The sequence below is a fragment of the Sturnus vulgaris genome, chromosome 1 (genome assembly GCF_052056855.1).
Source record: "Sturnus vulgaris isolate bStuVul1 chromosome 1, bStuVul1.hap1, whole genome shotgun sequence".
Classification (NCBI taxonomy): Eukaryota; Metazoa; Chordata; class Aves; order Passeriformes; family Sturnidae; genus Sturnus; species Sturnus vulgaris.
The window spans coordinates 109,956,152-110,066,342 of record NC_142243.1 but is presented as its reverse complement, the minus strand read 5'-3'; the positions used below and the strand labels follow the sequence as shown (position 1 = coordinate 110,066,342).

General features: G+C 43.1%; 1 protein-coding gene and 1 long non-coding RNA gene across 3 annotated transcripts; one reads left to right on the top strand and one right to left on the bottom strand.

Annotated features, from left to right (window-relative positions):
• Positions 1-11,300: 11,300 nt before the first annotated feature.
• On the bottom strand, positions 11,301-81,882 carry CABLES1 (Cdk5 and Abl enzyme substrate 1). Its single transcript, XM_088173951.1, has 10 exons — positions 81,344-81,882; positions 48,206-48,277; positions 45,882-45,974; positions 39,122-39,199; positions 29,152-29,251; positions 27,486-27,642; positions 26,588-26,691; positions 17,134-17,240; positions 16,008-16,215; positions 11,301-14,464 (listed from the first exon to the last, which is right to left on the bottom strand). The coding sequence occupies exons 1-10, from the start codon at positions 81,865-81,867 to the stop codon at positions 14,324-14,326; spliced, it is 1,584 nt and encodes a 527-aa protein (XP_088030077.1). The 5' UTR covers positions 81,868-81,882; the 3' UTR covers positions 11,301-14,323.
• On the top strand, positions 81,580-104,991 carry LOC148225405 (uncharacterized). Of its 2 annotated transcripts, none has more exons than XR_015807046.1 (2): positions 81,580-81,694; positions 98,890-104,991. It is a non-coding gene; the product is annotated as an uncharacterized LOC148225405 (long non-coding RNA). The 2 variants fall into 2 exon arrangements; XR_015807047.1 differs by lacking the exon at positions 81,580-81,694 and adding an exon at positions 89,785-92,449.
• Positions 104,992-110,191: the final 5,200 nt, after the last annotated feature.

Sequence of the window (110,191 nt, the reverse complement as noted above, 5' to 3'; positions counted from 1 at the left end):
TATGTTGGGTCTCGCTCTGGCTTGAATTTGGCATGAGCCATTTTTTTGCCAGGTGGTAAAACTCAGGTTTGGGAAGAGAGGGACAAGCATGAAGAAATAAATGGTTGAATTTGAGCCCTAGTCCTGAAACCAGCATGAGCCACATGGGAGGCTGAGCCCATACTCACACCCATGACACATACAGCCATGACACAGCCAGCCATGGATCCTCATGGCATTCCAGTCTATAAATTCAGACAGTGCTGGGAGTGATGGCTGCAGCATTCTGGCTTTCCCCAGACAACTCTCTCTGCCAGCCAGTTGTGGCAATACAGTAGGATCCTTGCTGTGCCACCTTTCTGCTGACTTTGAAGTCAATAGTGACCCTAGGAGACCTCATGGAAGAGTCCCTGCGTGATTGCCGAGGTTTTGCAATCGTAGCTGGAACCTTTGCTGTGGGAAAAGCTCATTGTGTACCTCTCTTCTTGCATAACTTTCAAGGATAGGCTGCAGTCTGTTGTTTTTTTTTTTCCTTCCTCTATCTTGCCTATGCTGTTCATAGGAATTTACCAAAGCAGAACACCCATTTGCTTTCTTGCTGGTGGTCTCAGTAGAAAGGCAGATGGCAAACCAGCAGCCAGGGCTGCTGCAGTACTTTGATCAGAGGGCATTTTGGTGTGGCTGCAGGAAGCTTGTTTGGCTGCAATGGGCATTTATGTTGTCTGGGCTCTGGGGAAATTCAGTCCCTCAGGTACTGCATTAGTATCCCCCTACACAGTAAGAGAGCTGCTTTTTTATTTAACTTACCTATGTTAAACAACACTGAACTGTTTAACCTTTGCTTGCATTTTTTGTGCCTTAGTGCAATGTGCTTGCATTTCTGAGACTCTCCTTGAGGTAAGTAAGAAGTGCAGGTTTAAACTGATTGTTACATAAGCAAATCAAAGAATCACAGTTAGCAGTGGGGTTGGGCCCCTCTGTCAAACACAACTGGTTCAGCACCCTCTGAACCAACCCCACCTGCTTCAGGTGAGGGTGACTTCTGCAGAGCAGCATGAGGCTCATCACTCTTGCTGAAATTCAGATTAGGGTGGAAATAGAGCTCAGTGGCCTTCAAAATCCATCTTTGCATATTTGGAGTTGTCTTAAGGTGCTAAAGGCATGGATTGGCTTCCTTCTTGCTCAGGCTGTGGCAGAGGGAGCAGCAGAACCAGGCTCCAGTGTGGCATCTGTCTCTGAGGGAGTCCTGTGAGCCAAGGGCTGGTTCAGTGCTGCTCATAGGGAGCTGTCAAAGGGTCAGCCCTGTGGTAGGGCAAGAAATGGTGGGGAGAGACCCTGGGAGGCTTCTGGTTGTTGGAACAAGTGGTGCCTTTCTTAACACGTGTGCTGGGTTATGGATGCCAACCAGGAATTGGTGATCTGCAGCACTTGCAAAGCCCTGAGATGGCATCTCAGCTGCCAGTGCAGAGAAGGTCATACAGACCTAAAGGTCAGCTGTGGGAGAGCACCAAGAAGACCCTGGCTCCCCACCACTGCCCTTGGAAAGGTGCATGTTCCCATCAGTGGCACCCAAGGGAGCAGAGACACAGAGCTGGTTGGGCTCCCTGGTCTCCTTAGCCCTGGATGAGCAGCAATGGCAGCAGAGGAGAAATGTGGGCAGGGCAGGCACTACTGGCTGCTTGCCGAGGTTGGGGACTCGAGGGATGGGGTAGAGCAAATCTGGTGATTTCCTGAGAAAGCAGTGCCCTGGTTTTTCATTCAGCTCTGCGACAGAAGGAGGGATGCTGCATAATAAAAAACCCACTTCAGGGTTGTTAAAGTGATCTTCAAAGCAGGAAGCCTCACAAGTTCAAGCTTAAAATGGCTCTTGCAAGACTAGTGAACAGTTATGTTAAGTAATTTAGAGCAGGAATATGCAAAGGTGGACCATTTATATCTAAATTACCTTTTTTCCAGTCAGTCAAAAATATAAAGTGCCGAACACACAGCTCTGAGGAAGGAGGAGCTCCTTTAGCAGAGAAGAAATGACACCAATTAATGCCTGAATGCAAAGTGATGGGTCTATAGCTCAGCTGATAGAAAACACTCCAGATTTATCGGTATCCATCATTTAAGGAATTACTGTTCATGGGTTGTCAACACATGAGGCTAGAGAGAAAAATTGGAATGTGCTGGCCTTTCTGAGAGGCAGCAGGTGCTGGAGGCTGTGCCATCATGCCCTTTTCACGTCTACTGGTTTTGATCAAACTACTGACAGAGATGGTCCTGAATCATGTCTTACCTTTTTGATCCTACCTTACTTACACATACTTTCTAAGTGTCTTTTTTTTCTTACAAAATAATTGGGACAAAGGTTGAATTATGCACTGCAGTGGCATGACTCAAGCATGTGGCTGGCCTTCATCATAAAGAGCATCTGCTTAAAGGCAAGTGCCATCAAAAGAAGACTTGAAGAGTAAAGCTGCTGGATATGGACTAGTGGATTAAAAAAATGCAGGCCACAGGGATTCTGTTTTGAAACAATATTCTGGATCTGGCGGCTGTAACATAGCTTCCAGCAGAAAATGTTATTAAATTAATTAAATGAATCTGATATTTAACACTGAAGTGAATCTGTTGTTGCTTATTGCTATGTTGTGTTGGCAGAGAATCTATGCAAGCCTTTCAATAGAAGCTGAAAATCTGCAATCATCTTAGCAAAAAGCAATAGGAAAACCTTTGAAATTATTCTTATAAGAAGCTCTGGACCTGTTAAAATATTTGGTAATGGATAGAATTCTGATTTACCATTATTCTTTGTAACACCTATGTCTGAGTTGGTGGATGAGTATGCATATACATATACATATACATATACATATACATATACATATACACATACACATACACATACATACGTATATATACATACATACATATATAGATACACACATATATTCTTCTTTCCCACCCTCAAAAAAGAACATCTAAAGAATTCAAGAAATGTGATGTCAACATAGCATATGCTTTAAAAAGGATGCTTTATTAAGTATTGTAGGAAAGTTAGTTGCTGGCAGCTGTACTGAGTGCTGAGGAAAGGTTTCCTCCAGCCCCTGTGAGCTAAAGGAGATGGAGGGTTGAAGAAAACTCCATGGCAAATTTGCCTTGCCCAGAGCTGAATGAACAGCTTTCAAACAGATCATCTGCTACTGTGAACCAGGCAACAGGCTCAGTGTGAAACTTTAATCCTGTTCCAGAGGATAGACACAGGGACAGGCTCATTTGGTCTGAAAAGAAGGCGTGGGTGAGGGGAAGGAGATTGAGGGCAGGACTGAAAAAAAAAATTGAGGCTGAAATACTTTTGTACAAGGAGATAAAATAGGATGAGATTTGCTTCTGAAAATATGTTTCTTATTCATAGGTTTGGGAGGGTGGGGGCTGGGGCTTTTCTTTGTGGGCTTGTTGTTTTGCTTTTTTTCAATTAGGGTGTATTACAAATACATGTCTGTTTAGTCCCAAAAAGGAATTAGAGGAGCCTATGAAGGTTATGTAACTATTTCCATATTATTTGCCTGGTTTGAGAAGCTTAACCCTTTTTTAAACTGAAGTGTCATCGTGTAAGCCTTGATTTCTTCTAGAAAATGTACTGGTTTTTGTAATAATGCTGGTAAAAAAGTTGGGCTCTCTTCCTGATCACCAGGATGGGGAATCTACCTCCTCTTCAGGATCTGTGATGGGAAGGAGTCACACTACTCTTCTACTTAATAATAATTGCCTTGGCTTCCATAGTAGGTGGAGTAGCCAGCCAGCATGTTAAGTTCTTGATTTGATGGTATAAAAAACCCTTTGAAAGCCACACTGGGAGCATGATTAGCAGATTTTATCTTTTGTTCTGTCATTAAGATTTGAAAACATATAGACCAGGAGTTTTTCAGCTGTGAACTTGCTGCCCATATAGAGAAGGCTGTATATAGAAGAATATCACAAAGTGGGTATGAATCTCTCTCTGTGGCCCTGCTAGGCAATGGGTGAAATCCCATAACTTCACTCACAGATGTAATTGTGGAAGACCCTGTGACTCATCGAGCTTTTCTGCTTCCTTTTTGCCATCAGCAGTCCCGTACCTTTCATGACTCCTGAAAAACATTGGTTTGAGAGGAAGGAAAACTTGCACATTCATAGGTGAGACTGGTGAAGAAGTGGTTGCTCTACCCTAAGATTCATGTTGGTTCAAGTACTTGAGGGCCACTACAGCTTGGGAATCAAAGGCCAGGCCCATTTTCCTGTAGGAGTTTGATCCCTGTTTACACTTAAACTTCAGATTTCTGTACCACTGCCTATGGGGAAAGCTGGTGCACCAACAAGTTTGTTTATGCTGGAGTTGCAGGCAACCAGTGCCTTGTGATACCATGTAAGAACAGCACCTGCCTGGAGCAAGCTGGCTGAATAAAACAACCAGCACAGCCCTTTTGAAACTGATAAGGAGAAGGGTTGAAGTTGTTTGGAGGAAATGGTTATTCAGATTGAATCTGGGTCATTAGGCAATGAAGATGGAAAGGCAAAGTGGAGAGCTGGGAATGTTGTTTGCCATGCCTACGCACAGAAGTATCACTGACACCAGTTAGACTAACAAGAGGGTTGGAGTTTCTGCTAAAAGGACTGTGTTTCAGGCATGAAGTTGTTGTGAGGCAGAAATGTTTTGGAGATTTGCAGATGTCCACTGTAAGGTCTGTGTGGCTGCAATTAGCAGTCACATTGCAAAAGCAGAAAGCATTCATTGACTGGGGTGGGAAACCCCAGGCAAATATTTCTCAGACCTTTCTTTGAAAGCTGTGGACCAAACTAGTCTGACTAATCGTCCCCTCTAGCCCTGGCTAGAGACAGGAACCAAAAGGGATTTTTGCTGTTCCTCTGTCACATACCTTCTGGGACACCAAGGGATGAACTTGGATTCAAACATCTCTTAAGGAGTCTCTTCTCCCTTACTGATCACCTAGAAATTGGTCTGTTCTTTGCCTTCTCAGGGAAGAGGTCTCTGTGCCAGCTACCACCACAAATTCACAAGTTAGTAAATCAAGTTCCTTCAGGTTTGGGCAGACAGAAGAAATTTTAATTGAGATCCTTCATGCCCATAAGTCTGCAACCCTCTGGGCAGTTCAATGCCAGGAAAAAGATTATCAGCATGTTGCCAAGGATGCTCAGCATGATCAGCCCTTACAGTGAGTTTCTCCATTTAAGCTGAACGACAGAAGTGACAACCCCATTTCAGTGCCAGTGGAGATCAAGCTGGAGGTACTGCTATTATGTGACTCTGCAGGCATTGCCCTGGATCTCGCCTGCCAGCACTTGAACGATCCTGTCTACTTGTGCAGGAAGCTTCAGCAGTTAGTAGAGAACACTCCCATAGCTGTAGTGTAAGAGACACAATACATTTTAGCAGGCAGAAGCAACCAGCATCCAAGTACTTCTTTTCTCCATTCTGCTGCTGGCTGTCCCACTGCCAGAGCCTGAGATCTGCAAATCACTCTCATAATGGCCACCCGGAAAACACAGTTGAACTTTTTTTCGAACATTATGCTCCTTTCGGGTGAAAATTGTTTTCCCTCATTTGATGTCTCCAGTTATGGCTAAAGAATTAAGATGTAGGATAGACACAGAAGCTAAACATTTCAGCAAGGCAGCTTTTATTTCTTTATTATAGTTGTCTGTTCATACTGTCTTCAGCATGGGTGCTTCTTGGTCTTATTGTTGATGATGAATAAGAACAGACTGTGCAGAGATTAACACAGATGGTTGTAGCCTCAAGACTTGATGAGCTGTTACCAAAGAAAATAAATCTCTACTTTGAAGGAGAGCCTTACACAACAGAATTTCATGTGGTTCAGCTGTATTCAGCGGGGAATATTAAAATTGCTGAGCAAAGAATTGAATGGCTCCTGTTGTGAATAGCCGTCTGTATGGGTAAGTTGCTTACCGCAGTCTCTCAGATGGAAAAAACTCAACTATAGCGTTGTCTTTTGGGTTAAAACAAACAAACAAACCCATAAAACAAACCCTCTGTGATTCAGAAATGTTTGGAGAGAAGCAGTGTAGCTCACCAGAGCAAATGCTGTATTGCAAAGGCAGCGCCACTGAAAATTTTGACAGAGGAACCCTTAACCTCCTACTATAGAAATAAGTGAAAAGCTATAGAATAAATTCCCCTTTTCCTTCAAAATCCCTCTCATGTTTTTTTACTCTTCTTGTTTCAGAAAGCGTGACACAAAGCCATCATTCTGGTTCAAATCCTTCTTTAAAACCATAGAAAGTCAGTTTTAAAGTAGTATATGCAGTGGAAAACAGCTGAGATGGCTGTGTAACCTCTTGCTGCCAGCATCTGGGGCTCCAACAGATCATGGGAAAATAGGGAGAGTTTTTTAGACTAAAGGTAGCTTGAGTCTAGTACTGTGTTCTGCACCATGAGCTAATAAGCCAAATCTTTTAAACTGATGCAAATTTAATCTGCTGTACCAAACATGTTCCTCTCATCACTTTGTATGGGCTTCAGGCTAGATACAGCTCCTGTAAACAGATGGCTGTGCTGATGGGAATGTCTTAGCCTGTGACTTCAGCCAGCAGGAGGAAAAGAATGGAATATTATGTTGCACCACCTCCCAGTCCATGCAATCACTTCATCCTAAAGTAAAGACTGGAAAGGTTTTGCAAGTGTTTGTGTTTCTTAGGGAAAGGAGAGAATAGAGCATGCTCTCAATCACGTTGGTCTCTCTGAGAGACTTCATGAACTCACTTCATGACAGATTCTTTCATGGGCTGGAGATTTGGCTGTCTTGCCTTAATAGGAAGGTACCAAGTAGCCTGAAATATTTTTGACCATTCCAAAAATATGTTCCTGCTATAGAATTCTATCATCATTTTCCATGTAACAGCTTAAAAACAAACAATAAAGCAAGACTATGACACGAGTTTTCAGCTAGAGCATTCTTTAAGGTTTTGGAATTTGGGGGGGTGGTGGTCTTAGAATGCATTAAGTTTCCATTTCATCATACTGGTTTCATCTTCTCCTGTATTCTATAGTAGTCTTATATAAATAGCCATAATTACAGTGATACTTTTACTTTATTGCTATGCTGTTAACTGAAAAAAAAAGAAAAAAGCATACAAGGACCATATTGTTATTATATCAATCAGTGGGTTTAAAAGCTGCAATTCTGCTTGGTTTTACAGCTTTTAAAATATTTATTTTTCCCCCTAGGAATCCCATTGCTAGGGTCTAAACTTGGTTGGGATTTGAAAATTCTCTTCACTGATTCATTTGTCTTCTGCTCCATGAACAGCAGCAACCTGGGCATAGATTGTTTTCCACATGCCTTGATGGGCTTTCCCAGTGTCTGCTCAGGTTTTCAGTAAAGGTGACTTCTCTAAGCTGTTTATTCTAATGAAACTGCAGAATGATGTCTCCAAGATTCCTACCACTATGTCTTACACATCTTTAAGAGTTGAATAACTTGGATGGTTAGCAAATGCAAAACCACAGTGATAGTGGTTCTATTCTATGTGTTCAGTTTTGCAAAATGTTTGAACTTCTTGCTGGTGAGGAATATTTTAATTTTGCAGCCCTGTGGCCTTGCAGACGTTCTTGCTCCCCTCGTGACCCAAGGATCTCCTTTAGGTCACAGACTACCATTTCTTTAATATTTGTCTGCAATTATTGTGCTGCCACCATCAATTAAATTCTCCAGATATTTTTCTTCCTGGTCTCCTGCAGCTTTAATCTGAAACTTTCCATTTTCCTGTCCATGGACACCATCACAGCCTGAACAGGGTCCAACTTTCCATTAATGGACACAGCAGGCTTTTAAAATAAATCAGACAAAGGGTGGAGTCTGCAGCTCCGGATGCACCATGTGAAAGAGTCAGCCAGACCCAGCTCCCAGGACTGCATCAACTTCTTTCTGTTTATCTTTGTGCTCATTGAAATAGTAAAAAGTGAACAAAAATTGGGGGGGGGGGGGCGGGTAGGAAAATAAGATGCCTAAACAGCGGCAATCAAGAGAAGAACACATAACAAGGAATAAAAGAGGAAATGGGATCTAGTTCTTAATTCATCTGCATAACCCATAATTTAAACTGTGATCTGAAAAATATTCCTTAGAAAGTACATCTGAATGCAATGCCTCCTATTCTCCACTGACTGTTGGAGGTCTGACTTGGCATATTTCTCAGGTTTGAGGAAATGAAAGGTTATGTTCTAGACCAAAAAAAAAAAATCTTTTTTTTTCTTTTTTTTTTTCTTCTATGCTGGTCGTTGTATTAATTCACTTCCATTTCTATACAGCTGCACAGGCTGCCCTGGCAGGCAGCTGGCAGCTTGCAGAGTCTTGTGTCCAAATAACATTAATGAACCTCTCAGGCTGTTGTAGGAGATGAGCACTTTGCAGTTCTGGTGTTGTTTTTTTGTGCACTGTCATCTTGGCCCGTGGAAACACCCCAGATGTTGATACCATAGTCTCTGCTGCTCATGAGAGGATGATGCTCTGGAAGAAGGCATTAAATATTGAGCTTCCAAAAACATGCTGTGCTTTATGGCTTTATTTATGCTGTAATTTATGTAAATGCCTTGGGGTTGCTTTTTAAGCTGGAGTTGATCTAGCTTTGACTAGAAAAAATGTTCACAACTGGAAGAGACTGACATTGTCACAATCTACTGATGTTTGGAAATGTGCTGGACTTTGTCCACCCCAAATGTGTAAGTCTGTGCTTTGATGTTTTGCTGCAATGCTTGTGTTCCATGAGGAGCCCCAGTGCAGTCAGTGCCTGGGCTGCATCGTGGGAAGCCAGGGCTCAGACCAGGCCCTCTTCAAATAGCTCACTTTAGACCTTGAGGGCAGAAGGAAGGTTGCTAATGGTTGCATTTCGATCATGCTGTTGATTCAGCAACCTCTTAGTCTCCTCACAGCGGCTGGGAGAAGATAGGCACACTTCTTGAGATGAAGGTGAAAGTGAAGATGGTGCTGACTATAATGATGATGATGATGATGAGTGGGTAGTCACTGCTTCAGTTCTCCTTTCTTCTCCCTTTTCCTCTAGGATGCTACCACGGACAATTGTGGTGATGATCTCTTTCTTCCCTTGTCAGTGCTGTGGGTTTTGTTTTCAAGGGAAGGTGAATGGGTGTGGGTGGGTACACAGCCAGGTCTTATCCCTGGGATAAGGATATCCCTTAAGAAGCAGCCAATGTATCCAGGTGGGAACCAGGCCCACCGTGCATTCCTGCCCCGTGCTGAGGACAGAACTGCATTTTTCCCAGTTAAAAAGGACTGCATGAGGCAGTTTAATGGACAGGTGTTAATTGCTTCACAGGCTGTGCTCTCACTCACAGAGGCGAGATAATGTGATAAAGGTATCTGGGGTTCGAGCTTCTGGTTACAGATGTGCTGGCAAGTGGGGAGGGATTGGAGAAATAACATGGTGCAGACCATTAATCGAACTCAAATGGTAGCAATTGAGTAATTTTTTGACTGAGTGGGATGAGAGCAGTTTAGAAATAAAAACATCTCACATGTCTTCTTAAAACTTCACAGCTACTGTTTCTTCATTAGGATTTTACCTTTTTTAACAAAAATCCCACCCCAATATTCATGCTTCTTTGGCTGCCAACAAAAAATACCACTAGAAACCACAGTCTCCTGTTGTTTTCTGCATATTTATAATTTTGCAGATCATTCCTCCTTCCCTCACGCAGCCTGTCAGACTGTTCAGCTCTGCAATTCTTCTGAATCTATTCCTGGCATGTTATCTTCCCTCCCCACCCAGAGTGGCTCTTTATTTAAGAGCACATTGAGTTGTGAAGGGCTGGGGGAGGCCATCAGGAGTGTGCTGCTTCCCCAGCCAGTGACTGCCATGAGCATTCCTTTCAAGGGAGCAAATCAGCATGAAAGTCTTGTGCTTACTGTTTGGTGAGCTTGGGTTTTTTTCAGGGACTAAAGAACTCATCTGGACCAGCAGGTTCCAGGCTGAGGTGGGGGGTCCCTGGCTGTTACAGGTTCACATGAAGTTGGTGGGAAGCATCACAGTTTAGGATTTCGCAAAGGCCTTTTTACTTTGCACACAACATTCTGTGGAAGGATGCACCCGACGGTTTTTTCCCTCTTTTTTCCTCCTTCTTCAGTACAGAGTTTACAATGAGAGATGAATAAATGAAGTTCAAATCTGCTTCCCACACTCTCCTCCTTTCCCAAAGGTGCAACCTGGGACAGATTTCAGTCTCAGCTAGTGATGTTGGCATTGTTACTCCGATTGCTCAGTCTCTCACCTCGCTCAACTACTTTTACCTTGTTTGTGTATTTTTACATGTTTATTGTGGGGCCTGGTGCCAAAATCCCTTAGCATCGTGGGAAGGTGCAATCATCTCTTAGCAAACCACTCCTCACTGCTTCCACACAAATCTCATGCTCTGTATTTTAGGAGGCTGGAGCAATTACCTGAAGTTGTGTCATTAAGATGTTACAAACTCACCCAAATAAGCCATTGCAAGTTAATAAGTAGTTTAGGAAAATGGTTGACAAGTATTTTTTTGTATGTCTGAATGTTCTGGAGTCTGTGTAAATCATGGTAGTGTTACAAATATAATTTAAAGTTGTGGCTCTCTGAGTGATGGTTAAAGGTAGGGAAGCAAACTTTTCCCATAACTTTATTAACATTGAACAAAAATATAAGCAAATGGGTGTGTTTGGTGAGACCCCCTAGACAGACACTGGATTTAGGGGATGTCATAGGTGTAAAAAACATAGCTTGAATGCAAACAAATGGTGGACAATTGGGTGTGCAAACACATGAATGTCCAAACCACAACTTCCAGCCTCCAAAGAAGAAGCAGCTGCTTATGAACTACACCTGGCACATGGACTGGTTTTAAGTTTTACCACCACCTAGACTAAACCAGAGTATTCCAAATTCTCCTGTGAACAAGGGGTCATGAGATATGAACAAGGCTGAAGAGCCTGCCTGTGCCTCATCCCCTGGCATACCAAGAGCTGGGACTCAGAGACCCTGCTTCTGGCAGTTCCAGGTGCTGCCAAAAAAGAAGGGCTTCAAATCCCAAAGAACCCAAAACAGTGGCCTGGGAAAAAGGTTATGATCTTGAACGGAGGAAAAATGTTTGAAGTGAGGGCTCTGCAGGGGGCTGAAGACCAGGAGATGGCCAAGGTCCTCTGGCAATCCCATCACTGGTTTATTGAGAAGCAGCTGTTTGTCCCAGGGGGAGACAAAACCAAACCCCTTTTCACATACAGAGGAGAGACAGAATAGTTTTACATACTGTCACTGGTGGAAAAGAGTCTGTGTTTTTCAATTTTTTTAAAACTTTTATTCATTTTTTTTTTAGAAAAGGAATAAACTCTGCATGGTAGAGTGTACGGTATATAATTTCAAAACAGAACAAGTTATATGGAATGGATTATTTTCCCAAACTATTTAAAGTTGAACCTAAAATCATTTGTAAATCAACACTCATTGCCATGTAAGACAAAGGAAAACAATCAACATGTTTTTTGTTTGGTACAGATTTTCTCTACCTCTTCAGACTGAATTTTCTCAGGGTTGGGCAGAAAAGGGGGGCAAATCCTGCCCACTGTCCTAATCATAATTGTACTGACCAAGCTTTGTGCTCTGAGATCTAGCAACATATGGCTTTATATACGTTCCTAAGTGAACAGTGCAACATCATCACCACCTTAAGTGTTTATTCCACATTCAAACTGTAACTGAACATCACTCTGAAACCCTTTTCCGCCCCCAAACAACAGCGATAACAATGAAAAGCAGAAAGTCTCCAGCAATCAGATTTCATCCCAGAAATCCGTGTAAACTGTAGATCAGGGTTGGGTAGCAGCACAGAAGGCAAAAGATGTGACAGCTTGATTCAATAGCATCTCTAAAGACTACTGTAAGACTGTCATTCTTTAGTCTGCATCTTGCAATCACAATTTACTTTTTCCCTGCAATGCTATAAAGCAATATAAGAAAAAAATCAGACTCAAAAGCAAAAGGTAGAAGCCTTTGTGTAAAGGTAAAGCTTCTGCTTAGCCTTGAGTGGTCGCTATTAGAAACAGATCTCTGCAATCAGAAACAAATCATGAATGTATATACACAATTTGGGTGGAAAGGGGTAGAGCCAAGGGTGGAAGCCCTCCTAGCTGACCCATAGACTGCTTTGGATTGTAGGTCCACACTACACCCACCACCTTTTTGGTCTGAATAAACCAGCAAAGCAAACCCAGGCTCCAGACTCTTGGCTCCACTGTTCCCTGGCTGTGTGGGGGCCAAGGAGGAGGAGGAGGAGGAGGAGGAGGAGGAGGAGGAGGAGGTGGGAGTAAGAGTGCTGACAAGGGTCCCCCTCCCCTCACTTTGCAGCTGAGTGATGCGTGGGTTGCAGTGACATGGGACGTTACACTGGGAAGGTTTTAAGTGTACACTTTTCTCTTTACGCCCTCCTCCCCAATCCTGCTGGAATGTATCTCTATCAGTAATCAGAAAAGTATTAATAATAATTGTAAGCTATCACAGTCACCCTCCCCTTTAGAAAGGGGGGAGTGCAAAAGCATCAAACAAATTCCGATTTGTCCTGACATGTAACCTTTCCAGATCCTGTAGAGCAATTGTATGCAGGCTTTTTTCATATTAGAATTTAAAGAAGTCAAAGCTGGTAAAGAAACTGGATGTTTCCTGGCCTAACTGAAGGAAATAATAAAACTGATTAAAGCAAGAGCAAAAGAAAGTAAGCATTAGTGTGTTTGCATCCTCTGGTATGTCCCACTTCTCCACGTTCTGCTCACAAGCCCTTTCCATACTCTGAGCAAGCACTCCCAAACTTAGAGAGGTAAGGCTTCAGCTGAAATCTCACAGCTGAGACTATTTATTTTATAATTACCACAAATGTAATAACTTGACTTTAGTGGATCCATGTGGGGCATTTTGAGGGCAAGGCTTGTTAAGTGAACCAGCACAGGAGAAGATTGGACAGGGGTGGGATCCCACATGATAACAGCAATTGAACAGTGTCCATCAACATGGCATTAGCTTAGTGTGGATATAGAATCAGGAGCTTGGATAAAGCCTTTAAGCTTTCTGGGTGTCCAGTCAGAACCAGGGAAGCTGCAAGAAGTTTTACCATAAAACTCCAGTACTGCAATGTCGAAAGGAACTGAATCTCAATGGGCACAGATTTTAGGTTTTGCACAATCAATCCTAATTAAAACCCCAAAACTATAATGGCTGATGCCCCTGCTGTTGGAGCCTTAAGACACCCGTTAAACTGCTGAGCCCTACTCTTTTTTTTTTAATAAAACACTGTTTTAAGATAGAGCACAATAAATGTGCTTATTACGCACTCTAACATAGAGCACAGAAATACAACACTACAGAGTGCAAGTCTAACCATCTCCACAGTGGGAAAAGTGCGAAGGTTAAAAATATGCATGTGGCTTAACACAAGATATTTTTAAAAAACATGACATGGAAATCTTATACTAATGCTTTCATCTTTACCACAAACAAGACTGAAAACTTAAGGTCAGTTGCTGATCCTTCTCTCGCAGTAGCAGTAGTGTAATCCTTTCAAAGGTACAATGTCAGAAAGATCAGAGAATAAAAAAACCCAAGTGTCCAAAAATGATCCCATTTACCACTTTTCCAGTAGTTACATTTTTCAAGAAGTAAACGTGGAAGGTCACCTTGATCTTCACCATCAGTAACTGATACACTTGGAAACAGCTAAGCCAACCACCTGGACTGAGATCAGTTCGGTGTCGCACACGCACACACACACGGATACACACACAAATACCCCACAGGAAAAAGTGCACTTTCAATTGCTGATACAAAAATAGATTGGCACATTCTTTTTGACACAGTGAAGATATCTTCTTTAAAAGCTTTTCCACTTTAAGAAGTCCTCTTGGAATTTGCAGCAGGTCTGTAGAAAAAGCGCTACGAGAATGCACTCAGTGGGCTTCCAGGGTTTGTGTGATGGAGAGAGGGGTGGTCATGGAGGCTGCCCTTCTAATTTTTGCCTACTTTTATAGCTGTAGTCCCTACAGGTAGGGTCAGTTGCCACCCAGTTTCAGCACATGAACTATTTACCAACAGCTCAATCTTCACCTGCTTTGAGAAAGTAACGATACATAAATTCGTCAAAGCCAAGAGTCAATGCAGTATTTCCTGTAGCCAGAAAAACTGTTTTTTGCGGGGGGCGGGGGGGAGAGAGTGAAGTGTTAGGAGTCTGATTTTGCATTTCCAGTAGTTAACTGTGGCTTGGGAGAGCCAAGCAGGAACAGTCGGGAGCCCCTTCCCCGCCGGGCAGCCAGCGCTAGGAGTTCTGCACCAGGCGTCTGTAGTGTGGCATCACTTCGTGCTCGGGAAGGTGGAGAGCAAACTCCAAGGCCACCAGCACTGGGAACTCGAAGGCAATCAGCTCTCGCCTGTTCAGCCGGAACTTCTCTTCCAGTTTCTGGAAGAGCCGAGGGGGAAAAAGTAAATTAACAAAAATGGAATGAGGGTTTGCCTTTCTAGAGCTTTCCCACAAATGACATTATTCAAAACATGCGTGCTGCTGTTGTTAAACTTCTGTCCTGATCGACTGGCACGGCTCTAGGTTTAGAAAATCAGAGCTGTGTGAACTGGATGTACTGAATCCTTATGTGAAGGTGAACTCACAGAGCTCAGCCAGCCATGCTATTTCTGACACGTTCGTCACTTCACTCATTCCACTGTGAGCAGATACATCTTCTAGCGATCACAGTGATTACCACTGCAGCAACAGGAAATTCCTGGCCTCATGCAAACATCAAAATCACTTGTGTAATGGAAGACATGCATCTTGTAATTGTCCACAAATTTCCTGCACTGCTTGAAATCACTAGTTTTCCTTTCAGCATTAGACTGTGCTACAATGCCCTGTTGGGCAAAAATTATTTTGCCACAATTTGATCTTAATACCTCAGAGGCAGAAGGTGTCATAAGAACAGTAAGTAACAGAAACTGGTTTTTATAGTTGTTTTTGTGCTGTAATGTACTAAACCTCCCATATGCTCTGTTCATTTCACTGGTTTTGGATGCTACAAGTAGGCAACCAGCTGCTCAGGGATATTTCCCCCCTCATCCTCTTCTTAGGGATCTCCCTGGCTTGCTACTTCTCTGCCCGCTGGATCAACTGCAAAGCCCAATGTCTTATGGATGGACCAATGTTTCAAGACAGCAAGAGAGGTCAGATCTTCCAATTCCCATTGGCTGACTTTTTTGGGTGATTATTCAGAGGGCTTTCTAACAAACCGACTGTCAACCCAGCTCTGTGACTGTGAGAGGAAGGCATTCCTGCCCCCCAGTCCTGCCCCCCATCCACGTTCCCATGTCTCTTCCTTTGAGTGAGCTGGTTGTAGCTACACATCAAGACACCAGCCTAACTTTCTGTAGCATTAAATCAGATTGGTACCTTGGTCCTTGCAGAGCATTACAGCATAACACCCCCATGTTCCCTCTTTAATGTGAAGTGGGTAGAAGACCAAACACCTTACTCTACAAAAACTCTATTTGGAGTGAGGTGCTCTAATGGGAATACCTCCTTAGGTTTTCTTGCCCAAAAGCTGAACTTCATAAAAGAAATACAAATGTCTATTGGACTCTGTCTGAATTAGTATCTGCATTTAATTCCCAAAGGAGAATCCTTACTGACACTCTTGATTACATAATTAAAAGCAAAATTCATTTCCTCAGGGTTCACCTGTTGTCTTGTATTGACAGTATGATGGTCAAATACATCTCAAACCTCACAGTATCTGACACCAGGGCCTTCTATCCCATCAAACAAGCTTTCCACACCTCTGCAGGGACATTGATCACTACTACTGCCACAAAAATGTGTAACAAAAAAAAGATATTTGCCGGCTGTACAGCTGGAAGCCTAAAGGAGAGCATGTCCACTGACAAACAGGCTTGCACAGACCACACACTGGCACTTCATACAGATGGAACACTGGAGTCCTATGGATACGTACATCTATAAGATGCTTGACTTCATGTTTTCTGAGGTCACTGCCAATTTTGGCTGCTAAAAGAACACAAGCTCCAGCACAAAGCTTTCTATTCTGCTTGTTCAGCTTCCCCTTGAGAGCGAGCTTCTCAAAGTAGACAAAGGCCATGGCCACTGTGGGCTCTTCAAAACCACATTCTTCTTGAGCAAGCTTGCGCATTTCTCTCTTCAAGCTGAGTAAAGAGACCAGAGAAGTATGCTGTGAGATGAATTTTAAAGCATTTCTCATTTCACCCTAAGAGCCATGCTTTCAGAGATCCCTACTCAGTCAAATGGAAGGGAAAACATAATTTATTGGGCAGATATCTCTATGCTGTTTTGGGGGCACATTTCATGGCACATTTTTACATCACCAGTCACCCTCACTGCACCCAACAGACAGTTGTGTCAAACTATGAAAGCAACCACAAAAGCTCTGACAATTTTAGCAACAATATTTTATCAGAGGTCCTACACTGCATACCATTTGTTTAGTAACAACGTTTTGATTGCTGGTGCTCTGTATGCAGCTTTTGCTGCTGGTTATGGTTGGTCAAATCCAAACTGACAGTTCTGTCCATATACTGCAGCACTGTCTGGTTACAGAGCAGTGTGGCTCCGTGTCCTTCTGGCCACTAGGGTCAAATGAAATTATCATTACTTCAGTGGAGCAATATGCCTAGCCTGCTACACCAGAAATAGAAATGGAATATTACAACTTTGCTGTGAAGCCAACTACTCTTTTTGCTTCTGGCCAAGGCACAAAAGTCAGCACTTCTCTTTCCTCAGTCTCTTTTTATGCCAAGTGCCATGAGCTTAGAGATTCTGTTGTTTTATTTTTCTGGGTATTTTAATATAGTGCACGCCCAGCTCTCATCCTCATCCCGTTAGATGCTGCGTTTGACACCTGACCAGTGCGTGTTTGCACATTCCTCTATCCTGTTTAGTCATCCCAGTAATCAAAGCAATCATCTGACTTACTCTGCAACTCTGCTGGTCACTGCTCCTGGAAGATCAATCAGTGCTGTGCTTCCCCTCATGTACAGCAGGAATTGCACTGATATGTGAGACAGCTGCATCATGTTGCAGCCTGACTGAGCTTTGCAACGTACCTTCTTATTTTACTGAGGGTTAGCTTGATGTGAGGGAATTTCTCCTTAAAGGTCTCATTCATGTCCTTCTTGAGATCTGATGGCTTCACATAGTCTATGACCGTGGTCTGTAACACATGTCAAAAGAGAATTACTCTTTTAGTTTATAACAAAGAAGATCACTCAATTCCCAGAAACAAGGCATATCAAACAAGTGCCAGTCGGTCCCAATGCTTTCAGCAGACAGGAAAATTAAGTCTGAACTAAGGCAACTATTTATTTGTGACTGACAAAACAAGAGACCTGCTCAGCACAAGCCTTGAACAATACATACCTCATTAGCATCCTCCAAGTATTGCTAAGAGTGAGTTTAAGATAAATGTGTCTGGATGAAACCTACTTGAGAAGTCTTTATGATAAAAAATACTAATCAGAGTAATTGATATGATGACCAGATTTTGGTGCATGTGGTTCTGAGACACATTGTGAGTTTCTCTCAAATTGATTCCTTAAAGAAACCACTGGTACAAACTCTTGACTGCTGTAGCATACATTCATGATAAAATAAGTAATCAGCTTACATGGCAGGTCACTCAGTAGAGTAGGAGGCAGTAATACTGTGGTAACTTAGGCAGCAAATGGACAAAAGAGCCAGGACATAATTCAAAGCGTACAGTCTGTTTCCTTTAAGCCTTCTATTCCTTTTTGTTACAGCCTAAGGATTCTCCCCAAGGTGCAGAGGGTTCTCCTGGCAAACACAACACCTGCACCTGTAAGTGCCCAGCACTTCTCTTGTTCCCTTAGACTTTGCTCAGGTAGCAGTTTGCCCAAATCCTCTGTCACCATTCACCTGGCCAAAATCTATCAGCTCAACAACAAACCAATCTTTATTCTGGGAATGTGTCAATTCTCTTCCAAGCCTTGGAAGTTCTGCCCCTTGGACAAAAGTGGAGAGGAGCTCCAGCTTGGGCACCTGGGGGACAGCCTGCTCCTCAGGCATCCAGCTCCCTGCCAGTTTCAAGCACGTAAGACAGCAGCAGTGGATAGTGCAGTGCATTCCCCTGCTCATAAAATAATATTTCCCTTCTAATTTCTGGTTTTGATTAGTCTGTATTAAGGCAAAAGGCTGTTAACACCAAACAACAAGAGGTGGAAAGGGGCATGCAAAACCCTTGCTGCACGTTATGCCTTTATAGAAGGTGGAGCTCTGCTGTAACATATCCTCATGGAAATTGAAATCAGCCAAAAAGACTGAATGAATATGCTTTCAGGCTTTTTTTCTATTATTAAAATAATATACGGAAGGGTTTGGGGGGATACAAAGTGCAATGGCTCTAGAGAGAAAGTGCACAATTCCCTTTGTCCAATCATGTGGCTCTCTGTTTCCAAAATAAGCATGAAGGAGAGTAAAACACACCTAACTTTTCCTGCACTTTATTTAGGAGATATGGTACTGAATTATTAGGAATTTAAAACAGAGCAGAGAATGTGTTTCTCCTGAATAGTGCCCAGCAGTATTTGAGGCAAATATAATAGAGAGGAAAGACCCAAGTTTTTGCCACGGGGTGTTGTTATGGTCATGCACATGCTTTAAAACATGGGCCATTCTGCCACATCAACACTCTTCAGCCACACCTGCTTCCCTGCACGTGTATGGATGAGTCTGACTGCAGGTTCAGGCAGACAGTGCAGTGCCCCTGAGGTTAAAAATTCATAAGCTGCCTTGATGCTGAAGCAGGCAATGTGCTGCCACACCTGAATAAAAGGAAGAGAGGAGAAGACAGGGAAGAGAAGCCTTGCCCTACTGGGGATCGGTAGGAAAGCCTTCCATGGAATGTGTGGGCCTGCCTGGTTTTAACCCTGCTGAGGTTGGAAGGATGTATGCACACACTGTGCAGTCGTGGCTCTTCACAGACAGCTTCTCACATGGTTCATCTCACCTGGCAGGGCTCAGACCTCTGAAGCAGAAGAATTAAGATCTTAACAATTACCTCTTTTCCTTCCTTTCCCTGGAATGCTGCAGCCTGCCTGCCTACTCCTTGGTATCGTTGCCAAAGGATCATCAGCAAGCTGGGTACTGCTGATGTCAAATATTTTAATGGGAGTTTTATGTATTAAGAGGCTTCCTCTCTGTACTGCTACAAGAGGACACTAAAACAATATAAACTAAACATATCTGATTTAGACCACTGCTGTCTGCTCCTCAGGATACAGAAACATGGGTCCATGCTGCTCTTGCTTACAGAGCCAAGAGACACTAACCAGATACATCCTATTAAATGTAAAGATGATTTCAGTCACTACCAGTATTGGGCAATCCTACTAATAGTGAGCTCAGTGTTACTGGGCAAAGCTACCTGACACCTTATTTCATGCTTCACTACAAACCTAACTGCCCATTGTTTGTTCTTCATTACCATAGAGCTCATAGTTTTATCTTAATTAACTTGCCTTTAGCTCTCTCCAGGTTATCTTGTTCTTTTGCTTATGTGCATAACAGAAACCACTTCTCAACAGAAAGGGCACAGCAGTGGAGGGAGGGCCTGTCCATCCTCCAGGCTCAGCTGAAGGGCTGCACAGAAGTTGTGCCAGACAGCAAGTTTCAGCTGCTTTCACCTCTAACAGGTGCTCTGGGGGCCACTGAGCAGAGGGGGAGCGAGCCCTGGGCTCTGCCACTCAGCAGTAGCAGCCCCCTGGGATGCACCTTTCCCTATGGCTGCTCTGCAGGCACCAACTTGTTTTACTTGGGACTACTCCAGCCTGTGGGAGGCTTGCCAGAATTCAGATAAATTCTCTTTGGAAGAAAAAAATCTCTTTTCAAAAATTTCATTTAAAGCAAAGAGCTCAGAGGCTTGAGACTAAGCAGGCAGCTTAAAACTGAGAACAGTACAGAGGTACAGTTATTTTTAAACACGGAGATTTGTCAATTTTGTCCTGTTGATAAAGATCTTCCCCTCTCCAACTCTGAATACTGCCACTTCCTGCGAGACAACAGTCTCTACGATACAAATCACAATAATGAAATCCAGATGAAAGCTGGTGTGTGCTGGTTTTGATTCATGTAACAGGATAACGGCAGCATGTTTGAACACACTGGCTCTAAGGCAGCTGTCTCATCTTGTCAGTGCCATGCTGGAGAGCTCAGCTAACTGCCCTTATTCTCAAGAAAAGGATTTGTGCAAGGCTTTTTGTTGTTTGTTGGTTTTTTTGGTCCCTTGATTTTTTTTTCCTTCATAGCTGCTGCAGAAGCTGGACTTTGAGCAACAAGATGCTGCTTGTCCAGCTGATACCTACAGAAATGGTCCTGTGCATGCAGAACCCTGCCCAGCAGAGAGGCAGGCAGAAAATACCCCTAAAAATATCTGCTGAGAGGCAGTTTAAAAGCAATGCTGGATTAGCATCTGTTGACTGATCAATCCAGTTACCTTTTCAAATGGTTGCTGGGGCACAGCACTCACGAGGCTACACAGAAATCTTGGCCCCCAACCCTGATCCTGCCCAGGGCACCTTATGCACCCTGCAAACAGCTTGGCACTGAGCAGTATCCCCCACTGCTGCCCCTGCCCATGAGTAAGGGAGTGGAGAAAAGCTCTAGGGTGGTCCAGTGACCCACAAGAACCAGCTGGGATCTGACAGGGAGGTCTTGGACACAACGTCATCCTTCTCTGCCTGCTCCCTGCTCAGCGTTTACGCTTCTCTTCTGTCTCAGGCCACGCCACTGCACTTGAGTTGCCTGTGTGTCCCACGTGAAGCTGCCATGTGAAGAAAAACACGACTGTCTGTCCAGGACAATTCTGGTATTGCCTGGGTCAGGGCTCCTATCAACACTGATGCTCCAAATTTCATGAAGGGTTTGCAAATATTTCCCTAAAAGGAGCACAGCTTTTCTCTATCCAAACATGCTTTCTTATACATAATATTATTCCCTACCAGGCAGGCACTCTGTACTTCCAGAGCTGTCAGACACATGAGCAAGGCACTGGGAACTACTAAACTGTCTCTCTCATAGTCTAATCTCCAATGTTTTTAACTTCTGTCATCCAGAACCGTCTGTCTTGTTTCTCACAGCTTATTTGCACGGAACACATTCCAGTTCAGCATTCAGCAATACTCCTTTGTGGGCTCTGTTACGTTCTCTGCACACAAATCTGTGTATGTATATTTTACTTTGGCGATGGAAGCTGCACAAGACAAATGAAAACCTCGATATATGGTAGCTGACAGATGCCTGGACAGCTTGATAAACGCTTCGGCCCAAGTCTCTACTCTGCACACTTTTTGCATGGCTGGCAGTTTTGAACTTGGAGCTCAGCTCATGTGTTATTCACAAGCGTTTTCAAGCAGCTGCTTTCTCATAGGAAAGCTGTATATATAGTTTCATAAATATGGGAGGAGAGAGAATGCCTGAAATGGTTGGTAAGACTGGCAGGATGAAATATTGTTGAAAATAAATCCTACTTTGGCATGCAACCAGTAAAAGATGATTTAGCCTTGGATGCCTCTATCTCTTAGCTTAAGAAGGATAAAATCAGAATAAAATAGGTGAATAAAATGAAAGATGTATGATAGGCTCTCTTAGCTGTTGTTACTGTGTACCGCTGATAAATCCACTTCACAGAAAGCAGACGGAAGACTGATACCTGAAACAGACTTTTGGTAGGTCACTGATAAGTTCTCAGCCCCACAAGAAGTGAAAAGAAGTCAATAACTCTGCACTTTCTGAATGCTTTAATGCATCCCATAGGTGACCAGCTAAGTACCTATCAACTGCCAGTAACCTATACTTATGGCTTATGATACATATATATGAGAAATCCTGATAGAGAAGAGACTTTAAATTGTGATGGAAAATGGGAGAGATTCCGAATTATAATTAAAATTCTAAAAAAGGAAGCTAGACTAAAATAAGATGTTTCTGTTGTTACAAAGTTATTAACATTCAAGGACCTTAAACTGAAAGATTTTGAATTTCATAAGGCAAATAGTCTCAAAACTGCCTTTTTGAAATTAAGTACATGGAAGGACATCAGCTTATTTTATATTGTTAACACTCTGGAATTATTCTCAAAATAGTTATTTATTGGAGTCTCAGCCAAATACAGCATCAAATGCATAGAGCATAGGATTTATACACGATTATCTACCACTGCTATCCTTTGCTCCCTGGGACTTTTGGGTACAAGGTCAGTAGCTGATAAAAAAGCAGTCCGGAGACAGTGAATACACAGCTACAGAAGTGGCTCGAAGAATAGGGGGACAGCACTGAAGGACGCTGGCTGTAGTGGAGTCTGCCTGACCTTGTGAAATACAGAACAGGGGAATGAGACACCAAATGCATTATGTCATCATGCAGGGCTTTTGTTAGACCAAAGGGCCAGAGCAGAAAGCAGTTCTAATTTTAAAATCACACTGGAGGACTAATATTAAACAAGGCACTCGGCTGTGCTCGCTGCTAAAGCAGTACCTGGCAAGTGCAGGCTGGCAGACGGGCACTGCAACAGCTCTGCAGAGTTCTGTGACATGCTTCTTTTGTCAGCGGTGTGGAGATGTCCATTTGTTTTTATATATTTATACCAACACACTGACATTGTAGCTCAGTACCCAAACCTAATTCACGGGTATGCCTTGAGCACAGATACATGGATATTTCAGGGATGCAACTACAGGATGGGTCACTCAAAGTCAACGTGCTGCTGATCTGGGCTTTTCTTCTTCTGCTGCAAGTTTTGGCAGGGCACAGTGACCAGCTAACATGCTGCTGTGTTTCTGTGTTACCAACAAAAGCAAGACTGCAGGATCAGCCTGAAGCCTAGTGAGAAGGAGTTTTCTAGCTCAGCACAGAAGGAGTTTCTGCTGGAAAGAATGCAGAGAGATGAGAGGGGCACTGATGAATCTGTACATATGCTAGTCAATATGAGATTCAAGGAAAGAAATTAATGCTTAGTCTAGTAGATAAAGTTCCTGCTCTAGAGAGATTTAAGAATCTGCACAAATTCCTGTTTTAGCAGTATCAGCCAGGAAGACATCTGTTAACCATGACATGATGTTTCCCTTCCCCCCTACCCCCCAGCACAAATTTTTTCTACCTCTTACTGTTTATATTGCGGCAGAGATTGCAGACTCTCCTACCAAGAGAATACAAAATGAAATAATTTCTCCGGGGCAGACTAGAGTTTAAAAGCAACTAATACAATTATTAGAATCCATAGAGTTTGTATTGGGAAAGTATTGAAGAATACTTTCAGAATTGTCCCCTGACAGGCAATTTGTGGGTATTACTTTTAGAAATGCAACAGGGAAGTGTATGCTCTGCTAAGACTGAGACTTCACTAAAAAAAAAAACAAACCCAAAAAATAAAAAACCAAGCAAAAACCCAAAAAAACAACTAAAAACCCCAGACCAAACCAAAAGCACTTCTGCTTCCCCAGTGCTATCTTCAAGGAGGAAACTCAGCTCCTCCTTCAAAACAGCTGAGGACTTGCAGCTAACACTTCTCTCCAAGAGTCAGGGCTAATTCAGCTCAGTAAAATTAAAAGATTATAAAGTCAATGACAGTGATAATAGGCTCCACAAAAATCGAGCACATAGAGTGCTAGTTGCATATATTTCTGAGTAAACTCCAAGCCGGACCACACATTTTGTCTGTCTTATGCCTCGGGATAAAACCTGCAGTGTTTACTGATGCAGCATTCACACAGACCTCAACAGAGCTTTCCCAATGGAGAAATCCTGGCCTGCAAAGCACAAGCCAGGCTCATGGGAGTAATATTAGTGCATGCAGCTCTATGCTGCAGACAGTGACGCAGCCCAGCATCCACTCCTCTTCCACACCTTCCCCCCATTAATTGCTCTGACATCCATAAGGAGGGGTGAGGGGAATATCTACAAGCTTGCAGCTGTCAAGCATTAATGCTAAATCCTGGCCAAGTAACGAAACTTTAATTACAAGCTGCAGCTCTCCACGCACGACCAAATGCTGGGCGCTGACATCAGAGTCGCTCTCAGCTGCTCGGGCGCTTGCGAGAGGCAGCAATTCCAGCCCAGCGGCTGCTCCCGGCCTCTGCCGTCCTTTGGCAGAGCCCTGGCACTGCTGCAGTGGCTCTGCACGGTCAGGAAAAGACCACAGGTCTCTCGCGGGCCCCAGACTGCAATTTGCTATAATTGTAGTGTGCGCCGATTTTTGTATCGGGGGGGGGGGGGGAAGAAAACGACTTGAAATTACAAGCCTATTATGCTCCTGCTCACACTGATGTGAACTGCAGGGAGAGGGGGAGGGAATGCCAGTAGAGTCAGGAAAGTCTAAAAGAGATGTGAGTAAAGTCTCCTACATATCCAATATGGCCTTATATTCAGCTCTATGCACAAGCCCTTGCCCGAACTGAAAAATCCCACTTCACCTGCAAGCTCCCAGGGCACTCCAGCACTACTTTTTCTCCCTTCTCTTAGCGGAAGGAAGCACCAGCACTGTGTAAAATCTTTCAGCTGAGCACTGAAGAACAACCATCCACCCCTTAGTTTCTTGCAGAGCCATGCAGCTCCTGCACAGCATCACAGCCCTGCTGCTTTGGCTGTGGGCTGGAAAAACCCCAGCCAAGAGAGCCCTTGGCACCTGTCTGTGATCTCCCTCAACAAAAGAAACAGAGCACTTAATGTCCTTCAGCCCTTTCTTAGGTTAGTGCCTGCCTTCAGAAAGGGAGATGGGAGCCTCACAGACCCTCAGGCAGTGCTGAAGAAATCTAGAAGGTAAATTCAGCAAAATAATTCATCTGTCAAAAAAGACATAATTTCAGAGACAGCAGTAATTAACCCTAGAGAAAATTTAAAAGCAGGAAGATTCCTATCAATGCAAATATATTCTAGATAAACAATGACATTGATTTTAACAACTGTCCTTGAAGTCCATTTTTCACCTTTAGGGCATCTAATCATACCCCTTGTCAAATCCCCAGGCAGCTCCTTTTTACAACAGAAGTACAAATACAAGACTTTGAAATGCTGTGGCCAACCACCATACAGAGAAGAATGGCACTGAATACCCACTCCTGGATGGAGAGCCCCCTCACTGGATGCCTGGCTGCCCCATTTTGACTCATTTAACCACGTGCATGAGAACATCAAGTCAAAAAGGCATCAAAGATCTCAGGTGATTCTAGCGGACTTGTGCTGCCTGGCAGGCACTCACAGCCTGAGGAAGGTCAGAAACACAGCCATGACTGCTAGAGCTATGTTCCCTTTGGATGTTGGCTAACAATGTTTTTCTCCTTGAGGGAAGATAGTTCCCCATCCATGAAGTAACCATATCAAAACCTGACAAATATTTTCCCACACAGATGTAGCTGCTATAAAAGATTGTCACTTTGTGGGTTGGCAACCAAAAAATAATTCACCAACCCTTAAAGGAAAACTGGAGGACATGCTGGTCTTCCCATTTGAAAATCTAGAATAAACACAGCCTTACAGCTCAATTAAGCCTCTGTGTGCAACAGATAGAACATTCCTGCTAGTAAGGAGATAATCTTCCATCCACATGAAACACTTCAGAGTTTATTTCGAAGAAGGAGCCCTCAAGAGCCAAATAACCCCTGGGGTGGGGGGGCAGATAAGAACACACAAAGGCTGTATCTTTAAATGCATTACCAGTTTCTTTAATAATGTCTTCTGTTCCAAATTTAACAAGAACATGGACAACACTTTAGACCTCAGTGTTTCAAATCCTATAATATCTGTATCTAGATAAGACTAATAGGCCACCACTTGGGGGAAAAAATATCTTTTCCCTGCTGCCTACTATTACTCTGGATGTATAATCCAGACAGATACATGCTCACATGTGTATGACTGCACTGCTTCTTGCAACAGTCCTGCCAAAATAAACTACAGACTTGGAGCAATCAAAAAAAAGGGCTACAGAAATCTCTCATCACAGAAAACATTTAGTCAGAGCACAGACCATGGAACACTTATGAGTCTGTATTGTTAAGGGTTTGGACATAGAGAGAAATATACAGACTCTGCTCATAATTGCTGCAATTAAAGGAAGAACTATCCCATGGTGAAATAAATACCTGGGAAACAAAGCTGTTCAGAGGAGTGAATGATTAGCATCAAAACACAGTGTAGCTTCATGACTTCAGAAAAACCCCAATGGGCATCCTCCTATTTTGTAATAGGTGCCAGTTTGAGGAAGTATAAATTTTCCTGTGAATGCCAGAGAATGAGTGCATTGTTTGAACAAGCCTTTCATCTAGAGCATTTATGAAATACAGCGGTAATAAAAGTGTTTGCTTTTGTAATACCTCCACGAGTTGTTTTAACATGTCTTGAGAAGTAACTGTCATTTAGAACAAAGCATTCTGAACAGCTCTTATTAGTAGATTAAATATAATAACAGTCTTCTTAAAATACAGCCAAATGAAACCTCAACCTTCAGGATTTTGTTACTGGAATTTCTCTGTCCTACACAGAATCACTTACCATATATGAAGGAAATATTAAAACCCGCTTATGTTTGCCACATGGCCACTGGGGATCATCTAAAAGGTTTGGGTCATATTCAACAAAGTCTCCCAGGTCGCTACCTATAAAACAACAGTTTAGATATAGAATTCTGAAAAGAATTCATTACATCAATAAATCTCTGGACTTAATAGAAGTGGCAAATGATTTCATAGATAATGCACAATATTATCCCTATTCAAGATTTTTTAAAGAGATGAAAAATTTCTCTAAGTCTTGACAACTCTAAGTATTTCTATACCGATGTGATTTGCCAAGATATAGAGGACCTAGAGCTTATGAATTATCTGGTAAATGTGAATTTAGGGCTTAGAGAACTGCAGAATTATAAAAAGCTCTGCAATGACTTTTATTCCCAGCAACAAGTTTTCATCCATTCAAGCAGATGTTTTGATTTGTTTCATTTATCATGCCAAAATATTTTAAGCATATAGTGCTTTGGCTTATGTTTTGTGTCCGGTTTTGTAAACACAGGCCTTTCCAGCCTAACAAAGGTCACAAGTGGAATTTACACCTTCAGCTCATGACTACTGTGTTGCCACTGTAAATTTTCCATAGCAAAGGAAAGTAAGGACAAGCCTGATGCAGGAGGAACAAACAAGGCTCATGACAGGAGAAGGCACGCTGGGTGCCATCAGGGCTGCCAATATGACCAATGTGCTTGTTTATTTAACTTCCATCCTCCACAAGCAAGCTTTCTAAGCAAATATGGAATAAGCTGTGCTTCACCCACAACAGAAGACTGTATTTCGTTTAATTTAAGCTAATGGGGAGACCAAAACACGTCAGTCCTTTGCAATAACTGCCTCCCATCAGGGCACCCAAGGATATTAAAACGAGCAACTTGAGAAGTTACCTGCATCAATGCTCCCCTGGGTGCTGTTAGCTCTTCCCAAAGAAAGGCTACGATGGCTTGCATTGCGAAACTGGGAGAAAGATGAGGTGGAATCTATTGTGTTCCTCCGAGTTCCCAGAGCATTGGTGGGAAACAGGAACTGTGTATAAGAAACCGTCTAAAAAAAAAAAAAAAACAAAGTCAGAATGGACAGTTACTTTCAGCCCAGCTTGGATGCAGTGGGATGCCTTTGGTGCATTCCAACTGGAAGCAAGAGAAGCCAAATTAATGGAGGATTTTCTGGATTTATTAGTTAGGTACAGATTAATAAAAACCAGTCACCTACATTTGCTTCAGTGCAGTCAGTTTATCCATGAAAAAAATGCGTTTGCAAAGGCATTAATTCTTCAACAAAACAAACACACACACACATGCACACACACACAAGCTCTAATACACTGGATTTACAAAATCCTGTTCAAGGGTCAGATTTAAAAATATATCAGTTTGGTCAGGTTTTTTCCAATGGGCCTTCTCTGTAGCACATTTCAGCAGCTTCTTTACTGAACTAGCATCATCTATACAGGCCCCTCAGCACAGAGCTGCCTGAGGCAAATCACTTTAACATTGCTAAACTGAAGCACTTTCTCTGCTATTTTTCTTTCTCAGGACTTTGTCTGGCAGAGTCTTATTGATATAATAAGTGAGCTCCAGTTCACAGCAATGGTTGTGGGAGATCATTTACTACCCCCTCAACATGGACCAAGTGTGAATGAGTAACTTGTGACAAAATTATTTTTAGAGTGCACTGATTCTCTGCTTGTAGCCCTGGCCAAGAAAAAGCTATGCCTTGCTTCTCGTTGGCTCATTTTCCAACAATAACATTGCATTGAAGAAAAAAACTAGTTTGAGACTCTAGACTGGATTACAAGGAGGTCAGAACAGGTATCAAATAAAATGTGAGCTTTCATTATTTGTAAGCAGACAGATTGTCCTCAGGAATTTACAGCCTGTGATCTGGCCTGACACCTGGTTGGGTGAGCACAACATGTGTAGCAGCATTGACCCAGGGCCTTTAAATTCATATATGACAGCAGTCTGAGTAAAACTGAACTGTAGAAAGTAAATCAGGCTTTCAGGAAGAAATGTTTTCTCCTATGACTAAAACTGTCTCTCCTCTACATATTTCTTTAAAATCAATCACTTCCCAAAAGATTTGTATTCGCTTATTCTATTCAAGTGAATGAGCTCCTGGATTTTGAAAGACTCATCACATTTGTGCCCCTGTCTTCCTAGTCTCTGGAAAAATATTAAGCAAAATGTTATTAAATACAATTGAAAGCAAACAGAATTACAGCTACAGCTCTCACCAGAAATTATTCTAAAGCTCCTGACAATATACCCTGCAGTGATACCTCCTGCTAGATTCAAGGGAAGGCTGTGTAATTCAGTAATGCTTTACACACTCAGATATCGCCAGAGGCAAATTTCTTCAAGGATATAGAGTTGTCTTCATTGACAGCTTGGGCAGTCCTCATGAATTTCTGCTAAGCTTATTTACAGTTGCACATCCTGTGCTTTAACTACTGTGTTACACTGCATGCTATATTTGCACTTGTTATTAGTTAAGTCATTTTTTCCCCTTATAACATAAAATCTAAGGGAGTAGGAACTGAAGCATCCCCACCTTCCCATCTGCTCCGAGCTCCACACCTTCCAGACCAATTATCTCTTTCAGACACACTCCAGCAGAATGGCACTGGCGTCCACCATCCAGCTTCATATCCCTGGGAAGCAGAGAGAAGAGCAGAAACAGCTCTTAATACACATGCCTTGTTCACCTTCCACCACCAAACACTGAAATAAGGTGTAGCACTAATCCAGACATGCCAATGCAAAGCACAGACCAGACAACTTCTCCAGTGGGAAGCACTTGTGTTGTCTAAAACACTTTATAGAGAAAACCCCCATTTTGTTCACGGTTGCAGCTCATACCCCAGCCTGTGGTGCAGAGCAAGTCTCCCCATTGCTGGGTACCTCCGACAGAAGCTGGCACTGGGAAGGAGCTGGAAGTCATGTACACTTCAGGTGAAATACAACAAGCCAGCCTGAACACTTGACTGCCATGTATCCAGGTGGCAGATGTTCCCAGACCACAAAGCCATGTTCCCCTATGTTAAACAGAGGTAATTTCCTGGAAGATTCCAGGAAGGATTTCCTGCTGCTCTGAGAACACAGGAGAGTGGCCAAAGCCCAGTGACTTTTCTGTTGGAGGCAGACAGGAGAAAGCCAGTTTTCCATGACCCTGGCATGGAAACTTAGGGATCTACTTTAAAAGGACTGACCCACCTGGCATCTTCCATTTGGAGATAAATGAGATGCCTGAGACAAGCAGCCTGTAGCTCATGCTTTAGCCTCATGATCAAAACATGAGCAGAGGTAAAAAAGACTAGGAGCAAATCTGTGCTTCACAAATGACAGCTGTACAAAACTCTATAACATTTATCTTGCAATATTTTCCTGGCTGATCACTGCTGGGGTCTCAGTGTGTGCTCAAAACTTCGTGTGGGAGAGATGCTGGCATGGAGGCTGGGACAGGAGACAGGGAGAAGCCCTGCAGGCTCATCATCCTGTCACAGGCTGGGCTATCTCCTGTTGTGACATACAATACACCCTCTTTCCTTGTCTTTCCTCTCCAACCTATCATACACTTTATTTCTCTGAAACATGGCTATCCTGAGCCCCCAGTAAGTCATGTACTGCTGGAAAAATCCAAACGTCTATCTTCTGGAAAACATACTTCAGTGACAAAGGAAAAGAGTGTATCAAGTTTCTAATCCCAACAAAGTCCTCTTAGTTTCTTGATTGGAGTTCACTTAGCACAGTGTCATATTATCATTCTTGCTTCCTGATATCATATTACTGAGAGGTTGGACTAATAATTATGTAAAAATAACTTTCTGTCAGAAGCATGGTATTAGCCTCTCTGCTCCTGCACAGAAAGTGCTTAAGGGAACTACTTCTCACAGAGATAAATTCCAAATTGGAACTATTTCAGCAGGTCTTATCTATGAAACAAACACACAACCTGAGGAAGTCCCTGAACCCCAAAATGAAAAAAAACATGTAAACTACCTGAAATCAGAACTATGTAGTTTCTTTCCATTCAAGATCTTACAGAGCAAGAAATAATGCTGTTACAACTGTGAAAACACGTCATGGAGAAATTTTTCCATGTAATTTACAGACATGGATAGATAGATAGATAACTCTGCCATTCATCAAATGGAAATCCATCACCCTTTGAAGAGTCAGCACAGCAGCTTTAAAAAATAAAAAGCAGCTCTGAGGACTAGAAAGAAATCAGTGCTTTTGAAGCAGGGAGCAGGGTCAGCTGGCAAGTGCGAGCACAGACAGGAATGATTCCTGGACATTGGCTGAAGATCTATGGACACTAATGCCTCCATTTCCCCATCTTTCAGATGTTTCTAAAGAGGATTCTCCTTTCAGGACCCTGTGAACAACACTGCAGTAATTCTCCTTGTTTTGCAAAAGCTACTTGGGGTGTTCCTCTTCTCCACATATGCTCTGTATTTCTAGGAAGTATATGACTGCTTATGTTGTAAAATGGAGTAATAAAGTGTTACTGTTTGGAGAGCAATCTGTCCATAAAACAGAGAATTAAACTCCCTCTCTTGAGGAAAATCAGAACTAAACAATGTGCAGTTTCTTATGAGGATATAAATGGAAAGGCTCATCCTGGCTTATACACATCCTCCTCTCCTGTAAAAGATCTTGGCTAACACCTCGTAAGGAATTCCTAAGCAACTTTACTGTATCCTTTTTGAGTTCCCTATCAGTATGATCAACAGCAAGCTAATAAAATTTTTTGCAAGACAAGCCTTTATTTTTTCCCCTCACTCCCATTAAAGATGAAGAGCTCAAGAAGGTCTTGGCAAAGATCTTGCTGGGAGAGGAAGCCCAAAGGCTGCCAGCCCGCTGCTGGATGTTTCCCCCATACAGTCCCAACATCCCAAGAACAGCTAGGAAAGATCTGGGGGATGCTTTCCCTTAGACCTCTCCAAATGGGTGAGTCATGCCTGGGGAAGGGTCAGAATGGTTGTTTGGGTACAGTCACTGCACCAGTGTGGCCATCCACTGCCACCAGGATTTTTAGGACACATCTTTACATGGCACAAGAGTCAAGGAGTCCCACAAAGCAGGAGCATACAGAGGACAGGTACTTCATAGAAAAAAAAAATTCAAGCTTTCACTGTGTTTAAGTTATTTAAATTACTGATGGGACTGAGGAACTGCACAAACCACTGTCCAGTAGATAACGGTGCTTAGAAAATGCAGAGAAGGAACAACAGTTCTTGCCAAAGAGGCATTTAAGTAAACTTCCTTCCTCCTCTTCCTCAGTTTTGATTTTCCTGCTTTATTTCCAAAAGTGCTTTTTAAGAAACTTCAAGGAATTCAAGCAGATATCCAAAACCAAAAATAAACCATGGGAACTTAATTTTACTACCTTCACTTTATTTGAGCAGGGAAAGCTTGAGAAAATGAGAAGATCAGGGATAACATTTCCTTAGGAGGCAAAAAACTAGATCCCAGTTTCTGACAAAGTTTGGGGAGTTACCCTGATTTACATCAATGTCAAGCTCTAGATATTCTATTCATGGATACCATTTCTGGAACACTGAGCAGTGTTAGAAACTACCCTCAAAACTAAACATATTGTCTCAGTTATCCATGGCTGCAGAATGTTGAGGAATACATGGGTACAAATAGCCGGGCTCACAAGCTGCAGACTGAGATGCAGATTGAAATGCAGAGCTCCAGGCAGGAGCCTGAGAAGAGAGGCCATGAGCTGCCAGCCTTTGGGATAACACAGGGCATGATGGTGGGTGACACCTGCCAGGTGCATGGACACTGGGAAACACAGCAAGAGCCAGGAACTGCAGCCTTTTGGATAAAAAGGGAGATGAAAACTAGTGAGCCAGCAAGGTAGATGGAAACAGAGAGGGGGGGCAGGAGCCAAAGACTCAGAAGGAAGAGAAGACTTCTGGAGACTGTGAGGGTATAAAAGCCATGGGGATCCTTGGCTGGGGATCATCCTCAGAGGCACCAGCTCAGGCTGTTTCTGTGTTACTGCACCATGAATAAATGACTTTATGGAGTGAGACAACTGCGAATGCCATGGGAAACCTGGAGTTGAACTCGTGAGGAAACCTGGTCTGAATGGGGTGTGTGAGGAGTCAAGTGGGGACCCATCGGGTCACTAGAGCCACCCACCAAGAAGTGGCTTCAATCCCAGCAGTGAAGGTCTCTGGCACTGGAGTGTGACCAGCACTCTTGAGTAGTCAGGCTGGGGAGTTCCCTTAGCAAGAAAAAAAAAGAAAGTTTCTCCATCTAACAGAGTTCACAGATTTTCTTGGAACCATATGAGGTGACGTGAGATCCTAGATTTGTTGTCAGATGGTGAAAAGTTTTACTGAGCAGACAGATAAGGATCAAAATAAGCAATCTCATCATGTCTTTTATTAGCCAGGCTAGGATTAACAGAGTATAAATTGAATGCTGCTACCTTTGGAAGTATAACACTTCTTTAACGAACCAAATGTTATGCTTTGACGTGATCTACAAAGTCCCATGCAACACTCCTGCTGGGCACTTGCTCTTTAAATGACAGCAACAGTTGAGCACTCTAACCTGTGAATAATTTAGGAGTCCATGAAATATTAAACAGACTTCTAGATACATGAAAAAGCCTTCTGCTTATTGCAAAAAGGAATCTGATAATTTTTGTTTAGAGATGTCAGCCTTCTGTGCCTGTATTTTATGCTTAGCTATTCCACCCCCCCTCCTCCCCCCACTGCTAAGACTTATTCTAAAAGCAAAAGAGGTTCATGAGACATCAAGAAAAGATGCTGTTCTCATCCGTCAGTGTAAATAATTTCCACTTATCATCTCTGTTTATAGAGACAAGGACAATGACAGCTCTGGAAAAGATGCACTGCCAGTCAGACCAGCAGCAGATCTCCCGCTGCCTGAGACTGCCTGCTATAATTGATCAAGAGCTTTCAGATCCTAATGTCATTAGTGTTGCCAGAACAACTCCAGCTGCAATTCACAGGGAGAAGGAGCAATAAAACTCCTGGAAAGACGGTTCTAATGGGCCAGCCTCCTTTTTCTCTCTCTAAAGATATTTAGCTGTCAGCATGCCTCTTTTCCTGATGTTCTTCCCAACATAGAGTAAAAGTTCAAAATTTTAACTTGCTAGCTTTTGGAGATTCATTAGTCAATTTCTATCTAAGAGAACACGGCAACTCACAAAAATGAGCAATGGTGGTTCTATAGAATCCATACATGAGACGATTCGTTCTGAAGTGTCCTGCTGTGAGAAAAAAAGCTTCAGATTTATGTCTTTCTGTAAAGCTAATATGTGCTTGGTTTCATTTTTTTGTTCAATTTGTGAGAAGCAGGGAAAATGGGCAATGGTCAAGAAATGCATGGATATTTCAGTTTCCCTGTCACACGCTAAAAACAGATAGCTGTTCTTCCCCAGGCCTAAAGAATGATAAATGCTCAGGAAAAGCACTCAAGATTGATGACTTAATCAAAACTGCCTTGCATACAAAATCTGTTGGGGAAGAAGAGCGAGGAACTTGGTAACAAATCTGAAGGATGTAACAGAGTATCCTGCTCTGCTGTCTGCTTATTGCTACTATCCATATGGCAATTTACATGCTCTCATTTCTCCTGTAAATATTGCCCCGTTTTCCACACTCACTAACCTGCCAAATAACTGATGGCAGCAAGACAACCACACGAGTCCTTCTTTTTGCCTCATTTTGCATATTACTTTCTTACTCAGTTTAAACACTAAATATGAACAAAGATTGCAGAGTTTAGGTAAAGAAAGCTGTTGGGAATGCCAGGTCTGTGGACTAATTGATCATTTTGGTTAGATATTATTTGGGGTGATGGTACTGAAAGCCTCTCGCTCCTGGCATCATTGAACATATTACTGTTCTGGCCAGCATTTAGTTAAATTCGAAGTTAAATTCAGCAGTGACTTATCTTTAGAAATTGGATGAAGCTGGCTAGTAGCATTTCTGAGAGGGACAAAATTTCTTTTTATCTAGTGACTTCGTGCTTTCCTTCAGAAGAATGGTCTGCTTCCTGGGCTTCAATCCATTTGATTACTCATACTGCATTATTTCCTTTAGCTGGAGGCAAGTTTCATCAGATGAATACCTTTATTTTTGTCAAGACAGCAATATTCAGCAGCTGTGCCTGCTGCAGGTAACTTTCTAACCACTTATTGAATTCATGCCACGAAGAATAAAAGATGAGGTGAACTGGCCATCTTTATAAGGATGTGCACTATCTGATGCTGAGTTTTTTGTCCTGTAGCTTGTAATTTCCAGCCCTGCTGTCAGTCAGTCACTGTGAGCCCAGGTCTGAGTGCTCCATGTAAGACTAACCAGGCTGCAGTGCTGCATTTGTGTCATACTGCCAGCTCTCCTCCCCCAGGTTCTCCAGATTCATCTTCTGGACAGGACTTCACAGGAATTTGGAAGCTCTTAAAAGAGTTCTTACAACATCACCAAAAAAATCATCAGAATGGGTACGATTTCAATTTGTGGATGCTTTTGCCATTGATAAAAAACAAGCCTAAAAGGTGCCTTTTCCAAAACATATTTTTAAATCACGAAGCGTAACAGCGTGTGCCAAAGATAAAAAACAAAACGCACATCAGAACTGTAATACCTTTTACCTTTAACTGCAATACCAACTAACTCAATACCTTTTATTCTTGGGGTGAAAAACAACACAGTACGTTCTTCCTCCTTTATATTACTTCTAACAGTGACGGACAAACATTGCCATTGTCCTTGTTTGGAATTGCTCAGGCTACACTAATGAGAACTGGATTGTTTTCCCTTGGCTGCAAGCATATGCAGACCATTTTTGCAGGCCACCATGTCCTCCTGGCCACATGGAGAAACTTCAACAACATCTGTGAGCACTGCCAGAGTTGTACCATCTCCCTGGAAGCTGATGGAGAAGCAGTGCCTAGAGAAGCTTCCAGAACAGGCAAGCAATGGAGAATAGGCTCCCTTCTCCCCTGCCCAGGATATCTGCTTTTTCTAGGGTAGGCAGAGTTGAACCTGGTTCTTCTCCATCCTGTCTGGGGCCACATGGTGGGTGCACAGAGCACCCTTGCACACACCATGGTGGGGAATGGGGTGGGCAGAAACCTCCAGGAACATTCCTGGAGAGTCTGGCTGCAACAGCTCCTCTTTAGGGACTTGAGTGTCCGGAGCATGACCTGCCTAATGGCTAAAAGGATAATATCTGCTGTCTGATCCCCGTCTCCTGTCTCAAAGGGCTGAAATCCAATTCACCTCAAACCATCTGGAGCCCATCTCCAAATGAATAATTCCTTCAAGTCTTATTTAATCCATTTGCAAATGGCTTCACTCTTTGGTTTGCCATGACACAAATCCCCTCTGAGGGCGCAGAGCAGGTCAGTATGTGGGTGTACATGCCTGTGCTGAGAGTGTGTGTGGTAGGACAGCTACCTGCTGCTGACCTGAGGCATCTTCCCCTGTCCTGGAAGCAGAAAAGTACCAAGGCTCAACTCTGTTTGCTGTGAGCTTCCATAGTGACAACCAACCTATGACAGAGGAGGTGTGTGCCACAGCAGCTCAGGGAATGCACAAGGTGCACCTCTGATAAAAATGGGAGGTGAACACCTCAAATTTTCTGCCCGTCTACAGAACTAGATGGGGATTAATGCTTATCTGTGGCAAGGAAGATATGAAGTGGATACAGTTTCAACACTGCTCATGAAGTAGATCTTTTGGAATATTGTATTTAAAGAAAAAAGAGGAACCCTTTATCCATTAAGGTTTCCAAGGCATTGAAAACTGAGAGGCAACTGCACAACCCAAACCTGCAGTACTAACACTTGCCTCTAACCTGTGCATCACATAATAGCTTTGTATGTCATAAAGCCAAACATTCAGACAATCTTTCTCTGTGTCTTTTAAATAAAGAACAGAGGCAATAACACTGTTACAAGTGTTTTCACATCACTGCATCACTCCCATTAGCTACCACTAAGCCCTGCCTAAGGACTTATGACTGGGCTGTAACATCAAGAGATATTGTGGGGTAAGGAATGCCAGCAGGTAAGATGCTCAGCACCTCCTGACTTGCAGTGAAGTTTTTCTTACATTTTCACCTGGCTATATCTGCTCTCTCACTTGCTCTGCTTGTCTAGATAGAGGAAGAAAAGTAAGAATTTAGGCCACTTATTCCAGGGGCAACTCAAACTTCATCCCTCGTGTACATATACAGCTCTCTCCCCAGACCTCCATTTGTATTGCTATAACCACTTAAAACATGGTTTGGAGGATTTGGGGAGGGTTCTTGCTGTTGTAGCTTGACCTCTGCATGGAGGGCAGGCAAGTGAGGTCTAGAATCTAGAGTACACTTCTGACACCTCAGTGATGAGGGGTGATGCTGCCCCATCCACACAGGACAAGTACATAGAGTAGTGACTTCAGAAAGTGCTTTTACCATGCTTTTATAATGGATCTGTTTCTGCTGACTGTATCTGCCAGCATTGGTAGAGTACAGCTCTTCTGCACTGCCTCGAGTACAATATGGACTGGCAGCCTCCACCAAACAGCTGTGCCTGGAAATTTCTGCACTGGCCACAGTGCCTGTGAGTTGGAGCAGAGGTGGAGAAGCAGCAGCAGCTCCACTGTGTGTTCTTCTCACATGGAACAGCTCCTCCTGCCTGCTCATCCATCCTAGTCTCCCACTCCTGCCGGGGCTTTCTCCAGTTCAGATGCTCAAATTTCAGATGTGTCCATGGCTCCCTGCAACGACGTGTTTCTTTATATTAACTATACACTGATATTTGCAGACATCTTACCTGGGGACAGACATCAGCAATCCAGGGATTCAGAGAAAGCAAAGCTAAAGAGTGCTGTCATTACAGTACTTCATAAGAGTATCCAGTGTCTCTCCCCCACTCCTACTTTACATCCAAAATGTTCAAGTAAGCAAGAACAGTGCAGCCTGAACAGAGTGGCTACAGTTTATGTTATACTGCCTCATCTGTTCTTTGCACCAGCTGTTCCTGGAAGGAGGTACTATTGAATTGTTTCCCCTCTTCCTCTGATGCTCTGGAAGAAAGACAGAGGGCATTTTTTAAAATCTTGGCTTTTTAGCCAAGGGAACAGGGTTGAATTGTTGTGTACTGGCACTTGCAACCTTCTTATCCCATGCGCTTCTTGCTGTGAAAGCACAGTACAAGACATGACATGCTGAAATAATATTTAGTTTTGCAGCTGGGCTCGTTAGTACTGTAATTTAGGAGGTATAACCAGTCATCAGAATTTCAAAATATGTTCAAATTTCAATAAAGAGGCAATTTCCACAGGATGATGACCATAAAAGAATGACAGTGTACTCAAGAACAAAGAACAAATCTGCCAGTCTGTCAAGAATTTGCCTGATGTGTCATCACAGTTTAATTAAGGGAAAAAATTTACTGTAAGAGAGAGCAGACAGTCAACCCTCCGACAAAGGTGCTTCCTTTCCTTTGTGCATTAAAAATAATCTCCCTTTGTTTTGAATTACTGGTGAACAAGGAGATTGTGACAAATCATTCTCCAGAACTAAACTGATGGCTGGAAATTTCCTTTATACAGATTTGACTGTAGATAACTTGTGGATCTTTCAAACCCCCCTCAGTGTATCAACTGACTATTTCCCACGCATTTTGGGCTCTGCAGTCACTGAGTCAGCCACAAAGACTTCTCAGGTGTCTGGCAAGTGGGTATGGTGGCCATGCTTTCCCCCCCCTGTCCCAGGGTCACAGAGCTGCTGCCCACCAGCGCTGCTGATCCCAGCCTTGCACTGCACCTCCAAAGGCACCCAGCTGGCCATCAGAGCCTGCCAGGCCACGTCTTCCAGCCAAATCCGGTTTCTTCCACTTCTGTGGTTTCAGTGGAAGAGCTAAAAGCTTTCTCAGTCTTTGGAGAACTACTTCATTTCAAAGGAACTTTTCTATCAGAGTTACAGTGTCTCAGCACGTCAGGCAGCTGCACGGACAGCTATGAACCTGTATAATATTATGGCCAAAATAATGTTTTCACTGTCTGAATGATCTGACTGGTGACTAAAAGTATTAGATTAAAAAGTATTCTGTTTAAATTCAAGTTTTTCTTCATAATTCTAGAAATCTAGATACAGTAGCACCATGTTTGCAAGGGAGAAAGAGAAAGCCAGGACGGCTTATACAATTAAAGTTGTGCTGTCTAGAGTATTTGTTTTGTCAAAGATGAGTGAAGCCAGAAGGAACAATAAAAAAGTGCACTTTTTCAAGAACATTGATTTCATGGGGGTAGTTTAATCCAGCTTAATAATCAAAGACACCACAACACATATAAATAAAGTTGAGAGCTGTAGTTTTAACCCGGTAATGGTCCACAAAGCAAATACACCTAAGAGCATTTATCTCTTCTCAGAGCAGACATGTAAAAGCATTAGCCTCCATCATGCTGTTGTCTGTTATCAGGTCTACATGCAGGCCCAGAATGACTATGCAGTACACGTATAAATATACATACCCGACTTGGGTACAGTCTCGATATGGCAGCACTGAAAATATGCTACAGAAGGATCTTCTGCTGCTGATAAGGACTATTCTAAAATATAAAAGAAAATAAAAGAAATCAAAGACTAAAATTTAAAAATCCCACCACAATAAGCAAAGCAATAGATGTTACCATTGAGGAATTTGCAATCATAAAACTTCCATAATGGACGATTTCTCCATCCTCTTTCACATCTCACAGATATTGTGCTATGGAGTCTTTGCAGAAGTGTTAAAGCCTGTGCCACGGCTGCCACATAAGCAGTGAATGAGTAGCACAGCCCCATGCCCTCTACAGGCTTTCTAGGAAGACTATGTTGAATATGTGACTTGGAATCCAGGACAGATGCTTTCCTAGTGAAAAAAGTCCACCCACAGAGGCACGGGGCCATTCTGTCAACTCACTACAATGGCTGAAACTCAACAGACAAACCCAGCAGCAACCCAGGTGATAGATACCAACAATCACCACTGATACACACTCTGGCTGCTGGTTGTGACCTTTCTGTGCTAAACCAAAGGACTCCCTTGATTGTCAGCATCTTGTTCCTGAAATAGGCTTCATCCATCAGTCAGGCTAGGTTTGCTATTATTTTAAGTTCTCAGATCCTTTCACTGTTTTCAGGCTTCCTCCTTGAGTCTTCTACAGTTTTTGACCCATCACCTTTCTTTCTTTGTCTCTAGGCACTATTCCTGACCTCAGAAGTTGCACATCTTCCAGTCTTACCTTTAAAATCAGTGTCTAGCCATGACACTCTGGCAGCCCCTGTGCTCAATAATCACATTTGCCCTCTTGGTTATGATGTTGCATTGACACTTAGGCAAAACCAATCTCACAGTTCCCTGCCATATCTGTCTCAGTCACTGTTAGGGCTGAATCTCTCCTCCTCTAAGTATGGCTTGCCTTTGGTCCTCATAGGCAGTTAGCCAAGATTTGGCTGCATGAAATAATACATCATCTGCCTGCAGAGAGCTTATCTCAGAATCCAGGACACTCTTAGAGCAAATGCCTTGTATTTCTAACCAGTCTCCAAATCTCTGCAACATCTGCAAAGTCACTGTGTGATACTGTCCTGGTTTCAGCTCAGATAGAGTTCACTTCCTTTGAATCAAATAGCTTGGAGCAACCTGTCTGTTACACAGCCACGCTGTTGCCTTCAGCCATCAGGTTCTGACATATTAAGCAACATCAAAACCACCCTGAAGTCAAGACCCACTTCCCATAAAACAGTAGCTATATTATCAAAGTTTTGGGAGATACTGACTTGCAAGAAGCCAAGAGAAGCTTGGTCAAGAAGTAAGATATAACATGCCAATAAGGAACTGCTTACAAATATACCCTTTTTCCTTATTATCTTCAGGACACTGTACCGTTGTACAACTGCCCCTTCTTCCCTCTAAAGTTAGCTAACAGGCTGCACAAGCTCGAATTCCTCTAAGACACAGTGACAGCAATTTGTGATGTTTTCTGACCTGATTAGTGTTAGAATTCAGGGGTATTTTACCTCCCTAAAAATCTCCACTTGTGGTGAAAATGCTAGGACCTACCACTACACCGGCTGTCAGGGCTATTGCACTTCCTTGCTCTGCTCTCCAACGTTGATTTTTCCCACATTGTGTTCTCCAGTTCTGTATGTGAGGATTTAACTTGAACTTTTCATCCTTTGTCCTGCACTAGTCAAAGCTGGACAACAAACCCTAGCAAGCTCTTTTGCTCTTTGCTATCTGAAAACCAGCACATGCACCCATGAATTCTCATACCAGTTACACTGTTAGTATTAGAACACTGTTTCCTTAAGGGACCAGCTTAGTCATTGCTCTTGGAAAAGGTTTAGCTCCCCAAGAGAGCTGCTGCACGTAATCCTTGGAAAAATGCAGAATGATCGATTTTCCTTCTTCTGGATTACTCCGTTATAGCAATCCTATTTTCTTCCTCAAAAGCCCGTTTGAAAGCAAAGAGGGATTTACCCTTTAAGGAAGAAGGGTTTCTAATAATAAACGTGCATACAGCTTTAGGAAGCTCTCCTGCAGCAGATGAAGCACAATTTCATTGTTGTCTGAATGCTGCAACACTCCTTACCTAAGGGAAATGTCTCAGATCGTACAAGGCGGTCTCACTGTGCGGCAGAGAGTTACAGAGCAGGGGGGAATAATTTTTCCCATTTGAGAACAGCAATCCACAAGCAAAAAAACCCTGGCATATGATTAATTTTGTGCTTGCCACTGCTTACTGAATGGTTGCTACTCACAACAGCTTGCTTGTTCACTGGAAGCCTTGTTTGCTGATGTATGAAACTTGGCACAGGTTTCGAGGCTGACATCAGAAAGCATCTTTGAATTCGGAAAACCACAGTCCCCACTAAGCATATTATCCCCCTCCCTCTGGTTGCTTCTGGAAATACAGCTCTTCCAGCAACACCCTACACCTCCCTAAAAATACCACTCAACTCTTAATACTTAAAAGAAAAACAAACTGGTGCTTCCATGTCCACAAGCAAAGACAACAGTAGGAAGTTACCACAGAACTGCGTGTATCAGAAGCAATCAGACAAGAAAGGAAATAAAAAGCACCAGCCCAGCTTGTATTTTTTTCAAATTTCTTTCCCCTGGGACCCAAGTATTGCCTCTCTTTCCATAAACCAGCAGACCCTCTTTATACAAAGATCTCCCAGGCAGAGCATGAGAGGAGCCCACGGCCTCCCCTGCCAGGATGCCACAAAACCTCATCTGCAAAGCTGCCAAGGGAGAGTGATGCAAAACAGCTTTAGGAGCTGAACTTGAAAGGAAGCAGGGAAAGCAGTGGTCAGATACTCATCACCAAGGATGGCATTTCACGTATAGATCTGATGATATGCATGGAAGCAAAAAATTTTTCTGAAGGCCTGCAATGGTTTGCTGGGGCAGAAAGTCCAGAAAGCTGTGGTAGAAGTCCATTGCTGTTCAAGAAAATCAAATTATTACTTATGGGAGAAAAGTATTTTCCTGGATTTCAACTCTTCAGCAAAGGGCATCTACAATCCTGCACACCTCTGAAGGAGCTACCTCAGAAGCTGTGTGAGAGTGCTTACATGCCTTGATTCCAATTGTGCCACCTAGACATGTTTAAAACCACTTCACATTCTTTAATTCTCACATTTCACCAAAAAGTTGTACTAATTACTACGGTTCAGAGCAACCATTACTTTGCAGAGAAGAATTTTGACAATGTGCAAAGGCTATAAAAGCTAATCTTCCAATTCCTTTATGAAGTATATACTGCAAAAAACCTTAATGAGCACGAAGCTCTCAACAGAATCAGTAATTCGTTAGACTTGAAGAATAAAGCCTGCTTTCCCCAGCATCTATCTAGGTTTGATTGTGTTCCACCAAAAGGCTGCCATCTGGCAATGTGATATACATCATATATACTATCCACATGTGAAATACTGCAGCCTCTTTTCTCATTCCTGACTGATGATCTTTGACTGCCAGGGCTCTGTTGTCCTACACACAAAGGTGAACACATAAACCGTGGATGTTGTCAGGGTAGCAGCCCTCATTTTGGAGTCTCGGAAGTTCCAAGAGCGATTAGAAGGTGGCTGAGAGGAGTTACGAACTGTGAGGGTGCTGCCAATCTTAGTAACCTCTTAGTCTGCATGTGTGTGCAATTAAGAGAACAGCAAAAGAGACATTTCATGATGGTGTTTGGCCTTCACTTAGATGTGTTTGCTAACAAAAAAAAACTGAGAAAGCAATGGCGTGGGTGTGGGAGAGGAACACTCTTTTACTGCTTTTTATACCTTCTACATACAATAACTGTAGAGTGGTTCTTGTCCCAGTCTCACCAGTAACTATTTATTCAGCTGGCTCAGGTTGCCACTTCAGTGGCTTGTTTTTACTAATCTTCTGCTTCAGTGTTTATGGAGGGTATCACCAATAAACCTGCTGAGTAAAGTGGGTAAAACCATATGCTGGTGGCTACCTGTGCTAATTTATGTGTCAGGGTTGATTTGTCTTTGTCTTTAAATGGTAAAATTTATTTTGTGCTGTTTTACAAGACTGCTTTGCTAACAGTCTAGGAACCCTAATTTTCTAACTCCTTTAATAAGCCACGACCTAGAATTCCACAGAAACTGGTTTAACCAGTGATCACAACTATCTACAGGAAGCTTTACAAGGACTGGCTGATTAAGCTCCAGTCTGAATATTTTTCTGCACGAGCTTTTTCTCTGTGCTAAATAGGCAAATTCTTATTTTAACTGCAGTGGGTCCTGCCTTGCTGCAGGACTGCCAAAGGCTGGACCCAGAGTATCATTGCTCAACACGTGCTATCCCTGAGGCTGAGAGGGGAAGAGCTCTCAGTGCCACAGGACAAGGACACATCCATCACCTTACAGGCTGAGAGATGCAAACAAGGGCAGAGAGAAGCCCTGAGTTATCACTCACTGCAGTTTTCTTTGCTGTGACACAGTCACAAGCCAGTGAAACAATTTGTGAAAGTACTGGCTATTTTAAAGCTCAGTCATCAAAAAATACAGTCAGTGTAGATGTTTTTAAAGCTGGGTTGCTCATCTTAAATGGAAGACTGACATGCTGTGACAGAAGGGTCAGGCGTTTTGGAGGGAGCTCAGAGCCTTGACTCCAGCCCAGCTCAGCATCTGCATCCTGCACTACCATGCATGAGCCACCCGGGAAAAGCTCTCAGGCATGGAAAGGAGCCCCAGGAGGGTTTTCTATCCCTATCTACAATGCCTGTGCTCCTGTGTCACACAGAACTGGGGAGGACACCAGCTTCAAAGGTCTTAAGGTACTCAGAAACACTGCTGATTTTAGGATGAAAACATAAAGCAGATCCACCTGTATTTCTAGAGGTCCTTTTCATCCAGAATGCCTATTAACTCCAGTGACTACATCCAGACCCCTGGGAAAAACAGAGTCAGATTACTTACTGCTAGACATAGGGGTGACACAAAATTTTAACTCTGCATTTTATTTATAGCTAGTATCATTGCAGCTCTACGACCATAGGATGAAAACTATTGCCAAAACTGTGTCTCTTATTCTTACTGTATTTGTATTCTAGATAAAGAGATCTTTATTATGATTGTGGAAATATTCTGGAAAACAGTGTCTGCTCATAGAGATAAGAAGCCAGTTGAATAACGGAAGCTTTCTCACTGCTTTCTTAGCAAGAAAAATATTCAGTTATATTGTCAGACATAATGACTGATCTATGAATTAAGATAAAATACTGCATATATGCTACAAACATTTTTCTGCAAAACATAGTGAAAAGAGTTTACAAATCAAATATTTATTCTTGTTCAGGTAATATTTCTATCAAGTTTATGCCTAGATTTTATATACACATCTCAGAAATTACTTGTTCTCTGTGGAATTTGCATAATACCATGTAAGTATATTTTGCTGTAAGAAACTCCCAGAACATATATCTACTTATACACAAAATGGACTAAAATTAACGGGCTCCTTTTCAGTGTTTGATTCCACATATATTTGCTATAAAGACAATAATCAGTGGCTAGTCAGACAATAGTCAAGTCAACAGTTCTGCATATGACTGTTGGATACAAAGGCTAGGTATAAAAGCTGTTTCTAAAATCTCTCAGGGCCACCTTGTGCAACATTTATGTTGATTACTACCTTTCACTGCATTCGTGTGAGTTGTATGTGTGAGAGTAACAGTGATGAAAATTTTTCTTGAGCCAGGTAGCACCTATCAGAACTGAATTCATAAAACCTGTGGTTCAATGCAATGTTAGAATTTCTACTGACAGGGTTCCACATGTGATGGAAATCAAAGGCTACAGGCACAAATTGGTCCATTAGAGTCCATGGCTCTCAGCCATGGCAGTTTTGTGAGAACAGGCATGTGCAAGAGTCAATTCTCACTGAGATAGTTTAGTCTTCATGCAACCTATTCAGGTGGCATAGCTCAAACCTGTTCAGACTGGGAAGAACAAGAGTAAAGAAAATCATGAGGCACACGGATAAACAGTCTATAGGAAAATCAGAGAGGACAGGTATCTTCTTTATAAGCAGGGAGGAGTCAGTTTCATTTCTGAGATGGATGATATCACAATGGAGAACCCATTTTGCTGATGGATACATCAGGTCTTTGAAGTAAGCCAAGTCCCAGCCAATAGCTGCTATGGCTGTAACCTGGGCAGTCCATATCCCAGTTCGGGGTGTGCTGCAGACACAGGTGCACCTCTCATACATCCCCTGGAAGCCTCTCTGCCTACATCTGCCATGGAAACTAGGATCCCATGCCTCACCTTGACATGACCATCCTTGGCTGTGCATTTACCAGCACGCTGTATCCACTAATAGATGTTGGAAGTATCCTTGAACCATTGCTAAATGGGTTCAAGCAGGCTGAGCTGTGTGTCCCTCTCACACTTAGAAAGTGGTAACACCCTTGAAGAAACCAGATTGTGCCTAGTTTGCTCCAACAGCATCACGGATTTTCCTTTTGTGTAGGTAATTTGTATTAGGGAGACACAGGTATTAAAATCTGTGGGCTAGCACTTCCATTGACACGTACTTCCCTGGGGAACGGAGCACGTACTGTAGCCTGCACCCTCACAGATTCTTTGCATTCAAAGAATCCATCCATTAGAGATATGTGGTGAGTGGCAATGGCTGTGCTCTTGCAGGGGGATGCTGATCCAGCCCCTTCCCTCACATCCCATGGGCTGTCTCTGCACAAGCAGCCTCGGCATGCACAGTACCTGCCGTTTCTGGTATCGTGTTGCCGCATGTTCTTGATAAAATGAACCTTCTTAAAGTTCTTTGGTCTGGGTGATCCTGAGAGTGTCCGACATCTGAAAAATAAATCAGTTGCAAGGGAGGGGAGGGAGAAGAAAAAAAAAAAGTTCTCAGTTCCCTGCTGTACCGCCAAGAAGTCTACACAAAAGCAGGAAGGAAAGACGAGACAAATGATTCAAGTCACCCTGTGTTAGGAATCAGCAAGAACAATAAAGACAATAAGTCTGGAAACGCGACAGCTCAAACAAAAAAAATATTTAAAATAATAACAAGAAAAGGCACCATCCTCCTCCCTTCATGCAAAAAGAAAATAATAAAAAAATCTCAGCAAAGTAAAACTTCCTGTAATCTGCCATGGCACCTTAGCCCAAGCTTTCAGAACAAAAAAAAAATTAAACCAAACCAAAACCTAGTAAATATGCAATTTTCCCCACTCGCACCAACACCCACGCTTTTGTATGCTCCTCAGCTATTGATAAAGGAGTGATTGAGGGAAGTTCTTTCTTGTTTTAATTTTAGAAAGATTTAAATCTCCTATTTGCAAGGATAATTCCTATTTGATTTTAACTCTAAATATTATTTTTCACGTTCCTGCCAGTAAAACAACTGAAAATAAAATAAACTACCCCAGGAAAAAAAAATAATCGTTCTTCAAAACATTAAGCCTTAAATCTATTTTACATCTGAATGCGCTTTATAAACTGCAGTTACAGAAAGAAATTGCCAGAGGGAGGAGAGATGAGACAAACAGCAATATCCTCCCCCCGCCTTCCAGCCCTGCTCTTTCTAATCAGCTGAAACCACAGCGCATGTGAAAGCGCTCTCTGTTCCATCTCAGGGCTGCTTTGTTGCAAGGCGAGGCAGAGCTCGCAGGCACTGGAGATGAGTTCTGTGCTTGCAGTGCAGCCAGGGCTGGACCTTGCTGCTGCATCCTCCGTGGCACCTACGAGACCAACATCTTCTGCCAGTGCTCGGGACCAGCACAGTCCCTCGGTGTTAAGCTTCCCTAACCTATCTTTTCCATCCTCTCCCCTGCAGAGGCAGAGTTCAGCAGCTTCTCAAGCCCAAGAGGTTGGACATTGGACTGAAATCACAGACCACTATGCCAGTCCCTGCTGCTGTACCCAAACACCATCGTGCTGCACGGGCACACCCCATCACTTTGCCACTTCTGCCTTCCTCCTGCTTGTAAAGGCCTTGAGATTCCCTCATCCTCTGACTACAATTAGCCTTGTTAACTTCTTACAGGAAAATGGCACCAAGAGAGACATTCTACCACCAATTCTACAAATTAGCAAGTAAAAATACTGCTTGGCAAACCCTACTTTGTTTGTATCTTTTACCAATTATACATGTTTGAATCACTTATGGGAACGCTTCATAGCATGCTGGTAAGCATGCAATAGTAAGCTTTGTAAAAATAATCAAGCTTTGGTAATAAGCCAATTGGTACAGACTCTGCTATTCTTTGCTTCGAGGTAGGGAGAGACAGCCAATCTGCATGTGGATAAACAAGGCTATAGGCTAAACACCAATATAAACCAACTGGATTACAGGTCCTAAGATAAAGAGGCAGGCAAACTTAGGCTGCCGTCTTGCCGAACAGCTGACCTGGAAGCATTCCATGCACTGGTCATATTACTGACCAGCCAGTTTCTCAACTGTTAAGCAGTTGCTCCATTTTCCATCACCCCAGAGGATTGCCTAACGACTAATTACTGTGGTCCCCAGAGAAGGAAGCTGTGGTCTCCCAGATGCACAAATCAAAACACGCTGAAGCGGACAATACAACGAGGATGGGAGCAGATTTATTAGTGGGGCAGCAGTCACAAACATACCAACCAACACACAGACAGAAATACTGGTAATCAAAATAATTTTGCATGTGCTGAGAGAATAAACAGTAAAAATTCATTAAAAATACTAGCCTTCAAAAACTTACTGTTAAGTAAGATGTTAACCACAGATGTTAGGGTACTGCTGACTAGGGACTTGCCATTCATATTGGTGACAACTAAACTTTTCTATTAATCAAATCTTGAATTTTAATTCCTGACATTTAGTCTAAATACTGCCTTTTTGTTTAATGACCTAAAGCCAGGGAATGTGCAATTCATATCAGCCACCACCTCGCAGGGCGTGTGAAATTTCAACACTTTTACTCACTATGAAGAATATCTTACTGTGAAGATCTGGCTACTTTTCAACATGAGGAGGGAGAGCAAGCCTGCCCATGCATGTGTTTTACAGACAAGAAGCCAGAGAGAGAGAGAGTAAATAAAATGACCTCCGCAGTGGGGCGTTTTCCTCGATGTCCTCCAGAGTCTCCAGAGAAGATCGCTGGGAGATCAGCCGGCGTCTGCAGAGAAAACAGAACACAAAACATCACTGCTGATTAGAGGGCACAAGAAAGTCTTCAGAGCTGTTATTCAGTAAAGATCACAAACCACTCCTCACTAGCCAAGCCATACCTCTGGATATTAATAAATTTTGTTCTGTTCTGCTTTTATCTTAATCTGTTTGATTCCACCCAGAAGCAAACTTACTCCATGCAAGCTGCTACAGCAAAGCAGAAGTCGCAGCTTCGCAACAGCTCCTCCTCAGTTTGTGCTCCCCTTCCTTCAAGGGTTTAACACCCATCTAACACAGTCCCACGTGCTGCAGTACAGCTGGCAATGCTACAAGTACAGAGCTTTGACAAAATAATGCAGACATAGATCCACAGAGACTGCCTGTCCTTCACACTGTCACAGGGGACACTTCTCTTTGCCCCTTGCACTCTCTACCAAGCAAGTGCCACTTTCTCTATTTTCTCTATTATGTCCATCTCATTGCTCTTGTGAGGAGTGTCTGAAGTGAGACGAAAGATGATAGTGCCAGCAACACTGGTTATAAACCAGCAGTTTAAACAAGCTCTGACCATCCCCATGAGCAGCACAGGTGAGCTAAGCTCTGTTTTAAACCATTTTCCTATGTCTGAGTCACATCCTTCCTCCACCTTCAAAGAAATAATTATGGAAATCTTAGCATTACAGGTTTTCTAGCTTTTCTAGCAGGCAGGGAAGATGCCCCAGTACAGGCTTTGTTTTAGCAGCCATTGCTGCTGCACAACCTCCAAACACCCCGAAAGCAGCACAAAACAACAAGGACTGCACCCAACCCTCCAAAAAACCACTGTAAATATCACAAATGAATGTGTAAGACACAGCCCACCCACAGGCACATAAAGAGAAATTAATCTGGCAATCATTGAAACTATTCTGTCGTCGATGGGCGTCAGAACAGCTGCAACAGCCAGCAGAGCTGTGGCACAGTGCCCCAGCACCCGGCTGGCAGGAGCTTTGCCAGAATCCATCGATCCCCAGGGCCATGGCTGAGGCATGGAGCACCTTGCCAGTCACTTCATGAGAATGAATGATAAAAGTCTTCAAAGGCTATCATTATTTCTTGCCCAATTCCCACTGAGCTGCCTTACTCCCTTGATCTGCAAGCAAGAATGGCATGAGCACTCCCTATATGCTTGGAAAGGTGCTCATTAATTTATTTCTGGGCTGTATTTTCACAATAAATTACTTTCTCTGTTGCCAGTATAAACAGTTTCTAATCCTTCCTGCAATTCCCTTGCCCCTCCAGTTGTGCTGCTACAACTGTTCCTGCAGCCGTGCTGCAAATCTGATTACCAAAATGTTTTTCAGTTCAAAATAACCCCGAGGTTCAGTGATTCCATTTGTTATTAATTCAAACACCAAATTTCTATCACTAACCCACGGACAATGAATTTCAGGACAATTTGAATGTGCATGCAGCTTCTTCTGTCCTTAGAAAATCATAGAAAACCCCTCAAACAATTTATAGATCAACTAAGTGTGAAGCACAATCCTCTAAGGAAAAATATGCAAACCTAAATCCCCTAAGGCTTTGTCTAAACTAGGATTTTAGAAGATCTGGTGTAAGATAGGCTATATCTTCAAAATGTTAAAAAAAAGTCTGCATTTCAGGATATGCTGACATAGACAAGGGAGACCAAACACCTGTCTCCTGCACCCATGGGTGCTCCCACAGCTCTATCCATAATCAGAGAGGACACAGGAATACTCTTATTGGGAGAAATTCAGACCAGGAGGAGTTCTTCCTCCTTTTTCAGTTTCACTGATCCATAAGCAAAAGCTGGAAGTTTCAACTACCAGCACCACTGGTAGATGATGTGGCAGATGATAGCAGCTGGCTTTTTAATATCTCTTTATACATCATTAGCTTAGTAACACAAAAAAATGGCATGCTCCCATCTTGTGGTATTACAACACCAAAAGCATACTTGGCATGTTGTTAGTCAAAGAGAGATAAACAACGGCACAACCTTGCCACCTTCTTCATATTAAATGTATCAAATTAGTCACGCTGTATTTCCTGTAGATGCCAGGTGCATGTACAGCACCAGGTGCATATTCCAGCTGCCACTGAAGCCTTTTTCCAAGAGCCTCCTTGCCCAAAGTTACGCACCATCCTCAACTTCACTGCCGGCAGTGTGTCAGACAGGGGTTTGAAGACCCTACATTTGCATCTGTCATTAAGGCAGGAACACACACAATTGCATTTCACCAGCTGCTCATCCAGTTGCCTGCTGGAGTCCTCTGGCTTCCCTCGCTGGTCTCAACTTCTTAAACCCAGCATCAGGGATGCTGTCTCCTGATTTCTGCTTGCTAAGCTCGGATGCAACATAGGCTGGATGGGAATCACTGCCACCCCTCTCAGCATGAAAGATCTCACACCGATTTTCACCAGCACTGACTTTGCAGGGTTTTGGGACCTTACATGGCAAGTGAGTTGGCACAAAGGAGTGGGGGAAGCTCTTTGTTCACTCAAACTTGGGAGAGGAGCACTGATACCTGAGCTCTCAACCAGGGAATAATACAAGCATAACTCTGGATAAGTCCATCCAGGAAGAAAACACACATAAAATGTGCTAGCACAGGAAGCAGTGAGAGCAAGGATATGCAGCCCAGCCCCCAGCCCAGCTGAAAACTGCCACATCTTCCACCTCTCCCCAGAATTATTAGTTTTAATCACTTCAGCTCCCAGCACTGTCAAAGGAGCACCAGAGAGGAGGATTTGGAACAACTCTGTTGGAATCAGTTTATACTGTCCAGGAATCACATCCTCTTTTCACTGAGAAAGCTCAGCCGCAATGAAGGATGTGTAATTATTCCACTTCATCTTAAATCTTTATTTCAAGGCCTAATTAAGATGACCTAAATACCAGTATTTTATAAGCTTCCCACAGCTGGATATTATACTAGAAATGCCAACTAATGAACCTACCTGCTGTGAACAAAGTCACATCCTGTGCCACACACATGGGACAAAAAATAATTTTGGAAAAGTAAAGCTTTTGAAAGGATCTTCCAGGGAATACAAGAAAAATCAGTTTTTCACTGACTTCATTAAGAATTAATCACCTCAACTAGTGTTTAGTATTTAAATTAATTATCTTTCTCTCTTCAGGCAAGCAGCCAGGGTTTGTCTATGCAACTCCTAAAAGGGTTATTTTTCAAAAATTGATTAGCATGCTATAGCAGCTGGTATATGTAGACACTTGCACTGAAATAACCCAAACTGTTTTATATCACACATCACCATCATTCTGATGTAAAGCTCTGTTGATACCTATTTTGTATTTAAAAATGCCTTATTTCAATAATAATTATGGGAAAATTGTTCTATTGTGGAGGAAGAATATATGCAGAACAAAACAAAACAGCACTATGTGACTCACACAGGATTCAGGCTTTGGGATAAATCTCTAAGCAGATACAATTTCAATATAAAATGCTTTAAAACTTTTGTAGAGTAAATGTCAGTCAACTAACACACAAAAATGCAATTACCCTTAATAACCAAATTAAAGATGTTTTAACAAAAAGGTTAATTTCTGCTAGCCCACAGAAAGCCTTAAAAAATTTCTTCTAGTTTAATCACCACATTCTAGGTATACCAAACACACTCCCCACAGCCAATGCACACAGAAAAAGACAGTTCAGCACTGGAAGATGATGACCTCCTTGCTCTAATGTCAGCCCCTGTAGGATGATGGTCACAGTCTCATGCAACTTACAGACTTGTTTTGTTTAAAAACCATGTAATATCACTTTCCCTTAAACACCTACCCAAAATATTTTTTGTCTATTTCCTTGCTGTTAGTTCCCTGTGCATGTGCCCAGAAATAACAAATACCCTGCAATCAAATTGCAAGTGCAGACCAAAGAAAGAAACTAAAGAGACATTTGATGCCATGGTATTTTAAATGGCTGTCTTATAAGATACTCATGAACCTGCTTACATACTGGATTTATCTTTGACCAGCTGTCTGAATCTCTGTGGAAGTTTCTTAAAAGCTAAAATGTTGTCTTCATTTCCCCTCTCTGAAATCAGATTAATACATGGCTCAGTTGCAAAAATGAAATAAAATACAAGGGCAAAAAAAAAGGAAACTAAATATAAGGAAAAATGAAATAGGGCAGGTCTGTAACCAAAACAACAAATAGCCAAAGCAAGTAGACTGCAAATATATTCACCATAACCACCCCATCAATCAGTGAAATATTATCTTTGCTCTCAGCTGCTACAAAATACTCAGCTCAGTTATGTTAAACATACAAAATCTTAAGCCACATAGACAGGAGGTGATAAAAAAAAAAAAGGAGGAGCTGCAATCAGAACACTGGTAAATTCATCCAGGAAGGAAGGAAGGAAGGAAGCCAATGATAATCCGAGAGATAAGGAAAAATAAATCCATGTGTAATGACTTTCTAGCACAGCTACAAAATGAGGAAGAAAAAGCTGCATTTTAAATACAACTAATTTCTGTGAAAGTTTGGGGTATAATCTTCCCTCTGCTTCTATTAGGATTGGAAACCTGTAACAGCTGAAGCCAGCAGCGTGAGTGCTGCTGTCTCCCAGAACAAAAGTCACCCCTTCAGGACAAGCTTCTTCACTCTGTCTGGAACAACTGCATCCCTTCAGAGATGCAGTGACATGGGACACTCAAGTGCCAACCATCTGAACACCTGCTGGCTGCACTAACACTGATGAGAGAATCTCGGAGAACAAAGACATTTCCAGAGCTGAAGACTGTTGGCAGTTCCCATGTCCACTGGGCTACCTCCTCCCTTCAGGTGGCAAGGAAAAATGGGCAAGAATCATGGGGCAGAAACCTCCGGGCTATTACCTTCAGATCAGAGCTGTATTTATAGTTATGTGGCTTGGAAGCATCAGAAAAGCAGAAGGCTGCTTGCTTGACACTTTCAAAATGTTGGATTTTTTATTTCCACTGTGCTTTCATCACAAAAGATGTATCCTATACACAGAAACACTACCCTGGATACGTGCAGAAGGGGAGTGGAAAGAAAGTAACCATAAAACTTACAGTGATTGGGAATGAGATCAGGATACCTGCAAGGATACCTCAGGGTCTGCCTAGAGGTGTAAGTGAAGGGTCTCCCCTGCATCCATCCACCCTCTGAAAGGTGCCAGCTCCAGACTCAGAGGTCTTGCTCAAAAGCCAACCTGTCCTTTGCAAGCACTCCCTGAGGAGCTACCAAAACATACTCTGGGACTTGCAGTTCCCATAGGTCAATCCAGGCAGAGCATCACTTTGATCCTCTATGGGAACAGCAACACTAGGGTTTTTTGTTTTTTTTTTTTCCAGTTGGGCTTCATATTGCTCCTTCCAGCACCAAAATGGCTTGAATAGTAAAATGAAGCAAGAAGAATATTCAGTGAGATATAAGATTAGTCTTCCATGTAGTAGAATGAAAAAACCCCACTAAAAGTAAATAAATAAATATATACATATGTGTATATGTGTATTATATATTACAATATTATGGCTACAAATCTATCTTGCAGACTAGTCTGAGTTTTGAGTAAGTTACCTTTTGCCATTCTCTTCCCTAACTCCTTTGGAGTTGGATTTGAGTATGAACAGAAGTGCAGCTGCTGGTTCTCCCCTTGCTCTGGGGCCAGGGGAGTAGGTATAAGCAAAGCTGCCAGATACAGGCCATGCCCTGTCCCCAGCAGCTCCAGCCCCTTTGTCCCTCCAGGAAAACTTCAATGCCACTTCTCTCCAACTCCTCCTCAGCTGGCTGGCTGAACGCCTCTGCCCAAACTCCCAGGCTAAGCTGCGACAATTAATACACTCTTCTGAAATATTATACAAGACATCAGCTGTGAACGAATCCCCATTCACTTCCTGACCCCTGACTCCATGCCCCAGCATGAACCCAGATGAAAGACCCGCTAATGAGTCACCTCTCACCCTCCCTCTGAAGTTTTTACTGGGATTCTTATGTCCCAGCTCATTTTCTTCCTATCTTTTGCCAATATTACAGGAAGACAAACACAGGAAAAACAAACCCTGAGACTATTGAAAATTATTAAGGGAAATAGAATTTCCAGGAGCTACCCAAAGCGATATAAAGCCGTTTTTAATTGTGTGCTATCATAATTACACAGCAGAGCCATTATCTGCAAAGAACATCAAACTCCATTTAGGACTTCCACACTGTGCAGTGTATTGTCTAGGCTGCCCACAATGGGAGTTAAAAGCATCTGGCACATGCTGAAAATGGGTTATTTTGTTAATTCAGCAGCCCAGCCCAAACACAGAGAACATACCAAGAGCCCTCCATTTAGCTGTCACCTATGTGCAGGCAGGATGCCAACACAGTCCAAGACCACAGCTTTCTGCAGAGGGCTGTGAAGAAAGTCTTTGAAGCAGAGATCCTGAGCTAGCAGGACTCTCAACAATCTGCTTTCTTGGGATATGTACTGCAAGGAGACAGACCTTCAAATCTAGGGATAACTAGGGGAACAATGCCATACCAAATGTCTCCACAATCTCCATCAAGCTTTGGGGCATTAGCAGGAAGATGGACAGAAACAAAGAGAAGACAGGAGAACTATGGCATGAACATGGCTCCATGCTACACACTCCTCCTAAACTAGGGGTACCCCCTGCACTCAATATTTCACCTATATTGTCATCCAACTCCTTCTCCAAGCTTCATCCTCCCACAATATCCAGGGCAGAAGCTCTGAAATACACAATATTTGAACTGCTGCCTCCTGACCTGTTTGCATGTCACATCTCAACATGGAGAACACTTACACTGCTATCCCAGAGGTAGGGTGTAACTAAGAATTAAGTAAGAATGAGGAAAGAATTTAAGAAAGAATGAAGAAAATAAACACAATGATACCGAAGTATCCCACTGACCTTTTACAATGCAACACAATGCTCTGTTCACAAATTATAATGTAGCTTTACACACATGATCCTTCAAATAGCACACAAAATTCTAACACAGCCCAGTGCCCCAGAGGGATCATCTGGGTCTGGTTAAATCAAATATAAAATCAAGATTACCAGCACTCCAGAGAGATAAGGAACTTTCACTACAAGTGCTACTAGCAAGCTGTTCACTGACAAAGCATTTATATAGTGCAAATGTGTACATACAACTGTGTAGAAAAACAGAAGGTATGGTAGAACAGGAGTTTTGAGCTTTTGGGTCTTTTTAGCATCATGCACAATTCAGCTTGACACACTATCAGTCTTTTTAGAAGACACGGCTTCAATAAATCTCTAGTGAAGGAAAAAGGTTCCCAGGGTTTAGTCTAGGGATAACAGAAGAGCAATCACCACATGTTGTTAATCCTGGGGAACATTTAATTTTCACCTTCCCCAGTAGGATTCCCAATCTCCAAAGATGTATCTTGTTCGAAACCTAGCATCATAGTTTAGTGCTGGATTTGGCAGTGCTTGTTAATGGTTGGACACAATGAACTGAAGGGTCAAATGATTCCATGATTCAATGATGCTATCTTCCCTCTGCAGGCAGCTGCCTCTGCACCCAGTCCCCATACCGTTGGCTCTGCCCAAGCCATAATGAGGAGCTACAGCCACAATTCGGTAAGATTCATTTAGAGACAGCACAGCTCTCACAGATGCTGAAGTGCCAAAAATCTACATCCTGTTACCTTTAACCAATGATTTAGATTCACTGTCTTCACTTTACTGACTCTGCAGCAGTGTGATAGCTTTCAGAAGGCTTCTGTGCAGTGATTTATTCTGAGTATGCTTGAACACTGCCACAGGTATAGTTTTTCCAAACCACCATTACCTCATAACCTAACACACATTATCACGGTAAGACATCAATGGGCATCAGCTTAATTAGAGACACTCAAAACTAGGAAAGAAGCAAACAATAAGATTAATCATCTGACCTTATGAAAACAAGGATGCTTGCCAAAGTAGATACAATAGCCCAGCAAAGAACATACAAACTGTCCATCTTTATGTCCTTTTGTTGCAGTCAAACCCACACCCTAATAGCCTTCATTGGATTAACATGAATCTAGCAGATTCTTCGTATATCATTTACCCCGGACAAAACTCTGTGCATTGTGAAACAATGACTGTTTAGTTCTGTTCAAAAGTAGTGTTTCCCCTTAAACATCACATCCCAGGGAAATTAAGCATCAACATTTAAGCCAAGTATCTGAGAAAACCACACACTGCCAGAGTGTGTGCAAGTCTCTAAAGTATCCAATCACAAAATGTTGTATTCCACAACACCCAAAGTCCTGTAATTAATTAATAAACTCACTTGCAAGTCAAAGCTTATGCAGTAGATACCAGAACACATGGAAACATGCACTACTAAGTCATCTACAAAAAATACTTTTTTTCTAGTCTGCATACATAACATGCAATTAAAACTCCAGCCTTTTCCTCTTTCATTTGAGGTGTTTTTTAGGTTACCTACAGCCCAACCTCATATCCCCGTCTTGTTTCCAGACACACATGTGCTATCTGGGAGAACATATTCTGCAATCCCAGATCTTAATATTCTCAGACTTAAAATAGATCTGAGCATACGATTAACTGCACTGCTAAAAAAATATATTCTAGACACTGTGAATTGTCTGGATAGCGTTCTTGACAGAGAAAGAAAAGATCTCTGTGTGAGCAAGGCACAAAGAACAAATGAATAGGAGAAAGCTTATTAGCATGAGGCATCTCAGGCATGAGCTATGAATGCTGGCACAGGTGGTGGCAATCAGCGTTTACTGGTGCGTACTTTGCCTTTAGTTCTGGCTACACTTGCTGCACATACCCTTGGGATCAGGCACTTTTCCCAGCATCTCATTACATACCCAAGAGTAAATGCCCTGCTTTCCCTGGCCATTCATTGCTGAAGACCAAGCCTATGCATATTGTACAGAGATCAGCTATCATATTAGACAGCTTAGACATCTTAACTCTTTGATATCTGTGATAAGGTGAGACAGTCCAGTGCCATAATTTTAAATATTATTACATCTACAGGAATTAATGCTTTGTTGCTTGTAGTTCATGCACAGTCAGTTTCAATGCCAAAGGCCTTTGAGGACAAAAATAAGTATTTACCTAAAATATTGCATCTGCTTATGCTTTACTAAGAAACACATTTGCAATAAAGGAGACAAGTTCCAAAAACAGTACCACAAGATCCATTATTAGGGAAAGGCAGATCCTTACTATCCTGGAGAACTGCTTCAATGTACCAGTGAACTTGTAGACCTCAGTCTTGCAAGGGAAGAGTTTGGCTCTTCCCTGCTTCTCTCACTACGGACAGATCCTGGAGCCACTCAGCATTTTTCACTCTGGGAAAACTAAACATCCTCCTCTTTCCCCCATCCCTGCCACCATGATACATGGGTGGCATGGGCACAGCATCTTCCTGTTACTTGGCCACTGGGTTTCTGCTGGCAGCAGAGGGTTAAATCATGTTCTTTCTCTGTTGAGGTCCTCTCCTTGGCATGGCTTACGACAATTGGCTCATTCCAGTCTGAAGTTACTCTCTCCTGGTACAGAACTCTAATAAAAATTTAAATGTTTTCAATGTTTACTCCATTGTGAACATTTAGTTCTGCAAGGTGAAAGACCAGCTATGGTTTGAACACCATGGTTCAGCCTATCACAGGTGCACAAAGATGTGGTTTAAAAGGTGACATTTAAGAGTTTGGATCTCCACAAGGAACCCTCGCTTCCCCCTACTTCCAGTAAGGAAGTATTGCAGGAATTCTCATAACACTGGTACCATTTGGTTGTGTAGCTGTACCATTGCTCTCTTTTAAGGTATGGTGAGTACAGTCGTGTCCAATATTTAGAGAAGCTGGCCCAGACGCTTCTCCACCTGTTTTCACAACAGAAAGTAGCCAGCAGTCACCTTAATGAACGCTTCATTGACTTAGCAAATGTAGCCTAGATCTGCAGGCTGGGGAACTGCCTTTCCCGGGATCAATATGCCCCCAAGAGCACACATGGCAACTGGCAGAGGCCAGGGGCTAGGAAGCACCTCCCCAGCTCTCTGCTGAAAACAGCCCCTTTCCAGGGCACCACCTCCCTCACTCAGGGAGCACATGTTGCTCTGCCACCCCACAAACAGCTGGACATGCAGACTTGAAAGGTTCCCAAATCTATGGCCTTTTATTTTCTTATATTCCCCACATACTGTCACAGTGCTGGGTTATAAAACATAATCTGACCAATCTCCTGCTTCGTAAATTGTGTAATTATTGGAGAACGGAATTTTTGTGGGTGTCAACAAGTTGGCTGGCTAGAAAATACTCAGCAATGAGATATCAGTTTTCAATCAGATTTTGGGGAGAGAAAACCCACAAAAAGCTACACGAAATTTGGACAATGCCCCTAACAACATGCTTTAACTTTTGGTCAGCTCTGGTCAGGCAGTTGGATTAGATGATCCTTGCAGGTCCCTTCCAACTGCAATATTTTATTCTATTTTATTCTAAAAGCAGATTCATTAACACATCAAAAGTGAGGAAAATTGCCAGAGCACTCTATTAGACTGAGTCTACTGATACTCTGTATTATCAGAATGATAAAATAGCATCTCATAGTGACAAAGCTGGCCAACAACAGTTTAGGGGACTTATATCAGAATGCAACACAAATCTAACTTTTTCTGTATTTCTCTGTCTTGGTTTCCTCATGCTGTGCCAGAAGGATCAGAGGCAGCAGCTCTGGTAGATGTAAGAGCAGGCAGCTCTTAGAGCACCAACTGCTATACCAAATAACCTCAGTGATGATTCCAGACTTGTTCAGTGTCTCAACAGCACACCCAAAAGATATGTTGCATTCATATTATGCAGTGAGAAAGGGTAGAGGTTGGCTGACCAACCCAAACCTTCACAGTGATCCACTTCAAATGCATATTAAGCCCTCAGTTTGATCTAGTCTATAGTGCATCTAAGCAAATAAATAGATAAAGCAATCGTTAAAGCAAAATAACCAACAATTAACTGCAGTTGCAAACCCGCCTCCTGGTAGAGATGATTGAGAATGGGGTCACACCCTGACCTTACAGGAAGTCTGCAGGACCTGAGTTACCAAGCTCTTCCCATCACAAACAACACAACATTAAGCCACGGTGAGTTTATATAACCTGAACATTACTTCAGACATCGATACACAAAGGAGGTGGGCACAAAAAGTCTAAAAATTACTATAAAGTCCCAGGACAGGCAGTTTGATAGAGCATCTCCCTCCTCCTCTTCTGAGGCAAGGATGGCTTCCATAATCCCACATTTGATGGAGGACCTCCCCTTGCCAATAGCTTTACTGAAAAAGCATTAAGAAGGGCATAAAGCACCATTCAACATTATCAAATCTTCCCAGCAGTCAAAGCTGGCTGCCTGAGGTCTCTGTCTCCAAATATCTGGAAAGCATAGGAGCAAATCACAGCACCAGACCTGAAAAACACCTGGCATGGGACCCTGAGCTGATGTGGTGGCTGATTCTCCCAATGCTGATGTGTGGTCTGCTGATTTAGTCTGAAATGACTCTGAGTGATTTCCAGGGTCTGGAAGAGTAGTATTGTGGTTATAACTGTAGCCATGCTAAGTACAACCTTAGGCAGACCTTGGGATGGCAAATGCCATGACTGTAGATGCAAAACATATTTAATTCTTCTTTAGTGGAGACCCTTTTTTTGTGTGGTTTTTTTTCCTGTTGGTGTTTCATTTCTTCATATACGTGCACTTTTTAAATGGCTTTAAGAAGAAAAACCACTAAGCCAATGCAGAAATGGATATATTTGATTTTAAAGGCTCTGCCTGTCTCCTGGAACAAATCAATCACATTACCATTTCCCTGGGGTGAACAGGCATACGGATAGAACCTATGCGGATATAAGACTTAGTTTTTCTGGTCTCCCCCTTCCTTTCTCTTCTCAAAATCTCTGCACTTCCACCAGCAGCCTTTAGAGACAAAGGGTCTGTGACTTTTTTTCAGAGTTACATTACTGCCTAGTCCTCCCTCAGTCAGAGGACTTTTCTTGATAACATAAAACAAGGCACTTTGTCATCTGGCTCAGTAGCAATTTTAAAGCTCTGCAATGAATTGCAATGAATTTGCAGCTCATTAGCAATGAATTAAGTTGATGAAAGGTCACAAAGAACCAAGGACAATTTCTACAAAGCATCTCCAGGCAGTTTTTCCAGACCATCAGCTCTCTTTTGCTAACCCGGGAACACATCTCACACTCTTTAGAAAGCCAACTGTCTGTTTCTCCATAAAAAAAATCTCAAAGTATTGCCTAATGAAACACACAAAGAATCCTTCTCATGCTATAGGAACACATTTCAGGATTCTGCTCACATGTTTTTCACTCAGGCATGCTTTGATGTAATAGCAGGGGAGAGAAATTTTGAAGGATTTACAGATTAATCAGCCAGAGCATGGATGTAGGTTAGGACTATGAGAACCATGCTCCTCTGGGATATTATCTGCAGCTCAACTTACCCAAGATGAAATGAAACATGCTTTGGGAATGCAAATGAATTAGGATGTCACAAAAGTAATTCAATTTGCAGCAGTGGGGTTTTAAATTTCGTTAGTTACTTACAAGATCTTTATTTAACTGTAAGCCTGGTACAATACTTACTATGATTTCCGATTTGAAATTAATTTTACTGCTATTTTAAAAATCAGGCCTGATAACTACTAACAAATTTTCAGGTAGTGTCTCTATTCTATGTATGTATATCTCTATGCCACTGCACACTTAGGGATGCTCTGTAACAGATCTGCACAACAGTGGGATCTCTCACTCACAAAAAAAAAAGGGTGAGACTTTCATTCATTTCACCACTGTGGAAGAGGTGAGTGGAACAAGACAGCTAATTAGTCATTCTCCATTTCAATCCTCGATAACCACAAAGAGAGCTTGTTTTTTTACTGCAGGCATTGTCTTACATCAAACAATTTGTAGATAAGAAAAACCAGTCCTCTTCCTGAAGGCACATAAGCAAGTATTTTGATAGAAGAGATGAAACAGCATTAGAAATTAACTGTAACACTTCTTTCCTTCCCTAGCCACCAGAGTATGTCCATTAGGACACATTGCTAATACACAACTGTATTATCTAGACTGACAAATTTTGCGAAGTCTGCTGTTTTGGTACTACAGAGCACAAGCCATTAATAGCTGACTGCCTCATTCAAATGAAACAAGACAATTATCAGCTGTAACTTACACAATTAATAACACTGCTGCCAGCATTTTCAGCAGAGATTTGATTCTTTTATAGCTCATTTGAAGTCTTTAGGGAACGTGTTATTAGTACATCTGTCCTGCTGTAAACATAATTATCATGCAAAATTCCATTTATCATGCTGATCAGGAAGCACTTTCTATCAGCCTTTCAGCCTAGGAACACTGGTAAACAGGCAAGGGAATTTGATTGCTCCAGCCAAGCCGGAGTGTGCTCACTGCCGAGACCACTGCCCTTTCCAGATGAGCCTGTTGCAATTTTCTGAATAAGCACGGGACTTGTGCTGACCTCTGACTTTGGGGTACATCCTACTGGACACTGCTTGTTTGTACCATTAGCTGATTTTATGTTCTCCTGTAATTCCTTGCTCCTCTCTAAGACCACACCTGTAGGTGGTTCAGGCTTCTGGAGCTGCTGCACAGGGAGCAGGCAGGAACTGGATTCACCATGATCATGGCTCTTAATCAGGAACATAAATCAAGTCCATGTCACAGACAATAGGCAACATCTGCTTCAACAGAGCATCACTTTTAATATACAAAACTAGGCTGGGGCCAGGTGTAAACAGACATCAGTTAAACAGATGTCAACAAACATGGTGCTGAATTTCAGCTACAATGGGTATGAGGTTTTAAAAAGTGAATACCATTAAGACTTATCAAATTCTGATACCTTACATGCAGAACAGCCCACAACTGCAGGCTTGATGTGCAGAGAAACTGTCTTCATGGATAACTTGACCCTCAGAGACTGCAGAACATCCTGACATCAAAGTAAGATTAAGCAAAGTAAAGGTCAGCCCCTGAACAGACCTCCTGCAAACTACAGCTCCAAATTGGTTTAAAACAGCCTCATTTATACTAATAAGCTGATGCTGTGACCAAAAGGCACTATGCTGCTTCAGCCATCTACAACCCCCTGCATCACACCAGCAGAGGGTCTCCTGCAGCCAGCCAGGTAAGGGAAGCACACAAATGATTAGTGATCAGCTTCCACTGGGTTCTGTGAGGGAGGAAAAGATCTGCTGTCCTCAATGGGATCAGCACAAAACAATCCTCAAATCACAAGACGTGATTATTCCTGCATCCTAGGAGGCTGCTCCCATAGCTGTGGCTGTCCTCAAGCCTTCCTCCACTGCAGCTATGGGTACCTCCTTCAACTCAGCCAGGGAGCAGCATCTAAAACAGGCACAGGGAATAGGCTGGACTCCTTCAAGCTCAATAGACAGAGATGCCAAACAGGCATGTGGCTAATATTGATCACATCCAGCCTTTGGAACTTAACTTTTTTTTTTCCCTATTGGTTGAAACATTCTTTTTTTTCCCCAGTGTTTAAAAATTGCCTGACAGGATGTAAGGGACCTGCAGATGCCCTGAGGTTGATGGAATCATACTGCTGCAGTAAAGGGCAAAGGAGGAGGAGACCAACTCCAGATGATATCAGAAAGCAAATGTTGTTTCAAAGAGAAATTATTTGACTGCTGATAAATATGTGATAAAGTTATGGGTTTTTTTTTTTTAAATGTGGGAGAAATTCATAAATCCAATTCAAGAAGACCACTATTGCAGGCTGACATTGGTACATGCAGAACAGCTGAATGACCACAGAAACTCCTAAGTTCACTATGTTAACATGTGGAGCCATTATGGACTGTATTTTAGGCAACTTATTTCCAGATCATTCTGATGTTTCATTTAATTGTATTAGGACAGGATGACTGTGAGAAATAAGTAGCACAGTGGTTACATCAATTACTCTCTTTGAATTCAAGAATCATGCCTATCCAGATTGCTTAATTTCTCCCATACATCTTCATTTGCATATCTTTCTTCTCTGAAGAGCTTTCAAAAGCTCAAGTTTTAATCAGAGGACTATTTTTATAATTTTCCAAGCTGCAGTAAAGCTGCTTCATGACCTAATCTGATGGCAAATGTACCATCATTATAGAGTGGTTTCTAGCAAGTTGTACAATAACTAGTCATAATGTTTCTTGTTTTTAATCACTGATACACCAGGTACCTTGTGTCTAATTAGAGCTGTTGATCTGCAGACATTGCTTTAACTCAGACTGGCAGATGACTTGTTGGAGCAAGTGCTGCCTGGGGTGGATAAAATACCCTGGAGGGCAGTATCCACACATCAGCCCCCTCAGACACACCCCAGCACACCAAAGCTGAGAGCCAAGGGCAGCCCTGCCTCCTTGTACACCCAGCTCCAACTTTCTGCTTTTATTTCTGACACTATTCACAGCAAAATCAAAAAATCTTCTATTTCATAGGGAATGGGCATTTTGATTTGCCAATGTTTCACTTAGAATTTGTTTTTCTTTTAATATACACACAAGCATACATATTGATGTGCACATTTGATACAAAAGATACATACTCAGGAAAACAAAAGAATGTTTCCCACTGTTTGAACATGTCCCCATTCTGAAGAATTTTGCTTCCTGAAAAAAAGTTCAGAGTTTCCTCTGCTTTGGCTTAAAAGCTTTAGATGTTGTTCTTCCAGGCAGACAGAAAATCTGGCTTACCCACAGCTTCCCCCCCTCTGCTCCACATTTAACAGGTTGCTGTTGTGACCACAAGAAAGACGGCAACCGCTGCTAAAACTTTAATCTCCCCTAAAAGTCGTAATCTTTATACAGCAAATATAATGAGCTTTCTCAGTGACATACTTCAACAATATTTAACAGGATTGCATAAGCAAAGTTATATTTAAATCCACTGAAAATGCAACCCAATTCTTCACAGTCTGCTCTGGTGATAATTAATGACAGATTTCATTAATATTCACTTATCCAATTTTTTTTCTTGTAGGATTGTGTCCCTCTAACACAAGGACAGGGGAGAAGAATTGTCTTCTATTAAAGAAGCTCTGTTAGGCATCACAGATAACACACGAAGCGTGGCCATGCTGTTCTCTATCCTCTATTACACCTCAATTTATTCTCTTGAAGTTGTTTCAGTCGCTAGTTCCAGGCTGTAAGTAGAGGAGGAGTAGGAGTTATTCTGCCACTGCTGTCAGGCAAGCCAGTGGAGAAAAAAAAAAGTTTCAAAGTATTTTGCAAAATAGTTAAACACTTGGAGGTGACAAGTTTTCACCAGGGAAAACCAAATTATCTATCCTATTCTTAAACAGGAACAGTCAAGAGACACTTTTTTTATGTCAATGAAATTTCAGTTTCCCAGGGCAACACAAGGATGACACCACAATACCCTGCCTCTCTAGGGCACACTTCAGGAATGTTGCCCCCAGCTCTGCACTTAATGCAAACGTAGGAAAAATCACATGAAGCCATCTCCCACAAGCACTCTCACAATCCACATCTCATCACAAAATATGTCGAGCCCAAATCTCTGCAGCATTTTGAGATTTTCCCAGCTATGGGGGAGGACAGGGAAATGAAGAGGAAAGGGGGAGGAAGAAGGAAACAGCTGCTTCCCCTTCCCAACCTAGTATTTTTCCCAAAAGCTTTGATCTCCACTTTTTACATAGAGCATAACAGGAGCTACTTTCTTTTCCTCTGTCCTGGAAAAAGATGGATAAAAAAGCTTTACCCTTTTTTACTCTTGCAAATCATCTACCCTGTTCCTGCCAGTTTTGCTGGGGAGCTGAAGCAGCATCTTTTGCTGGGCTACAGAATCCTCTGTGAAGACAACTGTCACTCCCAGCATTTAGTTTTAATTCCCATTTGAAGCCCAATGAACTACTCCAGAGCACAACAAAATGTCCATTAAACTTTCCACAGAACCAAATCCTACATTTCAAAAATATTTATCTCGATCTCAAAGATGTTCACTCTAACTTCTTACTCCATGGGCAAATGATTTGACAGACCATACACACATAAAAAATCAGAAACTGAAAGGAAATTCAGTAACACCAACCTTCCAAGCTATGGGCTGGGAAGCTGGCCATGGAATTGCCTAATTTCACGAATATTCGGGAGGAGGGATGGCTTTATTTCAATTCACAGATTACAGCAACAACTGGAGAGAAATTCTTATAAATAGGGCTCACAAGTACACGGGGCAGCTGTTTGTCCCATCCCGACAGTATGACAGTACGTGGCACTGCTCAGTTTTCAAGGTAATTTTACTATTGTAAGTGAATTATTGTCAAAGACTGTTAGGTCTACCACTCCCAGGTATTCTAATCAGACACCACACAGCTGGATTCACATCCCAAAGCCAGGACTGTGGGCAGCTGTGAGCCCCACAGCCACCACAAAGTGAGCAGCTGCTGTTGGGACAAGTTTCAGCAAGAGCAGGCGGTGAGCTACTCAGAGGCACTGCTGTTGGTATGACCACAAAACAGGTAATTCTGAAAAAGCTCCAAGCTGGATTTGAACATCTCAATCCAGCAGGAAATGACACCCCATCTCACGACAGGTCAACAAGCTGTTGGGGGATTTGGCATGCCCCAGAGCAGCTGGCTGCTTTCCTTGAGACAGGCAATGGTGCCCCTGGGTCACAGCCACAGAAGAAAAGCATTTTTTGAAACAGGAGGCAATTGCCTTGCTGAGAAAGAAAAGTAATAATAAAAAGAAATAAAATCAGAAGCCCCTCCTGAAGGACTTCAGTATCACAAGTTTGTGGGAGAAGAGAACAAAAGATGTCCATGCATCTAGGCCCTAACCACAAATACCACTGGACGGGTGGAGGGTGTGAGAACAGAGTCAAGCAGCCAGAAGGATGCACGGTTCCCCTTGCATTTCTCTACACCTCCTCCTACAACCTGAGGAACCACACTGCTGACCATTAGGGAGTGGTGGCTTGTTTCCCAGCCTCACATCTACCTTCCCCTGGCTCTGCTGAGTGAGGTGCCAGTGCAGAGGCAACTTCCCAGACAGCCCTCCCTACTCCTGGGCACACTTTGGTACCTGAGCTGCCCCAGCAGCTGCATCTTCCCGTGACAGCAGGACCAAGGCAGACACTAAAAGCAGCACTGCAAGGGGCACAGGTGTTAGCACTTCCATGGTGATATCCAGCATTTTCCAGAGCTCATCTCCATGAAAATGTAGACACAAGGACTCTGCATGTGCATAGGCTGCACTCAGTATTCATTGCTGATTCTCTGAAAGTGGAAGGCATGAGAGACCTGTGACTCTGTTTAAACAACTAAAACAAAGCTAAAACATATTAAACATTCATGAATTTCTGTGAATCCTTAATGAATATTATTTTCTGTCTTCTGTTATGTAGCTCTTCAAGGGTACTTTTTATTTTTTTTAAACAGTGGAATGCAAGGGGATTAGACTGAGCATCTCCACCTCTTCTCAAAAATCCATTATCTTTGCAAAGCCTCTACCATGGATTGGAAGACTTTGGAGCTGGAAATACTGGAGTAACTTCCTCTGCCACAAAGATGGAGAAGAGACATGGGACCCTTTCTCAGGTCATGTGACTCAGAAATGTTGCTAATGCTTCCAACCATAATGAAAAAATATATTAAAATGTTATGCAGAAAGAAAATAAATAAAGTTTGAGTCCCTGAAAATGGATAATATCTACCTAGCTCCCCGACTCCGTTCAATCAATTAAGCTGTGTACTTCTGAAAACTGAAAAAATTAAATGTGAGGTAATATTAGAGCAGAGGCAGACCTCTGTGCTGGCTTAACCCAGCAGCTATTTGAGTTTAAGGTGATACTTGGGGTTGTGAAATAAAATCTTGGAATTTTGAACATATTTCCTTCAGTGAGCCACTGCTTTGGGGCCACTAATCCCTTTAATTGCCCCAAATCACCTAGAGGCATCTCCAGGCAGAAAAAAAAAAAAAAAAAATCTTTCTTCTATAAGCAGCATTACACCTCTAACAAAACCCTTAAACGTAAAATCAGCTGAAGAAAGTTTGATAGCAGCTCATCATGTCTTCTTAGATTAAGTATATTTAAAAAAATATAAAATATGAAGAGCCTTGAAAAAAAATCTCATTTTGACCCCACTTTGGATAAAAATGATTTTTTGTCACAGTCTTCAGATTTAGTGTCCAATATTCTTACAGGCTACATTCAGCTTTCAGTATTACAGGAATTAATTGCACACATTCATTTACATGAACATCTCAAACTTTCCTTCTAAGATTTTAAAATATACCAGCCTAGTAGTGCAAAGATGTCACTTATACCAATAAATTCTTTTGATCCTGTAAAAACTCACGCACTTCAGTATTCTTAACAAAGGTGCTAACTGCATGACTAATGACGAATTTCTGCAGAAACCTCAGCTGATGGGGCTCATGCTCAAATCAAACTAAAAAACTACTCAAATTTGACGATTTTTGGCAATGTCTTTATGAGCCAAAGGCAACAAGCTACCTGGAAAAGTAAGACTGAACATATATGCACGTGTTTGCAGGATCAGCCTCTATTTTTATACAGCCTTTTATCAAAGACAAAAGCTAATTTTAAAAATCGCCTCTTCCAAGAGATGGCACTAAATATAATTCAAGGAAGATTTACTTTATAACAGCCTGGAGGGTGTGTTAAAATACACAAAAATCTATCTTTTAAAAGGGATTAAGACATATTTAGATGGCACAGACATGAAATGCAAACTGAACAACTCCAGTACAGATACTAATCATGTGAAATGGATAACCTCATAATATCACACATCTTAGATCATCTGACTTGTGTGTCTGTCTGCATATTCAACATCACAGCCCCAAGCTGAAAAAACACAGACAGAGAAGAAAGAGATTCTTGTTTCCTGGTAAAGCTTCTTGCACTAAAGAACTGAATGCAGGGCAAAAGGCCCATTCAAAAATGTGTCACAAAACACTCACTTCACCACAGACCTAGAAGCTTTGTTGTGAGAGGAGAAAGGAAAAGAAAAGGGGATTTTGAACAACAATATTGACTAATGGGATTATGTATATACAACAGTTTCCCATTCACAACACCCTCCCAGGGAGCTGAACACAAGCTCAATTTTACCTGTGCCAGTAATAGTCACATCATTTTATGACATATATTAAGCCAACAGGGTACAGACCACAAAGCTGCTACCGAAAATACTTAATCTTCCAAGGAGGATATCAGACAGGCAATTAAAGAAACAGTAATCCTCCCCCAGACATTACGTTTTATCATCTGTAAATGTACATCTGTAAATCCTGCTCTCTTTGCTTTAAGTAGGAGCCCATGAAACACACACTTTTGTGGAGTATTTTTGGTAATATAAAGCTTTCAAATTATATATAATGTAATATCAGGGTAAGTAATACACAGAAAAGAGTATCCTGATGACAATATAATAACACACGAAGACAGACTGTTCAGCATCCTCTCAAACTTGATTTCATACAAAATCTTTTCTGTATTCATATTAGAGAGAAGGGGTATAGAGAAAAAAGTCCTAGGAGTATTTCTTCCCTTCTTTTTAATATATGAACTAATTTTTCACCTAACCACAACGAGCATACATGCTTGGAAGGTTTTCAAGAAAAAGAAAAAACCAGAAAACAAATTTGGAGTAGAACTACTGCAATTCTAGACAGGATAAACTCCGTTTTAGCAACTGGAAAAACTTATTCATGTGCCTCATAAAGAATAAATGCAGCTATGAATACAGAATAAACATCCTTGATTGTACTAATAAGAACAAATATAATGTAGACACACAGCTATTGTTTGAAGAAAAGCACATCCAAAGCTTTCACAGTGACAACTCCAGCACCCTGCCATGCTCCAACAGGCGCTGCGCAGCCTTGCAGACTGCCAGGACAACATCAGCAAGGAAAGGGATGCTCAAATAATGTGATGGCCACCACCATGTGCCTGTGGTGAAGCTTTCCAGGACAGGCAGGTGTCAGGAGGGTGCAGCAGTGGGAAGGGGAGCAGATATGGGGTTTGTCTGAGGCTCCCCCACAGGCGCTGTTGTGGGCAGTGAGTAGCGCTACTAGCAGCAGTAGTTGGGATACTCGATCCCAACAGCAGGAAACCATCTCCACAAATTCAACGAGTAAAATGAGGGATGCAAGTGCTAATAGAACAGCACTCAGCTACCTGTGACAGATCAGCAATGAGAACTGTCAAGATTTTGTCTCCTGGCAGGATCTGCTAACTACTATTCGGAAAACAGGAGAGTCATATGCCTTTATTTTTCCTTTTGAAGCAGCAGGACCTTAATAATCTGTACAGATTTGGAACCAAAACCACACTTCTGTTGCTGTCTCTTCGACTGCCTGAGAACCTGCAGCAGATTTTCTTTCCTTCCCACAAGTCTCTGCAAAGGAAGAAGGTTGAACAAAGTGCCACTGTACGAGGGTCATGGCCCCAGAGCAGCAGGAAAAAAACCAAATTATGCAAAACTTGTACTGTTTTGCTTCTGTCACCCTTTGGCTCCTCAGACCTGAACAATAATGAACTTGTCTAACGTGGAGGAAAGAGTGGAATGGCTTTGTGCTTGGATGGGTCAGAGCACATAAACGCAGAGATGTGCTTGCCAAACACCACTTGCATCTGGCTGGGATAAGGAAGAAAGATAAAGATGTTTCTCACAAGGGTGAGAAGCTGCAGATAGCAGCACCAAGAGACGACCACAACCCCCTCGCTCTGTGCAGAACCTTGGTGTGGTTCCCCCTGCCAAATCTCTGAAGGGATACAACATGAAGGCTCATTTGTTAGCTACTTACATAGAAATCACAAGCAAAATTTTGCCTTATTGCTTCCACTGAAAGTGAAATCAGTTATATTTTGTATAGAAGTGGGGTTTTTTATTTTCTTTTGATTAAAAAAATTTGTCCCCCTTGCCAGACCACACAAACAGAAACTACTACTTCCTCAGTCACTGCATGTTCATATCTAAAAAAAGCCCTGGACAAGGGTAAAACCATGCTGGGTATGACATCAGACCTCTACATTGATCAAGCTCACAAACTGCCATCAACATGTGACACACAATTTTGAAATTCTGGTTTTCCTGTTTCACTTTTCCACTAAACAGACAGGAAATATGTCTGTTAATGTGAACAACTGAATAAAAAAAAGTAATATCCATTTTTGCAGAATCTACCACATTATAAAATGAAAATCTAGAGAGCCCACAACTAACCAGTAAAAAGGAAACAGATCCTTCCCCAGTTCACCAGGGAGGTGAAGTCAAGTTTTCACTACCATAACCCTTCATCTTGGGAAAGTGGATGTGAAGGTCAAGAGCCTCTCAAAAGATAGTTTCTTCTAACATATGAAAATGATGAAAAAAAAAAAAACCAAAACCAAACCAAACAAACAAAATCCAGACAAGACCATGTTGAAATATTCCCGGGGAATCATACAAAACAAAGAACTGCAACAACTGCAAGGTAAGCGCCACTGTGACTGTTTCTATCACATTCATTTATCCAGCAAGATATTCAAGATATGCAATCGCTTGAAGGGTTGGAAATACTACCTCTGCACTTAAAATAGAAAAGACAGGCCTAATCCTGTTCTCATTTGTACCTGAGCAACCCTGCAATTAATTCAGAGGTTGTTCGTTTTCAGATGCCTTGATGCCTGCACATAGGCAGTGGCTTACAAGCGCTTTTTCACGCCAGCCTCTTTGCTCTCAGCCCATCCTCCCCAAGGGAGTGAATTCCAGTTACAATCCACACCCTTCTGCAGGGCCCTATTGCACTAAACAGGTCTTGGGCTTGGGGTTTAGCTCCTAAGGAATATGGAGGAGTAATGGCATTCTGTACAGCACTGAGCACAGCACGGGTACTGCACCGGAAAAAACATCCTTGCTCCTGCTGCAGTGCTACATCTTCCAGGAGAAGGAAGCCTCCGAGCTCACAAACACACTGTAAGAAAATGCACGTTTCCATTCACATCATCTATTCAGCCTTCCCACAGAGCACGAGGACAGCAACAGAAGGCAGAAAATACTGCCTTGAAAGTGCCTGTTTAAGGGTGCTGGAAAATTCATACAATTTGCGGTTTTTATTTTCAAACGTGTCTGCTCAAAGTTGCTCCTCGTTGCAACCTAGCACTACTTTTGACTTCAATAGCCTTACATCAATAAGGAAACTCATGAACAAACAAGAAACTAGTATTTCTAATAATTTCTTTAAAATAAACAGAAGCAAAAAGCCTCGGACAATGAAATATGTTCCTTAAAGCAATTGTGTGCAAACGCTACCTGTGAGGCTGCTCTTGAGTTCTGCAGTACCTGGAGTGCCTTCTAAAACAGAAGAATATTTTATCTTGAGGCAAGTCATGCACATGGAAAAATACGTATTTTCCAAATAAATCTCAAAGGTCACAATGGAGGTACTTGACAGTGGCACTTTGTGTTCTGCTGTAAATAATTCTTTCTTTTGAAGCAACCACCTCTGAGCTGCCAGTTCTTCTGGATTAGCTTATGCTACAAGATGGGATTCTACAAAGCAGGGAACACCAATTAAAAATCAAACCCAGTTTTGCTTTAGGAAAACAGCCTCATAAAATTAAGGAGGTTCCACAATGCTGAAGACAGAGAGATACGTGAACTCCGTTTTCAAAAATACAAACACAACCCTTTGTGCTTTAAAGGCTATTAATACCACATGGAGAGCCTTCCACACCTTTTTACGTAACCTCATGCAGCACCTGCACGACTCACCTACCTAAGAGATTAAACTGCACTTTGCAGTGTAGCACCTGAAAGCGGTTTTGTCTCTCTTCCTATTATCCAAATGTATCCCCATGTTTTGCAGTCAGAAATGCTATCATTCACTTAACTAAATTCAGAGAACTACAGAGCATGCTTGTAACTACCAAACCTCCTCAGCTGTGCCCACGTCCCAGGTATCAAGATGGGTGTCTTCATTTCCAAGTAGCTGTCACCTAATGAGGACTTCACTCCCTGCTGCGCACATCCACCACACCCCGTGGACACGTGGGCAGTACTTCTGTCACCCTGCATTTGTCTGGGTGTAGCTGATGGCAACCTTGACTGGAAAAGGAGGAAATTCATCTCCTTTTATGTTGGAGCCGTAGGTACTAACAGAGCTGCAGAAGCAACAGGGAAAGTTTGACAAAACACGAGGAATAAAGTTGGTGAGTTAAAAACCCAGAAAGATATTTTCAAGACACATTTCAGACCACAGCTGACACCTAGCTTCTGCTTTACGCTACACCCTTCATTCACACAGGCTGAGTACAGTGAGGAGGGGAGTGCAGGTTCCTAGAATATGTCCTTGTGAACAGGGTGCAAAGAGAGCTTTATCAACCATAGGTATGAGCTGCATTTGCACATATGCAAATGTATGTAGGTGATCAAACAGGCCTGAAGGCAAAGGGCCTTTTGTGACATTCACCTATTTTCTCCATCCCTACATATGCTGGGGGTACTGCATGAAACCAGACAACCCTCCAGTTGCCACAGTGGTCCTCCCTGAGTGCCAAAGGCATCCCATCTCCTTGGGGCAGTGAGCCTCTGCTCTCCCCTCCTCCTCTAGCACCATGCACCCAGGAAACTCAAATTCAGCAGACCTCTTTCTGAAGCAGGCTGGTGAAGTTGTGCTGCTTGCTCCCTTCTAAGGGCACACCATGAGGCTGGGGGTAGAATCCACTTCTCTGCTAGCTGCAGTGGGCAGCAGACTGCTATGAGTTATCTCTGTAAAAAGCAATGGTAATAATATCTGACCCTACAATGGTGATGAAACTAAATCCATGCCACTGTGTACACCTCCTGTCAAAAAGGGAGAGAGCTCAGCTCAGGGTCTCTTGCCTTCTCTCCCCTTTCTGTGTCATCCAACCCATGGCAGACCTACCAGAAACAATGATGCTGGAAATGCTGGAACCGTCCACATTTCTCCATTCAATTTCCTTACCTGGAGCTACTAACCCTGTAAGCCACCTGCAGTGGCTCTTCATGCTGGAATGGAAAAGGAAACGATGCTCCAGAGGGGAGAGGAGAAAGAGAAACCTGTCACCAGCCTTCCCACACAAGTGACAAGAAGACACAAGTAACGAGGACAGCAATGGTGCCTGTGGTTGGTACCTACTGAGGCTGCACTGGCACCACCACCACGTCCCAGCATCACTTCTGTGTCCCTTGTGTTGCAGGTATGACCTGCACAGTCATGGGTGAAGCCACACACAGCAGACAGCACATGGATGGCAGAAAAAACCAGCTTAGTGCAAGCAGGCTGCTAACCCAGTGGCACTGATGAATTCTTAGTGCCCAGCATCCTACCCAAAGCACAGAGAAATGGAAAAGCAAGCTCAAGAGCTTCATCCCTGTTTGTTTCATACAGCTCAGTTCCAGCTACATGGTGCAGAAAGAAGTCGTCATAATGTCACCTTACAGACTTTCCTGCTACACAATGAGGGGATTTCTTTTTCTTTGCAGGAAAATTTAAGCTTCTTTTGAATGCCTTTACCTATAAACTGATGTGCCTATGTCTGATTTGCCTTGACAGCATGTAGATTTGAAAATTTAATCATATTTCCTTGGTAATATGATTATCTCTAGGAGCACCAAAACACAATCCATTGTTGACTGAAAAATTATGATAAACTTCTCTAGCTTTCCACTTTTTAATCTCACCAATACTATAGAGTTAAATCCCCGATATTGCAGAGATTTACTTACTAGGAAAACATCATACACTAATGCTTGATTTAACTGAGCAATTTTATATATAAGTAAACATACAGCTCAGGCTTTTCAGGATCACTTGTAAGAGAGGACATACCTTCCTCTATCATCCAAGACAAGGAGTGGAAAACATATTTCAATTGTGGTGAGTGACTCTTTCCCCAAACCTAAATTTCACAAAATTGCTAGCCTGATCTATAACAACACAGGGGGAAACACCACTGCTTGCTAAGAACATGTAATTGTGCTTTATAATCATAGATGAGGTGAAAGGTCATTTAAAAAAAAATTGTTCTAGAAAATAAGATAAGACTTTGCTTCACTTCTCATTCCCTTCTCAATTTTCCACAACAGAAAATCTTCCTTAGGCAAACACCCTGAAACATTGCTTCTAAAAGCAGTGCAGGCTTTGAAATACATAATGAGAACAGAAAATACATTTAGCATTGATGACAGGAAAGCAGTTGCTACGAACATAACACAGTAGCCCTTGTAAAGGAACCTCACAGTTCCTTAAATATGAATCCCCCTAAATCTGCATATTACACACTGAAAAGCAAATCCCAGGAATCTTAGAAGTCTCCCACTGGCACATCACATTTTCTCCAACTACTGTTAAATTTTCTTCCCCTAAAGGCTCTAGCAGGCTCTCTATTCTACCCTTGCAGCAAAAAAACCCAAAAACAACAAAACAAACCAACCAAAAAAACCCCAAACCAAAACAAAAAAAAACCCCACACAAAAAAACCCAAAAAACCCACCCCCAAATCTGAAACTTCTGAAAGCCCTTCTTATGAAAACAAATACCATTCCTCAAATTTCTCAGCATGTTATTTGCAAACGACAGGCCAGCAAGCAGATACTCTCCATATGCCAAATTATGTCATTTCCATTTTCTAGAAAGAATACTTCTCGCAGCAAACTGGCAAGGGGTTTTTCAGTTGGGTTATGAAAAGAGCCAGCTCTGTGTCTTGCTGCACCTGCTGTGTTGCTAAGTCTGGTATCTGGTGGCAGCCCCACAGCCATCCATAGCAATTCTGGGTCCAGAAAAGAGTTTGTCATAAAGGCTGAGTATACCCTCAGAGGTACTGGCAAATGTTCAAGGGTGAATTCTGTGGATATTTGCATATAGATTTCTGTAGACACCAGCTTGTCCCATTTGCAAATAGAATCTGCTTTCCCACGCTTCTCAAGGGACAAGCTGGTGCCTACAGAAGTTTCAGTGTACCCAAGTCCCAACACATAAAACCAAGCTTCTATATTTTTAGGTTAAATTATAAAGAGCAGTCTTTTCATTCACGTAGTGCAGAGCTTGCACTACAAGAGTAGCGAAACTGAAATCAGAAGGAGAAAAAAATTAAAGAAAACAAATCAAGATTTGGTTCTGCTTCTCATCTTTACCTTCCATCATTCTAGCTGCACTACTGAGTCTCCAGACAGCCCACCTGATATTTACTTTTTTGAAACAAAGAAACCACAGAATTACTAGAGGGTTGATTTTTTTTTTTCTTTTCAGAGAGCACAATTGGCAATCTCGTATTTGTGTTTTAGGTGTTTTGAACTGTTTCAAGCTGAGCGGTATCTTGCTCCAGAAGAGTTCTCAAAGTCATAATAATTGCACACTAAAGCATACTTCATATCCAAAAGCTATCATCACACTATGATCTGTCATTATCCTATTTATCTACCACAGAACTATGTTTTTGTGATGGTCTGGAGGGCTAGTGACTCACATAGCTGCTACCAATCTTCATAATTTCAAGGTGCTTTCAACACTGTTATGGCACAGACAAAAGCTGTGTAGCAGGCTTCTAAGGAAAAGATCCAGTTTGGCTGCCTGCACAGGAGCTTTGCAGGTAAAGAAAAGGGTGAAAAGAAAGATCAAGTAGTGGAAATGCACCCACCACATAAGCAAACCTGCTGAAATTTGCTCCTTCTGCTCTCCTGCCAGCTAATGAGGGGTCACGGCACACCAGCCAAGCACCTGTTTGGTGTAACCACAGCACATCCCATGGCAGGGCTGGGCCTAGAAAGGTTTGAACTGGCAGCCAGTGAGGGCAGCCAACTCGAACATGACTTTCCATGGGTTACCAGCTCAGCTTTCCTCACAGGGGTTAATGTGCACCCACCCAGCTATATCCCTCTCACCTGTCCAGCTCTAAGGCTGCCTTACTCTGAAACCTGCAGAGTCCTGAGGCTCTGGCAGACACAGCTGCCTCTCAGCACCTGTCCTCTGTGAAGCTCTAATTAATTCCCTAGTACTCATGAACACCATGTTCTGTCCCACCGTTCTATTCTTCAGAATTGACAGCAAAGGGTTTTTTTCCTTGACTGATGAATATTAACCTCTTTTATATGACAGAGATGCTCACTAAATAGTATAATAAGAGCCTAAAATACGCCAGAGCAAATTTCTGTGGGATTTGTTTTCAAAAGCTTGTGTACTAAGGGAACAAGGCTACTGCATCTATGCTGTCCATCCCTCTGTGTGTCATCATACTCCAATGACTTCTCAACCACTGGTCAACTGCAATTAACACCTTGACTATGACCCCATTTCCACCAGTTTCAATGGAAGTAACAGAGGGAGGCACAAACATCTGTGCCCTGAACAAGGCAAATGGTGGCAGAGAGCAGCTGGTGGTGAAAGCGATGTGGGGCTGGCCAAGCTCAGCACATGCACAGCTCAGAGAACCCAGCAGCATCAGTGACTGCCCCTGCACAGCTCTCGGTGAGCGTGAGGACCCAGCCTCTCAGCGGGCTCCTACATGGGTGTGCTCCTTACAGGACTCATGGAGGAGCTTGGACACTGTGTGCTACTACTGGAACAGCCCCTATTACCTGAGTCTGAACCCTGCTGTTGAGCACTGCCCCTTCAGGGTGGCACGGGCATTTAGCCTCCTGAAGTGACAGATGAGGTCAAGAAGCATTCCCTTCTTTAGAGCCAGCAGCTATCAGAGGTATACAAGGTCACACACCTAAGAAAAGACTTAGTTTAGCATGTGCACTTCCCATTGACTTCTAAGACCACTAAATTGCTGTTTTCATGCTATGCTTGTATACATCATTCTGAAATTCGGGTTGCCCAAAGGGCTTTAGGTTCAGTGAATAGCAGAGTGTCCATCACACACAAAAGGGCTGATGTGCCTCCAGGGGCTCACAAGCCACCTCCTGACGCTGGGATGACCCCACGGGGTGGACGGTGCCCCCAGCTCTTTGTTCTGCCCCCCTTTCAGGACTCTGCCTGTAAGACACTTGATTCTGAGAGACTCTTCTTTTGTCTCTTTCATGTTTAGTTTGGAGGCATCTTCTGCTGTGGGCTGAAACTGCACTGCCTGCGTGCCCAAGGCCATGGAGAACTGGATTCTGACCTCTCAGCCCTCCACCACAAATACTTAATGATGGGATTCAGCCTCTAAAAAGCATCCTGGAGGCTTCCTCCAGCACTATCAACCCATGGAATTTTGCAAACCCTACAAAAGTCATGCAAGTCAACCACTCCAGCATCTTCATTGCATCTCTCCAGAAGATAAATACTGAGGCCAAATGCAGCTCTGTCCTTTCTAATAGGTAAAAATAAATTGAATTTTCACAAGCTTTACTAACTGTAAATTAATTTTGGAATTACTCGGGAAATTAGATTTATTGTAGGTCAGTAAATTCTGAAGAAAAATATATTTGGACCATGATAACCTCAGTGTCCTTCTGAGTGGACCTCTCCCCAGTGATTACTCAGCAGATACTCTCTCCTTGCTTCCCAGCACCTGCTGCTCCCAGAAGGAATTCTCCTGCCCATCTGCCTTCAAACCTGACATGGTGACACAGACAAAAGCAATTGTAAGCACTGTTTGAACTCCAGATCCAATCACCAATTTGCTTCCTTAGCAAAACAGAAAAAAATCCAAAACCAACCAACATAAAAAAAGAGCATGTGCTTGTTTCCAACCACCTGGCCGACTAAAAAGGAAACTTCACATATGGAAACAGCAATATTTTTCCTAAAGAAAGCTATGGCAACAAGAATTCTAGGCATACACAAAAATAGGTACCTGGACCATCACCTATTCCACAGGATGTGAAATTATTTTAAACCAGTGTTGCTGAAACCTGGTTTCACAGAACTCCTCACTAATTTCAGATTATGCTATTAAAATGAATTATAATTTCATGAAAGGAACCCTGGCCCTTGTTTCTACTGAACTCATGTCCTTGTCCACCTATTCACCACAAATTTAAACAAACTCCTTCTGCAGGAGGACAGGAGCCTTTGGCATCAACCAGCCAATTTCTGAAAAAGCCTTTTTTTTGCCATTTACATATAATTATATACTAGCCTCCAAGCAGCTAGAAGCTCCACGTTCCTTTTTCGTATCGTTTGTTTCTTGTGAATACACATAGAGCACAAACCCAAACCACATTAATGATAACCTTGTTAAATATAAACTAGTATGCAATTATACAAACTGCTAACACAAACAAAAAGCCAGGGAACTCTGATTACATGTTCGCAATGGTTTCTGAAAACTAAATAAAAATAACAACATAAGGCAACCTGTCTTGTCTAATACAGAAAAAGGTTTCACGTTGTAACTTACATGTTTCAGCACAGAGGACTAGTCTATCAAACAACTCTTCAAACTCAGTTTCAAGCACACTCACTGCAAGGAGAGCAGGAGGGTGGGAGGAAAGGCAGCCGGTGCACACGTGAACGATCAAAAAAATCTGATTTTCTTCTCTGCATCATCCTTCAGATGAGCTAATGCCTGTCCCTGGGCAGGTGTGGCAACTTTCACTCTGAGCAGGGCTGGCTGTGTCCTGGGGATTTGGCTCCTTCCTCTCCATTAAGAGAGCAGCAGAAGGGCTGCTCGAGTCCTCTGTTCTTGGGCTTGTGCCAGCCCGGTGCATGCCTGTGATTTAACTTCTCTGCAGCCAAGGGTGAACCCTACAATCAGAGCTCCTACCACACCTTTTCATTAAGATGATGAAGCGCTAACATTCTGTGCAACCTCTGTGGTCTGCAGCTGCCCGTTTCTGGTGTTTAAAAATATATACCTTTTCCAGAACAGAAACAGATCTATTGAAGGCAGGCCAAAGTCTGCCCCGGATTGCACACGTGCAGCATCACGACAGCCAGCAAAGGCGGGGGATATTACCCAGAGCTCTCCTGCACCAGTGTCAGCCTTAGGCAAGTGCTACAACGGAGAGCCTCATACATGTCAGCAGAGTAATGCAAAGTCTCCACCACAGCTGAATCTAGCTCTCAAGACAACAAAAGAGCATGAGAAAACCAGTACTTTCCTTGCAGCATGCTTCACAAGAAAATACATGGCACAAATGACAGCCATTGTAGGGCTGGAGGAGCATCCTGGAAAGGTTTCCTTAGGTGACTTTTCTTGCCATGGACTTGGGCTATCCATTCAATTTGTTTGCATGCTATCAGAGCAGCTGAACTTGCATGACTCTGGATTTCTAGGTTGTAAACAAGAACAGTAATTACCTTTCCCTCTTAAACTCCACTCTGTTCTCATGTAATTAAAAAACAAACACCCTCCCCCCCCCCCCCCCCCACATACATTGTGGAAGGAAACGTTCAGAAACTGACAAAAAGGAGCAAGGAAAAAAAATGACTGGAAGAGGAAGGGCTAAGTAAAGTGATACTGGTGAGATCGAAGCATCCTTCCCAGAATCAAGCAGAGGATCAAAGCATGCAAGAAAGGAAAACCAAGGGGGATCCTTGGGAATCCAGAAAAGTAACACTGGAATCCTGCTCAAATCATGGGTCACTAAGTCGAAGGTCGAGAAGAATACAGTCTCTTGAATGCTAAGTAAGTTCAAGAGTAGAAAAGCAATTCTCAAATCATGGGTCACTTCTTCCCCATAAGCCTGTGGGGAGAATCACATCACAGATGGAAATGCACAAGTGTGTCTCTGTGTGTGTGACATAGCTGTGCAGGTGATCCACGGAGCAATTAGAGGGTTGTCACTGCAGAAAATTGTTTTGAGAGACACATGACTAGGAGAAGAAGGGTGGTAACCCACCAGCAGGCATTCTCCTTGGGAAGGTGGGGCTCCCTCTAGCACAGCACCTGAAAAGGGGCTCAATAAAGCCACCAATACAACCCAGATGGAAGGGGAAAAAAACCCCAAAAACAACAAACAACCAACAGTGGGGCATGCAGCTAAGATAACATTCTCCTGGAATACCTCCAATTCCTCCAAGCTAGTTGGTTTTGAAAGGGACTTTTCTACAGCGATCTATGCTCAATTACCCTTATAAACCCTTGCAATAACATGTGACTCAAAGTCTACCTATTTGTCCAAGGGAGAAACAAGGAGGGAGTGTGGCAAATGGGGAATGTGGGAGTGGCTGCCGATGTGGGCTTGGGGAGCACAGTCATTTCCTCCAGCTTCTTCCCTGCTTCTTCCCCCCCTCCGTCTTTGGTATCCGAGTATGTTGTTGAGGAAGTGAAAGAAGGTGATTTTGTATCCACAGGCATTCACACATTTTTACATGACTGCACCTTCTTAGCCAGAAGTAGCAGTTCGAGAGCTGAAGCAGGTGAGGTTGTTCCTTTGGGAATTAAAAGGCTAAAGAGTACCCGGCGGCAAGAAACGACCCGGAGGAACACCAAGTGCTTGGAAGATAAAAGCTCATGTAGGGTGGTAGCGAGACGCTGCTTAAGCCATGTGCTCGCACCGTAATCCGTGGATCTCGATGCAGAGATTTCCTTCCCCCTTGTGGGCTACCAGACCTGGCTACAGCTCACTTAACCCGGAGCCTGTTCCCAGCCTGCTGTCTATCGGACAGGGATCTCCAGTCGGGACAGCAGGGTGACAACCGCGGCGCAGCTGGGCTGGGCTGCGGCGGGGCACGGCGGCTGTGCAGCCGCACGCCCGCACTGCTGAGCGCGAGAGAAACTTTCAGCCACTCGCGCCCAGGCGGGACCGACAGACCGACCGGCTGCAGCCGCCCGAGAGGCTCGGGCACCCCCGCTCACCTGCCCCTGCACGCTCGCACATCCCCGCCGCTGCCGCTGCTCCCCCGGCCGGACGGCAGCGGAGCCGACCCCGCGGAGGGAAGCTCCCGCCCCGCGGCTATCGGGCCTCCCTCCCCACGGCTTCCCCCGGCCGCCCGGCGGCCGTGCCCGCCCTTCCCAAGCCCATCGCCATCCTGCGCATCCCTTATCCCCGCATCCCGAGCATCCTTCATCCTCGCAGCGCGGCTTACCGGGACCGCTGCAGCTCGAAGGCGGCGGCGGGGCCGGGCTGCCCCAGTTCTCCGCTGCCGCCGACGCTGCCCTGGGGGCTGGTGCGGCCGAAGGGCGCGGGCAGCACCCCGGCCGTGAAGGAGTTGAGGCGGCCGCGGCTGCCCGCCGCCGCGGCGCCCAGGAAGGCGGCGGGCGGCACCTGCACCGCAGCGAAGGCGTCCTCCTCCTCCTCCTCGTCTTCTTCCTCCTCCGGGGGCTCGGCAGGCGCCGCCGGGGGGCTGCCCAGCCGCGGCGGCGGCTGCGCCTGGCGGGACCGGGCGGCGGGGCCGTCGTTGCCCGGCGGCGGGGGCCGCCCGTCGAGGGAGATGCTGGTGAGGAAGGAGAGCGCGGCCTGCCTGCGGCGGGGGTCGCTGCGCGCCGGCAGCAGCGGCTGCGGCGGCCCCGGCGGCGGCTGCGGCGCTTTCCTGGGGCAGGGCTCCGCCGGCGGCGGCAGGGGCCCGGCGGCGGGACTGCCAGGGCTGGCGGCGGTGGCGGCCGCCGCCATTGTCGGCCGGCTCCCCCTCCCCTCGCCGCTGGCCGGGCGCTGCCTCTCGCTGCCGGCCCGTCAGGCGGGCGGGCGGCGGGGCATGGGTGCCGCGGTGCCTGCGGGGTGCATGGGGGTGTCGGGGGGTGCGCTCCGCCCGGGCGCGCCGCGCTGCCCCGGGCCCCCGCCGCCCGCCCGCTCCGTATTTATAGGTGCAGCAGCCGCGCCGCCGAGCGCCCTGTGCAATAACACGGCAATCACGTGTGGGAAACGGGGCGCTGGAGGAAAACAAAAGCCCGGCCAGCAGCCCGGGGGAGGAGGGAGAAGGGTGGGTCTCGGCGAGCTCCCTCCTTTCAACCTCTCTTTTTTTTTTTCTTCCCTTTCACCCCCTTCCCTCCTCCTCCTCCTCCTCCTCTTTTTCCCTTCCTGGATGCGTGGGGGCGGGCGGGAGCCGGGGAAGGTGGAGTCTGTGCCCGTAGTACTCGGCACATGGCCCTCGGAGCCCGGCACGGACCGCCCCGGACTCGGGGCTGCGGCTCGGCTCGGCCCGGCCCGTCTGCGGCGCCGGGAGCGGCACCGGGATGCAGCCGTGCCGTGCCAAGCTGCCCTGGCGCTGCCCGCCGGTTTTCCCGGCTGGGGGCTGGTGCTCAGGACAGGCGCTGGTAGTGCCCCATGGGCACGAGGGACAGTCAGGGACGGGGAGCGGCCCCCAGGGATGCGCTTGAATGTCGACGGTGCGTTCTGCGTTGCGGGAAGCCTGGGCTATCCCGGCCCCTGCTGTCCCTGCTGCAGTCTAAGGCGTGCGAGTGCCTCTGTGTGTGCAAGTAACATCTCACGGGTTCCCTATACCATTAAAGCAACCTCCTCCCCAGCCTTTCCCTCTCCCCTGCACCAGAGAAAGTACATTTATTTTACCCTTTCCCTAAAGGGCATATAGCCCAAGCCCCAAATATCTGTATCCGTGTCGTCCGCTGTTGAGCAGCTGACTGCAGGTCTGCTCGCTGCCGCTGTCTGCAGCTGTGGCTTGTGAAGGCGGCTGGCCAGTCCCACCTCAGCATAAAACTCGTTCATTCCTTCATTACTTTATTGTGATCCACTCAACTGTGCTACAAGTGTGCTTGTCCTGTGAAGATAATTTCATCAACGGCTTATGTAAGGGTTGGATAACAGATACATACAAACAGAGGAACATATGGCTGTCGCAAGATAGCAACACGCGCTTTCTTCATAAAGTATTACAATGGCTTGTGTTACATTCCAGTTATAGCTGGTGGCTGATTCATAAGCCATTCCAAACTGTCACAAAATATTGTGATGTCCCCTACAATTTTATCAAAACCTTGCTAATTTGATGATTTAAAAAAAATAAATAAAAGATTGATCAGAAAAGAACCCAATCCCATTGTTAGAGGAAACTATGGACCCAGGTATGTGTTCCTCTCAAAAACTGATATTTTGAACATTCAAAGATTTTAGAATTCAGCTCTGTGGCTTGGATTTATTTTTCAACCTTTGGTCTCTATTAACATTGAGTACCACAACCCCCAAATTTAGGTACCAAGTCTCTGGGGTGTGCTACTTTTGTGGTAGGGACACTGCACAGGCAGCATCCTGAGCAGGAAGCAGTGAGAAAGGGAAGGGGAAATGATGGAGGAAAGAGATGTTTTCCAGATTACACCTTTTTAGAGAGGTAGGTGTGTGCTATTTTGAGATGGACAGTCTCATTTCAGTCTACTCTCTTGAGGTTTACACTGGTTTTGTCTTTCTTATCAGAGGGCACTTCTGTGCCTGTCCCTGTGGCATGTCAAGGATGGTTCATTTGGATGGAAAGTGGGTAGTCCAGAGTGCTAAACACTCTTCCCCAGAGAAAAGCCTAACTGACATGTCCCATCTGTTGGAAGGATGCTCTGTACCCCTGTGGTTGCGAAGTGATTCCTTCAAACTTCTGTTTTGGAGAGGAAGGCTGAGGAATTTCAGGCCTGCCACTTTCCTTTGATGGCAATGCCTTTTTCTGACCGAATGCATTGTCCCTGCAGTGGCAACCAGTGAGATGTCAGGGCACTGATGCACTTGGCTCCTGTGGAGGAGTTCCATGTTTCTTTTGAGACTCCCACTTTTGAAAGAATTCAGGACTTTTTAGAGGACGAGTCCTGGGTCACAGAAAAATGTCACATCTCTGTAGCCTGGTAGTTGGTATGTTACTGAATGCTTACCCCTGGTCCAGGGACTACTACCAAATGGTAAATAGGTTGTGAAACTCAGGCCTTCCACCTTAGAACTGAGTAAGATATATGCTGGGATATTTTTTTCCTCCTGTATTCCTGAGGGGCAGCAGCAACAGTGTGTATTCTCCTCTGGAGCTCAAAAACTCTGTATGGCAACCGAGTGCTGGTGTATATTTCCCAAATTCAGCTTCTCACAGTACACAGGTCTGGGAAAGAGAACCACCACCAAAATGCCAGATGAGGTTCCAGAGGCTGGAACATTTTTTATGAATGCAGAAGTGTGCACTCCTTTCACAAAATTACGCTTGTCATGGGATAAATTGCTATCTGTTGGAAGCATTATTTTAAATGAAGCCACAACCTCTGTTCTGGAGCTCCTCTAAAGCTGACCCAGAGGGAAATGTTACCCCTTCCCTTGTCCACATGTGTGTCCTAATGATTTTGGCACCTGAATTCTACAAAACCATTTTTTATAGTCTCTGTGATCAGGAACACTTATGCTCCTATCAAGGAGCCTATCAACCTCCTTGCATCAAAATTAGAGTGGTGAAGATAGATCGTAGGTCTTTCCTGGGCTGTCTCATCCAGCTGAGCTCCCTTTGTCACTTTGCAAAGTGCTTGTCTGTGCCCACCAGCCTAAATACTCACGTGGACCCAAACAGGTGCCCATGGTCTAATATGCACAAGCTGCCTCTGGGGGGTACTGTCTTTTCCAAAAATCACACTGAAGGTTGGTTAAAACATCCCTTCCACTGCAAGTGAAAATAAACCCATTTGAGAAAGCCACATACAAGAAGAAAATTACTTTTTCAGTCTGAAGTGAAGCTAGTTTTGATAATGAGTGGGGTACCACAGTACAAAGATGATTGTCATGTTAGAAATACCCTTGAAGACCTATCTATACATTTAGTAGCAAATTTAAACGAATGTGCACAACATAACGTGAATTTTTTCCAGTTACTTATGTCCTCTTGATCTGTGCTGAGCAAAACTTTAGGTGATCACATGAGCTATAGAAGTCCTGTATGCTGGAGGATATGTGAAAATGTTAAACAAATTGATTTTGCTGGTTGAAACTTTTTTGTTTGATGGGGTAGCAGTGGTTGACTAGAGGAAATAGCAAAGTTGAAAGGAAAACCAAAAAGGCACATTCTGGAAGCTTGTTTCTGTGACTGTTTTTCCAATCATTTCCTTCTCCAAGTTCTCTTCCAACCAACCAGCTCTACCCAAGTGCAAGTAAATGTTTTTATTTCAGACGTCACAGGCTTATATAACCAGTTAGATGACAAGTGGTAATGGGAGTGATGGAGCATGATGGCTTTTTCACCCAGTGCACCAAGACCTGCAAGAGATTCATGGGTTGTGTGTATTCAGAGGCAGCATGGAATCTGGGGGGGGGCCTGTTAACACAGATGATGGAGAGGCTTTCTTTATAGAGATTGAAGAGGGTGGAGGGAGTTTGGACAAAAGCAAAAGGCCAGCGATTTACCATTCTGAGGAATGGGATTAGAGAAACAGTGCCTCTACATACCTGCCCTCAGAAGAAAGTTAACACGTGTAAAATCCTCGTGTTGTCTTTAGTTTAACTGGTGTGAGTGCAGTCCTGCTGCAAGACAAGTGTGTGGCCAGCAGGACGTGAAAAGCCAGCCCAAAAGGTCACAGACCTTGAGGTAAAGTTGGGGTCCTGAGCAGTTTGTCAGGCCAAGCTTAAAAATATCTTTGCAGGTGAGTTGAAATCTTCACCCGGAATTTGAGTTAGAGGCAAGATTTGTGTTATACTGAGAGTTAACTCCGTGAGAATAACCGGTCCTGAGTCACCAGTGTGAGTCACCAGGCTAGTTCTTGAGTGGCCTCTGCACAAAAACAAGTTTCTTATTGTCACTGGTACTTGTTAGAGCTGCAGGACCTAGGCAGCTAGGGGAAGAAAGAGTAAATGCAATTGTTCCTTGTAATTTTGACAGTCTTGTTTTCTGACTGTCAGGCTCAGTCAGGTAATGCTGTTACACAAAGCTCACCAAAGGTGTCTGGCAATAATTCTCCTGTAGGTGAAAACAGAGATCTTTATTACCAGTGGTCTTGGATATCAGTATCAGATCCCCATAGACAGGCAGAGTTCCTGTAGCCTGTGAGTACTCTAATCTTTCTGTGCAAGACTTTGGAGAAACAATCCAAATCCAGTCTTTATAAACACTTTCTTCTTTCTTTACTTTTCAGAAGAGAATTGCACTTCAAAAGGAGAAAGCAGTTGTAATATTGGAGAAAGATTTGGAATGTGAATTTAATAATCCTCCTGTTTAGAAGGAGTGTCTGGCAGAAAAAATGTTGGGGGAGTTTGAACGAATTTCACTGAGAGCCTTAGTTAAGAATGGAAATTGGATAAAGACAGTACAAATTCTTTACAAAAGACTAATACTGCATCTGGATAGCAAGATCTGTTTTAGTGCCAGGCTCAAACCTTCAGTGTGTTGTAAATATAGCCCGATTCTCAGAAATGCTAAGTGCTAGTGCTTGTGCTTTTCAGTGGTGATTTTTCAGGAGCCTATATATTTTGCTTGTTAAGAGTCACCTTTGCTAATTGAAATGTAGAATTTTGACATTGAGTGTCACCTTCTTGAAAAAGAGTGTTCCTTGGGTAGGATTGGTCCATATCTACCTCTCCGTGCAGAACCTAATTTTGCTTGTATCATTCCAAGGTAGGTGCCAATGTTGCCAAGTTGACATGAAACCAAATTCAAATACTGGAGTGGGAAAGTGAGAAAAATCTGTGAGCACAGAACATCATGGTTGGAGTGGTGTGTGTGACTGTGGGGCAGAACCCATACAGAGAAACAGGTGCCCTCAGCAAAGATGAAACAGCATCTTCTCAGATCAGCTGAGGTGTGGATGGTCAGGGCACCCAACCTGCTAATTATTTTGGATGTCAGAGCTGTGGCATGCATGGTGTTTGTGTTGAAGTGTTCCTGAGATCATTGGTAAACTGGTAGTGCTCACATGAGTGGTAGAGCCAATTTTATAGTTGTTTGTCTCTTAAAGAATTTAGGGCAGTCTAGTTAAGTCAAAACTGGCCTCTGTATCATTACTCCAACTTATTGCACCTTCACTAAGGATGCTTCATATTTTTCAATGCTAGATCCATTGCAGATCTGATTCAGGCCAAGCATTTCTTGGAAAACTGGTCAAAATGGTTATGTGAGCTCCAAGGGCAAGACCATGAAAAACATTGCTTCGCCCACGTTAGAAATTCTTACGACCTCTCCTTTGAAATAGCTGAGCATCCCTACAGTGAGATAACAATTCAGGAGGTGGGCTTCTGTCTCTGACATGGGGATGGAGAATGAAGAGGGGGTGCCCTTCCTGTCATGATCCACCCACTTTTGTCCAGTTTTAAGCCTGTTGAATCATAGCTTGCATTTGCTCGCTAGGGACTTATTGCTGCCTGGCAGCTAAAACTGCCAGTGCCAGTGAGGATATATCCTCATGGAGCAAACTTTAGGCTTCCACCCTTGCTGAAGAGGCTGAGCACATGCAGTCCCCAGAACTACAGGATCACTGGGAAGGATGTTCCCAGCTCCTCTGGGGCACGCTGGAGGTGGCTGCTGGACCACGGGAGCAGAATGGACAAATGGAGTGGAGAAAGGATCAACCTGTTTATGTGTGGAGAGGGAAGGAGCTGCAGGAGCAAAAAATGCCATCCTTGAGTGGGATACATACACATGGCAAGGGGGCTGAGGGCTTGCACATCCAGCATGAATTCCTCCTCACTTCTGCATCCTTGAAGTTTTAAAGTTCTTCATTCAACTCAAGCTGGCTTTGAGCTTTTTTACTGTGCTGCTGTTGTTTTTTCACTTTATATACTATTGGATCCCTTAAAGACCCATACTAAACCAGAAGCTCCATTTTACTGTGTGCTGTTAAAATACCCTGCCATGTCTCAGTGAGCTTGCAGGATAACTAGACAAAACAAGGAAGGTGGCCATGTAGAAACTGCAACTGGAATGTGGCTGTTGCAGGCTCCTACTGGCTCCTACTGGAGTGATTAAATGGGAACAGGGCCACATAGCTCCTCCCTCTCTGGAAAAACAAAAACTGAAAAACAACCTCTGTTTCTGTTTGTCCTTGTTTTCCTGCAGTTTTCTTCTTTGAAATCAGAGTTTGGGTTTTGTGTTTTTTTCAGTGTCATAATAAGTTAACATAGGCGCGAGGTTCAAAATGGAGCCATCCTTATTGAAACGAGGAAGGGGCAAATGTTCGATTTGCTTGGAAATCACCTTAGGCAGTGGTGTAAATAAACATCAACTTCTAACTGCTGTAGAACAGAATGACTCATTGCTAAGAAGAGCTGTTTTAAGGTTTTCATTAAGTGACAGCAATGATTTATCCTGTTCTATACCATTCTGAGGCAATTTGGAATCAAGTACAGAATCACTGGACATTAAGATTTCAGAGGAAAGCCTGGAAGAACATCCATCTTTGCCACAGTGTCTGTTAATTTTTAATCGCCACAGGATAATTTTAAAACAGGCTGCAGGTTTCTGAAACATTCATGTTGGCAAGTTTGCTGGTTGCTGAGGGTTAGAAAACCCTCCAGTTTGCAGGACAGTCAGACCAAGGAGTTGGATGAGAAGGAAAATGCTGTTGACACCTTCTCAGACATGGCCTTCAGCGAGTAAAAGCACTAGATAAATAGAATCTAAGTTTCCCAGAGGAACATGCTGGTGGAGCGTTTCAGAGACTCTCCTTCAAGTTCAGCTGGACTGGAAATGTTTAATATCCAAGAAAAAAAAAAAAAAGTTCAAAGGATTTTTTTTCTCTCCTCTTGAAAATATTCAAGGAGTGTGACTCCAAGGGGAATGAAGGAAGCAAACGGAAAACTTCTGGTGGCAGAAGCTGGATTTTTGCATTCAGCTCCGTGGCGTTTTCCAGTCGGCAGGCAACATGATATCCCATGAGCACCACACTTGGTTCATTCCAAAATTTCAGGGGAGGTTTCAGAGCCATTTCAACTTTGGAAGATCCTCAGTGGGTAGTGCTCATTGCAGGCTAGTGTGGAAAGCTAGCAGTCAGAGGGGAGAAATAAAACCTGTGCCTGCATCCTTGTGGTCTGTCACTGTGGGCCACCTGCATGGGAGTCCCAAGGGTCTGCACCCACTTTACCTTGCCCCTGGGATAAGGCACAGATCCTGCCTGGATCCCCTGAGCTATATTCCCAGCTAAATATTTGCCACGGGCAAATTTCCAACATGATAAAACCCAGCCAGGTCAGCTCTGCCGCTGTTCCAGGGTGGTCAGAAAAGCTGGCACAAGCGACTGGGCTCCTGGAAAGGAAGGTGAAATGGCATTGACTTTGGTGGCAGGGGAATATGGGTCCTGCCTCCAGCTGCAGCTTCTCTGTCCCCAGACCCATGAGGTGCCAAAGGTTGTGCCCAGATGCAGTTCTCATCACAGCCAGGTCAAGCTTCCCATCACAGCCTTCCAGAGGCCTTTCACTGCTTCCTGCAGCCCTGGGTCACGGCTGTGGTGCTCGTAGGCTGCTGTCTCCACTTCCCAAATCCTCCCACTTCAAGAGGAGGGAGTCCAGCCACCAGCTGGAGGAGCAGCAAATTCACCTCCAGGGGAATGGCCATGGGTGCCCCAGCTGCACAGTGGGGCTGCCAGGACTGGGGGCTGCCTGTGGGGTGGGGCTGCCTGTGGGGTGGGGGTGTCTTGCTGCCATTGCAGGGGAAAACAGCAGCTCAATCCTACCCCCAATAACCACAGCTTGCCACATACTTGTTTTACATAGGCTGATAGCAATTAAAGCTGCCAAAAATTGGTCTAAACAGGATACATTTGTGCTCTGAATGTTTTGGCAGGAAAGTTTTGTAAGCCACAAATGGAAATTACATAAATGAAAAGGCAGTCCCATGGCAAGACAGGTCCAAAGTCTTCTGCTTTCTCTGCTCAGACTGAATAGCACCTCGGTGTAATAATTTTCATGTTCAAATCAATGAGGCTGTTAAATAAATGAAGCATTCAAGTGTAGAAGAAAATAAGGGAAGAGAGAGATGGCATTCAACTTGAAAGACTAAAATTCAAGCTTCTTTGAGCCCCAAGGAAAGAATAAATCCATTAGGTTGTGAAGAAATAAGACCTGGAAAGAATCTGTCTGATCCATCCTAAAACTTATGACAAAATAAAACTTACTTAGGGGTCAGAAAGGAAACTGAAAGAAATGGCAATGTAGCGGGAGGGTACAGCTCTCCTGGCATGGCATTTGGTACACACTTGGTGCATCTGCAGGTGTCTCTGTTGGGATGTTTGACACACTGGTAATTCCTTCTTCCAAGGTAAAAATGAATAATTTAGTTCTAATTTACTGTAATGTCTTTTAAGATGGCTGTTTTTTGGGCCAGTCCCTCAGGAAAAAGAAAGGAAAGAGGAAATAGTTCGGATACACAGCAAAAATAATTAACAAGATTTTAGTTCTCTGTGTGTTTGTGCATTTGTATGTATTTATTTATTTATTTCAATTTGCCCTGTGGGCATGTAATTCCAACTAGATATAATAGGACATAATACATACACTCAAGCCAGAGCAGTAGAAGGAATACATAGCAGAATTATTCTGCTGGCTGATTTTGGAAATGTTTGAGCTGTCTCCATGTGGCCAGCGTGACTGTGTTCCTATGGGAACAAGCTCCTTCAAAGCAAGAGGGTTCTATAGCAAGAGTACATAAATCCTGGCTAAAAACTTGCTTTTTAGCACAATATTAAATATTCTGTAAATATGAAGCATTTTGCAATATTCTAATTAAGTTCACTCATTTTGAGAACTAATTGAAATAGTTCTTTTCTACTCTGCCAATGAGGCAAGATGCAATCAGTTACATTCAAGCCATCATTAGGACTCATTAGAGCATCCAAGGTAGTAAAAGCTTGTTCTCACCCTCCATGCAACCACTGTGTTACTTCTCAGAGCTTCAGCCTAGTGATGCTATCCCTTTTGAAAAGCACAGGAGTAATCCCTTAGGCTTTAATGAGACTACTGATTGATTTAAGTACTATTCTGTGGGAGGAAGCACTTTGGAGTCTGGCTTTGTGTTAATGTTTGCCTTAAATGCAGATCTCTTCTGAAAAACAAGGTCTTGAGTTGTATATTTTAAGTGTTTTATGTTGTCTTAATGTTGGCTTATAGTGGGAACAATGCTTGCAGAAGAAAACCCCGGAACTTCAAAGCTCTCCTGAATATTATACACAGGTTGTGGGATGGGTGAGCAACTGCTCATGGGTCTGGTGCAAAGGGTGCAAAATGAATGGGGTGACATCAGATTGTGTTATCACCAAATGTATGGAGTTTAACAAGGGCAAGTGTTGGATTTTGCAGCTAGAACAGGGCAACCCTGGATTTGTGCAGAGACAGGAATGAAACTGCAGAGTGGCACTGTGGAAAAGGGACATGAAGGCCTTGGTTGACGGCAGACTGGATATGAGGCAGCCAGGAGGACCAGCCATGTCCTGAGGGACATCAGGCACAGCATCACCACCTGGGCAAGGATTGTCCTGCTCTGCTCTGAGCTGGGACTGCCTCACCTCGAGCCCTGTGTGGGCACCACAACATAAGAAATTTACAAAGCTATCAGAGAGCATCCAAAGGAGGCTCCAGGTTGAAGGACCTAGAGGGGAAGCTGTGCTAGGACTGGCTGAGATCACTTGGTTTGTTCAGCCTGGAGAACAGGAGGCTGAGGGGAGACCTCACTGCAGTGTGCAGCTTCCTCACAAAGGAAAATGGAGGGGCAGGTACTGATCTCTTCTCTCTGCCAACCAGGACTCAAGGGAGTGGCATGAAGCTGTCTCAGGGAAGGTTTAGGTTAGATGTTAGAAAAACATTCTTCACCCAGAGGTTGGAACAGGCTCCCCAGTGAAATGATCACAGCACCCAACCTGGCAGAGCTGAGGAAGCATTTGGGCAATGCTCTCAGGTGCATGGAGTGATTCTTGGTGTGTTCTGTGCAGGGCTAGGAGTTGTACTTCAATGATCCTTGTGGGTCCCTTCCAACTTGGGGTATTTTGCAATTCTATTATATGCCTTGAAAACAAAGGATTCTGGGGAAGAAAAGCATTTATCTGACCGATTGGTCAGAGTCCTGAGCGATTGCTGCAGCTAGCTGAATTCTTATTTGAATCTATATTCTGAGTGTTCATTCCTGATCTGAAGCTGATCAAAGGTATCTGTGCTTTGCTTTTAACTCCAAGCTGCTGCAATTGCCAGCAAAGTAGTTTTTATGTCTGTAAGTGATATGAGAGAAACAGAACTTCACCTGCAGTTCTTTGCCAGCAGGTAATGAATGAATGGACTGGAAGTTAGAGGGAGACTGGAACTCAGATTTCAAGGCAAGATTGTAAGTTGGGGGAAATACACAGTTAAATGGAGTCAGAACTCCTGTACATCAAGAGTAGATCTGTAAATGAAACCCCAAGTGTCATCTCATTATGTTCCATCTGGTGCTAGGAGTGCAGAAATATGAATTTTCTAATGGAAAGAAAAGAAACAAGGATGTCAGTCCAATCAGGGTCTTATCACTTCAAGATAAGACCCCTCTTAACCATTGCTCAAATATCTTCTCTAGCTCTGTTCTTAGTCCTGGTTCATCTGTGTTGTCTCTGCTGACATAGCCCTCGTTTGCCTTGCTGCTGCTCTTACAGCAATACAGCATCTCTTGCACCCTGCTTGAGGTTCTGAGGGGCCAGGGTGAGACACCAACATGCTACAGGTGTGGGGACCATTTGTGAGTGCCATTTCCCCTGTCCCCCTTAGGGAAGAGTGTGGTGAGGAGGCCCTAAGAAGAAAATCCTAAAGGTGCCAAAGAAACCTTTATGTTTAAGGCACCAGTAAAAACATCCAAGGAGGTTTTTGGTCGTGATGTGTAGGATTGACACTTGGTGTTGAGAAACTTGAAATGCATTTCAGGAGCTGTCTGCACTGATTTATGTGGCACTGGTGTTTTTGGCCACCTCAGCAGCTCACAAGGAGCCTTGAGGTGTCACCTGCCTGTACATTTTTACCTGAGTGAATGTGTATTTTGGGAGGTGCAAGCATGTTTGTGAGGAAAAAAGCGAAGAGGAACAGGGTATAGAGAAATGTTGAAAAATGGCAGAACTTCAATTAGTGTTGAAATTCCTCTTTTTAACATCAAGAAATTTCCTGGTTTAAATTTCATGCTGCTGTAAACAAGAATGACGTTGTCACCTCTCCCTATTTTTGTTCTTGAGAATGTATAGGAATTTTAAACTGTCTGACACCTAATCAGCATTTCAGTGGACCAAATGCAGTATTTGATACTATATCACAAAGCATACTCTGCCCTTGGAAAAAAAACAATTTATATTTTCTGTCTTCAGAACAACCCTTACAGCTCACGGGAGAGCCACACAGTGAAAACATGGGTGTGTCAATCCTTTCTCGGCTCGATAAGACCTGAATTTGTTTGAACAGCCATCTGCTGGTCTTGAGTATTTGCTTGCCAATAGAACAAGATAGGTGAGGGATATGTTGTTTTTATTGCTCTCTACAAAGCATACCTGGATTGCAGAGAGAAGCAGGAGGATGATGGCTCATAAAGGTAAGAGGAAGACAATTGCATGGAGGGTAATCGGTCCCAGAACTTCAAATGCTCAAATTCAGCTTGCAATTGTTTCTGAAGTGGACATTTCTAAAGGGCATCAAGCCAAGTAATTTTAGGCCAAATCTGTGGCTATTTAAGGAAAAGCATTACAGAGCATCGAGTGACTCCCATGAAGCATCATTTTAATTGTGCCTGAATCTGTGCAGTTTTGCCCCAATATAGAGACAGAGAACAGGTGAGACAGGGCACTGTAGTGCTCAGTGCCAAACAGAGTGAGAGCCAAAGCTTTGAGAGTAACAAATCACATTCATAGACGATCTTTCTTTTCCCTCTCCGCTTTGATATTCCCTTACAAGTGTTACAAAATATAAATTCAATAGCCTCCTGTGGGTGAAGCCTAGAAAGAGCAAATCCCCGTGTGAAACCTGCCAGCCCATTTGCAGGATAAACCCTGTTTTGTGCCAGGGTGTCCCGCTCTGAATAGGGAGTTTCCTCTCCGCAGACAGCACCAGCGTGGGTCACCAGCATTTCCCCGAAGGGGTATTTAGAGGGGAGGAGGTGCTCAGGTGAAGAAAAATGGTTTGCAAGAGGAATGGGACGTGGTCCCTGACCTGGGCGGCGGTCCCTTCTCAGGGCACTGCCCTCCTGCAGCATCTCCTGTGGCAGCACAGTGGCACTGCGTGCACAGCAGATGGTTTCAGCACGCTGCCTGAAGTCCAGCAAAGCCATCCTTAACACAGTGGGACCAACTTACGGCTTTTTTTTCTTTTGCGTTAGCTGCGAAAGGAAGAAAGCACAGCCATCGGATGCTGGACATGGCAATGCTTTCTTCCGTGCTGGAGCACGGGAGCTGCATCAGGACTGACTGCCAGAGGAACAAAATCTCTGTCTTCTCATTCTGTCTCACCAGGGCTGATGGAGCTGTTTTTCCAGAGAATTTCCAGCCAGGATATTAAAATAAACTTCTCCCCAAAAGTGGCTGCCTTGAAGCAGCCACCCTGTATCTGCCTTTGTTCTCTCTGTGATGTTCACTGGGGCTCTCCTCTCTAAGGCTATCCCCTGTGCAGCTGAAATTAACCCCTATGCAATCTTAGACAGCACTAATATCTCACTTCAGTCACGCTATGACACTATTTGAAGGACTTAGAGGCATCCTGCTTCTGTGACAGTGTTCTGAATGCCACCTCTCAGATATATCCTAACCCAAACTGGATGTTCTGCTGTGCCTCACAAATATTTTGTAATTAAGTAACTAGTCAAGAGGATTGGGTTTTGACTTTGTGTTTTAATCATCATTATTTGCACCCAAATTCTAAAGTCCATGGTTAGGGCACCTACGGTCAAATTTCCTTTAGCTCTTGCTGAGGGGAGAAAATTGAGCCATAGCCTTATGATCTGAATATAAGCAAACAATCTGTTGTGACAAACTCACAGGGGGATAAAAAAATATGATGATTCAAGGCAACAATATCCTCAACCTGAGATCATCATTTTCACAAAGGCAGGGGGTAACAGCTGGTTGTTCATCAGAGGATTATATCTTCCCGCTGTTACTGCTGTGACCCTAAATAAAACCCCTAATGCCAGCACAGCAGCATGGCCAGAGAACACAGCGATGGCAGGAATAAGTCCCTCTCTTCTGCTTTGGGGAGGTTTCTGTGGACAGTGTTGTCTTTCTGGAGCCTTTACTGAATTATTTTTCCTGTTAGTTCCAGAACTTGGAGATACAAATAATCTCCCTCCTATCAGTGATCCCATTCTAGAATCATAAGTGAGGTGTTCCTGTCCTGCTCAAAATGTAATTGAAAGGCACATACAAATGTAGTGTTTAATTCCAAGATTTTCCTGTATTTTTATTAAAAACCTCCTGGATTCTACAGCTTAGATTGTGCTAGATATAAAAACACACGTTCATCCAAGAGCACAACATGAATGAATGCAAGCATTAAATTCTGCTGACCATTCACTTGAAATTTTTTCTGCCGCATGTGATTCCAGGACAAATATTGATTGAATAACCTCTGTGTGTGTGTGAAGTGTGGTCTAACACCCAGAGCGACCTTTCTCTTCCATGTCTAATCACCAGCCATAGCTGTAAGCTTGCTTTTGTATCAAAAATCTTGTTTCATAACTCAGCTCCCCTGCTCTTTGGAACCTGAGTTTCTCCGTTTGTTTGTTCAGCCAGTTGAGGTCTGCTGGGATATTTCTCTGTTTGATTTGCTTGTTAGCTTTGTTGCTGGCTGAAATGGCCCGGGGATGGTTTGTTCAAGGCTTTTGTTTTCTTTTCTGGAAGAGTTGGTGGAGGGTTTTGTTCTCCTCAAGTCGGGCAGCATCGCTGCAAGTGAGGTTTGCCTGGCTGCCCGCTGCTCACCCACCTGGGCAGGTGGCACCGTGTCTGTGCGTGGGCTCCGAGCATCGCCCTGGCCTCTGAGGGGGTCATGCAAGGGCTCTTCCTTTCTATTTACAAAAACACCAGCTGATGTTTTGACATGCTGATTGTTTGGGCCACAGCCTGTCTCTTTGCCTGACTTTCCTCACAGTTTGAGGCTGAGCCCCTGGGGCAGATGGAGAGAGAAGCGAGGTCAGGGCTGGTGTTTGTTGGGACTGGCTTAACCAAGGCTGGGGAAATACAGGGAGCAGCAGAACAAAGGAGTGAGCTAGATGCTTGCTTTCTCTCTCTCACTCCCTTTCTGTCTCTCTCTCTTAGAGATGCTCCTTATTACAGGGAAAGGAGACAAGTATGATAATGGTCCTTATAGTCACTTTCCGCATTCACAGAGTGCAGTGTATAAGTTCTTTATAGAACACGTATCTCCCCTGAAGGCTTCTCATGGGAAACTTGGGGAAGAACTGCAGCCCCCACTCATTCTTCTCCACACCCATCCACCCTCCTTGTCTTCAGAACATGAGCTATGGTGGCAACTGGAGCCTGGATTTAGTTCTCTTCCATTTGTGCCATCATCAAGACTACAGTAGTTCAGGCCTCCAGTTCCCATCAGGGATTCCTGCATCTGTATGCACACATTGCTCCCTCCTAGCCTAAGAAACATTATTATTTATTCTCGTGTTAACTAAAAATACTCATATTGGTTTCTCCTAAGATTGTGATTCTTACTTTTTTACATAAATATATATAAATAAACATGCACTAAATATATATTGATAAATATATATATCTATATATATACACACAGATATATATATATTCCCTCCCCTTTCCTTCTCTTCTCACAGTCTGAGTAGTCCCAGTGAGAGGACAGTAACTTTCCATCACAAATGCTTTTCCTGTGACTGTTTTTGTTTTCTAAGCCTGCCACATGAAAATAGACACAATATTTTCATTTTGGTTGTCTGCAAACAAATATAAATTTGACTTCCAGAATGTGTTCCTAGAGCAAACCAAGTTGTTCTAAGGTTACTCCCTTTCTAAATAATACTTACAATATATGTGCGGATAAATTAATTTAAAAGTACTGTGATGATGAACCGAAATCTCTGTTACACAGTGGTTAATTACAAGAGTTTCAGTTTTTGTTGGTATTTGCTCCATTAGTTATTCATACCACAAACAAATATGCTAACAGTTTTTTGTTATATTCTCTTGGAGACGTGATTAAAACCAAATTTTAGCCTTCACAGATCCAAGCCTGTGTCTGGAGCCATGCATGTGCCAAAATGAGGAGACAAAGGGCTGTAGGAAACCCTCTTCCTCCCCTGCCTGTCCTAATCCAGCTGGTAAAGTCTGGTGGACAGATTTCAGCTGCCAGCAGGGCTTCTCTGGGAACTGCATCCTCCTCCTCAGCATAATGGCAGGAGATTGCTTTCCCTGAGGATTTTTCAAGGAAACAGTCTATACTTTTAACATTAGCTCAGCTGGTGGAAAGCAGCAATGCCCCAAGCTGGCATTATGGTTGTCAGGGAGAAAAGTACCTCTCTACAACTGAGCATTGCACCTCCTGAGTTCCTCCTGGAACCTCCAGGTGGGTCAGAAGTCATTGTGATACTATCAGCTTCTGCTGGCTGGCCTGCTCCCTCTCCTTGGCTTCAAGTTTTTGCTGGACTACAGCTCATCCCCTCTGCTTGAGGGACCTAAAGCGAGCCCTAGGAGGGACTTCACATCACCTGACACTTGATTTTTTCTGCTGTGAGCAAGCATTACCAAGTCAGGCCCACAGCACAGAGGGCTCAATACAATCTGAAAGGAAAATATGGAAATATTTCGTTTAATGTGCAGCACAGGGATCCTGCTATCGACTCACAGCTTTAGCTCGCTCCAAGCTGCACAAGCATTTGGCAGGACGGCAGGATGCTGAGGAACCTTGGTGTTGGGCATATGAGATGGCAGAGTCCCTTGGAGACATTTTGTTCGCTTCCACTGAGATATCTGCTTATTTCACATAGGAACAAGCCTCCCTCCTTCCCGGAGGGTGAGAGCAAGATGTATATTCAGATGATGGTCCAATGAGTAACCTCTGGTACGAGAAACCTCTGAACTTCAGGAAGCTGGGATGCTGTGCTGCAGGAAGAACAGCTTGCCACACTTTACCTGTGTTCTTTTTGTAGACTCTTTCTTTGAGTCACAGCAGCGGTTTAGAGGAGCTGCTCTTCCTACTGCTACCTTTAAACATACGGACCAAACCTTGAAGCTACCTCCCATTCTTAAAATTTCAACCCAGGTGAAAGGGGAGGTTTGTCAGGATCTGTCTCTGAGTGAGGAAGACTGTCCCTGCAGCATGCATGGATGCTCAGTACGCTGGTGTGGAACAGATCGTGCCAGATCATTTTGCATTTGGGTCACTGTATTGGCTGCTTACTTTGACATGTGTGATTCACTGTCCATCTCCTGGCACATATTTTAGAAATCCCTGCTCCAGAAGTATTTACCTGCTGAAGGAGCAGACTGAATACTAGGTGGAGGCTAGAGATATCCTTGTTCCTTTTCTTGCAGCATGCAGCATGCAGCATGCAGCTGTGGTGTGTGGACCCTGGCTGGATGCCAGGTGCTCATCAAAGATGCTCTAACACCCCCCTCCTCAACTGGCTAGGGGAGATAATATAGAAAAGCTCATGGGTTGACTCATGTAAGGGGATTTTTTTTTGTTGTTTGGCTGGTTTGGGGGTTTTCTTTGTTTGTTTGCTATTTATTGCCTTTTTCGTGGAAAACATTAGAAATCAGGAATTAATGATACTTTTCTTTCTTTTTTTTTTTAACCTAGGGCAGCAACTGAAGCCTCCAGCACAGGACCACCTCACAGCCCCAGCTGTGTGTGCATCTCCTTTGATAGGACTGCTCAGTATCAATGCATGGCTTATAAAAGGTTACTTTTTTAAGGGAAAGTGGGAGTTTGGACCAACTAGTCACACTTAGCAATGCTTGCAGAAGAGGAACTGTCTCACTTGGACCAAAAGGCAAACAAGGAGATAAGGCTGACCTGCTTCCACTGTGTTGTTTGTTATCCTGGTGGGAGGACACGAGGCATCACCTGTACAATTTCCTGTCTCTGTTGGGCAGCGGGGCAGGTATTCCAACAGCATCACAGCCAACCCCAGCCCCTCATCCTAGCAGGTACTGAGGTGACATTTCTGCTTGATGCCACAACTCCATAGTCTGAAAGGGAATTTTAAAGGGTCTCAGGGATTTTAAAGGGCTTGAAAGCTTTCCATCACTCTGCTTTCAGAAGAAGGGTTTTACTGGGTTTATTCATGGCTTTGATGCTTGGAGCAAACAGATACTTGTTTAGAATTAGGTCAGAATTCCCAGACTTGTAGGAAATAATCTCTGCTGTATTTTGCACTGTTTAGTACCCATACAAACTGTCCCTGTGAAAAGTCTGAGCTGTTCCCCCACCCAGGGCACTTCTTGTTCATGCTGAGAGCACTCTTGGAGTGTAAGCAGTCAGAGACGATCTGCGCATGGGCTGGAGAAACTTATGTAAATATTGCTGCTTTGGGGCTGGTGTTTAGAAGGTGCTGGGCTAAATGATTTATTAGTGTGCTCAGTGCTGATGCTGAGAGGGTTCTTCTCAGTTGGCTTTTATCACTGACACCTCCTTATGGGGTCTCACTTACTGGAAAATTCCTAGTAACTGGATAGTGGGAGGGACCTACAGCCCCAGGTCATGTATCTTATGATCTTGTGCTGGAAGCTGTGCAATCTATCACAGCATGAGAGAATGAAACCCACAGGCACGGCCATCCTGGAGGCATGGCCTTGCATTAGTTAAATTTGATGGGAGAATCTGCAACTACTACACTAGTGGCAGCTAAAAGTTTCTCCCTCCATAGTTTTTTTCTCTAATTTTTGCATGGTGGCTGTGCAGCAGTCAGAAATTACTTTCCCCTGCACAGGTCCTTGAGCAGCCTTCAGCAGAGACTGGGTGGACTCCATGTGTCTGTAAGCCTTCCCTGCATAAGAAAAAAATCCTTCATTTAGAAACCCCAGTAGCCTAAAACTCAGTAAATACCAGATTTTAGGCCACTTATTCATTTCCACTGCATTCAGTAGAGCAGAGACCGGGATATGTGGGATTGGAGGTTGCTGGGTTCAGCAGCCCAGCAGGTAAAAATGGTCTGCAGGCAGGTTGAGTATGAATTCCAGATTGACACACGAACCCTGTATACATGTGGCCACACACCACTACCCAGTGTTTGGTTTAAGCCCAGCTGGCAGCTCAGCTGCTCACTCACTCCTGCCTGGTGGGTGTTGTGTCACCTCCAGGAAAGCCAGACTCCATCACACCTGATGGTCACCTGGGAAGACAAATTCCATCACTGTGAACATCCCTCCCTTCCTCCTTCTTCCCCCAGCTGTACATGCTGAACATGATCCCATATGGTTTTGGTCATTTGGGGTCAGCTGACCCCTCCCAACTCCATCCCAGCCTCCTGCCTGCCAGGATGCAATGAGGAGCACAGGCAGCCTTGACTCTATGTGAGCACTGCTCAGCCAGAACAAAAACATCCCTGTGTTTTCAACACTCTTCTCAACACAAATCCAAAACACAGCTTCGCACCAGCTACACTGAAAAAAACCAGCTCTATCCCAGTCAAACCTGCACACCTAGAAAACACAGCACTTGTACAAGCAGCACAAAAGTTTTAGTCTTATCCCCCTCTATGTCTGATCCACACGAAGGCCTGTGTGTTGGAAATACATACAGACACACCATGTGGGAAGGAACTGTCCTCATATATCCAATCTATCCAATACCTACTGGCACCCGGGGGGCACACGAGCCCCCAGAGGGCTCCAGCCCCACTCACTTGCAGGGACAAACACACAAACACACAAACACACACACACACACACACGCATGCAGACAGGTCTCACAGTGAACCCCAGACCTCACACTCTCCCCTGTGCTTGGTCTGGATCAGTAGCCAGCTCCTCCAGCTGTTTCACAGGTAGGGATGGAGAAATATCTGGCCCAGGCTATTTCTGCTTTGGTATCTGTCTCCCAAATCACCTATTCCATTTGCCTGCCAGCAGCAGCAGGGAGCCTCTACCCAGGGATGTAGCTGGACAGTTTAATGAGCAGGCAGGACAAATGGCAGCAATGAGGTGCAGGGCACGGCCAGACAAGGGCACTGACTGGTCTCTTATGTCCCTTAACTCTCACCTTGTCCACCACAATTCTCCCCTTTTTGCCACTTCTGATTCCTCCTCATAACATGCTCTAATTATGTTGCATCCCAAGACATTGTTCCCCTGCACTCCATAATGTGTCAAACCCCTCAGGTGAGCCTCTCCTGTTGTCTCACCCCAATGGATGTCCCCTGGGGCTAAGGGTTCCCTGGGACAGTCCTGCAAAGGGCAGAGAGGGATCATGTCCCTAGTGAGGTTATCAGTGTCTCCCTACCTTTTGTCACATAACAACACTAGGTCTGGCATATGAAAGCCTTTTTGCCCTCTTAGGTTACTTTGAAAGCTTTGCTTAAGTAAAAACAGAAATTGGTACAATCTTTGGATTTTAGGGTCTGCAGCTTTGTTGATACAACAACTGTGGGCTTGGTGGTGAGATCAGGACCCTCTAAAGCAGTGCAGCAATGAAAACAGGAAAGGGGAATGGTCTGAAAACACAACCGAAATAACTAATTGCACACACACATAAGTAGTAAAAGAGGAAGATCTCAGAAGCACTGGCAATAGGCCAAGAAAATACTGGAATTTCACATGTTGAAAATTCACCAAACCTCCTTAATATAAAGTTACATGCAGGCCACTTCTGAGCAATAAAGGAGTCTGTATTATCCCAAAGCCTTAAAAAATTGAATAGACTAGTGAGTGGGAGCTTGGAAATCCTCCCTGAAAAAATTCTTCCCTTCAGCTTCAGTCATAGACAAGGAATTGCAGGTCTTGAATGTTTTTGATTTTTTTTAGCTTTCAAATAAAAGAGATGTGCAGAGCAGCAGATACTCTGCTCGAGGACTGCCGAGACAGCAGCCACACACATAATCACATTATTTTATTTTTCTACACTCTCTCCTTGATATTTTTCCACTTGCATGATTTATTCTTGGCTACTATATAGCATAAATCTATACAAAAGAGGTAGTTCTCTTTGTCTGAGTGCTAAAAACATGCCAAAAGGGGCAATAGGATTTAAAATATGGTAAGCCAATTTGAAGCATTTGATTCAACAGCCACCAGTTGCATGTTGGCATAAGGAAAGCTACCAGAGCAGGTTAATACAGATGAGTGAGTTTTGAAAGTGGCAGTAGAGTAGGCCACATCTGAGCAAAATTATCTTGGAGCATCCTAAAGTTAACATGTTTCCTTGAGAAAATTGAATATTTTCACATAAAACTCTCTCCACATGAGTTGCCCTCTGCCAGTGCCCCAACCTATATCCGAGCTTTCTGCAGTGGGATGTGAATTACAGCACCTTGCTTTCTGGTTATTGAACTCCTCCACGTTTTAGAGCATCTTGAGTCTCTTCCCCTTTGAAATAAGATCCCCTTTTCAAAGCCCTTTGAGTTAGTCTGAGCTGAAAGCCTGAATCCAGAACTGTGGGAAAGATGAGGAATTGTGAGGGAAAAGATTTCACCACCAGGAATGCAGGCCTTTGATGGCCTTTGGCAGGCAAGCATCAGTTTTGTTCCTGGAAATGGATGTACATCTAGAACTTGGAAGAGCTGAGCAAAATAAAGCAGGGTGCTGCCTTTAGGCAGCAAATTAAAGTGGAAGAAAGAAGAAAAGTTTGGTTTTTGGAGTCCCCTGTGAGTCTCATTAGTGCATATTGCAGTTCGCTCTAGAATGACTCAGTGTGCTACAGCTCATGGGTGTCTTTGCTGGATGTGAAAGAGCTGCCATGGGTTTTGGGGACATGGGTGAGAGCCCCTAGAATAGGTCATGTCAAGTCTACAGACCCATTTGGAATAATAATTTGTAGTCTCTCTGGGTAACAAATGCCTTAAATCTTACTGTTCCTATTCTCATGTCCTTCCCAGTCAGTCCTAGGATAAGCAGATTCTGCAGAAGTTTTCTTCTGAGAAAGCCCATGAGAGCTATTTTTATATATACCGAGTTGGAAATTATTGACATTGCAAAGGGAAATATATTTTAATAGCAATTGTTTCAGTGCCAGTACACATTTGCTTTAACATAAATGCCTTTTTATAAATGAACCCAGTTCTGTGAGAAGATCATACATGCAGTAACTTCAAAGAGCTGGAACAGCCTGGAAACCACCAGTCTCCACAGCATATACTTGTCGTTTGAAAGGAATATTGATCACATTTAATGACTTGTGAAATAAGTCATGTATTTCCATATATATTTCCACAATACTATGTCAGAACAACATGGCCATTTAATATCTTGCCAAAATTTTCACAAAAGCCTCCTTTGCTTATCCTAAGGGTGAAGAAGAACCTTAACAAAGTCTTGCTGAGTGTTGTTCTGGAGGAACTTTACCAGTAAGTGCCACTCATCCTCGACCTCCCTGGCCCAATGCTCTCTGTTAACCATAGCAGAAGATGGAGCAGAGGAGACAGAAATGTAATTCCTTTCTTGGAAATGCATAATACTTTTCCAGGATTGCTAAGAAAATATTCTCTGTCAATACTCAGAGGCTGAGGAATAAAAAAGGCTTTCTGACACCACCCCCAAACAGTTAACTCTTCCAACACGTGTGAGAAGAAGAGAATCATATTTCCAAGGATTTCATGTTCTTCTCTATTACCGACCAAAAAAGAAGTAGAGGGAAGTATGGCTAAAAAAATATTCTTTGCAGACTTTTACATTTCTTTTTTTCCTTGCTTAAGTGTCAAATTATTAGGATTAAACTTCAAAAGTCCCATTGGTTTCTCTGAATGGTTTGCCAAGCATTTAATGATCTATTAGCAATTAATAAAGTGTGCTTGGCAGGCTAGCAAGCTTGAAAGTATTCATTTCATATCCAGCAAGCAAAACACTTTAGAAACACGTATAAAGAGCATGGTGATTTCAGAGAGGGTTGTCCTGATGAGTTTGAGATTTTTGCCTGCTTCTATTAATTTGACAGTAATGATATAAGTTAAATTGCTAGGGCAGAGTGAAATACTTCAGGAAGTCTAATATTTCAAACCCAATTATTTTAGATTTCATTTAATGGAAAATTTTGCCATTTTGTTCCAAAGTGGAAGACTACTACAATTTGAGATGCAGGATATTTCCATGGAATAGAAATAAAAAATTAGATTTTCTGACTTGAAGCTATTAGTGTCTTGGTTCTAATTATATTCATCCTTACATTTGTGTGAGAGAGTACCTGTAGTTTTGTTAACTGGCTTAAGTAAAAGAAAATTTGAATTAAAATAATTGCCTCTTCTAGGACACCTGTTCAACATTAAAAGAGTATCAACTCATTATCTGATACACATTATCCAAGATAATGTTAGCTTTTTTTTTCATTTTATGCTTCTTTTCAATTGCAGCTTAAATTCCCAAGCTTTCTGAAATGGTGAGTCATTAGGAATGTAATTTCAGAGACTGTATTTAATCTCTTTATCTTTTCCCACAACTGATTTACCCAAGGGCACAAGTAAAGCACACAAAACATATTCCTAAAGGCCCCTAAATTGTTATTTCTTTCTTATCTAGCTTTATTTTCTTCTCATTTCGTTTAAAACTGTTCTAAAAAGACTCATAGAGTTGGTAATTTTGGCTGTGAGGGAATTGAGCAGCTTTTATCACCATATGGATATGAGCTGACAACTAGAGCTGAATTTTGTCTCCTTTGCTTCTTGTTTCATGTGTGTCTAATCCACAGAACCGTCTCCTGCCTGCCTATTCCTACTGGCTTTGGAATACTGGCATATAAAGGTTTTGTCCTTTGTATTGCTACTTTTTTTTTTCTTAACACATTCTCCACATGAAAGTGTTTTCTTAAGGAGGAACCATGCCAAGTAAGGTATTAAGTAACTGAAAATAAATTAATTCAAAACAGTTATTAAAGCTAGTGACTATCAAAAATGAAAACAAGTCCAAACCCAAACCAAAAATCTAACTGGTCTCTACTTTGAAGTTTAAATTCCTGAGTAGACCACTCAGAAATAAGAAAAGGGAGAAAAGGGAGCTCTTCTGTATTTCCAAATTGTTGTTAATATTATATTTATTCTGGTACAGTACCGGAAATATATTAATGTGCATCATCACCACATGTGTGTAATATCTTTGTAATATATTGAAAGAAATTGTGTGGAATAGAGGTAGACATGAAACTCTCCTGCAATTATTTCTCACTTTTCTTGTCTGAATATGTCATGTATGTCACCAGTTTGTACTGAAAACTTTGTTGGTGCATTGGTTAGTTCCAAGTGTAGTCACTTACCAGTGTACAAAGTTTGTACCAAGGGTTGCCATCCCAATTTGGTAACATGTTCTAGTCTGAGGATGCCTTCCCAACAAATACACACTTGTAGCTTAAGTCAGCTTTTCCATCTGTAATGAAAAAACCTTTCTCCCATGTGGACCTTAAGCTCCAACCAATTTTCCTAGTGAGATACTAAACAGGAGCCTTGGCTATAAGTGAGACTGATAAGGCTGTTCATGGCTGCAGCTGGAATGCAGACGAAAACCACCCAAGGACAAGCGGTCTCCAAATGTCCTTCTCAAAGTTCCTGCTGGGCAGGGTTATCTCCCACCATTGCTAAGACATTGTGGGAGACAGAACTCGCTGCCCTTGACTGGAGGCTCTCTTCACAATGAACGTGGTACAGTAACTTCTCCCAGACCCCATGTGGCTCTGCTGTGACGATGCTCGCACCTCAGGGACTGTGCCCAGGATGCCAAATGTGTAGCCACATATGTAACTTAAAAAATACTCTAAAGAGGAGAAGTAGCTTTTAGAAGAGCGGGGTGAGACAGAAGACAATTACAATTCAGAAAAAAAAAATCTCATATTGATCATTGAGGGGAGATTTATGTATATTTAGGGGAATCATAGTTTTGAACTTGAGGATCAGAAAGAATTGTGTATTTTTGTAGCACATCCTTGTTCCAAGCCACAACAACCCAACCTGTGCTGTCACTTTGTAACCATAAAATAATTCACAGAGAACAGAGCTGTTTTTATTGTCTAAAGCACATAATTTTTTGATACAGATATATTTTTTGATACAGGAATACAGATTGCAATACACAGACTAAAGAAGTGAGATGAATTTCCAATGAGGTAAATCTTGGGATTATTTCTGCAGAGTCTTGTTCCCTTTCCTTCACAGTTAGGTGTTCATACTTGTACACAGAGAACACTCCTGGAAATTTTATGCTCTCTGCAGGAACACAACAACAGACTGTTGGGAACGAGCAGTCTTTCTACACTAAGAAACACAAAGGACAAAGGAAGTGTCAGTTTCTCCTTCCAAATGCTCCACAACTGATTAAATTGAACACAGCAAACCTCTTCCCTTGAGGATCAGGGCTGACGTTTATTATTTCTAAAAACAAGAGTCCACTGATACCCCATGATGTACCACCAAGAGCCTCATCGCTCTCTTCTGCTCTCTCCTCTGTTCTTCCCTGGCCTATGATTTTTCTGCTCTTGTATTCTTTTCCTTTTTTGCTTTTGACAGGAGTTTCTAATTGTCAGCAAACAGACATAGTTTTCTTTCTGCTTCATTAGAGACAAGGCATTCATCCTTTCTGCATGAGAAAGGCAAAGTTCAAAAGCACAACTAATTAAAAGCAACTAGCAACCAAGTTTGCCTCATAGGCAGCACAGGAAACAGCTTGCCTGTGGACATTTTACCAACAATCTGACTTCTGTGCTCCAAGCAGTCTAAAAAACAACTTTTTGATCAAAGGCTTCCTTCTCAGGCTGAGATTGTTTGCAGAGCGGACAGATAACACTTTGGAAGTGCTAAAGCCATGACTTTGCCATCTTCATGTTTTTGGGAATGACACTAAGCCACCAACTTGAAGTTGTACAATTGTTGGGTCCACACCAGTGTCTGAATGTCACAGGCTGGAATACATGCTAAGAAGCACTAGGAATGTGCTGTACGCCAGGAGGCCATTAAGTTCAGCTGGAATACAGAAGTTTACCTTGATCTGAGTTCAGAAGCCCATTCCAGTTTTCAACCCATTCCAGGGAGGGTTGTTTTTGATGTTGTCAAATGGATAAGTTCCTAGATATTACTGTCTCTTTGGGGGTACTTACTACATGAATGTCAAGTCTTCAAGCTCTTCTGGTCATGACTAATACTATATCAGTATTTATTTACATAACTGCAAGATGCAAAAATCCTAGCATCAATTATTAAGTTTTCCCTTATGTCATAAAATGAGAAGAGGCAGCATGAATCCTAAGATGTAGTCCCAGACAAGGACAGAAAACTAGAAGATAGCTGTGGCTATCCTGGCTGTTCTGCCAGGTGGTGGATGCATGACCCAACTGGCACTGCTGTTCAGAGATTCCCATTTAGCTGCTCGTACTTCAATACACCTTGAAGAAATTTCTCCCACTCTCTCAACTTCTGAGTAATGCCTTCAGGTAAGAAGCCATTGAATCTTTGGCTCACAAACATTGCTTTAGTCCTGATCTCCTCCAAAGACAGAAACCTACTTCAGCTTGAGGTTTTTATCAGATTCTTTTTCCACTTCCAACAGAAGAGGAAAACCCCACAAATCTCAAACAACATAGTCCACTCCTCTTGACAGCACAGCTGACTGCATTACAATGTCCTACTGTGCCATAAAGAGGACAAAGATGGCCAATATGTATAAATGTAGCAATATTTAAAGTGATTTTTTCAGCAGACTTTCCTTGCTAGCTCTGATTGGCTCCCTTTTTCTCTTCCATTCCTTCTGGGCAAAAGATACATTTTATTCCAAGAGCATGCTAAAATGGAGGTAATTCATAATTAGAATTTTCTGCAAATAGAAATATTTAGTTTTTTAAAATGTATAAATTTCAATAATCTTTTTTTTTGTGCACAAAAGTTGCTTAGACTTCTGGTATTTTATTCTTATTTTTGGAGGAGAAATCATTATGTTTCTAGTCTTGCTTCTCGATTTTTACAATTGATTTCTTGCTTTCCAAGATGAAGCAAAATAGTTTTTCTAGCAGCAGAAGTGCTAGACAAGAGATCTACAATTTAAAAATCTATTTAAATCTTACAAAAGTGGCCAACCATCAAAGGGTAAGGAGTAATTCTCACACTTAAGCTCAAAAGCAGCTCCTTACTGTCCTCTAGTGGAGCAGTAATATCCTCATAGACACTATCTGCTCCTTTCTTCTTGTAACTAAACCTGCTGCCCTTGGAGAGCAATCCTTGCTATTTCCATACTTCCTGACTTTATCAGCATCCATTACATCCCTTTTTGTGTGTGAAGAAGTTCTGCTCTGCAATTTCTCCCCCTCTTCTATATCCCAGTTCCACTTGCTCCGTGAATAATTTAACAGACTTCTCCCTCCACCCTTTTCTCAGAACATAAATAGGCTGAATAAAACGGTGCTTAGCAGAATCTCACTGTAATGTCTTATGCACCTTTAAACAGACATCCTCTAGGAGATAACATCTTTTACACTGTGATAAGTTGGTTCCACTATGAGCTGTCAGATAAATCCTACTTTGACACCTTCAAAGTATCTAAAAGGCCATCAGAATGGCAGCTGTAAAAAGCGTCATATTTTCACATTTTATTTATAGAGATCTGAAAATCTTGTTCATTATACTCCTCTCAATTATCCCAGTTCCCACGACTCCATAAGACTCCTCAGGATGTAGCCGTGCTGCTTTCTTTGGAGTCCTTTTTAAACTCTCAAGGCAGAATTGTTCTTTTGTTCTCCTAACCACCACAGCTGGTTTGAGCGTCATGGTTCTATGCTAGAGTGAGGGATTTCGCAGTTTCTTCTCTCACTTTCCAATCCATGGGAGAAGGCTCCAATCCTGTCTGCTTGCCAACACTCACGTCATTGATCTTTTCTGCCATTTCAGTTCCCAACAGCATTGCCCACCCACCCTGCACAGAAAGGTTCCCAGGCACTTCCATAATGAACCTTGCTGTAAAAGTTCCATCTTTTCTTGTCATCTTACCTTTAAATGTTTCCATTATTATTTGATCTTTTACTTTACCTTTCACTTTTACTGATAAAGTTTGTTCTGAGAGTTCTTAAAATAGGATTTATAGTTATTTCTTTCAGAAACTTTCTCAAACAACCTACGTCATAGCAAAATTTACATTTGTGTGCTTCCACTTTTCTTTTGGTGGACGTAGCTTCTACCGTGTAAAGGCTCTCTCTAGTTAAAAGCAGTCTGCTACCCTACTCTTCTTGTTAAAAACTTCTTTTTAATGGATAAATATTCAGAGCAATAGTTGTTCTAATACAATTTTCAAGACACCTGCAATAATTCCACCTTTTGGCAGCACCTGTTTATTTTTTTTCAGTTAAAAAAATTTTTTTTTTCAGGAAACCAGACTTACCTTGGCATGGGTTCTTTGACTGCCTGCTCCAAGAAATGATTTTACAGCGTTGTAAACATTTATAGTCAGCATTTATTAGTAAATACGGGAATGACTAAAGACTTTCATTGTTATTTAGCATTGTTTATGCCTTTGGTATTCCTTAGGATATAAACCCCTGTGAAATGCTGAAGTAAGTAAACCAACTAAGCAGGTAGGATGGGGACAGTGCCTACTGTTATACCTTCCACTTCTCTGCAAGGCCTGTAATTTCAGCCTAAAAGGATTTAGTGTCACTTAGTGTTACAATTAAATTGATCACATTTGTTTTAGTTTCCTTTTTGGGCCTATGCTACAACCTCTCCACCAGCAGAACATGCCACCATTCCTATATAAATACAGCTCAATTTAAATGGTCCTATCCACCAAGTTTTTAAATATATTTTTGTACCCATATATAAAGTACACAAACAGAAATTACAGATATATTTATATATATATAAATATATACAGATAAACCCCTAGATGTATCTGTACTTTCTATCATTTTCTTTTTACTTATGGCATTTCAATAGTTGCTTGCTTTATGATCTCTTGTAAAGAGTTCTCACTGGTTGAGCCCAACTCTG

What these genes read in the sequence shown, in the direction of transcription:
- CABLES1 (XM_088173951.1), bottom strand. Translation starts at nt 81,867, where the DNA reads ATGGCGGCGGCCGCCACCGCCGCCAGCCCTGGCAGTCCCGCCGCCGGG. An exon ending in CACGATACCAGAAACGGCAG is followed by an intron (nt 39,200 to 45,881) that starts GTACTGTGCATG and finishes TTTATATTTTAG; the next exon opens with AATAGTCCTTATCAGCAGCA. An exon ending in TAATATTTCCTTCATATATG is followed by an intron (nt 17,241 to 26,587) that starts GTAAGTGATTCT and finishes CATGTGTTACAG; the next exon opens with ACCACGGTCATAGACTATGT.